At 41.0% G+C, this 121,896-nt stretch overlaps 3 protein-coding genes and 1 long non-coding RNA gene across 8 annotated transcripts; 2 read left to right on the plus strand and 2 right to left on the minus strand.

The window, feature by feature from the left end:
- Positions 1-33,746: 33,746 nt before the first annotated feature.
- Positions 33,747-36,020, minus strand: LOC143693608 (uncharacterized). The gene is made up of 2 exons (XR_013181483.1): positions 34,590-36,020; positions 33,747-34,317 (listed from the first exon to the last, which is right to left on the minus strand). It is a non-coding gene; the product is annotated as an uncharacterized LOC143693608 (long non-coding RNA).
- An 18,480-nt stretch (positions 36,021-54,500) lies between these two features.
- On the minus strand, positions 54,501-102,935 carry BICRAL (BICRA like chromatin remodeling complex associated protein). 5 transcript variants are annotated; one of them, XM_054629314.2, is made up of 14 exons: positions 93,122-93,983; positions 85,528-85,623; positions 77,927-77,975; positions 75,033-75,081; positions 74,883-74,951; positions 69,144-70,847; positions 67,247-67,346; positions 65,900-65,997; positions 63,997-64,058; positions 63,742-63,887; positions 63,495-63,589; positions 62,197-62,299; positions 56,924-61,414; positions 54,501-56,331 (listed from the first exon to the last, which is right to left on the minus strand). In XM_054629314.2, the coding sequence occupies exons 3-13, from the start codon at positions 77,968-77,970 to the stop codon at positions 60,612-60,614; spliced, it is 3,273 nt and encodes a 1,090-aa protein (XP_054485289.2). In that variant the 5' UTR covers positions 77,971-77,975; positions 85,528-85,623; positions 93,122-93,983; the 3' UTR covers positions 54,501-56,331; positions 56,924-60,611. The 5 variants fall into 5 exon arrangements, with proteins under 5 accessions (XP_054485289.2, XP_054485291.2, XP_054485287.2 ...); XM_054629316.2 differs by lacking the exons at positions 85,528-85,623; positions 93,122-93,983 and adding an exon at positions 102,884-102,935; XM_054629312.2 differs by lacking the exon at positions 85,528-85,623 and having other exon boundaries at positions 56,939-61,414.
- A 64-nt stretch (positions 102,936-102,999) lies between these two features.
- TBCC (tubulin folding cofactor C) lies at positions 103,000-105,682 on the plus strand. Its single transcript, XM_054629319.2, has one exon. It carries the CDS (start codon positions 103,062-103,064, stop codon positions 104,094-104,096), a length of 1,035 nt encoding a protein of 344 aa, XP_054485294.1. The 5' UTR covers positions 103,000-103,061; the 3' UTR covers positions 104,097-105,682.
- A 6,425-nt stretch (positions 105,683-112,107) lies between these two features.
- On the plus strand, positions 112,108-121,487 carry PRPH2 (peripherin 2). The gene is made up of 3 exons (XM_054630413.2): positions 112,108-112,688; positions 115,443-115,689; positions 121,073-121,487. Exons 1-3 carry the CDS (start codon positions 112,108-112,110, stop codon positions 121,307-121,309), a joined length of 1,065 nt encoding a protein of 354 aa, XP_054486388.1. The 3' UTR covers positions 121,310-121,487.
- The last annotated feature ends 409 nt before the right edge of the window (positions 121,488-121,896 follow it).

A 121,896-nucleotide genomic window follows, 5' to 3' on the forward strand; every position in this document is an offset into this window, starting at 1 on the left:
GACAGTAAAATTATTCACTGACTTTACTGTACTCTTCCACCAGTCACTCATTTTTTAAGCTTTCAGCTCTCCTTCCCTCCACCCCCACCTCCTCCATTCCCCAATGAAATTTGCTTTTTCCCTTCTCTCCCTCCCTTTTTGCTAGGCAGAATCTGGAAAAAAGAAACCAAGGCCAAACTCAACAAAACTACTGCTGCGTAAGAGCAGTCCTTTTTCACACACAGATGGTCGCTCAGAAGAATGAGCGCTTTATGAGACAGACATCGTGCTGGTCTTTGCAATCCTGTTCCCCTGGACCTCAGCAGGAGTTTTTCATCACCAAAGTGGATAATAACTCTGTCAGACACCTCATACACACAGGTATTAATAAAAAAAAAAAAAAAAGAAAGAAAATACTGCAGTGACTGATTTTACAAGAAACTGGGAATCTTAACGTGATGGCCAAAAATCGCGCACCATGATTACGCACAACCAATAGCTGTGTCAACAGGGGTTTATGGCAGGTTGCTAATCAGCATCCTGATTAATCAGCAGGGAATGCCCTTATGCATACAGCCATGGTTTTGCACTTTATGGACAACATTTCTGTGGCCAAAGTCCGTGTGCCGTTGCACGGCCATAAACCTGCAGACGCTGTGTGCTTGTAAACACCCAAGTGTCCATAGGTTTCTCTGTGTTTGCATGTGGAAACCCCATTTTCATGGGTAAACAGCAGCTTACAGCATCACTGCTGGGTGCACCACAAGGTGCCAGAAGGTACTCATGCCTTTATTTCTCAAATTTGGCCTAATCTAAAAATGAGGTTAAACATTATTTTAAAGGAAAATTTAATTTTCCCCAGACTAAGTTTTGATGACAAACAAGGTAGATTCCCATCATTGTTACTCAGATTCCAGACCCTTAGCTTTTCTTGTGATAGATCTAGAGTGTCAAGACCACATCTGAAAGACAAAGACAGCACCAGCACTGGCTAACTCAGAAAAACAGCTCCCTTTGTTTAAAATGGAAAAATATTTTCAGAATCTCTATATTTCACTACAACAAAAGAAGCAACACTAGAGAAAATCCCTGCAGGAAGCTTGAAGTAGGAGCTCTGTTCTAACAGTTATCTTTCTTCCACAAATGGAAATTCATAACACTTTTGTAACCCAGCATTTTCAAATTCAAATAGAATGAAATTATGCGTGAACTCTTGCCCTCTTACTTCATTAGTCATCCCTTTCATTAGTCAAATGAGAAGGGGCAGCAGTTCATGCTTCTGCTCATGACAGGAGTTTCACAACATATTTGAGAGCTATTCTGACATTAAAGTTAAAAAATGTGCTCTGTATTTAATCGGATTCAATAAAGGCAGAGAAGAGAAATGCTGTCATCTCAGAAGCTTTAAGGTGGTTGCATTCCCAAACAGAAGTTAATGTGTGACGTCCTTGTGTCACCAGCAGACCACTGCTCAGGAAGCACTAAACAGTTACGGTGCACCTGGAAGCACAAACTCCTGCTGAGGACCTGTGCTTTCCACAGGTTAAGCAGCACCCAGTCTTCAAGCTTCCATCTCCATTTTTCCTTGAACACAGTGGTAGCAAATACCCTCTTTTCCTACTCTGACTACCCTATTTCTCCCATTCCTCCCTTCACCAGTCTCTGTTTCAGAACCATTTCTTTGCACTACTGAAGTTTCTGAGAAATACCATGAACAACAACACGCTGATCATTTGTACTCTCCCCTGAGTGTAAAATTAATTCAGGATTTTGTTCAGGAGCTGCCAAAGATCAGCACATTACTTACCATTAGAGAGATGCACAGACAAAGCTATGAGTGAAGATTGCCAAGAAATGGGCTTTGCTGTGCCCACCTCAGTTTGCTGCTGTCAAGCCTTCAGATTCATTTCCCAAACGTAATGAAACAAATTAAGTCAGCCTTTTCAACATTAATCTCATCCATCATAAATTAATTTTTAGGGGCATTTTCCCATGGATTCAATCCAAGTGACCTGGATTCCATGCTTCTCTTCTACACCAATCATAAAAATTAACAATAAGTGTTCAAAATGAGATCTCATACATATGGAGCATAGAATAAGATTTAGAAAAGTAAGGTTAAAAGTGTTTATAGACTTGGGGAAAAAGTTTAAACAGCAAGTCTTTCAAAGTAACAAAGTTATTTGAAACAATTTTATATTAACACAGCACAAAGAGATTAGCTATTAACTCTGAATGCACACAAATCACATATAGTCCTGTTTTCAATCAGTCTTTTCAAACATGTAGACACTATTTTTTAATTATTATTAATGACAAGCGCTCAGACTGCACCGCAACAGCAAAACTTTTATTAAAGAGGGTGAGAGGAAAGGAGAAACTCATAATAAAGACAGATTTTCAGCAACACATCTCTCAGCCACTCCCAATACCTTCTCTGGCATGGATGGTGCTGACCTCTGTGAAATAGAAATAGGATTGGTCTGGGGAGGAGGTTAACAGGCCAGTTCCTACAGTAAACAAACAAACTTTTTAATTGAGGATCTTAAACAGGGCAAGAAAAAATAAAAATCAAACAAACAGACCCAATAACAATTTTTCCTCTACAGGAAAATACATGGTGCAAAGGAAAATGTGTATTTCAATGCATTTTCTCACTTTCTTTCTCCACATGCCTCAGTCTGACAATCTGAGTTTCCCCTCCTAAGAGCATCAGCTGCAGTGATTACCACAGCAGCAATTTGTTGATGGCTAAAGGGCAGGAAAGTCTAAAAACAGATTGGGTGATGCATCCTCAATCTCCCACGTTTATCAAGCCAACTTTAGAGAATTTTGTAATGCAAGATGAGCTCCAGAGTATTCAACAGGGACTTCTGTGTTTTCTTTGAGAATTTCACTTTTGCCGGGTGGGGTTTCAAAATGTTTCCATCTCAGTATGAAAAGAGGGGAGGGCATAAACCAACCCCACAGTGCTCTGGCAACCTTGTGCAAGTCAGAAATGTACGGCTGTGAATGATCTGACAGGGGCTGAAACCCCAGGCTCGTAAAACCAACCAACAGACTTCAGTGCTCTCAGTGGAGGCAGGATTGATCCCTGGCAATCCAGGATTATTAGGGCTGTATTTTTTCAAGCTGAACAGGGAATGTATTTCAGCTGGATTTTAACTCTCTGATTGTAATGGCATTACTACCTTTCTAGCTTCCCCCTTGCTCCCTCCCTGCTAAGTTCCCCTGCCAGCATCTCCCCACCTTGTCCTCCAAAACACAAAGCTGTTTCTCCATCTCAGCCTCAGTCACATAAATTGCTCTGAAAGGCAGAATCCCCAGGCTCTCACGAAGCTCCTGCTGAAATTAATGAGACTTGGCACCACATCATCTTATAGAGAATTATTTGCAAGAGCAACACCTTACGTACTATTGGAGACAACACAAAAATCACTTCTCCACTGACAGTTTTCATCCTCAGCCCTAACTTCTACCCAAGTCAGGAATATTTTTTGCTTTATATCTGACTTGACAGTTACTAATACTACTGTGAGAACGCACCACCTGACTTTATATGATTTAGGAAGAGGAGAGAGCACAAAGATAATAGTTTCATTATAAGTTTTAAGTCTCTGTAAATCTCTCTACATTGAACCATTCCTGATCTCCCAGGAGGGACTTTCCAAACACTGAAGCCATGCCTATTTGGCAAGAACTACAGACAGGGATTTCTTTTTTAGTCTCCTTCGTCTCTACAGAGGGCAAAAATCTTGGACAGAAAACTTTGGCCCAGAAGCCTTTTTCTTTACTTGCAGCAGTTAGAGGCACAGTGATGGTTTTAATAGAGTTCTGTAATGACTCTATTGCTACTTTTTATGACCATTTCTTGGAGCAATAAAGTGGCAGAGGCAATGATATTGAATCACTAACTTTTCTACAGTGAAGAAGAGAGCATAATTAGTCCATGAAGTCATTTTCATCCAAAGAGCAAATGCATTTCTAACTCCCTCAAAACACAGTAAAAATTCTTTCTCACCTGTGTGCTCCTCTAGCCAACATCAGAAGGTAAACTTATGTTGCCCAGATACTTTAGGAGTAACTAGAAATGTCCCCTTGACTTCTATTTTCTGATATTCCTGCAACTGTTTCTCAGAGTGCCTGGAATAGAGCCCAGCAATGCACTCTGGACCACCCCAGGATCTCATGCTCCCCAGGGAACCACAGCATTAACGGGCAGCTCCACAGCCCTGCTCCTCCCACCTGGGCAAGTACAAGGCAGCTCCCTCCTGAACCACATCCAGAGGATAAATCAGGTCCCAGGTGGGATAAATTGCCCCCTCTCTCTTCACTGGCCTTGGAAAGGGTTAAGGCTCCTGAGTTAGGTGCTTTGATTTGATGACAAAAGCAGGAGAGGATGTCCTGCTCATGCAGTAGTTTTTCTAATGACATGGACTTTGCAACATAAAGGAAATACTTTTTCACCATGAATCTTTATAAAGATGCAGTCTGAAACTGAGACACCCTCACAAGGGCTGCAGGGTAAAACTCAAGTTCCACTGAAGGAAACTGATAGTTTTTACCAAAGATTTCAATGGCACTGGAATTTCTCCTACTTGTGCTCTACAGCTAGGTTTATAAGCATGAGATCCCCCTATCTATTAAATAGAACATTTATTAACTTCACTTTTAGTGTATCTAAAATCACTATCTAAACCAATCACAGCTGAATGTGATGATTCTCATTAACCAAAACCAAATGAGTTTCCACTACAGTTCAGCTCTTGCTGCAGCTGTAGCTGTGACGTGGTTCTGTGTTATGCTGTTCTCTAGTAAGGCATGTCAAAAACACAAACCAAAGGGGAAAATTATTTCATTTCCAAAGTAAATAAATGCTTTTGATCAGTACTAATACATGAAAGGCAGGTATTAAAAGTTAAGGGACACGTGGGAAATTGGTTCCTCACAAAGCTTCAATTAGCTTTCAAATTATCTCTCACACAGTGTGTACAAATACTACTAACCAAACTTCACTGAAAAATGGATTCTCAATACGTTTATTTACCTAATAGTTAGCACAAGGATAACAACACACATGCAAATGTAAAATAAAAACATATGTGGGGATCTTTTGCCCCAAATAAGAATTTGAAACAGATGTGCTCTTTTAACTGTATTTCTTCACCCAATGCTTTTCTCGTCACTGTTTGTATCTTTAATGTATTTTTTTTTCAAAGGTACATAATAATTTATTCCCCCTTTTATCTGACAAGCATGGTTTTTCAAATAACATATTCTATCTTTATTTCTTGCTGGCATAACTCATCCGTATCAATTGGTGTTTTGCACAAAGGGACCTGACTGCAGTTCAACTGTAAGCTGGGATGCTATTTTCATTAGAACTGCATTTAAAAATCAACATAACAATGTTGTAGGATGAAAACATTATGATATTCAACATTGTTTCTGCAAGTTTTGTATTCTTAAATCTTCCATTAAACTCATGTTTTTATTGGACACTTCCATTCCACTTCTCTCCGCCTGTTTTCAATAGCAGTGTGTAATGTTTAGAGGGATAAATTAGCTGCAGCAGCTTTTCAGTCCCAGAACCAGAAAATATTGGAAAATATATCTGATGTCTCTTTTTCTCCTCAATTTAATTGTAGCTTTTGCAGAAAAGCATTAAAAATTCAGTAAAGCAAAATTCCCTGGAGCAGGGGAACACAAGAGTCAGCTCTCTACCCCATGGACCAGATCTGAATGAGCTCTGCAAGACTCAGATTTCAGGCTATGCTCACCTACACTGAAAGTTAGGAAATGCTCCTAAATTTCTGCTGGACCTAAATGGCAGGGTATGGGTAGCCAGGAAATGCAGGGACTGTGTTTGAAGGAGGTCCAGGGCTGGTCTCCACAGAGTCCTGCTTACTCCAGCATCACTGTTGAGCACCTCAAAACTGAAGCTTATTGGTAGAGCACCACAATTGAACCAGTAATTAAAATTTTGTGTTAATTTGCAATTAATCGACACAACCAAAATTCCCCATGTCGAGCTGGTTTACCCGTGAAAATCTCATTAACAAAATCCTTATCTGTCCTTTCCCAGTGTTTTCATTCAGTCTTTCCAGTGTACTTGTTACATGACAGGACCATCAACTGCATGTCTGCTGGCATCTTTCACCACTGGACCCTGCCACATCCACCATGAGTCCTCTCACTATGAGTGAAGAGAAAGTGTCTTCATGTTGATGTGACACAGGGCTTCTTTTCTTTTCCTTTCTTTTTTACCATCCTTACTTAAAATCTTTGAAATATCAGAATTGGGAGTTGACTTCTTAGTATTCAACAGTATTGGTAGCTTCAAAAGATGATGTCCAAAAGCATTTTAAAACATAGTATCAAAGAAGACATCACCTTGGTAACAGCTGAGCAAAGCAGACATTTTCTGCACCCAGAAAATGTCAATGCTTCATATAATACAGACTTTATAAGCTAAAATATTTTTTAAAATAATTCAATTCAGATTTCTCAAAAAGGTGATAATTTCATCAAATAAGGTAAGATTCCTCAAGGCAGTTGTCAAAAGACATATTTCTGGCTCAGTTGCTCAAACCTCCGGCTTTTTCAGGTATCTGATTCAAAATGCGTGGCAATAAATACTTTTTTAATCTTTCTAATGCCAAAGAATTAAAATATAAATGAAACAGGGTACTTTTTCTCCTTTTCATTACTCTGAAAAATGTTAGAATATGGTGCTGTATTTTTTTGACCAAGCAAACACCTTCTGCTTGATGCAGACACCTGACAAAATTTAAAGCTACCATTTAAAGTCTGGCAAAGCCAAAGTGACTAAAAAGGGGGTCTTATTTAAGTGTCCTATAAAAATAGTTTTATGGAAGTGGAGAGAAGAGACAGGCAAATTCAGTAACTGGGGAACTTACAAGGACCATGATTACCAAAGAGTAAATCAGGATATTTTGGGAGCTTTGGCATGCTTGCTACCAAAATGCAGTTACACAACAATCAGACAGAAGGGAAAAAAGTATTACCATCCAGCAGACCTGGCACATCTCACTAAAAGCTCACAAGAGAAAACCAAGCTGCAATAGCCCTACAGCAATCAAGAAAACCTACAAAGACTGAGACAGGGAGATGGCACTATAAAAATCATAATCAGACTCAGGAACCAGACTGAGTGAATTACATGTTGGCCTTTGAGAAGCAAATGAAAACAATCAGCAGAGAAATCCAAGCAGCATTTGGACATTAACCATTGGAAACTAAGAGCAGCAGCAATTCTCTGGGAGTTTTCCTTTTTTTTTTAAAGTGAACTCAAGCAAAGCTAGTAAAACTTAGCAATTGTTAACATACCACCATAACTACAGGTTAATAATGTCCCATAAACTTCAAGAATTTCAAATTCATTGCTACAGAGCAGCTTATACATTCGTTTTTGCAACACACCCATTTTCACACTCAAAGACATCAGAAAAGCAGATTAAAGTTTATTTTTCTTTTGATAAAGAAGTTAAGCAGATTTTGGCAGCTTGCCATCAATTTGACCCCATCTCCCAACTTCCCCCCTGCCCAAATACTATAAATTATTCTTACAATGGTTGAGGGGAAAAAACCTGAAAAACTTCAAACATTCAAGTCCTTTGGCTGAACCTCTCAGGGGCATATCCCATGGTGACAATCTTTGACAGTGCCAAGTGGCTCCTGCAATCTGCCATCAGGAACCTGGGTGGTGAGTTTAGTTTGCCAGGGAAAAGGGCTGGTGTTGGTGTTCAGGGGGCTGAGGTTTGGAGCGGCCCTCTACCTGATGAAATTGCGCATTACGCAGGATGCCTCCCAGAGCCAAGCTGGCACCAGTGCCAACTCGGGCTGGTTTGGCAGTGTCAAGTGGCTCCTGCTATCTGCCATCAGGAACCTGGACTGGTGACTTTTGTTTCCCAGAAAAAAGGGCTGGCATTTGTGTTCGGGGGCCTGTGGCCCGGAGTGGCCGTCTGGCTGCTGGAATTCTGCATTGCTCAGGATGCCTCCCAGAGCCAAGCTGGCCCCAGTGCAAACTCGGGCTGGTTTCACAGTGCCAAGTGGCTCCTGCTATCTGCCATCTCCTGTTGATATAATTGGGGAATGAGCTCATGAGACAAAACCAGTAAAGGTGGCCTCTGAGGGCGAGTATAGCTGTGATTTCCTAAGCATTTGTATCCTACTGTGAAACTTTCAAACAAAAAAACCCTAAAAAGCTTCCTATTGCCAAAGTTTCAAATCCTCTGTTTAAAAGGGGTTTCCTCCAGGTTCCTAAAGGTAGCTGATCAAAGCCTGGCATTGTGCAGAGAGCACAATGCACCTCACTTGTGCCCAAAGGCAGTTGCTCCCCTGTGGCAGCAGCGTGGCTGAGTGCAGGCTGGTGCTTCCTGCTCCTCTTCCCTGAACAAGCAGCTCTCAGCTGCTCTCTGGCCAGGCTGCTTTTAGGGAAGCTTAGTGTTAAGAGTGGGATTGCATTATAGCTATGTGGAATGAAGTGCCAAGGTTTTTTTGAGTGCTTGTAATGCTAAGTTGTAAATTAATTTGTAGCAGGCTCCAAAGGCAGAAGTTTTGACCCACAGTCCAGGGGCTGGGACTCCTGTTGGACATCATGTACCAAGCTCTGACATAAGCATGCAAATATCTTGCTTGGAGCAAGAGGGGCTATGCTCTAATGGCAGCTTTTGGCCTGGGTCTGAAACTCAAATTTTCATAGATTTGAAGCAGCCACAGCTCCTGATAGGATCAACAGGAGATGCAGGTGCTAGTATTGTGAATAGCAAGACTTAATCCAAGTTGGATACTCTTGATTTCTACTTGCAGTTGAAAATGGTGCTTCTATTGTCTCTCAGTGTCTCTTGAAGGTGTGGGGTGCTGTCAGGCTTGGCTGGCTGATATTTTCCAGCATTTTCAAGACCCCTCAGACGTTTAAACAACTGTACATTACTGTTGTTATTAACAATCATAGGGTATTTATTTTATTATGACTTGGGCAGTATTTCATTCAGAGAAGCTCAACTCATCTTCTAATATTTATGAGTTATGGTTTGGTTCCTTGCCAGTCAATTTTCCAAAAACTAGTTGCTCTCAATCTCACTTTGTTCAGTGAGACAGTCTGAGCTCTTCTGGCTTTGGAAGCAGTGGATATAAACATGTGACATTTCATCTCAGAAATGGCATCATTTTTACAGTGCCAGGGTCTGGTTCATCTCTGTTTTTCAGGTTGTGCTGCCATAACCCCATTTATTTCAACACAGCTGATCTGCAGTAATGCAGCTGAAAGTCAAAGAAGCTGGCCAAAATGCCTGTAGGCCACTACAATTGCTAAAAAGTAATACAGAAATGTGACTCAGCCTCTCAGATGGCAAAAACTCTTTTGCTGCATTAAAGTTACATGACTGGGATACTGGGATCTGTCTTCATTTCTTGCATATTTTATTGTGTTTAAAATGATGATTAAGGGAGAGTTGTAGAGTAAGGTAGAAAATACAGAATGCTTGACTCACTAAGAGACAGAAGAGATTCATTAAAATGTGCTTTGTAGCCCCAAACCCATTTCTTACCCATTCTACAGAAACACAAGCTGTAGTTTCTTTAAAATCCACTGCCAAGAGGACAAAATGTTGCTTTCTTTCACGTTTTACACCCCCCCCCTTCACTCCCATACTTTACCCCCCCCCATACTTTCACTCTCTGATTAGTCCTGTTATTTATGAGCGAACCTGACTACATATACATCCTCAACACTTTTGGGCCTCATCCACCAAACAAATGCTGTTTAATTTCTTCTGATTCCTTTTCCTGGTGAACTTCTTTGTTGTCTGTATTGTTACAGACAGAATTTAATTCAAGCTTATTTCCTGGTTTCTTTTCAAAATAGAATCAGGATGATGATTTATTACTTGTATCATGTTAGGCCCTAAAAGCCCTTTCCTGGGCTCTTACTGAGTTGTTCCAGGAGCTGTATAAAACCAGAACAAAGGCAATGTGTGTGCTATTGCATGCTTTTAAACTGCTTCTTATAGAAAGGCAGAATTTCCTCTTACCCATGAGACAAATTCTCTTTTGCTCAACTCCATTAGCTGTATACCAGGATTGAAAAATCTGACCATTATCATTTAATCATAGATGCTCTTCATGCTGGCTTGATAACTGCAATGGGAAGGAATGAGAGCTTGCCTGTTGCAAGAGGTTGCACTTCAGAGGATAACTTGATATTCAATTTTTAATGAAAAGGACACTTTTCATTTCTTCAGGTTACTTCCCTTGTAGCAAATCTGATGTCCCACTTATGTAAGTTCATCATTCTCAGGAGACTGAAAGTCTGGGCATTGGGGTGTCACAAGAAGACTTTGAAGGGGCTTAAACAGGATCCAATTCAGTAAATATTATTTGTACTTTTGACACCTAGCTTTCTAAGGCATAATTAATTTTTAAGCTAGCTGCTCTTGCTTGTGTAGAACTTCCCAGTTATTTGGAAGCCTTTACTGCTAATAATCTTTTCTGCCAATATATAAAAACAAATACTGGAAGACAGCAGAGCTCCTAGAGAGCCATGTTGCTTATATAGCTGCAGCTTCCCTGGGTATCTGCCACTGCCTCCAGGGAGCAGGATGCAATGAAACTGTAGATGCTCCTTTGAGGGATTCTCACTGAGCTGTTGACAAGTTCTTCATGGGCTGTGGACAATATACCACTATGCACTTGTGTCACACCACAGGGCCTCCCATTGACGCTTATCCTTCTCGTTTGGCCTCTGACCTCCACTGTTTGCCACTTAGGGAAGCAGCAGTTCAGAAAAGAAAGCAAAAGTCAGACCAAAGTAGCTTTCATCTACCTTGGATAGCCTCGCTTGTACTTCTCGCTGTTTTTCAAATTGCTCGTAATTAATGGAGATCCTGTATTTTTCCCTCATTTTGAAATGAAGTCCATTCTTGAGTATAAATGGACAAAACAGCATTGTTTCACTGCTACCCACATGTGTGAATTTTCACCCTGACATCATTATTTTTTTGTAATTTTTTTTTTTTTTTGCATATCAGAGGCAATCCAGAACTAACCCCAGAGAGTTAAAAAATGTGCAAATGCAAATTCACAGGTTTAGTCTCTCTGCAGTGTCTGACTTTCACATGTTAGTGATCTGTGCTTGAGCTTACTGAACTGAAGGCCAAATGTAATATAAAAGTACAGTTAAGACAATCCATGCAACAATGATTTTGAATGTGCTCTTCTCATTCATCTGGGTAGTTAAAACATTCCCTTACAATTGGTCACTATATGAATGCCAATATTTAAGTTTGGACTGGAAATAATTATATTACTCTGCATCCTGACTGTAGAGCTACAGCCCCCCAGCTCTTCACTTGGTGATGCCAAATAATGACTTCAGTAGCCTCCAAGTCCATTAATAGAATTACAGGAGTGCTGAAAACCCTGTCTTTATCTGGGGTTCTGTGGTGTTGAGGTATTGTACAAAATCAGAATGAAAAACCACCTTTTATGATGTGTGGGTTGGAAAACAACCCACAAAGCCTCCTCCATTCCTCTGCTCAATCCCCAGTAGCTGCTTTCCCTCTCCCACTGGTTCTGGAAGTGGTCATCAAATGAAAGGGTAGAGCTAGAGGGAGGGAAGAGGGTGATTTAATTAGAGATCTAAGGGGTTATTTTTTTCCCCCAGCATGTAGTATTGTTGTAACTCAGCACTTATTGATGTGTGATGGTTACAGACAGCCAAGAAACTGGCCTACACACACTCTCCTAGACTTATGATGGCAGACACAGAACCCTTTGATTTCAAGAATGAATAGTTTACCCTCTTTTTTTTACAGTTAAACTAATCTAGAGGAAAAATTCAATGATAATAAAATTAGATGACACATACAGGAAGGATAGCCTGGAAAACAAAGCAAATGTTAAAAATTGGCAGTGGTCATTTACAAAAAGGACAAAGCTTTGTTGAAAATATATGCAAGAGATTCAGGAGCATAGATTTTATCAAAAGTCAGCAGGATTTAAATTCTAAGCCCCATATAGCATTTGTAGTATTTTCTCTGGAATTTATGCTTCAGTTTGGCAAAGATAAAAATAATTTTAAATGTTTCGTTTTGAATTTTAAGATGCAGAACTTCAGGAAATGACCGATTTAAAGATGTTTACTTACCAAATCTTCAGTTTTGATCAGAGGTTTCACAATTTTAGCTGGTGGTCTTCAGATGTTACTTGCAAAACTATGCTTTCATTCCTTCACGAAAGAAAATAAGTTTCTGACCCTTAATAGGCTGAAAGAGCTCATGTTTAGAAACTATCTTATAAATGAGAGTGGAGGGATTAATCAATGATTAATGGATAATCAACAGTTATATGAATATATTTTAATACTTGCTTTTGGCAGGAGCAATATATTAAGTGAGAATCAAACCCAAAGTTCTAAGTGATGATTAAGCATTGAGACACTAGTGGTGAAAGGAAGCTACTGGATATCCTAATGATTTAAGTCACTGCTGTAATCGAGGTACCTTCTTTCGCTGCCTCATTTCATGAGGCTAGGAACAGTGGAGCACAGCTGAACATTTTAATCCTTTTCCCTGCCCTGCAATGAATTAAGAAGGTGGTCCCTGCTTAAAATAGATAGACAATTATCAGACCACTAAGGCAGCCGTTTGCAGCTCCATTCACACTGGTTCTCTGTGGATGCCAAGAGTTTGCAGGATCGAGGCCAGTATTTATAACTCCAATCTACTGCATAGCTCTTTTTCAGTTCTTGATTCTTAACAGGTGCTCTCCTCCTGCCCAGTCTCTGCTGACTGTGAAAGCAATTGAAGGTATTATGGTTAGACACTAAATATATCACAAAGATTAACTTGATAAATGATCAATTCTGGCCTCATGCTTGAAATTTAAGTCAATTGTCTGGATGAAATGTGTAAATCCCTGTAAAACAGACATTTATCTCTCTCCAGACTTTTCAGTGCTCTGCACAAGATGAAAGCCAGTGAGTGGATAATTTTTTCTGGAGGTGATGCTGTATTTTTTTCTTCCACTAGGAATAATTTCCTGGGATGTGGTGTCCAGCTGTGTGTATGCATGATATACTGAAAATAAGGGACACGGCCACTTTGGAGAGAGTTTCCAGTGATGAAGCTCTGAATGGCCTGAGATCTGATAGACATCCCAGGTAGAAAATGGGATCTTGCCTTCCAGGCATTGTCCCCAGTGTCCTTCTGGTCACACCCCTGTTCTTAGGGCTTGCCCTAACAAGAGAAATGGGAGTATTTATTCTCCGTAATAGCCTGCAGGCATTGTGCTGCAGTTGCTTTAGTGGGAATATTTTCTTTTTCTCTTGCCTCTTTCCCTTCCTTTCTCTCTTGATCCTGGCTTCTCCTCTTCTTTTACCTTACTGGATGGGCTGTACATTTTCAAAGTTTAACACTTTATTTTTTTCCTGTTATTCCCTAAGTGGCACGGCTGAAGTGTTACAGGCCAGTCATCAAAGTGCCTTTAAAAAGAAAATTGTCAGGGACTCATATATGTTTGAACTCTATGTCTTTGCATAGTGATTTTCAGGGGTTATCAGAGGAAAATATGAGTTGCTTTGACAGTGGTCCCATCACAAGCTCTTATCTTCAGGAATTCAACCTCCTACTTTTACAGCCTATTCATAGTCCCTTTGGAAGTTTTAAACACAGCATGTTAGGATGTTGGTTAACAGCAAATAAACCTGTGTGCTGACCTGCCCATGTGCTAATAATAAGTCATGAGTCTGTTTTTTAAGAAACTCTGTCACAAATGGTGGTTGAAAAAATAAATGAAAGGCCAGATTCCTACAGATAAGACCATCCAGATGGAACTGCTGGGGGATAGGTTAATGAGTTGGCTCTGTAGCCTTGACAGTCTTCTTTCAGAAAAAAAGGGGCACGTGTTGTTCAGACAAGCCCATGGCCTCTGTTTTCCAAAAGTGAAATTTACCATAGAGTGAAGGGCCAGCGAAAGGTCTCTGCCTTGAGCTCACATGGGATTGGAAGAACAGATAAGGTTTGTGCTGGTGAACCTCATTTCTAGGGAGCAAACTGGCTCTTTTGGGGAGTTCCTGAAGGGTAATTGAGCCTAGGCATGAACACTTCGTGCAGGCTTTTGATACACTCCTGATCCTTCAGGATTTACAGAGAGACCTGCATTTATGGTTTAGGGAGAATCGTGGTTATCTTGCTCATACCTTTAACTGAGTTCCACAGAGCCTGCATATGTGGGAAATATGCCATTATTTTTTGCAAGAATTGAATGGTTTTAATTTTTAACTTCATCTTTTCTTTTTGTTATATCACTAGAATAATTAGTTCCACTTTTCCATAATACTAATCAGTTCAGCATTTTCTGAAAGGACTTTTTGTATTGCAGAAATTACTTCCATTTGCATGGAATGTTGGATTTGCCTAAAGAAAGAAATTATGGGTTTTGCCAATAGACATCCCAGACATTTGGTACATTTTTTGGGGTGTTGGGACGTGGCTAGAGGGTAACACTAAAAAGCCCCAATTATATGCAGCTATTATATCTTTTGAAACAACATTTCTATTTTTGGTATGTGGTGGCTGTTGCTTTATTTTTGGACAAAACCAGCATGGATAGCAACAGCTAAACTCCTTGGTCTTGGGAGTTGCTTCCTCTTTTGGCTGATGGACAATTTGCAGAGCTAGTTCCATGATTTCTAGTGTCTCAAGAGTGCTTTAGAGTTTCACAGCAGGAGATTTGTACAAGGGAAAGGAATGGTGTACAGGGAATTAAAAGGTCTGTAAAACTAGAGGCTCACTCTCCTGCGAGGAGTGATCTTGTCTAAATCAATAAACGTCCATGGTCTGTGTTTTTCAGCTCTGATTGTTAGGATTGTGTGTTCAGTCAGTGCATGCTGAGCAGAGCCAATATTGACTTAATAACATCAAAAAATGTATTTACAGCTATTTGTCCAAATTCTGAATAACTGTTCCTTTTGTTCTCTGTCCTTTGCTATTCCCAAACCATAATGCAAACAGATTTTGGCTCTGAGTCCAGTGAAGTATTTCTAAGCATGCTTAACTCCAGGCACATGACTACTCCAGCAAATATTTGGAAGACTTTCTACAAGCTTAAAGGTAAGCACACACTTAAAGAGTTTGCTAAATGCAAGTTTTGTTTTTCCTGAGTATTTAGGAGAACAATATTTTTAGTGACTGTGCCATGCACAATAAAAGAAGCTCCTGAATAAAGATCAGTATTACCTGTCATTCATTTTCCATTATTCTATAGTCAGCATTATCTGTGTTTCTTCTGAATTGTTTATCTGGAATCAAATATTGCAGTAAAGGGGCATCTGTGAAGAGCTGCACTCTGATACATAGGGGGTCAGAAACAGTGGCTGAGCAAAAAATCTTAGGCATCCAAGATTTCTTTTGCAGAAATGCTGTGTAAATACATGGGAAAAAGAAAGAAAGAAATATTGCTAATGAATAAGAAAGGAGGAATGAAGTGGCTCTGTGTATATTTTTACTGCTAAAGGGTATCTTTTTACTGCAGCTGAACTGGTGCCTGCTAAGTCTTGCCCTGCAAGGTCCTACGGGTGCTGCAGACACCCCATGGTAGTTGAGCAGGCTCAGCTCTCTCACACACAGCCCTGGCTGCCTTTGCCCACTCTGATCTCTTAGAAAAACTGTAGTGCCCAGCTTCTGCTAAGGGGGATAGCTAACATTTAATGCTATAAAGTTATGCAACTACCAGAGTAGTATTGTCAGTGAACGAAAAAAAACCTATTTGCATTTATAATGATTATGGTTCCAATTCCGGGGTAGCAGTTAGGGAAATGGAATTCAGAGGCATTAGGCAAAGATGCAGTCCCAGTTGAATTTTTAATTTTTAAAAGTTACAACATGAAACTGAAAACCAACTGTCTGGTTATGAGGAGGACATGTTCTTTATGAGCTGTTCGCTTACATTTTCTGATGATTCATCTCCTGTGGAAATCCTTTGCCATGCCTTATAGACTAAAATATCATTCTGAAGATAGAGGCAGGATTCAAGCAGTACCATTCTCCCCAGATATCTTCTGATGAGGTGTCAGCTTCCTTTTGGCAGAGTCTGCAGGATAGATAAGGGACTGTGGCTACAGGCACAAAGGGCTTTTATGACAGGGTGAGCAAGAGAAAGTTTCAGATTAGCAGGAATTTGTATCTTTATTGTGCTTTTAACTTCAGTTTCAAATCTTAAAACAGATTTTTGCTGGTACATGAACTCAGTGAACTGATGTCCTTTTGCATTTTAATTTCATCACTCTGAGTCTCTGACTTCAAAGCCTGCTCCAAGTCTAGAGAAAAGTTTGCAATCTGCTTGATTTGGCCATAGAAATGTGGATTTCTTGTATGTGGTTACAAAAGAGGGGGAGCTCTTGAAATTCACCAGCCATGACTAAAAAAATTCTACAATGTGTTTGGGAAGATCCATTGTATTTGCACCTGGAGGAAGAATAATCTTACCCAGTTCTTTACTGTTGAAGTGAGGATTACTAATTTTTAAGGAAACAAATAGAAGAAGCCTCAGAGATAGACTAATTGAAAATAAAGTGGAGTATAACAGAAAAACAAATATAAAAAAACATGCAGGATGTATTTCTTTCTTCTTCCTGCCTTTCTCTCATATTTTGTCTTACTTTGTGGTTTTATTCATACAAAAACTTTTTAGATTTGCAAATCTCACCCACATATTCATGTTTTGGAGCTTTAAAATTATGACCTGTCAGAGTTCACTCTAAGCCTGAGGGATAGATCACATTCCATAAAATTGTTAAGACTGTCCATCAGATCAGATGGAAATCTAATATCTCACCACTTAGGAGTCACACTCAGCATTTTGTGTGGCCATCCTTTAAGATAAAAGTCAGTGGTGTGTGAATTCAATTATTTCACATACATAAAACTTTCCAAATGTCTCCTGAGTTCACATGTTTTAGATATCCCCATATCTGTTGTGTTACTTCAGAGAGTGTCAACTGTACTTTGACTTTATGGGAAATTAGATCAAAAAAAAATAAGCTTTGGTTCATTGGAAAAGGACAGTTAGAGCGAGTAGCTGGTGAAAATTAAGAAGGGTGGGTTTTAAATTCTTTAGGCTGCTGAAATAATCCATGTAGACCAAGAAAATGGTGATATTTCTAGCATTGCACTGTATAGAAACTGCAGAGCAGAAATCAGCAAAGGATATTAAGACCTCAGGTTTTGACCTGAACATTTCTCAGAGGTGATAAGAAACTTACGTCACATTCATCTTCACGAGAAACTGGATGTGTCCAAATGTAGCTCCTGATGTGTCAGATGTAGCACCTGATTCAGGTAATAAGCCAGGTGCAATTATTGTTCTTGTGGTGGCCCATCAGATCTATCAGTCCATTCTCATTTCCAGGGGTTCTCGGGCTAGTAACCATAATTTGACCTCTGGTGCTTTGGGAGAACTTTCACAACAAGGCAGGTAGTGGCCAATACTGAACATTCCTGAACTCTGGTTCTGGATTTGCATATCAGTCCACAGACCCATCTCCATCAGAATCCACAAAGGTACATCAGTGATGTAGTGCTAAAAGTTGCCACTTCTCTTTGTGGTCCAGCAGGACTGCTGGGTACTCAAATGTTTCTGAAAGGAAGACATTTAAAAACATAAAAATAGATGCAGTATCTAACTTTAGGAGCTTATCTCAAAAGTCCTGGTGGTCCATATTTGGGCAAAGCAAGTATCAAGGTCTTTGCAGTTTTGGTGATGTGAAGGCTGCTGGATAGGCATGTGGCTCCTTTTCCCTTACTCAACAGCAATTTGTTTATGTCTGCTCTATCTCACTATAGTCATTCAATGGCAGATGAGTATATAAACAATTCTAGGTTGGTCTAAACCAACAACATCCATCAAGAGTCTGGCCCTGTCTGCTCACTGGCACTCTGAATTTCTCTAACTTTTCCTTTTCTGTGTACTACATGAAGTCTCTTCTCATATCTGTGGAAGCAGATTTATTTGGCAGTAAAAATGTCCATTTAAATTGAAAGCTCAGTTATTTACTTTCTAGAATTGAATAGTCTTCAATAAATCAGTCTTTCTTTCTCTTTCCTATAATTATTTATTGTTTACATCCCTGTAACAGACATATCTCCTGTAAAGCCTTTCAGCTTTAATCCACCAAAGCAGGGAAAATGTGATGTTGAAGTGCAACTGAGGCAAAGGAGCAGCCAGACCTCTGAATTTTATTTCCTACTGTTGGATAAGGGGCTGCCCTATATGATGTCATCTATCAGAAAAAGCAGTTTTCACTTGCTTTTTGAGGCAAAAATTATTGTCTCTTTTTCAAGGGGTTCTGAGGGCCTAGGAGAGAAGGACAAGGGTCCCTGAGAGGGGTGTGTGGCTGCTGCCACTGAGACAGTGGCACATAATAGGCAGTGTGCTGCAGTAAAAATGCTCTATAAGCTTCCTAGATGGTAAGGAATATCTTGTGTAAAAACCCAAATGCCCAACTGTAACCCAGATACCTTTGTGTTTTTAAAACATGAAGTGTCTTCTGGAAGGAAGATTTAGGTCCTTGGCCACAGCTGAACACCCTGTCCCTTGGAGTGCATCTGTGGGGATGATGAATCCCATGAACTCAGGGAGGATTTGTGGCCCTCAGGTAGAATGTAGATTACATTTATTTTGTATGATTTCTGATTTGTACATTGGAGGTGGTAACTCTGTGCCAATATAAGCATTTATGTTGTGATTAAGGTGCCCTCTCATTTAATGCTATTGGATGACTTCATCCCTTTCATAGATGTTTCACCTCTTTGTCTACACTTATTTACTGCTTCCTCTGCTGAAAATCATTCAAGTACACCACTGACTGAAAGTGCCTGACTAAATATTTTCTAAAGAAAAGCAGGAAAAATCTGTAACACTGGCTATGAAATGTACTTATCAGCGTGTTCTGTGGTATGGTAGGTACTCTGTATCACATGTGGCAAGAATCCCTGCTCTGTCCCTGCAGCTCTTCCTTATGTTGAAATTGCTTTCAAATCCAATGTTATTTCTGTCTTTACTTTTGGCAGCAGGGTTGGCAAGCTTAAATTTTGGGAGTCGGGGAATGAGAGAGTGACGGAACTGACTCGTGAAGGGTTCGGAAAGGACAGGCTGGCTGGAAGCAGACAGGACTGCTGGTGGGGCAGAGGAAGGTGAAATCCTACATGGAGCCCAGATGTCCCTCCCCCACACTTTCATCTCCCCCACCCTATAAGCTTCGTGTCAAAGCCGACCCCTTCCTGCTGGAGGACGGCTGAGGCGATTCCTTTCAGGGGCTGTCAGCGCTCCTCCCGTGACTGCCCTGTGGAGATGCTGTTGAGTGACACGAAACACTTTTTCTCCTGACAGGATTAGCGAGCCATCTCTCCACACTGCCCAGCTCCCCTCCGTCTCCACCAGCTCTCTCCATGTGGCCAAAGAGGTATGCTTGTGTCTTGGACAACCAAATAGCATTGGGTCACTTCTCCCACATATGCTACTGACAGAGGAACTTAGAGAAAACTTTCACTCTTCACACACAGCTCCATTTTTGGAAAAAGAACAGGAATTTCAGTCTATGTCCGTTTCTTTGATGCCTCTCCATTTCTATCTTGTGGAAGCATAGGGATTGTCCAATGTTCTGGCACTTCCAGATGCACTCCTGCTCTGTCCAGTCGTCTCCTAAGGTGTTCTGTAGTAGTGAAAAGATGATCGTGGTGGTTAGCCCATCCCAGCCGAAATACCATGACTAATCTCTGCTAATTGAAAACGTTCCTCTTTCTGGGAAGATGCATGATGAAACTTTCCCAATGGAACTTCCAGAATGAGGATTTTTATCCTGGATGTTCATTTTGACACCCCAGGTAACAGTGCAAGACAGCCAGGGAGCTGTTTTTCAGGCCCTCCAGTGCGTGATCAGTCTCACCATTTGCTGGGGGGCAGGGGGAATCAAGACACCAGTAGTAACTTGCCTCTCCCAGGCTGATGTTTGGTGGTTATTCTGTCCTTTTCTTCGTTGTCCTCTGTCTGGTTTGTCTTTGTTGGGTGACTCAAGCAGATCTTTTTGATTCACTGCTTTCCCCTCATCAAAAAGCTCACTGTAGCTCTTTTGGAATGGCTGTGCTTTTGTTAACCCACATTAACTAAAGCATGCCAGCCAGGTCTTAATCTTGCCCTGAATTTAAAAGTATACTTTTCTTATGCAAAAATATTGATGCAAATATGTATGAAAAAATACATTTTCCTCCAATTGCATAAATTAAAGAAAAAAAAGGAGCACAAATTTTCTTCATTCCATATGTAGTGTTGTTAGTATGTATTCAAATAATTCATTCAGATTGCAGTAAGCATGTGTATTGAAATCAGTGTTGGGTCTCCTTATGGGTTGAATCTGGTTCTGCACATTTACTTAGATATATATATATATAAGTATATACATAATAATTTACTTATATATATATAATATAATATAATGTATTATATTACTACATTACAATATGCTGTCATGTTCAAATCTCCGAATTTATTAAGCAGAATGTAATGTGCCAGATCTTTACAAATTTCTCAGTGTCTTAATACTTGTTGTTGGCAGTATTATCATTAACATAGCAAGCCAAATGACCCTTGCACTAGATTTTCCAAGCAGATGTCGATGCAGGGAACTAATTTCAGTTTATCTCAAATTATTCTCCTTTCAGATGGTTATTCAATCCTTGAAGTATGGGACGATCCATATTCACATTATCCCAAGGGAAACTCTTTGAAAGAACTGTGACCTCTTTGCACTTGAAGGTTAGAGGAAAGCATTTTCTTCCAACTCTTTACAACTCCGCTTCTATATGTTGCCAACTCTACTAATCTTTTTGCCAAGGAAATCTTTTTGCCCTGTTGCTTTCTTTCCTATTCTACCCCTATTATGTCTTGTTTAGGGTTATTTCTAGGGAAGAGGACTTGTTTCTTCTCTAAAGCAATCTTTCCTTGCAGCAGCCACTCAAGTATTATGGTCTTGCCATGACTTGATCCTTTTCAAAACACTGAAATGTGAAAAGGGGCACTTGGATCCCATGGTGATGAGCAGGCATAAAAACACTTAGGTAGATCAAAAAGACTGAGTTGCTGAGTTTTGTGGCTTCTATTTGGATTTTTTATTTTGTTTAACCTGCAGTGTCAACTCTGAAAGGCATTCCAGACTGGAAAAGCCAGCAGGGAAATGATCTCAATCTGGTTTTGCACCATTCTTTAAAAGTGAGTCTTTTTATTGTCTCCAAGGCAGTGGCTACAGACAACTATAGCTGTGCTGTTACTAGCTGGTGCAGTGCTGAGGATTCCTACTGAATAGTGTCATTTCATGTAAAACTAGAAAATCCCAGAAAACTCTTATTTCAGACTTGAAGTTTTGGTTTTCCTATGGCAGGAATTTGTTGTGTCACAGGGACTTTTCATGAGACACTTGAAATCAATTTTGAAGCATGCTGAAAGGCCTTTGTGTTCTTCAGAGAATCGTGATTATTTTCCTGACACAAGCTTCCTATACTGTCTAACCAGCATCACTAAGATGGAACGAATGTCTGCTATGCAACAATAATGCCATAAAAAGGAATAAGAAAGGCAAAAGCATTATAAACCTACAAAGAAAACCACATGTAGAATGACCTCTCTTGATCTTTTCTATCAAGGCACCAAGTATGCGTCTTAATGTCCAAATCTAGCTAAATTTAATCTATATGCTGTCTACAATAATCCCTCTGGGGAATGCAATGCCAAGTGAGCACACAGTGTTCTCACACTAAAATCCTCCGTCGGCATTGCTGTGGGTTGTCAGGCAGTCTCTTTGCTGCTCTAGCCTAAAAAAGAGGCCAAAGTTCAAGAGTTTTGTTAATTCCTTCAGGAAGAGAGGAAAGCAAAAACATGTATTTTCATTGATTGTCCATGTTTCATAGTTTGTCCAGACATCCAACTCACTTGGTTGTCTCTTTCTTTTGCTCCTTCTCCTCTTTTCCCCTTCTAGAAATAAAGGGGTTATAGAATTTTAATATCAGAAATGAGGACACTTAAATTATTCCATACTCAAGATTTTGCTTTAAACTTCTTGTCCTTCATTCATTTATCTGATAATAATTTTTAAGCATAAGCCCTTTATTTGATCGTGGTTCTTTATCCACTGAAATTTTACTGATTTTCTTTTCCTAGTAGTCACTAAACAATGACTGTTTCAGGAACACTGACTGCTTTGCAGGGCCCTAGCTGTATGAGATAGCTCCTTCCCTCTCTGAAAAGGCAACCTCACATAGCATGGAGCAATTAAACTGTTGGGAAATCTGAGAAACCCTGTGGTCACAGGAGATGCAATCCTACATTGACTGCAAAACTCCCTGCCAGATGAAATAAAAACAGCTATTAATTTCACTGTGTTATGAGCTAGGAGCCCATACAGGAGCCAAGCTCCAAAGCCATCCCTTTGTATGGGCTTTCTCTGAAATGTAAATGCAGTCATGCTGTCAAATAAAAACAGAGGCAATGATATTAATACTAGACACTGCTGTCACACTTGCAAAATCTGGTAAAAATGCTTTGTCTGAGGCTGATGTGTACCAGTTTGAGAACCCCACTGGAAACTCAGAGATCACATTCCCTGTGCTAATTCATAGCTCACCCTTACAAATGCACACAAGTTATGGCATTGAGGCCAAAGAGATGAAAGAAGGGCTGGACTGGAATATGGAGGAGAGCAATAGATTACCTTGGTTAACTTGGTAGTTCAGGAGTTCATGAGAAGTTTGTGACTGCTGTTCTTTGTTTTTCTTCTGCAGAGCAATTTCCCCTGTCCTCTTCCGCCTCTTTCATGTTATTTATTTTCTAGTAACACCGACCTTCTGCACTGAAGGACTCTCCTACGTGAAAGGATCTCTTTTCAGCTCACATTTTGCAAATATATTTTCTCGCCCTTTTTTCTGGCTTGTGCATAAAAACTGTATTTTACATTTTAAGTCAACTCTTTAAAAGTACATTACTTGAAAATGTACATTCCCTCATTTTCATTAAGATCTGAATTAGTCTCTTAAGTCAGATTCAAAAATAAAGCTGAGCCTCATAAGTCACTTAGGTGCTCTTCAGACTTACTTTTAGGGTAAATCTTGCTAGTATTTTTTTCCCTGTGTATTGTTTACAATGATAATCTAATGTTTAGCCAATGCTTGGCTGTGGACCAACAGAGAGTTGTGAGATGAGCAAGCTCATTTCCTGAGCTGCATCTTTTTGTTTTCATAAGAGCTCTTTATTTAACATTTCATTTAAGAAGCCTTGTGGACTATCTCTTGATTAGATTCTGTGTGTTTCCTGCCACTTGCATGAACTGAGAAATGTAGCCTTAAAGCCAGAGCCAATATAAATATTTTTTCATAGAGTGATGTAACAACCAGATTTCCGTTTCATGAAATTCAGATTTTCCTCCATTTTTGGAGGAAAGTTCTGAAAAATCATTTCAGTAGATTGCTTATCTAAGTGAAGAAGCCAGGGATTTAGCATTGTAGAAAAATACTGCAGAGACAATATCAGAAAATAAGTGGTTAACTTTTCTGGAGGAAGACTGGGATGTGTTCTTAGCAATATGTTAAAAAGTGGCTGAGGAAAACCTGTGTACACTTCACTGAACTGTCTGTAGGGTGAGAGTCCCCTTTGTTCACTCTTACATATTCACTGCTAGGCAGAGAAGTTATAAAAACCTTCATCTAATCTGTATAAAATTTTCCCTCCCTGAAAAATTTTTGGACTTAATTGCTGATTTGTGGGGCTCAGTTTGTAGGCCCATAAACTGCTCTTAGGATTCATAGTGGAAATCTGGACAGACTTCAAATGAGTGAGGTTATTCTGCAAATGTCCTTGTATAAGACCAGCAGCCAGTCCAGAGGAAGAGTGTCGTGGTAGGCATTTCTAGAGAAGATGAAAAAGAAATTGTGCATCATAGTAACAACTAGACCAAGAGAAGAAAATGGAAATTTGTGCTATAGGCATAGCATTGGGGAAGAGGCCAGCTGAGATAGTCAAAACTAAATTTGGTAGCCCCCAAACGCCAACGCCAGCGCTTTTCCTTTGGAAACAAAATTCACCAGCTCAGGTTCCTGATGCCAGATTGCAGGAGCCACTTGGCACTGTCAAACAAGCCCAAGTTGGCACTGGTGCCAGCTTGGGTCTGGGAGGCATCCTGCATAATGTGGAATTTCAGCAGCCAGCCAGCCACTCTGGCCCTAAACCCCCAAAACACCAAAATCAGCCCTTTTCCCTGGCAAACAAAACTCACCAGCCAAGATTCCTGATGGCAGATTGCAGGAGCCACTTAGCACTGTCAAACCAGCCCGAGTTGGCACTGGGGCCAGCTTGGGTCCTAGAGGCATCCTGAGCAATGCAGAATTTCAGGAGCCAGCCAGCCAATGCAGGCCATAGGCCACCAAACACAAACATTGGCCGTTTTCCCTGGGAAACAAAAGTCACCAGTCCAGGTTACTGATGGCAGATTGCAGGAGCCACTTGACACTGTCAAACAAGCCCAAGTTGGCACTGGTGCCAGCTTGGGTCTGAGAGGCATCCTGCACAATGCGCAATTTCATCAGGCAGAGGGCCGCTCTGAACCTCAGCCCCCTGAACACCAACACCAGCCCTTTTCCCTGGCAAACTAAACTCACCACCCAGGTTCCTGATGGCAGATTGCAGGAGCCACTTGGCACTGTCAAACCAGCTCGAGTTCAAAGTGGTGCCAGCTTGGCTCTGGGAGGCATCCTGTGCAATGCGGCATTTCAGGGGCCACTCCGGGCCACAGGCCCCCAAACAACAACACAGCCTTTTTCCCTGGGAAACAAAACTCACCAGCCCAGGAATGGGGAAGCTGAAGACCTTAAGGAATCACTCTACTTCTCATCCCTTAAGGCTACACGCTGTAAAACAGAAGGGCATCCAAATTACCTAGACAGAGCTTTCAAATCCACTTTCAAAACTCACTGGTCCTGTTCCCTCCACCCCCTTTGAAGTCAAAATTGGATTCTGCTTGTGCAAGGAGAATCAGGCTGTTTGTCCATCTTTACAAGGAGAGGATCAGCCCTAAATATAAGTAGTGTCCCCTGGCTGCCACAGCTCACCAGCACGTGATCATTTCTTACAGGTTGTGGTTCTGAACAGAGCTGTACTCACTCCCTGGGATATTCAGTGTTAATGGAAGGAAGGAGAAGGAAATTGGAAACTTGCCTCTGCAAATCCCACAAAGTATTCTATAGGATTTTCAGAAATGATAGAAAAAGTCACTTACAAACCTCATCAACTATTAAAGAATCACAACACAAAAACAATAAACTCTTCAGAGTTCTTTGTGGAACACGGATGAGAAGAGTCTTTTGAACAAAAGCATAATAATTTGGCCTCTGAACATGGGAGGTTGGCTGACTTCAGAGAAAAACCAGGCAGCTTAAAGAGGCTGCTAAACTTCTCCTCTGTCCAGCCAAGACTATCCTGCAAAAAGCCTATCCTGCAATAACAACAGGCAACTTGACTTCATTGGATGATGAGCATTGTAAGGAGATGCAGAACAGAGAAAAAATAAGCAGAAAGAAACCAAAATTTACGTGAGTTCTATTTACAAACCCACCAATCCTTGGAAAATCAATAGTGTAGAATATGCACTGACCTTCAAGAATGAAAACTATGTTGAAAGGACTAAACACTGTAGAGTTAAAAGATAAACAGAATCCTTCCCTTCAACAGTACCGGTAGTATGTGACTTTTAATAAATTATGTGAAAACAGATTTACAGGCTCATGCCCTAAACTTATGCCTCCTTTGATTAGAAAACATGCAAACATAATGATCTAGAGAAGCAAATTAAATTCCCAGGACTGGATCATATTCAGAATAAAAACAAAGAGGTTCTTCAAAAGCTAATCTCTCAGAAGTCTCAGCACAACATGATACTCTCTCAAGGTGCAGATTTCTCTACCTTGCTGCTTAAGTATGCTTTACTATGCAGAGCACAACAATGAAGAGCTTTTTTTAAATTCAGTTAAAAGGTAACAAATTATCTTAAATGACAAAAGAAGAGAAACAAAACCCTAAACCTGAAATTAGAAGCTGTAGGAATCAGATTCTCACACAGAGATGTCACTTTGCTTATTGGCTATTGGACTCATTTATTTTACTAAAATCTATCATAGTGTTTTCTTTATCAGCTATGTCAGACATTTCTGAATAAATATATTCAGATATCCAAAGCAACACCTGCAATGAAAGGAAGTGAACTTTCTCATTACACTGACCTGTAAACAAAGCCAAATGCCAAGGGTGTTCACCCTAATGAAACTGGAGCTGGCAGTTGCCTTCCTACTAATTTCTCAACATCCAAAATATGAACCTGCAGGATGTACAGACCCTCCCCTCTCCAAAGCCTTCCCACTCACACTCTTTCCCAAAGACTTTGCCTGTAGAAAGGACCAGCACCACAAAACAGGAAGCACACCCCATTGCAAGAGGGCACCTGTGGAATCTGAGGTCCAGTTAAAGTTGCCATCATGGAAATGCTGAACAGGAACCCCACTGGCAACAAATTTGCTGACTGGTGTTCAGTCAGGTTGGGACTTAAGGGCTGGTGGTGAAGACAGAGCTATGGATGTCTTAGGTTCAAATAAACCAAAGGAGCTCCAATTTCATATCCCTCTGTGGGATAACTTGCATGGCACAGCAAGTGAGCGTGAGAGCTGCTATGGAGCAGAGGAGATCTCTAGGATTACATGGTTCTGAGCTCCCTTCCTGAGTGTAGTCAGAAATCCAGACCCAACACCTCAAGGCAGCAAGGAGACCCCATTTTTTTCTGTAACTTTGGTTCATAATTTGTACTTCTGTATTGGCAGGATCAAGGACAGAGCCAAAAGCCCTGACTTCAAATCTCCAGCTTCACAATGATGCCTTTTCTTTCTACATTTATCTTCCTGATCATCAATCTGACAATGCAACACCACCCCAACCACTGTTCCCTAAGCACAGCTGGGGAAAAGATGGAGCACAGCATCCTTCAAACCTCTTCCATGGGGTCTAGCTTGACAAATGATGAGGACACAGACAGACAGCACTGCCTGTGCATGGACCAGTCCTGCCCTGCTGGCCCGTGCTGGTGGGATGTCCTGCACATAGCTGATGTCAGAGCAGGCAGGCAGCCTGGACACACAAGGCAGATACAGCAGTGAGGTACAGACTTCAATTGATAGCTCCTTCCATCCTGCAGCAACCACCCCTTCAAAATCCCTGCAGAACTACAACTCCAGACAACTCTTCAAAGAGGGGTGGGAGGAGTAACATATTGCATATTTACTATACCACTTCTGTGATCTTTGGTGCAAATTTTGCCCACCTTTTGCCTCTCAGTTACCACCTGTCACAGTTAAGGACCAACCCTATGAAGTGCTGAGATTATTAAATGCCTTTCAGCTGGGTTCATCAAGCATTCATTGAGTAGAGGGACTGTCCTGGAAGCCTCTTGACTCAAGATCTAAACACAGAGTTTATTGCCTTTCCCACAGTGTTTATTTGAATCATCTAATATTGTCTCCAAAAGGCCACAACAGAAGATTTAAAAAAGAAAATACTAAATACCTGGTTCCCAGACTAGCTTCTTCCTACAAGCTTTTCTGCAGAGCAAACCCAATTTTTGAATCAGGAAGGAAGATTTATACAGGCATATCTTGCCTTCTAGAAGCATCAGGTCAAGCACATGACTGATCTTACTCCAGCTGGTCACTTCAGACCAGTTACAAAAGCACAGACAAAGTTAACTTTAACAAGTAAGATTTCTACAGATTAGAAGCACATATCTTTACACACATTCTCTTCTGTTGAACCTGAGGAAAACTTAAGGATATGTAAAATACCTGCAGGCTGATATCCCAATAGGTCACACAGCTCCTGGTTTTTCCATGTTCAGATTGGTCTTCAGGTTGTAATTGCTAATAATTGAGTGTTCATATTACAAAACCTGGGTAATTGGTTAAAAGCATGAATCTAAAAATTGTTAAATTATTTACTGTGTTCTGTTACCTGTATAGATATGAGGCAACAGAGTGGACTCTTAGGTTTACTTTTTTTTTTTTTAAAGAAAGATCATTTTCTCACATCAAGTCCCTTATATGTGCATGTCCCAAAACGTTCTCTGTCTGGGAGGACACTGAAGACTGTTCTTCAACTCAACTGCAGAAGTTAAAACTGGGTTTTGGCATTTTTGTATTTAACTAGGGCATTCAGTGGTAACAGTCCTGCATTGTTCTGAGGAATATCTCAAGTAATCAAACATGACTGAAAAAAGACTAACATTGCTTTTATTGCTTTAAAATTAAACGTGCATACGCATGATGCAAAAACTTATATTAAGTAATCCAGAGTAATCTGGATAATTATTTTGAATGCATACTCTAAACCCCCTAATGTGTCAGCCTACAAGTCCACTTCCTATGTTTTTCTATCTGCAAGATCTGCAAGTAATTTAGTCTTGTTTTCACAAAGCGCAAAGACATTCCATTTGTTTACACTGGAGACAAATTTTACTCAATTGACGCAATTCCATTGATTAAATAATGGCTTTCTTCCTCATTTCAGACAATTTTAGCCTTATATCATGACATAAAAGAGGTAAGTGATTGTCATCTGTGCTCATATTATGTGACGGGCAGATGATCAGGTATGAGGCTCACTGCCCGGTGACAGGACCCTTTCAAGGACTGATTTCAGTCTGAATGCTCCTACCCTGCTCTGAAAGCAGCAGATGATTAAATAAGTCAGCAAAGGGTCAACTATAGGCCAACTGCAGGTGATTTAACTGGAGGGACCTCTGGTAGGTCAAGTGAAATAAAGTAGATATAATTTGTCCAACTTCTGCATTAAAAATACTGTTGAAGGCCAGCTTCTGTGCATCTGCCATCTTTGTGACACCCCTTTCTTAACAAGATTATTGGACATTCAGATCCTCTTTACAAACAAAATTCTGCATAAGCTATTCAGCATGGAGTTTTGCCTCAGAATCAAATGCAGAATTAGCTGTTGCCTTTGAAAGATAAGGAAAATAGAATCCTTAGCAGTCCTGGTGAATAAAGCAGTGTTGAAATACTGTCACAAAGAGAAATGTGAGAAACGGACACGTTTTGTCCAAATGTGCATGCATGGTGCTCATCCCAAAAGCATTCCTGTACCTGTCCACAGGCTCTTCAAAACCTCAGCATATAACACAGTCCAGTTTTCAAGCCTTAAGCTTGAGGGAGGAATCAGCCAGCACACCATAAGCCCAGGATGGCTCTGTTGCTTGGGTCAACACAGGATGCTCGGTGGAGTGGGAGGGATGACAGCCCTTGCACAGGAGTGGAGCCGAGAAGGGTACAAGCACAGGGATGATGCCGGCTTGCACTTCATCCCTTTTTAGCTACCTACCAGAAAAGGCTGTTTAAATCTTATTTCAGCGAAGTACCAGTGACACCTAGTGGGCAGCTCTTCTGTAGTCACACATCTAATGGGGCAAATCCAGTTACTTCTCCAATTTCTTTGAGGGAGGCTACAGAGCAAGGCTCAGACTGAGAATGGTAAATTTTAGAGGAAACTTCAAAGTTTTCCTGCTCCATTTCCCTGCTCTAATGCAGAACCAACTACAGCATGAGATAGGGTTAAGTCAAGGAGCTTTACACTGAAAGAGTGTAGGTTTAGATTAGAGATTAGGAAAAAGCTCATCATTATGAGGGTAGCAAGACACTGGAACAGGTTTCCCATCCCTGGACATGTTCAAGGCCAGGTTGGATGGGGCTTTGAGCAACCTGATCTAGTGGAAAGTGTCCCTGCCCATGGCAGGGGGTTGAAACTAAATCTTTAAGGTCCCTTTCAACCCTTTCAATACTTGTTTTGGTCTTAACAAAAGCTCACACAAACAGGTCTTAAAACCTTTCTGTGATGTAGCCACAGCCACAATGACCACATTTCCTCCTGAGTACTCCAGCAGCAAGCTGGGCAGTGAATCACTTTCTGCACTATGACACTCTTTCCTTCCCCTCTTGCCCTACTCATGACAGACATGAAGAATGGGAGGTGCTTATAACTCACCTATGTACCTGGATGAGCAATTGCAGTAGCAGGATATATAAATGCCCAGACAGGTTAGTCACGTGCCTAGCCAGTCAACTCTGCAACGCACACATCCTCACTTTCTCACAAATGCATCGTGCCTGGTCCAAAACTGGGTGAAATTTCACACATGCAACAAACAAACAAACAAGGGCATACCTAATGACCTAATCAAATTGCAATACTTCATTCCAAAAGGAAAAGCATGACCCCTCATTTCTCATTTTCAGCAATAATTTCAAAACCAGCCTACTCAAAGGGCTCTGCTCACACAAGCTAGGATTTAGAACATGTGCAACAGCAGCAGGGATTTTAGAAGGGACAAAACCAGGCAGCTGTATCTCTAAGTAGGACTTACCTGCATTTGCCTGTATATAATGTATAAGCAGCCAATCCTTTCCTAAATAACCCTGCCCAAATGATATTTCATTTCTTAAAACATGGTACAGACTTGTGAGGTTTCAGCAGTAATTCCAAACACTAAAACCAGCTAAAAGCTATAAAAACAACAGTAATTTATTTTCTGAATAAGATTCTACATAAGCACTTTATAGACACTCCTGAAACTTGCTTGAACAACACAAAGATTTTTTCGTCCTAAGCCTGTATCCAGACCTTGCTGGTTTCAGCTGCTGTGTGTGCTTCACACCACACAGCAACATCTGCTAGCAGTTAATTTGGAAAATGGGAGACTGTCACCACAAAATGTAGACCTTTTAAAATAAACACAAGAAAAATATTACCAAGCAAAAATAAAACTCCATCATAAATATAAGTGGGTGGTAGCTACACACTGGTAGAGAGGATTTTATAACAGATCAAACAAATCACCAGATTGAAACTGCCCTTCAAAGTGCCAGTTTCAAGAGACTAATGTTGTCAGGCTGAGATCTGGAACTCTCTCTCCTCTTTCCTGGCCATTTTCCCTGAGGAAAAAAAAAAGAAAGTCCTAATCATCTATTTAGTTTCAAGTTATGGCAATATTAAAAATATAAACCTCCAAACCTAAATTTCCAAAGTATTCTGTCAGCAAGAAAAACTTGGTCTTTCTTTTTTATGAGCTCTAACTTACAGAGGAGCAATGGAGTACACTCCCTCCCAGCATCAGATGAAATATGCCTTAAAAACAAAGTCAGGACTCAGTTACTAGACCTTGGTGAAAGTGTTGTTCTCAAATGGACAAAATTGGTTTTATCAAATAATGTGTGTTGGGAAAAAAGCAAAGTTTTTTCTTATGTCGTTAAATTATTTAGTATTTAAAAATTTATAATAATTCTACAATCTTCAAAAAGAAAAAAATACTGTGAATATTTAATTTTAAAATGTAGGGGGAAAAAAATTCAGTGGTCCAGGTGGTATCAACTGTCAAAGGTCATTTTGGTAGCCTTTCCAAGTGGGGCTTAGTGGATTTTACTGTCAGGATCATATTGAAAGAAATGTCCTTCTCTCCTATGCCACTAACCCTCAGTCAGGAGCCACAAGCCCTCCTTTGTTTCCATTTAACTGGGAAGCCCATTGGCAAAAGGAAATTTTCAGCTACAGCTATTGATGGAATCTCCTGTGCTGGCTTTTCTCCCAGCTTGGTGCCCTTAAGGAGTCTCCCCCAAGTTCTCTGCAGCATCTTTTGCCATGGAGTACATTGTGTCACATGAGACAGGCTCGTGCAGGGCTCCAGCACTTCAGAGCTTCACTGATCACAGGGAGTCCTACACTCAAATGCTTAGAGAGAAGGGCTTTGTGCAAACCTTCCCAGGAATCACACCAAAAGGTACAATCATTCAAAATAAAGTTGGAGCATTAAGGCTCTCAGCTGGGGCACTTGGAGTGTTTTGGTGTACAGGATGATTTGGATTTGGCCAGTAGGTTTGATAAAGCTGCAGCTGAAGATACTGGGGAAAAAAAAAAACCAAACTTGTACTATCAGTGGGGAAGAATACAATCTCTGTTGAACATCAACATTGCTGGGGGGGAGAAATTTAGACAAAGAGGTGAGCAAAACCCACAGAGATCAGCTACCTATTTCCCATACACAGATATTTACACCTCTGTTGCTTTTTTCCTCATTCTGCCTTTTTTTCTGGGAAGAAAGGCAAAGAGTAAGTGCAGAGAGAGCCACTTCCATGGCTCCCACATGAATGCTGTTCTCAGCAATTCAGGTTTACTCTTGCAAAGGGCAACACTTCCAGGGGGCTCCAGGCAGTTCAGGCAGTGCCAGCTCCCCACACATGTCACCAGCTCTGGGAGTCTCACCTAGAGGTGAGAGTCTAAACCAGATTTGTTTACAGGGCTAATCTCTCACAAAACCAGCTGAACTTTTTGGAGACTGCTGCAGTCTAAAATCCTGTCTACCACTGGTTTGGGCCATTATCACCCTTTACAGGGGCAGAGTAAAAATTAATTCATTGATACGAAAATCTCAGGTAATTTCACAATCAGCACCATTAAAAGTCTACAAAAAATAAAGCTTCATAAGTAAAAGATGCTTTGGAAACATTTAGGACCTAAAAAAGCCAGCAAAAAACACAGAATAATGATTCTGAATAATTGTTCATACATGGAGCACTGTCCATCCTGTCCCCTGTGCAAGGCTGAGCAGTTCCTAAGGTACAAGCTATGTACAGGTAGAGAAGAACTCTTCTGCAGTGAAAAAAGGCATTTTGGACAGTCTCGAGCGAAGAGTGCTGCACAGAGATTTTTCTGGCCCCTCAGGTCTGCCAGGAGCTACAGGAAATGGTATTCCCTACAGCAAAAAGCTGGCTTTTGTAGACAACTGGATGTGCTGCAACTGATAGTGCTCAGGTCAGATGTCAGAGGAGTTGTGGTGCCAGAAGGGTGATATATGGCTGGCATGAAGGGGATGGGGCATCACCATCACCTTCTATCTGAAGATATCAAAGACACAATTGGACATGAACAGATAACATCCACTCACACTTGGGGAAACAGGAATTCCAGTGCTTCCAAATATTTCTGTCCCCAAGGTAGTCCCAATGCGTTAACCCCTGTAAAATTTGTAAGTATGCAAGGATATATGGTTATCAAGATAGAAAGAGAAACAGGAAGAAAAGATTTCCACAAGCAATTTCAGGTGTGCCAAGTGACTGATTTTGCTGTTAGGTCTGATGACATGTACTAGCCTAGGCTTCCTCCTCCTGCAGGACAGATATATCCAGTGGACAAAGCCATATTTGCTATGGGGAGTGAAAGCTGTTATTGCCACCCTGAGGCTGACTCTATTCCCCAGACAGCCCTTGGCTAAGCAAACCTGGTTAACCACATCAGGTCTAAGCTGGTTTTCCCCCTCTTCTGTTGCCATGAGTCCAGCTACTCATTCATCTCCATCCTTTTGCTCTCAGTGGGGTGAGGTCAGCACACAGCACCCCTCGGACCCCACAGCACTGGAAATGATTCCATGCAGGAATCAATCTCTGCTGTCAAACCAAACCTGACTAGAGCTTGCCTGTTGGAGAGTCCTGTGTGTTTCACAGTGGTGATTGTGAAACTGGACCTGTTCACATGGGAAATATGCTGTGTGCTGGCCATGACTTCACCCATAAGCCATAGGAATCACAGATTGGGAATAGCACATCATCTGACACTTTTACTGGAGGTCCTCACTACCCTTTTATTACTGCAATATAAAGATACAGTCTGGCATTTAACTTTAATGACCTAATTATAATTGTCTGAGGGGCTCAGCTCTTTCTCACTGCATGTCTCACATCCATACTGAGGACTAGGAATCTTCCCAGTATGGTACAAGCGAATCCCTGGCGGCTTATCTGCCTTACAGGCTTTTACAGCTGAGATCTCCACATCCCTGTGTTGCAATCATTGTTTCTCCAGGAACTGCACTCCACATTTCAGAGCTGTAAGTTATGTTCCCCATTTCAGTTCTTCAGAGCAGACAGTTCTCCCAAGAAGCATTTACAGTTCTCCACTGACACAGCCTGGTTTGAAACTGGCAGGCGACCATGAAGACCCACACAAGTCAGAGCAGCCTTTGCTCACATGCTGGATTTGCTGCTGGCATTCCAGAGCTGGATTTTACGTCTGTCACAGGGTGTCTGTCATCACTTCTCTTCAGAAGCCCAGCAGGGTATCCCAAACAATACCAGCTTTGCAACAGGGAAGAAGGTTCCTTTCTTCCCAAGGTTTTAGTGGTAAAATCTGAAACAACAGAGTGAAACAGTGTGTGTCAGAGCCCAGACTGGAAAAATAAAACCAAACCAAGCAAAAAAAAAATAAAAAGCTTTTCCGCCCACCCATCTTTCCTGTGAGCCCAAACTCTCCCTGACTTATGGCAAGCACCCTGGAAAATATAAGATTTTTCCAAATTAGAAGAACATATGTCCCAACCACAGTTCCTTCCCAGGGAAAATCATAGAAAGTCCTCTTGCATTTATAGTCTTCTCCAGTGGGAACCAGAAAGCATTGCTTACCCTTTCTCCTGGGAAGAATGAACAAGGAGTGGTTTCAAGAAGGACTTTGTTGTACTAAGATCCAGACATCACCAGCACCACTAATTTATAAACAGATGCCTTGGAATTGGTTACACTCTGCTACCTTCTCTCTGCAAAAAGAAAACAAAAGTTTTTCTTGGTTTCAGACTATGCTCTCAGCTCAGGACATGCACCACCACACTTTTGGTGACCTGTCCATCTGATGCTCTTGTCCCAGCTGTGTCCCCTCTGTTACAACCATCCCAGCATCCCAAGAACCAGAGGGCCACAGGCACCCATATGCTCAACACACAGCTGTGGACACAGAACCAGCTGAACATCAGCTGAGCCTGCACATCAACCACTTCCCTTCAGCCTCCTTTCATCCATCAGGTCCTACTGGTGGGGCCTGTCCCACCACAAAAATAAAAACAGTAGTGCAGTTGTCAAAAGGCCACCACTGCAGAGGCCACCACATGGGCCAGAGGACACAGGAGCCACAAGCAGGTGTCTCCCCAGGCCACCAGTGCACACTCCAGCCAAGGACTACACTGAGATCCCTTCTCTGGGAGCCACAGCACTCCTTCACCACCTCTACTGCAACTCTGGGGTAAGATACAGGTCACTCCTAAAAGCTGCTCTCCTTCTCCCAGAAACGTGACTCAGATGCAAGACCCTTCCCAAAGGTTTGTCAATCAGCTCCCCATGTAGGGTCCCTTTAAAGTCCCCTTTTACCATTCATTAATCACACCAAATATGTGCTTCATTGTGCCTGGGAATTGTATTCTGAATTCTAATTATTTCTTTGCAGTGATTTGAGGCTGTCCCGGCAAAGCCCTTTTTTTCCAGGGAGATTGAGGAACATCATATTCATCTGTGGGCTCCTAATCCCTTCAGAGTAAAGACTGCTCAAAAAAGTTCTTTTCAAATTACTTTCAGCTTCTTTGGTTAGATCTTACAGGAAAGAATCCACAGAAGATCTTATCTGAACCCTGACATGCAATGACCTCTTTGCTCCATTTCATCACTGGTTCTACAGTCATGTTATTAGGGATAATACTGGGAATTATAGGATTATCTCAGTCTTTCAGATACATTTTACATTAACTCATTTATTCTGTCTGTCCTTTCATGAATGTCTGATGTAATATCTGAGACAGAGGGTTCATAAGACTAAAGGTATTTGGCTTTCACCTTATCTCTGCTGTTTGTGGTCATATGGAACCTCAGCCTGATCTGCAGCTGGGTGCAACCAGTGTCTGACCCCAGCCATGTGATGGTACATTAGAAGTGCAATTAAAGTATCTGGTTAGCATATCCATGGATGGAAAGTTAATAACTGGTGCTCTGTGTGCACTGTTGTGAGTGCGAGCCATGTCTGGCTGCCATGTGTGCCCAGAAGCCCTTCTTTCTCAGGGGATGCTGAAAAGCTCTGTCACCACAAGTCAGGTGCACCCTTGATACTTTTCATAAGTCTCCAGAGGAAATTAATGTTGGTTCTTCCATGATTAAAAACCCTACACCAACTGTATCATATGGAAAACAGAAAGGGATCACAACACAGACAGGTAACATAATCCACATGAAACGGAGATTTCAAGTACCAGTCTAATGTTCAGCTTCTGACAGAACAAAGGATGAGACCAGAGTTGTTTCCTTCATTAAAACATGCAATATCAGTGGGAGAAATGAAAGCAACACCAAAATGTGCAGCCTGATTGTGACAGTGTGACAGAAGGTGAGCTGTAAAAAGGGAATAATCATCATTGAAGGTGACCTTTCAGTCTGTAGTTAAGTCCCCAATAACTTCAGCATGCTTTGTGCTAGGACATATGTGACCAACCTGCAGATATCAGATTTTCTGTATTCCACCAAGCTCTGAATGATTCAGTCCTGAAGAGTCCTTGTTAGTGTTTCCAGTTTTATGCACAGGACCAAAGGCACTCAGTTTATAAGGAGACTGGATGCTTAATAAATGCCTTGATGAGACACAGAGATAAGAGCTCAGAGGTCACTCCCATGGTGATACATCAGTATAAAACTGGAATAATGCAGCAGTGAGTCAAACCAAGGACATACCCATCAACCAATTTGAGGGCTCATTTCCTGACACGCTGCATGTGAGCTATGGGAGAGCTTCAAAGCAAACCCTCCAGGGAGAGCATTTTGGGTGAACTGTCCCTTCTGCCACTTAGTTACTCATTTGCAGACCCTTTTTGTGGAATAAGGCAAGACCATTTATACATACAGAGACAGGCTGTGTTTTAGGGAACAGAGGAGGTGTGCTCATAATGAAACACATCTTGTGCCCAAAACACACCACCAAATTTTCCAGTAAACATCTGTACTAGTAGCTTGTGAATGCACCCTTTAAATCTTAGCTCAATTCTTAAAATATGTGCGTATAGCTGCACAGAACGTGACATTGTCCACACAAAAATTCCTCTTCAGAATCCATAAGTACTCCTGGATCCTAATTCTCTGTTTTCACTATCTCTGGATTTGCCTCATCAGAAGAATTCTTCTTTTAACCTGGTTCCATATCAAAGCAAGGCCTATCTTCGTTAACACACAATTTATCACAGAGAGGATGAAGATTTACATCTTTTCTGCCTGAAACATGAAGTAGTCTACCAATGCAGCTCATCATGTCTGCAGCTGCAAAGTCACTGGAGCTCACTGTTGACTGGCAGGAGATCTTGGTTACAGAGGGGGTCCCACACTTTGCCAAATTTATAAACCTTAGAAGTCTAATTTTTGCATGGCTGAGCTGCTTCACCCACATAAAACTAAGGTGTTGAACTGGGGCTCCGCTGTTGCAAACAATTAATTAATTGTAGTTCTTGGATACCACAGCAACAACATCTGGCTTGCTATGTAGAAGGCAGGTAACAAAATTTAAATCCCCATTCTTTTGATTTTGGCTGTTAGCTGTCACTCAGCGCATTCCAGCTTGAACCTTCTTCCACAGGCATGACGCAAATAACCCAGCTTGGGTCAAAGGAGACCCAGACAAACAGCATTTGCCTTTCACCAGATTGCTGTGCAGGCAGGTCCTCAGTGCCAAAGCAGAAACCCGTTCATTTTTTCTTTCCCATTCCTATTCCTTTCTCTGCTGAGCAAAGGAAAAGGTAGAACTAAAAAAAAACGTATCAGACTTATGCCTGGCCTGATGCATGCTTTCCCAGCTTGCAAATGCATTACATGTGGCATCTAGGAATAAAGTGTTCAGCCTCAAAAAGGAAGGGGAAATATATAGGAATGAAACCTCATGTAGGAACAGTCAGTGCTGCTCTAAGACTGCTTAGCAGGCTGAAAATGCCCTGCTTCAGCTGGGGCTATGTTTTCTCAACTTTCACTGCACTATGACCTCAGATGACCCAGCCTGCTGTGGATCTGGCCACTGTACATTTGATCCAGAACACTGAACAACTGGTGTCATTTTCAGTCAGTGCTAAATCTAATCTGACCTAGATTGAAAAGCCCTTACAGCCCACCTCTAATCCCTTCGGTTCCATCCAAGCAGTGAGGCCTATAAGCTAACACAGTGCATGAACTTTAAGAAAAGCAGGCAAACAAATCAAGTTTCACAGAAACCTAAAAACCCAGACTTCAGGAAATCAACCTCAGTAAAACTCTCCATATTCTGCAGAATAATGTTTCGCTGTATTGCTCACTTTCAGACCATTCTGTGACAGTAAACAGATTTTACCTTTCTTCAGTCTCTCTAAGACCAGACTGAAGCAACACAATATTACCTCTTTCTGGCCTTCTATAAAGGTACATCTTGCATGAATCTTGCAGGAAGCTAAGAAAAATAGTTACAATTTTAAAACATTTTGCTTCAGCATGCCAAACATTCCATTTCACATTTTTTCCCGTAAAATCACAATTCTCAGCCACAGCCACTTCATCAGTATAGAAATAGCTGATTTTCCCACAGTCTCTCCAGCAAGTCAGACAGCGAACCTGCACTAAGATGGTTCAATTTCATTGGAGTCAGCACCTACTGAGCAATGTGGTTTTGGTTTCTTTTAAGCATTCAAGAACTTTTCTCATAACAATGCCAGATGGCCTTGCAATCAAAACCTTTGCCTTCAGCCTGTCACCTCCAAACTCACTGCTGATAGTCTATGGACTTGAATTCAAATACAAGTACACAGAAGCTGTTTCAGATTTATTTTTTTGGAAAAAAACAAATTACCTCTGGAATGACAAATCTTCCAACTGCATTATCTGTTCTCTGGCTTTCACATGCCTTTCCAAACATTATGTGAAAAAATGAGAAAGAGGGAAGTGAAAGAAAAATTTCTTGACTACCACCACAAAAGAAATTGTTCCTTAATTACAACCAGGACACCCTTAAGCTGAGAAGTGAAGGGCAATCTATATGACCTTTCCCCATCATTTCACTTTGAAATATGGGGTAGGCAGAACCAATTGATGTGAGCAGATTCAGCAAGGTAAACACCAGTGGCAACTTTTTATATTTAACAACATCAGGCCTTCTCCAGGACAAAAACTAAGAACGAGAACACCCGTTATGTACTCTTGCAAAATGTCCTGTGTATTTAAAAAGAAAATATTTGCTTATCAGTTGTTGCTGTATAATGTCAAACATACGGTAGCTACATGATATTTTAACCTTACCCCCAAGCTACAAGGAAATTGAGTAGATAGTTGGTTTTCTAGTGTCTTTAAAGTAACTAAACATGAAAGGTCAGACTTAGGAAGAAGAGTAGATAAGCTGCTCAGCAAGGCCAGCAGAGCTGAGGAAACATTTTCATATGCAATGGATATCCCAATGTTTGCTTAGAAACATGTCATAAATGTAACATTTAGTGATGGTTTAAAGAACCCCACATGAATAAGTAGTGGAATTTACACAGGAAAAGAAAGGACATCAAAGACCTGATTCAGAGAGTAGGAAGATGGCTGTGTTAACACTCTTGTACCAATGCTAATTAACCTTATGATACACTACCACAGTTACTGGTCTTGTGATCATGCACCATAGTTAATCATACTTCCCACAGATGGCCTGCACTGAGACACTCAGAGCAGGGTCTTGTACGTATTTTTGGCCACAGTGTATTAGCCCTCTGTGATGACAAAATGATAAAATGCAAAAAATGTGCCTGGACCTGGCTGGGAATGACCCTGTCCCCAGTCACGCTCCAAAGTTCTCCTGACACTTTTCCATGTGCCATCTCAGTCAGACAGCATTCACAGGGACACAGGAATGGGATTTATGAGACAGAAACATCATGTGCCTGCTTTGGCCATCATCCTGAGCTAAAGCTTGGGCAACACTTCAAACAAACTGGTGAGTGGATGCTGTAAAATCACTGCCTTAAAGGAGGTGCAAGTGCCGATTTGAATGAACTCTGTTTCATCTGATATTTTCCCACTGCAGACCTGCAGATACTTTGCCCTAATTTTTATGAAATTTTGTTTAACTGAAGTTTTAAGTGTTCCCCCTGTCTTCCATAAGTTTGGGGTTTATTGTGCACCAATCAGTTCTCACACACACAGCATACAGTGCCTGAAAATTTCAGGTTAATTAACTCACATCTGGTTTTCCACAAACAGAAACACTATGTTCTGCTGCCAACTGCTATTGCTAGCTAAAGTGCTTTGTGCTCTCTCTTGTTTGGGGATGAAACCAGCGCATCTTTGATTTTTAAATCTATATTCTGCACGTCTGATACCTTGTTAGAAAGCCAAGGGTTATTAATTTCAAAAACAGAAGGTAGAGTTTAATGAATAATGAATAGCAGCTGTTGGAAGCAAACTTTTGCAGCCCTGGGACCGTCTTTCCCTATGTTACAATTACACTTTGATTGACCTCAACAATAACTAACAAGCATGCCCAGCTGGATCATAAACCAAGTATATACTATGTCCAGATATGGTGTAAAATTTCACATCAATGAAACACTCACTGTCAGTCTAGCTTCGTCCCATCATATGTCCATCAGACTTACAAATAAACCTACTAGAGCTGGGACATGGCATTTTCCTAGGGAAAAAAAAAAAGTTCTTTACTGGCAATGAATGAACAGTTTAGAAAAATTACAATTACATTGGGATGGCTCGACAGCTGAAGAAAAGCCTTTTGCCATGACAGACGTGTGGGGCTTGTTCACTGTGCAAATATTTAGGGCTTTAAGGAGAGGCAGGTTTCCAGGCTGCCTGAAAGAGCTATATCCCCATAGCTGGGAGGCTGAAAGCAGAAAAAGGTGAAGTTTGGGCTGATCAAGCAGCTGGAATATTTTCTCTATGAAGGAATGAGCTGCACTGGGACCTGGTGCTTTCAGGGGTCTATGTGGGAAGCCCACAGGGTTCACTGGGGATACAGAACCTCTCACCTGTGGATAACCACATAGTGCTACACCTAAATTTGGGGTCTGTCTGAACAAATGGGAATATAAATCCAGGGACAAACTGTTTACACACAAAACTAGAAAAATCTGGCCTGTGCTGTTTGGTGGATGAATTACTCAGAGTTTTACATCCTGTCTTGTCAGATAGGAACTTTGGTCTATAGCCAAGCAATATTAGGGATGAGCCACTGGTGAATAAAACACTGCAGCCTCTGGATTTATATACACTCTCAGCTTTCTAACACTTTATCCTCCCTCTCCTGACAGTTCCTGGTGAAATGGAAAAGCAACAGATCTTTCTCTCATTAAGTCATTGGATTCTCCACTTAGAATAGTTATATATTATTAGTATATGTTATTATTTGTATTATTATTTATACAGCTAAACAAAAAAAATTGTCATAATTTCTTCCTGTCCATGAACTACATTATTATAGACACAAAAATCTTGTTACAGGCACTTTCTCAGAGGGCACAGCACAGCCATGCAAAATCACTCAGATACCCAAATATCCCAGATTTGGTTTTCCATTTTAATTCCCTTAATGCACTCTCTGAGACCCTATCATGGCACCTCATACAATCTGCACTGAGGAAGAGTCAGCTGAGCTTGCACGTGGTGCTTTCTGTACCACAGAGCTGAAACAACTGCACATCCTGCCTCTCTTCATCAGAAATCAAGGCCAAGCACATCCCACCCTCTTGCAGCTGAGAGTAAAGCAGATCCCATAACAAACACCAACACGGATTTTGCCTCTCCTCACACTGTTGCTTGTCTTTGCTTTGCATTCTCCAGCTGACATTTCTGCTCCATAATGGCTCATCACTGCTCTCAGTCTTAAAGAGAAGCCCTACTATCAGGGTTTCCTCATCTCATCCATCTTGATACAGAATTTCTTTACAGATTCATGTCTGACCTCAAATGTTCTGCTCAGGGGAATAAATCCTACCACAGCAGGGATAGGTTGCATACACCCACTGATTTTGATGGAACAGAAATGTACTTAATTGAAAGGCAGCTGGCAATGCCTTGGTTCCAGCCATAGGGTTGCAGGTATAAAGTGTAGCTATTTCAAAAAGCAGTATACTGGGTTTTGGTAGAAGAGAAAGGAAACAAAAAACCAGAACAAAGTACTCACCAGCAGGTAAAATTACACACCACCACCAGGAGAAAGCAAATCCCCAGTACCTCACACCATCCCCTACCAGGTCATCAGGCACAACAGGCTGAGCTTGCAGCACACACTAAGTTTGGACAGACCCCAGCCCAGGAGGGTGGATGTGGGAAGTGAATTCCAAAGCCCAGCTCAGGTGTCTCTGGCTGATTCCAGGTACAAGTGCTGTGCTGCAGGAAGGGAAGCAGCCTCCTGGGTAACCATTTGGGGTTTTATAGGTTCCAACTAACACCTTGAATTCTTCCCAGGAACTTATTAACAGCAAGCAAGGCTGATCTCAGATGTTCCTGGCATGGAGCTCCACACTGTGCACCAGCTCCAGTTTCCAGGATCTCAGCACACGGCTCCATATGGAGTGCAGGGTGATAACATAATCCAGCATCAAGGTGTCAGAGGCATGGAGAGCTGGGACAAGGCTTCTGCACTGGACATAAAAGACCCATTTTTCTTAATAGTAGCATAAGGAGAGTAAAGACATGGATATTTTGTCAAAGACTTTTCTCAGAGTGTTTTTATGCCCTGGACACCACTAATCTTGGAACCCTTATAAAAGATTGATTATTGACCTGGTCTGTGCTTTGAGAATTTTCTGACCTCACCCTGGCAAAGTTAATGAAGTTACCTATGTGTGAAAGCAGCATGGGGGGCCACAGCAGCCCCAAAACTCCTCAGGTGTGAAGATTAACTAGGATATACTTGGGAAATTTTAGTGGATAAAATGTCTGTGTCTGTTCTCCAAGAGTTTGTTTCTGCCATGCCCCACTGAAGGTTTAGTCAGTTCATTTCTTCACATTCTCAGTTCAGGACTGAGCTGTACCAAGCAGCTTTTTGGGCTTGGTGGGTTTTTTTTGATCTATTTAAAGTCATGTATAGCTGAGCTGATTTTCTCCACATTCCTTATTTTGTTACTTGCTTTCTCACTGTAATTACACAAACAATTCCAACTACTTTAGGACTGGAGGAAAATCTAAATACTTCCCTTGGTTCTAACAGACCCGTTGGACCAAAAGCAGAAATAAATACTGCTGAGTAGATTCCTACACACATAATGGCAATTTGGATTTCAGATAGCCCAGCTACAAATATCCAGCACAAGACTGGGGACAAGAGCACTGTCACACACAGATTTTCTCTGTCACCAATTTAATAGCAGTAACATGCAGCTGGGGTGAAAATTACTCTGGAGCAAATTAGTCAATTAAATAAAATTATTAGACACTCTAAGCAAAGAGTTATTTTAGTTTCTTGCCCAGTCTGGAGATGTATAACAATTTCCTCTATGATTGAACTCGTACAGCACCTTATAGGCCCAGGCTCTGTGCAGAATTACCAAGGATGCATCAGGGTATTTGCAGTTAATTATCTTCCTCATAAGTGATGAGTCAACAACACAAGGCTCCTGGGCCAAGTAACAAAGCTGGCTGAAAAGTAGACATCAAAAGAGCACTTCAGTTAAAAAGCTTTCTAAGAGAAAGGGGTCACAGAAGCTATCTAGGGAGACACACTGACAGAAAGAGTGAGCGAAAGATAAGGGAGTGGGAAAGAGTCCTTCTCCATATTATGAACAGCAAGTATCAAGGAAAATTCAAGGATTCTGGTACCTTTAAATAAACAAAAAAATAACCTGTTGCTGAAGCAAAAGAATGTTAAAGTAACCATATCTTCAAAAATATCTCTTTAAAAGCCATTTACTCTACACTACTTGTCTAGAAAAGGACTTCAGGTCACTCTCCTCCTCTTGGAAAGAAGAAAAATGAATTAAAGTTCTGAACTGTTCCCACAGAAATGGTTGTACTTAGAGCTAGATACACAACAAGGAGATTATCTGAATGCCAGAAAAATGCATGATTAGGGGGTTGTCCCATGATTTTTCCCTTGCCTGGAAAGCAATATGAGTTGGAGCCCATCTTCAAGCCCTTGTTTTCTCTGAATTTTTAATCCAAAGAGAAATTCTGGACAAGGAGAACTGTGAAATGAGACTGTGCAAGGCAAAAGAAAAAGGCAATATGTTCATTTACAACTGGTAATTTCTAACAGTATCCATCATATTCACAAGTTTCCAGAGTCTCAGTTCAGAGGCTTTGGAGGCCTGAGGATGGGAACAGAGAAACTGCCACAAAATAGCATCATTCGATGATTTTTAGCAAAGGTATCATGCTTCATGTGGTATAAACATTATTCCAGGCAGCAAATCTGCAGACAGACCATCCTTAAAAAGGTGAATGCTCAGATTCTATTAAAGTGAGCTCCAGCTCTAAGAAAGTTCTTCAGAGTACTGAAGAACTTTAAAAAGCTCACCACTATCTACTCTGAAAATCTCTGCACAGAGGTAACCATTTATTTAGGGCTTCACTCTAAGACAAATAATTTTAATACATCATCTGAAAACCCTATGAATATAGAAAAGCAAAGCTTTTCTCATGTTGCTGTTCATCACCGAGGCAGAATTACTCAGATATTGGGAAACAAGAGGTGCCTACGAGCATCACAACCAAATCTTACAAAAGACACAGAGAATTTAAATTAAATACATCTATGAATCTGAATATCCTTATCTTAAGACTTTTTCCACTTCTATTGTGACAGGAGAGAACTTGCTCCGGAGTTTATTTTTACTTTGGGGTTTCCTAAACCATAGGACCCCTCATCTTTGTCAACAAATGTTAAGACAACCTAAATAAAAATCCTCTATCCTGTAAATTGTAATGTGTCTTGTATGCTGCACCAATTGTACTAGAACATACTCTACCTCCATCATAGGAAGAAAACATACAGCTATTTGGATTGGATTTGGCAGGACTGAAAATAAACCATAAAAATACTACAGAGATTAACCAGTCACACAGCACTGGAATCCAGAAACAGAAAAGTTTCCATTTGACAAACTCCCTGTATCAAACCCTGTTGAGATGTACCTTACAGATACAGTCACAGTAAAAATGCACATGGATGTTAATTTTGTAATTACAGCTCCACTTCAGACTGACCCTGATTTTAATTGGGATTGACAGAAGCCCAGAACAGGGAGGAGTAAGAAATACTTGCTATGAAGTTGAAATCTTTCCTCCACTCCAACGGCAAATATTTTTATATTAGGTCACCACTTCAGACTGTTTGAGCACCAAATCAAAACAGGTTTTTCTTTTGCAGAGGTGCTAGATAACCTATCTTTAAAGTATCAAAGGACAACATACAGAATTTGAGAAGATGCTTTCAGTATTCATGGACTTTTCAAAAATATTAAGTATTTACTCCAGTCACTAGAAAAAAAATCTTAAAAACTGTAGGAAACACAACATCATACTACTAAAATATCATGAAAGTATTCTTTAAATTAAAAAAAAATTCAAAACTCCTACCACCTATCTCCATGTTAAAAGAAATCAGAGGTCAGATGTGAATCTAAAGAATAGCAAGTTAATAAAGTGTCCTCCTCTGAGCTTCCAGGAGAAGAAAAACAGAAGGGGGTGTTAAATCTTTGAATAAATCTCCAGTAAAGACAGCCAGAAATTATGCTGCCTTTAGCCACATGAAAGAGAATAGAAGGATTTCTCTTTTTAAATTACTCTTTATTGTCTGCTGCGTAAATCGTGATCACATGTGGTATTTATTACAATGAAATTTTCTTGTTGCTGTAGCCCTCTTGCTTGCATTTAGTGCTTTCTGTTTATTCTAAAAAGAAAAATGTCCAGAAATCCTTCAGTTCTGTGACTGAAATTTTCTGCTGGTGCACAAGCCAGAGGGTCACAGTGACAACCAAGGAGCCTGTGTAAAATATAACACACACGTTTTTAAGTTGAGATTCAAAGCAGTAGGAAAAGAGTCTAGATCCCATTACCCCATCTCTCCATTTCATCCTCACACAGACAGCTCTTTATAGGAAGGATGGGAATTGAAGCCTAACAAGATTTTTCTGTGCCTGTGTAACTTCAGGGCTTGCACTCCTTATTCTAAAGCCCACCAGAACCATCCCATTAGGAACAATTATTTAAGACCTTCTACAACTGACTTTACAAACTTGCCAAACAGGCAAAGCCAATTCACGGATTGACACAAATTCACCTCCCCACTGAGGCCATGAATCACCACATATATTAAACTAAAGAGAGACACTGATATGACCACGGATAAACACATTCCTGGCATTTTTTTTTCCAGTTGAAAATTGACCCACGTTTGGTTTGAATTAAAGATTCATCGCGCTGAAACAAATAACTAAATGGAAAGATATGAGACCCTTTGAAGAGCGTGCAAATCAAATTTAGGTGATAATTAGCAGCAGACAATTGAAACCTACTGTTTATTTGCACAGAACCTGATGTTACTGAAACACGGCTTGAATTCAGGCACACTGTGAACCCAGCGACTGAGTTTTCAGGAATTAATTTAACAGTTTTGTAGCTGAGGTAGAAACAATCATGCTCTGAACAAAAAGAGACAAAATGACATGTGCTCAGACCCCTCACTCCAGCTACTGTCCCCTCCTGTTCAGTTACAGCTCTTCCAAGGTTTTATGTGCTGTAATTTGTTTTTCCACAGAATACTTCTCCTCCTCTTGGGAAAGCCAAGCATGGGGATGCCATAATTGGGAAGAAGAATAAGCAGCTCATAGCTGAGTTATAATGAAGTATTACCTCCTATAATGTCTGCCCAACTTAGTCCCTGTTTGTTTAACTTAGTTTGCCAGGGAGCATAAATATACGTGTCATCAGCTGCATGTTTGGCAAACGAAGCAATTTTTCTCAGGATGTGCTTGGCCTCAGCCTAAGAGGAAGCGCAGCTCTGCAGCACAAGTGAAGAAGAGAAAAATGTCTCTCCAGCACAGAGCAGGCTAGAGTAGCAACTCCCATAAGATAGATTTGGCCAGAGCATTGAAGTGAAATTTTGGTGTATTTTTCACTTCACCACATGTTTTATAGATTGGGGGTTTTTTTCAGTTAGCCTGAGCTACCACCAAATAGGAGGAGGATGATAAAAATTTTTAAAATATTAGAAATAATATATATTTTTTGATAAAGGGAAACAGTTATCAGATTCATTAATTCCACAGGAAAAAACCTGTAATCCTGAAGACAGAGATCTCCCTGTATCAGGAAACTGGTCCCAGTTTGAGCTACTACTTCATTCCAAAAGGAAGAGACAGTATTCATTGCACACTCACTTGTATTTGCTGGAGGTAAGACCTGTGACAGTAAAATTTGAGTCCCATAGATTGTTATTGCCTCCTTTTAGAGCAATTCTCCATGACAACAGGGGTGGAGGGATGGCCATGTGTGGGCAGAGAAGGGAACCCCTCTCCCTTACAGGCCCACCAGCAAGGGAGCAAGAGCAGCACCCCAGGCTGAGCAGGCTGCTGGGTCATTTCAGGAAGCAGCAAGAGCACCTCCTGAGGGGCTGGATTGTTGTTTCCAGCCCTGAGCATGGATCAGCAAGGGGCCATCCCTCACCAGGGAGAGCCCCTTGGGCTGGTCCTTGCTCCAGCACAAACCAGTAAGGAAGCCACAGAGCTTTCTTTGCAGCTCCTCGCTGGGTTTTGCTCTGAATATGCTGCTGCTAGAGAATTTAAGGCAGTCCCTCTCCTCATCACTCAGAGAGAAAACTCTTCAGCTTAAGAGTAAAGCTTTAAGGAATCTGCGGTCCCACCCAGCTTCCCACAGAGGTATTGCCCAACTTGAGTCCTGTGTCAAAAATAAAACAGCAAAGCCAACATGCTTTCAAGGACTCAGGAGATAAGTTTTGCCTCTTTGGGAACAGATAGCTCACATAATTTAGCACAGCTCCAGAGATCAGCTAGCTCTGGCCAAGTTTACATCCTTCAGAATAAATGTGGGTTTTCATCAAGTCATTTAGAAGGTGTTCCCATACACCTACCCCTCCACCCAGAGAAAGCATATAACTATTAAATTTCCATATTACCAAAGCAGAATAATTTCTATTATAGCTAAGATTCTACTTATCGTAAGTATAGTCACCTGAATTTTAAGCCTCTCAAGAGGAATTGGGGCCTAGTCATCTGACTGCTTTAACACACTAAAAGACTGCCACTAAATCGAGTCCTCAGTAACAAAACACATTCTTTTAGCTGTAAAAGAAGCTGGCAAAGCTTGATCCTATAAACCTTTTTCAGAAGTTTATGCTAAGATTATGTAGATTGTCATAAGGTAACATATATGAAGGAAGAGGGACCAAACCTCGCCTGAAGTACAGATCATATATCCAAATTTGTTAGAAATTTCAAAGTCCTGCCTGTGAGCTAGATGAGTTACTATCACAAGTGCATCAGTCAGAAGCAAGAAAGAAGTATGGCTCTAACTGGCAAGGCTATGCCAGAAGAAGCCCCCATGTATTTTGGCCAAAAGAAAAAAAAAATTTGTATTTCCTTAAGGAAGTGGCATAAATAATACCAGTAAAGGAAAAAGAAAAGAAGAAAAAAAAAAAAAAAAAGAAAAACCAAACATCAATTCAACCAACCAACAATTTGTCCTTCCCTCTGGAAAAGAAAAGCTTTGGGACATAATAGAATACACTCCTTCTCACATTTAATAACATCTTCATGGATATTTCCCCTGATACAATAATATTTCTGAAGTCCACACCTTCCTCACATCCCAGTTCTTTTTAACCTCACATTGCAGCTTTCAGATGTTTCATTTATGGCATTGTGGGAACACAGAGGCAAACAGCTGGTAGAGAATGTTTGGGCTAAAAGGAAGCAAAAGGAGCTTTTCTGCAAGCTCACAAGAGCAATCTTCAACAGGCCTCTGCCAATAACAGGATAGGCTCAGGGGATCAGGTATGGAGGATGAAATGGCTCTTCAGCACCCCTTTCCAGCCTCCTTTCCAAGCAATTCACTGCCTCAGTCTGCAGTTTTGCTCTTGTGTTCACTAACTGCAAATCACCTTGATAACACCCCTTTCCAGTGGCTTTTTATCTGGATACAACTGAGTTAGGCCTGCAATGCTGAAACAACCTTAGCACGGCTGCAAACACATTTTAATGCCTTGAAAAGTAAGTCAAGTGATCTGCCATAAGATGATCAGGTAAAATACAGGTGTTATTTTGTCATTCACATAAGAGTATCAACAGATTTTTTGTTTTCAACAGAAATCCAGTGAATCAAATTTTAAAACTAGTATTTTCTATTTTGGGCTTGACATGCTTCATCACTGGCAAAAATAAAAATCAGTTGGGTGAGGGCTTCAGACAGGGAAAAGAAATTAAAATTGAATGGAGTTTGATGTTCAGGAGCTGCAAAGACTGAAAACACAGGACTGCAACAGACAAGTTCAGGGATAACTGTGCAAGGTAAGTATTTCCAAATCTCACCACAGTCAACAGAAAACCTGAAACGCTGCTCACAAATCAGAACTCTTAGCAGAAATCTAGTGTAAGTTACAACATTTTTAATTACAGACACCAGCTGTTTTTTTCCCTATTTGTACTTTATCCATAAAGAAGAGCAGTTTTTCAGTGAAGCAGCCCTGTAGCACTGAACACACTGCAGCACAGCAAATCTCAGAGAAACAGGTTTATTCACCAGCCCTGGCTGAATGACCACGGACAGGCAGCATGGCAAATCTCAGAGAAGCTGGTTTATCCAGCAGCCCTGGCTGAATGACCACAGACAGGCAGCATGGCAAATCTCAGAGAAGCTGGTTTATCCACCAAATCTCAGAGAAGCTGGTTTATCCAGCAGCCATGGCTGTATGACCACGGACAGGCAGCACACAGCTGTGGCATCAGCTTCTCCCATCACACTCAGCATCCTCCGTGCTCGGACAGGGCTCTCAGGCACATCCCTGGGGATGCCCTGTGCAGGGCCACGAGCTGGATTTCACAGATCCTGTGTGTCCCATTCAGTGAGTCTGTGCAGCCCTTCAAGACCTCCTGGTGAATCACAACACTGAAGTCCCCGTTAGGGTTTTTAGAAGGAGGAAGGCAGCAAGGAACGCTTCCGAGCCCTTCCTTGCTCTCTCCTGGAGCGGGGCTGTGGGGCTGGCACTGGGAAAGGGGAGCAGCAGGAGCCTGCACCGCCCCCGCAGCCTCTGCCCGCACCGCAGCGCGAAGCACAAGCTGCTTCCTCCACCTCGTGGAGAATCGTGAGAATGAGCTGCAAACCACAGACACCAAAAATTGATAAAATTCACAATATTTAAACCCAAAAAAAAAAAAAAAATCTTTCCCGGGCCCAGAATGTTCCAGAATTTTTGGCAATACCTTCCTATTCCATCTGATCTATCATAGGTGCTTAAAATCTCCCCTTTTTCTTATTAGTGAAAAACATCATTAAATAAACAAGAGATTCAGAGAAGCAACTTAGAGATTACTACTGAGAAGGAATGGTCAGATCTCAAGCTACTTGGAAAGTTATAACATTTATGAATTGCTCCATCATTAGAAAGGGGGGAGAATCTCTTCAGTCAGGGTGAGTTTCTTCATCTCACCGTGCTCAAAAGTTTGTACCAGTAAATATTATTGTTACTACACAAGACAACAACTCTGTTACTACTATTCTGGAACTGTTATATTCTTAATAAAAGTGGGTTTATTTCGTTGGTGCTTATCTTTGTTTCATCAGCCATCTTATTCTCCTTTATTTCAAGTTTACATGACAGTATCAGATTCATCTTCTCCTGATCAGCCCATTTGTCAGGTTCTAGTTTACTTGATACCTTTAAAAATGCTTTTGTGGATTTAAAATTTCCTGTATCTCAACTCTATTTTTGCTGGATTTTTTTTGTTTATTTGGGTTGGTTTGGGGGCGGGGCTTGGGGGGTTGATGGGCCTTTTTTGGGGGGCTTTTTTTTTTGTATAAGAGTAATTAACATTTCATTCAAATATATTTTGATAGCATTTAAATATTGCCAGTTTTCCTGACATATTTTGCTTTCATTGCCTCAAATTTTGTTTGCTCTTTGACTGTCCACTTACCTTACCAAGATGTTTTGGTTGAAGTATCCATAATGACACCCACCCCAACACAAAGTACAGGACCACACAGCTGAACTAACCCAATGTATCCACTGTGTGCTAATTGCATAGCAAGCAGCAGTGAAATTAGGTTTTAAAATCAACACTCCATTAAGACAGCTGGAAGAAATTCACACTTTGCAGTGCTATTGTGTCTGTCTGCCTACAGAATATACATACTGTTCTTTCTGAAAGGTAGTCAAAATGTAGAATAAAAATGCTCTGCAGGGCAAATTTCAGCTTTTATGCAGATTTTAGTGTTTACCAGCCCTCCATTCCTTCTCCTGAGAAAAAAAGGAAAGCTAAAAAACCTCAACCAAACAAACCAAATCCCACACTCCTAAAAGCTCTTTATCTAGGGATACCAGTGATTTTAGCCTAAACCCACTCACCTGGCTGAGGGCAAAGGAGGTCAGAGCCCTGTGTTAGGCTCAGTGCAGCCAGGCAGGCTCTGACATCCACACCCATCCAGTGCTGCATGTCCCTGGTTTGTGAGGGCTCTGTCCTGGAGGGTCCACCCATTGCCACATGCAGGAGAGGAAACAGGAGTGCACAACCCTGAATACAATTTTTGTATTGTATGTACATTTGTACTAAATGTACCCAAACCCCCTGCCCCTGTAAATGGCTGTTACCAATTACCAGGGCCAGCAACACTTTCAGTCCAGCTTTACAGGCAGCAGCTCCCAGCTGGATTTACCCTTTTCCCTGCTGTGGCTGTTCCCTGCCCAGCCAGCTGCATGGTAGATTGCCCCCTGGCTGCATCCATCACACCACAAAGGCACTAAATAAGTAATCATGTTTTTATCACAAGGGACACATTCCAAAGGACAGAAAAAGCAGAAGCTCAAGTGTGTGCACAAGGACTGGCTAAGTTTGCCATCTGTGCTCAGAGAGCAGCTGCCAGCTCTGCTTTTACCATAAGCTGAAGGGAGAGACTGAGACTGGAGGGGGGAGCTGGCAGCTACTGCAGCAGTGGGTAACAGACCAGGCAAAAGAGATATTAAAAATATTCCATGTCCATCCATGAAGATGGACATAGAATATTTTTAATGGTGAAAAGAGACAAGACATGTTAAAATGAAGAGCATTCACTGCATCCAGTGAACATTTTATGAATGACTGCCTGGAGTTAGAGCTACAGCATGTAGGAGACTCCCCAGCAGAGCATCAGTAGCTGCTGGCATTTGAATGTTCATTCACTAGACAGCCCTGCTGAAGATGATGCCTACTTTTCTGACAGTTGTTATTTTCTGTAAAATACTAACCCATTTGACTGGTAACAATCTTTGAACATCTTTCTCACAGTAAATTCTCTTTCTAAGTCATAAAAAGCAAAAATTAATGCATTTTTCAATACATACCATCACTCGTTTATTTGCACAGAACCAGAAGTTACTGAGTTACCTCTGGAATAGACAAATAGAGCTGCATATTCTGCTTTCCACCCTGCTTCTCATTTTTAAACCTCTTATAGAACATTGTCAAAGCTCCTGCAATCTTGTTAAGTAAATGAAGGGACAAAGGAAGTAAGTGAAAATACTATTTTTTCTGTTCTTAAAATCAATAGACCTTTAACAATTTACATCTGCTCCATCTCCTCTTCCTCTCCATACATAAAACAATACTGGATTTCAAGTACCATCACTTGTGTGATCCCATAAAGTTCAACTGAAAACTGCAGCCAGTACTGTACACTTAAATAACCTTTCTCCACAATGTTAACTGAATATTATTAGCATAGAGTTGTTAAGAATGAATAGGATGACGGGAGGTCACCTTGTCTAAGGCTCCTGCTCATGCAGGGTCACCTGGAGCGTGTTTCCCAGCACAGTGTCCATGACACAGTACTGCAGGATTTCCACAGCACTGCTTGATCTCCTTAGTCAATCACTCCATCAGACATGTCTTAAATTGCCTCATTTTTTCCCTAGGCTTATAGTTTTCAGTAGGTGCTTTTGGTGAAGGAAAGGGATGAGGGATTGTTTCAATGCCCTCAGAGACTGTTGGCTGCACCACTACAGACAGAGGAATAAATACAGCCTGTCTATAAAGATTAAAAGGATAATTACTGCAGCACAAAAAAGTCTGTGTGAAAGACCAACTGGCTCGATGCTGCGTAAGAGAAATAATATCTGGGGGGAAAGTCTTCACAATGAGTCCTGGTTACATCTGTATAACATTAAAACTTCCTCTCATTACTCAGAGCCCACCAGAACCACCCCATTTGGCACAATTATTGAAGACCTTCTACAGCTGACCAAGCCCTTTACAAACTTGCCAAGCAAGCAAAGCCAATTCACAGACTGACACAAATTCACCTCCCCACTGAGGCTGTGAATCACCACATACATTAAACTAAAATTAAACTGATATGACTGTGGATAAATACATTCCTTGCATCTTTTTTTCCAGTAGGAAATTGACCCACGTTTGGTTTGAATTAAACTCACTCACTGCACTGAAACAAGTAACTAAATGGAAAGATATGAGTCCCTTTGAAGAGAGTGCAAATCAAATTTGGGTGATAATTACCAGCAGATAATTGAAACCTACTGTTTATTTGTACAGAACCTGATGTTACTGAGCTACCTCTGGAATGGACAAATAGAACTGCATATTCTGTGTTCCACCCTGCTTCTCATTTTTAAACATCTTACAGAACATTGTCAACTCACCCATGTCAAAGCTCCTGCAACCTTGTGAAGTAAATGAGGGGACAAAGAAAGCAAGTGAAAATACTCTTTTTTTCTGTTCTAAAAATCAACAGACCTGTAACAATTTACATTTGCTCCTTCTCCTCTTCCTCTCCATACACACAACAACACTGGATTTCAAGGTAAATCTTGCTTTTGGATTGCAGTACAAACATGCAGCTCTGTATTTGAGTATAAGGTTCTAAGGCTCCTGGTCACACCATTTGTGGCATGGTTTAATCCAGTCTTCAGTCTCAAATTCTTTCAATGCCTGGACCCTCGTATAAGAGCCGTAATACTACTAACACCTTCAAGTCTGAAAAAGCATGGCAGATGAAAAAAAAAAAAGTAAATAAGTCCAGTTTTCCCTGTCATCAATAATCTTGCCCTGGTATTTATTTCTACTCACCCAGCCAGGTAAGGAAGAAAATACCTTCACTCTGATTGGGGTAAATGCTAAACACATCCGCATGCAAATAGCAGAGTCTCTTAACTAGAGAGTTTACAAATTCAAGACATAAACATTAATTCCTCCAAAAGTTACAGAAAAATTATGGAAAATGGGGAGCATGTAAAAGATGACAATTTTTTGTAGGATCCTGCTTTATCAAAATTCCTCTGAAACAAACCATGCAGCCTCTGACAGAACATTGCTGAAGAAACAGGTCAAAGTGACTTAAGACTAGAACTATCCAGTAATGATTTATTACTTAGGTGATTAAAATTTGATTGCCAAAGGTTAAAACAAACAAAATCAGAGTGGGGTGGTATCTCACTTTTAGCTTTAACAAAATCATATGTGTTAATATTTCACTTTAAAAAAAGCAGTTCTCAACTTCCTGGGAAGTGAGAATTAACTCTCAGACTGGTTGTCACAGGACTAAACTGCCCTTCTCAATAGAGGAGAGTAACATAATGCATTGTCATAAAGGGAATTCTAATTACTACAAATATCTTCATGTTGTATGTTGTTTTCACTAAAAACTCAAAATTAATCAAATTTAACCTCATAAAAACACAGTATAGTAGCAAATAGATTCCATACCTTCCTTGCCTCTTAATATAGACTTACATTGTCAATGACTCGTTCAGTAGCATGAAAATACCTCCCCCATTCCAGAATACTTTGGAACTGACTCAGTTTTTAGCAATGTTCTTGCTCAAATTAACATCAAACCTTGCATATTAGATGTGTTCTTTCACAAACAGCTTTCAAACTGTGTGTGATCCCATCCTTGCAACTGTTAAGACACACAAATCCTCATCTGAGTAAAATATTCACTAAATCCATTCTTCACCCAGGTGCAAAGGCAAAAAGAGCAGTGTGTTTAGTATTATGTTCTCTAATACATGAACAGACACAGTACTGTAAAATTTCCTGTGTCTACAATACATCCTGTGTTTTTAAAATAAAGTTTAAGTCAACTAAACCTCAGACCCCCAAAAAATCCATCCTGCACACACCTACTCACCCTCCTGCTCATCTCTTTCAAACCCTGGAGCCTCATCTCTTTCAGCCTCATGTGAATTTCCTTCTGGAGACACAAAGGTTTCCAAGCTGTTCCTGAGCACTCAGTACAGCACTTTCCACAGGCACAGCAGACACTCTATTTGCCCTTGCTAACAGAGGCTTCCAAAATCCCTGATTGATTTTGCCATGAAAGCAACATGGAATTGTTCAACCCCAATAGTATTAAATCCATGAATTTTTATGCTGTTGGCCATTTGTCAGCCCAATGCACCCAGCAATGTCTCACTGTGAGATGAGCTTGATCAAGTTTCCAGTGATGGTTACTCCACTCCCTGGGCAGTCCATTGCAGACCCTTTCAGTGAAGAAATTCCTGTTATATCCAGCCTGGCAGAGATTTGAGTCTTTGTTCTGTCACTAGCTGCCTGGGAGAAGAGGTCAATCTCCACCCTCCATATATATATACATACATACATACATATATATGTATGTATGTGTGTATATATACACCTCTCTGTGTGTGTGAAAAAAAATACAAAGAGTCTTAGAATTCTGATGCAGCTAGTTCCTCCATTTATAGAACACTTTTTCCCCACAAGGTAAGATATAAAATCTATAAAAAAATAAAATGAGGTTTATCCTCAGCACACAGCAGGGCACACCTTTAAAGGTTTTTTCCTTTACACCAAAAATATTGGTTCAGCCGGACACTCTGTCCTTTGCAGGTTTTCTCCCGTAGCACAGGAGGCTCCCTCAAGCTTACTTGTTGTTTACCTATTGTAACTCATTATTATGCACACTTTTTTCCATGTCCAGTATGATGACCAGTTGCAAGATTAGCAGCACTCACAAATGCCAACCCATAAATCACAAATAACTCAGTACACCGACCACTACTCATCTGAAATCTGTGCATGCATTGCATCTGTGCACCGGAGCTATGAGCGGATCTCCACCAGACCTCCTTCTTTTCTCCAGTGATTTTCTTCAGCCAAGGTGAGAGCAGACCTCTGGTCACAAAGATAATTTCTCCCATTTCTTGAAGCTGTCTGACAAATGCATTGTTGAGAAAACTCCAAGGAAAAATGTGTATGATTTGAAAGGAAAAATTCAAAGGCTTATTAAAAAAACTTACTGAAGAAGAGAGAAATTCCTCTAAGTTTTAAAATGTTTACACTTACCTTTCCTTGTACCAATCTGAACCTGGCTTTTTTTTTCCTTCATTCAGATCCCCAAAATGAATAGTGTTTTGACTTTCTTAAATCAGCTATGCATTAACACACACTCAAATCTTCAGAAATTCTGCCCCATAAATTGGAATAAACAAAACAAGCTCCAGTATAAAAATGTTATTGAAAAGCAATAACAAAAATAGGCCATAAATTCTTTTAAGACAGATATTCTCAGGTGAAGACACCTGCACAGTAGACTTCACATAAAATGTTTAGGAACACAAAAGGTTTGCCTGGTGATTAAAGGGAAAAAAAAAAAAAACCAAGGGTTAGCCATCCTAACCCAAAAAGATATTAAAATAGCATATAGCTGGTTTTATTCATTTTGTTGCTGTCTGAATCCATGTGGGAAGCACTCAAAAGGCATATTTATTTTGTCTCATTGACAAAATAACAAATACTAACCATGAAGATCTCTACCTTTCAACAGTGCAGGCCCTACTCCAAGATGAGAGGCAGTGCCCATCACCAATGTTCCACTTCCACAGCCTCCAAAAATAAAGTGAGGTAGTTCCAGGCATAAGAGCTTTACTAGATCAGTCTCAGCATATTCTCTGAAAAATTCAATCACAGTAAGAAAAGGTTCATCATCCCTCTAATAAAAGTAGGAAGATTCCCTGTACCACCTGCAATTGCAGCATCTTCTCACAAAATAACCCAAACACAGCTATCTATGACCAAATGCAGCTGACATGAGTCAAACCAGCAGTGTGGATGCAGTGACCACTTCATCCAAAACCTTCTCATCTTCCATCTCCCTGAGGCACCAGGAAGATGATGCCTCTACCTTGTGAAAATACACCAGAGAAGGAGAGCAAGATGTCTCAAGAGCCTTGCTGTGGCAAGACTTCTAATACCAATAAGGCAGGACCATTGGCTCTCTCGTAATTTGGAGATGAACATTACTGAATGTAGTTGTAACACCACATGAACCAAATCCTAGTAGTGTATGCTCAGAAAGATGCATAAGGAGTATGGAAAGTTGGCCTACTAAGTATATTACAACAGAGCTGCATCATGAAAAGCAGAGGAGTAAGACTTAAAACTGACACCAATCATCTTTTGGAAATGTGAATATTCAACTTGGTTAAATCAAGACAATCACAGATAGACATTTTTTCCCAAATCTTTGGCTGTATTGCAATGGTTGTTTCAATTTGTAATCTCCAACTAAACATTTCCTATCCATGGATTAACAATATATTTACTGACTTGTGTCTTTTAACAGTATTTATCCAACATAACAAAATAAACTGCAATTTGTTATACTTTTTTTTTTTACAAAACATTTTATAAATATTTTTACAAAATGTATACAAAGCAATTTCAAGTGAGACATACTTTACAAATGAAGGTATTTAAGCAAATAAAGTCCATACCACGCTGACAATAAGTGACACATCCTCTTTAAGTGAAGTCAGTCTGTAAGGCCTCCCTACTCTAACAGATAAATTATACCAAAATCTTCAAAATGAACATAGTTTTCTTAATTGCCAGTTTAAAATTTGTTTTAATATTAGGCAGTATTAAATAACATTGAAATCACAATGCTGATCCAGCAAAATAATGAAAACATGTTTAAAGTCATGCATATTCACAATACTTTGCTGGACTTGAGCCCATATGATTAATAAATTTTTTTAAGCACCACAAAAATACAATTATTTCATTTTCTGCTTCACCACGTACCAGAATTCCTTTAGAATTGAATTCAAAGGAGTGAACAACAGAACATTAACAATCTAAGATCAATCTTGCTAGGATTGTTCAAGGGGTTCCTCTCATCAGCAGTTCAGAGAAATGTGTCTGACCAAATCACTCACAATTACTTTCTGCAATTTGTCCTTTTTTATATGCCATTGTCCCCCCTTCCCAATGAGACCCAATAGAAGACACACAACCTGATACTTCAGTTTGTATTTGCTGTAGAGAGGCTGGAAACCCCATACTCATTTTGAGGTGGTACAACAAGCAAGGGGACTGATGAATGTGCAACTTCACTTTTTTTTCCTCAGAAGAAAAATTTAACTAGTTAGCATACAGCTGTGTAACTTACTGCTCTCCTTCCTAAATAGTTCAGAATGATAAATTAATTAAATTTCCAAAATGATAAAAGATGCATCAGAATACACAGCCATGAGAATATTATTAAATCTAAAAAGGCAATAGGTGAAGACTATCTTGTCAGTTTTGCCAATAAGAAAACAACTAACTGCCTGAGAGTCTACTCTGTGGACATCCAACCAAAAATTTAAAACTGGCAATACTTATTAATAATACATACAACACTTGGGAATGTTGGGTTTTTACAAACACGTACTTTAAAATTGGCACATTTTTTTTAAATGGCAATTAGTAACATATAAAACCAGTTCTTCCATTCATGTTGAAGGGGAAATGAATTTTAAGGAAGTTCATCTTTCTCTCATTGCTTTCTAGATTTGGTTTCCTTTAGTGGTCAGACAGTGGACTGCAGCTCAGTACTGAGTTGCACTGTAATGTTCTACTATCCCAAGGATCTAATTCTGCTTCCTTCCGTGACACTCAGATGGAGTGAGTTACACACCAGCAAAACCTTTTGGTTTCTCTCCTGGCAATCTGACAGACAACCACAGCTTGTCACAATGAGCCTCTTACATCGTGAAAATCGTAATCAGCAAGTCTGGAAAAGGGCTGGTAATGTTTCTGAGAAATGGTGGAGAAGTTCTGGGGGAGAACATGAGCATACCTTAGAAACCACAAAAGCTGTATCCTCCTGAGCAGACATATGTACTACACACACGTGACCAACGTCAGCGCGCTTATGTGCACAAAAGCACTCATGACCAAAGTAAACTAGAACAAAGCAGCATGGGCAGCAAAAAAAAGTCATAGATTAAAATAAATAAATAAAATAATAAGATTCTATCTTAACAACATGACAGCAAGCCAAATGCAAACCATGCAATGGTTTCACTTGGCTTTACAATATGAATTAATAATTACACATTTTTTTGATATGTTTAAACAATGGGATTGCTGATCAACTTTGGTCTGTACATATCTTGATAATAATGACTGCTACGGTGGATGATTTAACATTCTCTGACAGCAAAAAGCAAAAAAAATCAAAAATAAACACTGGCCTTTAAATTTACTCAGAGTAAGGCTAACATCCTCTTAAAATATAAGCTACAAATACAGTTTTCAAATCAAAGTGCTTTTGACACTTGGTCTAAAAAAAAAAACCAACAAATAAAAAAAAAAAAACATTTATACCACTTCAGAAAGACTCAAGGCTGACTACATCCAATTATAAAATGCAAAATCTTTTCCTCAAGAGATAACATATATATGTATTATATATATAAATTCATGGCTCTATCATGGCCTCATCCTGTACACTTTGCTATTTACTGGCTTCCGTTCTACCTTCCTTAGTCAAGCATTTATTACTTCATATCATGCCACTGTGACTAAGATCATATAATATCATCCCACAGACTAAAGTTACCCACTACAAATATATCAAGTACTAGTTTCTGCTCAGAAAGCAATAGAAAAGCACTTAAAGTTTAAATTATGAAGCCTTGTAAACACACTGATGATTTCCTTCCAACTTAAGAATCCTAGAATACAGATTCATTAACAAAGCAAATAATCACTTCTGAATAGAGGTACAGTGGGTTTTCCAGAAAAACTAAAAATTTGATGATTTGTGGAAGAGAAGGGTAAGGGAGAATTGTTGCTTCCATCACTCTTTAAAAACATTTTCTTAATAAATATATCCTTTCAAATGACTGTGATTGTCAGTATATTACCGTATTATATAGGGCCTAAAAACCTGCAACCCTGTTACGTTGCAGTACTGCTCAATAATCAAAAGCACTATTATAATAATACTTGAAACAGTAAGGCCCTAACAGACTGCATTCTAACAAGGATTAACTTTACTTGGATATCTCACTGTAACCACAATGAGTATTGCTCTCAAACACAGAACAGAATCTAGTTTAGAAAGGTTAACCTTAAATGCATGTCAGGCTGTACTTGTGGTGTCATTCACATTTGCTTCTGCTAAGAGAAACAGAATTTGTCCATGGTACTGTAACTATTAACACTCTAAGATACTATTTACAGCTGCTTCTAAAATAGAGTCAGTTTCTACAACACTTTCACTGTGGTCTGGAATAAATTTTTCCAGGCAGTTCTCTTGTGAAGCAATAGGTGAAAAATTAGGGAACTCTAATTCAACCGAGCCACTGCTTGCCGCCTCATTTTGTGGCTGCCTCCCAGCTTTTTTAAGTTCCAAGATGTTTTTAAATGTAGTTTCTAAACTCTTACTGAGCAGTAAGTCTTCCTGGGGTTCACCAGAGCTTTTCCTGTTATCAGGATGCAAAACCTCATTCTTTGGAGAGCTCCTCAGAGTTTTGTCTTGAAGTGAATTATTACACATTACCTTTGAGAAAGACTGAACTGCATTCCTTGATATTTTATTGTGTGTTCCATGACTGCCTCTTGACACTATTTTTGACAAGTCTTCGGAACTCGAAGAATTCTCAGTGGACTTGGCAAGATCTTTCCCACTCATCCTGTCTTCAGAAAGGGCCACATATTGGCTCTCAGAAGAACAATTAGCTTTTTCAAACTTTAAAGCTTTAGTGAGGCTCTCGGATTTTTTAGTAGAAGCTTTTCCTTCTTGTGGTGTCAGAATGTTGTTAGGCACTATAGGAAGTTTACTGTGATTTGTGGACTCTACTGAGCTGGATTTTGGTCGGTCTCTGGCTTGGGTTTTGGTAGTCTGACTTCGAGAAGGTAATGTTTTGCTAGACTGATGGTCACTTTTGCTGGACTGTGCTTCTTCAGCTGCTTTCTCAAATTGTTTGGCAGAACAACAAAAATCGGCCTGATAACCATCTGTAAGTTAAGTAGCAACATTTTATTAAAATCACCTACACATCCAAATAACTGACACTGAAATTCAAATAACATCCACAGCTTACAGATCTGGGTCTTTAAGAGATGTTCATATGCTTAAGTGTTCTGCTGTGTACAGTGCAGGAGATTAGCACTAAATTAATCAGCACACTGCTCACGCATGTGCACTGTAAAACCAGATTAAGGGCACTTCCCAGCATTCTAAATATGCAAATATGGTCTCTGAAGATTAATACTTTCTACAACACAACCTGTGAATATCTTTTAAAATATGCAGATCATGCAGAACCTTTAAACAAATCGTAGCTGTAATCCTACACAATTAACGTGCTTCCAGGTGCTATGTTTAACAACATCCCAGTTAAAAACACTGCCATTTAAATGGCCATGGCACTCCAAGAGCAACACTTCATTAAGATGAACAAGAGTATTCATGCTTCAAACAGTGCTGATCTTTCTGGCTGCAAGTAAACTCAGAGATTCTTCCCTGCTAGGATGGAGGTACTGCAGAAGTCATGACTGTTGTCAAAAGAAACTCGAACGTTTCTCTGCCAAACAGATAACTTTTTTTTTTTCCCCACAAATAACTGCTTCAACCCTACAGTGTCTTTGGATTGTTGAATTCTGGAGTTAGAAAAAGTTATCTTGCAAATGCTTATTCAGTATTTCACTAACTGGAATCCACAATAATCACTGCCTCACTGTGGCCACAACTATTTTTAAACACTCCACACTTAATAATGAAGTTCAGCGTTCCTTACCAGGATCCACAAGTGCAAGACGCTTTTCCCGGGTCAGAGATGCTCTTTCCTCCTGGTTAAACATCCTATCAATCATAACCATTTCTGCAGAGGGATTTATCCGCTGGAAGAAAAGGGAAAAAACAACCCATCTCTGGAGTGACTCATATGACTCATATCAATCAAAACATTGATAGCTTAGTTAAATTTCAGAAAAAAGAAACTTCTTTTATTATGTATTTGCGAAGAACATTCACAATTCAACGGTCCTGTCTCTGACCCAACCACTACTGAAACTCAGTCATGAAATATTACTCACATTGTACTGCAAATTTTATTTGGGAAAGACTTTAAAACAGAGAATTGCTATTCCAGTTGGATGAGTTGTACTTTTTCAGGACTGAGTATGCTTACTACTGTATACCACAATTTTTTTACTTCATACAGTATCCTTCTCTTTTAGGGGATCAACCAGCAAAAATCTTGAACTGTGACCATCCTATCATCTTCCCTGCACTTCTCTCCTATCCTTGTAACTAGCTGGTCAGAGCTGCATTTTGCTGACAATGCCTTCAAGCCACTTTGATTCATCCATCAAAGAAAATGGTCACTGCAGTAGGCCATAACATAGACAACCAGTTTCAAACCTGAATGCTATGTGAAATAAACCTTTCAAAATTACTAAAGGGGATTTGCCATACAACATACCAGATGCTAAAACAACAAATCTCAACCTCCATCCTCTCTTTGCATCTGCAAATACTTGCAAATATTTAATGGCTAGGATCTATTACAATGCAACTGCTATTAGTAGAACCATATTAATTCTAACAGTTGTATTATGTACCCCTGTCTCTAAATATCTAAATGCCTATTACACTCAAATTCAAAACTTTTCCAGGTATGAAAACTAGCATATCTGAGGTCACAATGGCAGTTCCTGATCCTTGTAAAACACATTCTTTAACTTTATCAGTTTTATTTTATCTCATACCTGGGATTGTGAAAGCACTTAAATCAGAAGTACTTCTGATGAAGTTCCACCTAGCTTTTAAGGACAATGATTTCCTAAACTGTAATATGATTTGGCTTTAATTATAATATGGCTGGAGGCCTCTGAATGGACAACATCAACACTATTTCAGGTTCCATCAGCCACAGAAATACACAGAAATCACCCTCCTGACTATCACAGCCTGTTCAGTGTAAGAGGAAAGCAGAAGCAGAGAACAGAAGTTCATGCACCTGTTCTGCAGATTTTGTTTCAACAAATTTAACCCCATCCCTTAAACAAAGTGTACCTGGGTTCTACACCTTACCATTGCATCTTCTATAAGCAGACATCTGTATTTGTTCAGCATAGCCTGTGTCCTCTTCAGAAGTTGTGTAGCTACAGATTCAAATTCACTGTCCACTAGAAAGACAAAGTACACTTTCAAACACTGTTCTTCAATAACCTGTACAAATTTTAAAATGATCCTTTTCTTATTGCTCTAATTTACATTAAGAATTCTCTCAATACAAACTGATTACAAACCTACTGCCAAATTTGAAAAAGAAAATTACCTTTTCTTAAATCTTCTTCTGTTGGCAGTGATCCCTGGCACACATGGTATGAAAGGAGCCTCTGAACTGCATCATTTAATGATCTGAACCGACTTTTATCTGGAGTCACAGCATGTACCTGATCCTTCTGTAATTGCTGCAGAATACTACAAAAAAATTAATGGTATATACTTAACGTACTGAACAGAGTTTTTACATTGACAAAAGTAAAAATTAAGGTTTCCGCAACAAAATTAAAACGAAATAGTGACTTACAAAGCTCCTTTAGTTAACTGTTTAGCAGCAGGCCTTTTCTGTCCAACTAAATGACCATCGACCTAAGTTCAAAATAAAAGACAAATTACAATATGGCCCCTCATTTGCAAAGCCTAAGTTTCAGGAGTTGTTTCTGTCAATTAGGTACATCACTAACACTAACTGTAACCACCACATAAGTATAAACACTTTCAGCTATCTCCTATTTTCACAGGGCACCGTGTATCCACAAAATATGTCACTTCCCTATTTTTTGTATCCACAAAAAATAGGGAAGTGACATAAACCAAAGGTCCAAAATGCTGTTTGTGGAAAAATTCCACTGTTTTGCATTATACATACTTCACTAAGAATGAGAAGATCAAAGTTAGCAGGTGCAAAGAAGGAAAGATAGAACTAAAAACTTTTTACAAATAAATCTGCTCATACAAACCCTCTCTGCATTTCTCAGAAGATGTCATCTTGCCTGACATTGATGGATTAGAGTATCTATGAGGAAAGCAGGCTAAGGTTGTGCACTTAAATGCTCAAAAGCCACAGTGGATGGGGGGGATTGTAAAAGTCATTCTAGGAATTCTATTTCAGTGTCAATGCTACAAATATGCCCATCAGGTAGTGATCCAAGTCATTCTCTCCTTGCTTAGACATTTGATGAAATCAAGATTTTCCTGGGAACACTCTCCTAAGACCCAAGGCTCTCTGAGGGGGTAAAGATTCATGGCAGACACACTGGAAGAGTATTTGCCTCAAAAAGCCTCCAACTTCAGATCAGAAAAAGTAGTCATCACCAAGCAGAATGAACATCTGACCAACTATTACACAACCAGGCTGACCTCCTAACTGAGCACTACTGTACCTTCTGCTCTACTTGTACATCAATAAGACACAGAAAAACATTCCTGTCCTACTGCACTGACAAATACATTTACAAACAAAAATTTTAAGTCAGATCCTCTCCAAAAAAAACTCATACTGGACAGTGTTTTTGTACATACTTGCTTTATGTGGGAGAACTTTTGATGGTAAAAGAAGAAGACTGCAGTAAGGAATAAAACAGACAAAGACCAGGTGGAACTGTTCTGCTGCTTCTCACAAACCACTGTCTCCCAATCAGCCAGAGAACAGCTGAGTTTGTAAGAAATAATGAGAAGAGTAGGTCGAACTACTGGCCAACTCAATGAAGAATTGCTATGTCATACAAAATTATCTTCAGGGAACAGTACAGTCAGACTCTACTTAATGAACTGAATCTCAAAGCAGCATTCAGTGTATCAATTTGCAAAATAATCAACATTTATTATGCCAAGGTAGAATTTGTCAAGTTTGAGGGAGTTCATATACTCGACAAAAAACCTACAATGATTCCTTATTTGTTTACTCACTACCTCCCCTCACCCCAGTGGAGAAGAGAATTAGGAAAAAAAGTAAACCTTGTAGGTTGAAAAGAACAGTTTAAAAACAGAAACAAAATAAAATAAAGTTGCAATGAAAAAGAGCAAAAGAGGGAATTAAACTCAGAAGAAACAAGTGATGCCCAATGCAATTGCTCAGCACCCTCTGAACAATGCCCACCCCATTCCCGAGCAGCAACAACCAGCTCACAGGCAATTAATTCCTACATTTACACCCAGAACACCATGGGATGTTCCACAGAATGGGATACTCCTCTGGCAGTTTGGGGCAGCTGTCCTGTGGGTGTCACTGGCACAGCATGGGGCACTGGAGAGGCTGTGACTTGCAGAGTAAGCACTGCCCAGCAACTTAAACACTGGTGTATTAATCAACATTATTCACAGCCCAAATCCAAAACACAGCACTGTACCACCTACTAAGAAGAAAATTAGCTCTATCCCAGAAAAAAACAGGATAGACAGGGAAACATATAAATAGAAGTGTTCTCTACCTGTATACTCTGCTGAACTGATGATGATCCTATCACTTTTTCTTGTGGCTGTGTTGTTCCTAAAGATTGTTGTATGATTTTTCCTCCAGAGTCCTGTCCTATAAAAAAAAAGTTTAAAAGATTCTTGTCATCCTAAGCAAGAGAGGAATAATTTTGTATCCCTATCCTGATAATTTCACTTGAGTTTTTAGGAAAGCTATATCTTACGCTTAAAAGCATTAGTGCAACTATCCTGTGGAGAAACCAGCCCATAAAAATTAAACAGGACTGATATTTTGCCTGAAAAACTATAGAAATCCTCAGATATAAATCACATCACACCATGGTACTGCAACATAAGAAGAAATTCAAGTGCTGCAAGTTTAGTGTCCCAACAATTTGCCTAAAATCAATCATACAATAAATTTTATTAAACTTTTCAATACCAATCCTCCCTCAAAGTGAATTACCCGAATTTTTCTAAAGCTCCTGGAAGTACTCTTCCAGGACAGCAAGCGTATTTCTTCCCCTAGATTTTTTTTAGATAGGTAGACTTCCTCCAATTGCCTTGCTTCATAATCCAAACAGCATCTTATCAGTCATGCTACCTTAGAACCAAAACAAGTAAGAATTTATTAGGTTTCTTTTCTCCAAAGACACCCAGCCTACTGTGCACACTGTGTACAGAATTGCCTGGACAGCTTATACATAACAGTACACAAGGGGGAAAAAAACCAAGGTAGAGTATAGGACCTTATTCAAAAGGTTACTTATGTACAAAGAGAACAGGAAGGTTACTGCATTTTTCTGCTTGCCTTGAATGTACTGGTTTTGTTCTTTCAGTAGCATGGTGCTGCTTGAAAAGCTGCTGTTTTGCCATGAACAATGCACGAACTATTCTAACAGAAAGGGACGCATTCAAGAACAAAGTGAGTGATGACAGCCTGCACATAACCTTGTAATACCGATTTCTCTCCCCTCTCTAACTGAAGCAGCCACCACATTCAACATTCTAGAACTTTCATGGAATTTTAGCAGATGTCTATTTTGGAAAGTAAGTATTTCTACTTTCCTAAGCTGAAAAAAAAAGAAAAATGAAAGAAGGTATAATTTTGGTGAGAGAAATAATTGCTAATTGTAAATATTCAACTGTTCTCTCTAGAAAATGAAGTGCCACAGTTGACAAAAATTAAAGCATACATTTAATACTGAAAAAATATAGTTTCAATTCTTCTAAAAATGAAATTCCAACAACCTTTAGAACCCTATGAGCATGATGCATCTATCTAAGTGTGACACATTGAAGTAGAACGAATCTCTGTTGCTGCAGAAAATTAAGAAAATTATGTTAAAAAGACCTTAGTTGACCTGATAGTGTGTTGCTCAGAAGATTTGTTAGCTGAGGCTGTCTCAAATTGTCCTGTGTCTTCGATGCAGAAACTGGTGATGTCTGGTTCACAGCCTTTTTCTGTGGCACATACATAAAATAAAGAACAAATTTTTTAAAAATCACAGTGAAATATTTACTGAAAGCTTTAAGAAAAGCAAGGTAAAGGCACCTAAATTTCACCTCCATGTATACTTTTTTAACTTCAAACTCATCAGTGGTGAAATTTCACATATCTCAATCCCTCCAAGTTCAAGAATTTTATAAAGTAAATCAGAGGGGAACAGAAATTACACTAACAGCACAAATATATACCAGTTGTATTCTAGAAGACCACTCATTTTCCACTACAAGTGGCCCTCAGAAAACACAGCTTCTCAGAGTTCCAAAACTGCAAGATGATGAAGTTGCTTTCCCAACAAAAAAAAAAAAAAAAAACCGCACAGTGGAACAAACCCTCCACTGCTTAGCAACTGAATGATACATGGTTTAGTATAAAGTACAATGTTTAAAATGCAAGTACAAACAAACTAAAAAGATTCTGGCAAATAGTGGCATTTGTTCTCTGTAAGTGCCCATTTACAGCTCTGAAATTCCAGCACAAGAACAAAAAGATCTTTTAGAGCAATAAGAAATAATCTGCTTTTATAACTGCTGAAACTGACTGACCCAGCACGTGACCTGCAAATAGGAAGATGTAGACACATGAAGAGAAAGTCGGACAGGCCTCAAATTACTCATCTGCAAGCAAAATGTTACAATCTGCACCAGAAGTCTTGGCAAAGATTACAAATGTGTTTCTGCAACATGCTCATACTGATTTTTTAAATGCACATTATTTTCTAAGACATTATTATTTCACTGCAGATTTTGGGTTTGGTTAAAAAAAAAATCCATCAGGCCTTTGGAAAAAGAAAGATCTAAGTAAAAGAAGAGAAAAGAGAAAGATCTAATTAGTGCAAATGCATTCTGAGAGTGTTTCAAAATGACAAAAAATGATGACAAAAAAAAATTTAAAAATGACAGAAATTGAATAGCTTGTTGTTAACTGTGTGAAAAGTCACTGAGTTAAAATTGGCAATTCACTTTGTAACTTTATGAACTTTTTTCTTTTAAACTTTTGACTGTTTCTAAGTTCGCTTATGAAAACAGAAAAATTTGAGTTGAATATATACTGCAAGTGTATCTACTGGACAAAATAGACAACATCACACCTTAAAAGTGAATTCCAAATTTTTTTTTAAGTACTAGCTTGACTTCTTAGAGGATTATTTTTAATGTTATGCTTTTACAAACTGCTTTAAAAGGTATTTATTTTTAAGGATTCTAAGAAGCATTTTTTGTCTTTGCATCAAATTTGAAAGCTTCTAACTGCTCCAGACACACATTAACGGAAGTGCCAATGTGATAAACAACAAAAGAAAGCCCAAGAAGCCTTTTCATCTCTAATTTCTTTAAGTCAAACCTTGAAAATGCATAAGTTTTAGTGAGGTCAAAAGATTTTTAAGTGCTAAGAATGAACTTGAGCCTTTACATCTAGCCTACGGTAAGGTTTACAGGAGAGCTTGCAATTGTATAAACTTACAATGCCCACTCCTTTAAACAGGAGCAGACATAAATTAATGCTAAGCACTTCTGAAAATAATACTATAAATCACCAACAAAATCTTTGGGATTAATCGAAGTGTCAGAGTTGTTCACTGAGTGACAGATTTAGAAAATACCATGTGACATGACAACTCTGGGTTACAGTAATTTTCAGCAGTTCCACAGTATTTGTAACAATACAAACCAGCAAATTAACATTCTGTGTATTAGCCAATTTTAGCACAGCTGAGAAGCCTTTCTTTGGCCTACATTCTCAAGCAGCTTCCATACCTGACCAAAGGCAAACTGTTGTTGTGTTACTCCCACAGACGTGTGACTAAAGGTGCTGACAGACTTGGAGGAGGATGCTGGAAGACGATGCGATGCACTGACGGCAACTTGAGCTCTGTTCTGGCCCAGCTGATCTCCTGTGAAGTTCCCTCCCGATGCGACAGACTGAACGGATGCTCCCAGGCTGGGGTGCACTGAACCAGAAGAACTTGCAGCAGCAAATCGACCAGAAGCTGACATATTTGAGGCTGTGGACTGCCCAGGTGACATGGTGGTAAAACTAGATCTGCCTTGGGAAACGTTAGCTTGGCTGGGTGACAAATGCAACACCGTTGGTGACGCCTGCTGCAGTGGCACCTGTCCACCAACAATTTGTGAAGTTCCATGATTTACTATAACTTGGTTTCCAGGAGCTGTGAATGTCTGGCCTGAAACAAGCTGAACAGCTGTGTTCTGATTATTCAGCATCTGTCCTGAATACGATTGGTTGGCTCTTAGCATGTTTGTGGAGTTCCTGTTGAGCATTACGTGCTCAGCAGACACTTGGCCAGGAACCAGCTGGGAAGGCTGAGTCTGAAGAAGTTGTCCATTTATGGCCTGGACATGATGAACTGAATTAGAATTAACAGACAAACTTGTAGGTATGAGAAACTGGTTTTGAGGTGCGTGAGGCTGTCCCATAGGAGAATGGATAACAATACTACCTCCAGCATTGCTAACTGTCTGAGGTGTAACTGATTTTCTTGTATTTTGTTGTTGATTAACAATATTAACAGACATATGAGGACCAACTACTGAACTTTGAGGTGAGTTTGCAGAAGCAAATGGAATCCCTTGCTGTACATGATGTTGCTGTATTCCCAAGTTATTCACATTGTAAGCAGTCTGCTGACCCATCTGAATAGGCTTTGGTTGGATATTAATAGGAACTTTGTTAGAGTTTGGTGCCAAACCCCTTTGAATGATGATATTATGGACAGGCAATGAAGTCTGAAAATTTGTGCTGTTAAATGGAACAGTTACAGGTTGTGCTACGGGACTTGAATTTGAGTTACTGAACAGCGAGTTCCCATTTGGAGTTTGTCTATGAACCAAGAGGCCACTGCTCATGTTCGCAGGTGTTTGCTGACCATTGCCTTTCAGTATTATCTGAGATCCATCGAGGTTATTGATGGTCATCATGGAAGGTTGATTACTAAATGAACCAATCAGCTGTATCTGCCCAGAACCACTAATCTGGCTGCTATTAGACAAATGCTGGCCAGGAACACTAATTCCGACGTGTTGCATAAAGCCATGTTGCACACCAACTGTATTGCTTGCAAAAGATGCTCCAACAGGTTGCTGTACCACTTGAGTAACTCCTATAGGTTGCAACGTCTGACCTGAGTAATTAGAAACATTAGAAGCCTGAGTAAAGGATGCTGATGAAGAAGGATGAAGCTGAGCTTGTGCAAACTGTTGGCTAGAACCTACACTGGCATCCAAATATGCCTCTTCTGCCAAAGTCTGTTCAGTAATATTGGCCTCCTGCAAGGATTTCTGAAGAATATCAAAAGGCTGATCCTCAGTAAGATCAGGTAAAGGAGAAGACACAAGTTCATCTTCAAGAAACTGAAGGCTACTGGACAGCTGCAGTCCATCACTAGGCCCCTCTCCAAGCTGACCACTTACACCTTTTACAGACGACTTAGGATCAGTGTTCTGAAATGCAAAACAAGAAGTAAATCACTTTCAGAAACTCCAGTATCTGCTTTGTTTCCTCATTAGCTATTTTTCCATGCAAGCAAACTTTCTACACAGAATTAAACTCTTCCCATAGCATGTGCAGGATGATATTGACCCCATACAGTGAGCCAGCACAAACACGTCACAGATACCACACTCACACCCTCAGACTGCTGGAGAGGCTTCTCTCCTTTCCCTTCTCAAATCTCTCAATACACAGCACTTAGCTCTGCAGCTGCACTGTTTCAAGAGGACATGAAACGCTCTCTAAGTGCCATTTTCCCTTCCTCAAGCTGAGCACTCTACTGACAAAAGGATAAAAGAAATGAGGAGGGAAAACACCTCCACTCTGATTCAGTTTGGGGCAAGGCTTCAGTAGCAACAGTAGAAGCAGAGAAAAGGCAGAAGAAAGCTTTTCTTCCACCAACTTCTATCAAATAAGATTCGCCTCCAAAATCCTACCAGCATTTCCATAATCACCTACTGTAAACTACTGACCATTTCATAAAGTTAAGGCATTATGCTAACTTCATGTTTAAAAAAATTTTAGAAACAAGGGAGTAAGAAAAAAAAAGTGTTACAGACTGTGGCTTATGCTCATAAAAAGAATACTGAGAACTATAAATATTGGAACTACCACAAATATTAAGTGGCACCTTTAACAAAAAAATCTGTCAAATCCACATCCATTAAGGTCATGATAAGGAAAATCAAAATGTATTTACTCTGGCCTACTGTCAAGATTTTCCTAAAACAAAGTTCTGTCCAGAAACTCTAGACAACACAAGCATCATGTTTCTGCAGATAGAATGACAAATTTAAATGCATAATAATACTCATGATAGTTTTAAGTTAGGCAAAGTACACCTTCTAAATTGCATGATCACATCTCAGCTATTCAGAAGCAACAACCAGTTTCTTTTTAGGTCAAGATAAATGGAAACTGTGGGTGTGCAATTATCAGTCACACTCATACTCTGAGCCTTCACTCCTTGAAGGTCATAGACGCTTGTTTTCACCTCATGTAAACAGTGTGAAGATCCTGCAAGCCGTAATTATCACATGCAATGATGTCCCCACCCTAACTTCAGTTCCCCAAGCATACTTATTCAGAATTGTACCCTAATCTGTAGTTCTGTACCCAATCTGTATTTTCTGAAACTTCAGTCATGTTTTAAAATATTAAAAGATTTTTCTTAAGATTAGATAAAATATTTTCAAGTTATAACTATTAAACTACAGCAAACTTTTAACATTTATGTTAATAGAGGAATTAAACCACTGTTTAAATGTCTCAGTGTCTGAACCTCAGGAACACCTAAAGCTACAAATCAGGTTCTCCACTGTACCTAGCTACCACTGGGGAGAGTAAAAAGTAATCACTAATTAGGCCATAACTAGGACTCTTAATGTCAGGTTCAGAGGGAATCCCTATTGCATCTCTAAGTTGTCCCCAAGTAAATGACCCAACTTTTACAACTGTGTAACCTAAACAGTCCCAGTAATGCTATTCCAGTTAATACAAACAATACAACTATTACAACTACCAATAATAACACTATAATAACACTAATAATATGATTAATAGCTTAAAACTCTCCCACTGGAACAGAGAATCCCAAGTTTCATTCCCTGCTCCAAGGACGATTTAACATTAGAAAATAATTTTATATGCAAACACTGTAACCTTCCAAGTTAACATCTGAATCATTACTGTCCAGATTGAGAAGAGCCATGCAGAATGCCATGCTAATTTCAAGAAGAAACCAAAGCCTCTGCAGCTTTATGAATCTGCTTCCCAAGAAGAGTCTTATTCTCACTGGCTCCATGAATATTCTGCTCTCTTATGCTGTCCTATTTTACTGTAACAGGAGAATGAAAGCAGCCACCCAGTAAAAGCCAGGTAACAGAGCAATGGCTGGGGAAACCTGGGGAAGCCTCTCAAGACAACAGCCAGAGGAAACCAACCTGGAATCAGCAGAGGTGGTACAGACTCAACTCAGGGAAGGTTGGGATGGAGCATGGGGGCCAGTTTAAGGGAGTGGGAAGAGTGCTTTCTTTTCCTTCAGTCAGCAGGAACTTCATCTTGCTTGTGTTAGGTGTTGGCTGAGCATGCTTACCAGCTGAGGCACTTGAACCCTTGACACTGAATTTGTAAACTCTGCCACTGAAAGGCTGAGACAGGCAGCAAGATCTATCTCAATCCTAATTTATGGTAGCAATTCTGAATATATACAAAGACAGAACTTTCAGTATCCGCAAAAACTTTAATGGCAAAAGCCTCAGAAGCGTTTAACTTTTCAGGTATCCCATTTTATAAGCAGGGACTATGAAACTATCTGTTTATGGTAACACTTGTTCCTTCCCAAGGAACTGTAAGAATCTGTATTTGTAATCAAGTCATTCTTCACCTATGTCAGCACAGGGCTCTCACAGGAGGGAGGAGGGAAGAGAAGATGGCATTGGTGGTCCTTGTGAGACATAAAAGGATGAGGACAGAGCATGCTGAGCATTAAACTGTAGTATGTCATCCAAGGAACATGTACTAGGAATCCCTGCTCCTCTGATCACCTGCCTTCTAGATTACTTACCCCAAATTTCACACACCAGAAAGCTCTTAGCTTTCACCAAGTATTTTATTTCTTCCAACTGCTACTCCCACCTTGTCCAGAATCTCCCACTGCCCCTCAAAATTACTCAAGGAAACTCACTCTCTGAAAATACACCTGAAACACCTGACCCCTGTGCCTACCTAGTCATGCATCAGAAGGATGCCTACAAAGAACACCTAGAAAGTCTAGGCTATGACAAATGCACGTCATGTCACCCTTTTTCCCCCAGACCTGTTTTTTTTCTTAGGATAACTCCTCAAACCCCACCTCTGCCAGTGCTGCATACAGACAGTCTGCAAACGGCCACAGCCTGGTACCAAGTCAAAGCCACGGTTCCCCATCAGCTGAAAATTGGGCATGCCCTGTTACTCTTGGTACCCTACTCCCTCACCATTATCTCAACCAGCTTGTATTACACTACTGTGCCTACAGGAAAGTGACTAGTTCTCCACACACAGATTAATAGTTTTCAGAATTTCTGCATACCAATTATTTAAGTCTACAAGTGTATCCATGTATCTATTATGAAAATGAGGCAAACAGATAAGGTAACAGTACAACAGAAAGAGGAATTACCAAGAAAATCCTATTCTATGTATTCAAATAACTTAATTGTGGGATTAACAATTTGGTTGTTTTAAAAAACACACAAATGAAACCAAAGAAATGTGGATCTGAAGGGAATCTCTTAAGTCCTCCAGTCCAATGTTCGATCAAAGCATGACTCACACCCACACTAGAGCCTTGAATTTATCACCAAGTATTAGGATTCCACAACCTCATTGTGTGAAACGTGGTCCAGGGCTGCACAACACTCCTAGCAAGAAGGAACACTGAAGACTTCTTGCAACACCTAATGAATTTAAAGCAACTTCCCTAACACGGAAGTTACAGGAAGGACGCATCCAAAATTACCTCCTGAGTCTAAAAAAAATTACAAAAAGCAAAAAAAACCAAAAACCAACTCACTCATTAATTAAAAAAAAACCTGTCAGCTCAGAATCTGCATAAACTAAGAAACAAAAGGGATTCTAACATGCACAGAGAGCATATGAATGACTAACTTTCAAGGTCTATCTTTGAGCACTACTACTCCTACAGTCACTAAAGCTACAAATGCAGTTTACTGAAAAATTACACTAGAGAGCATTTTCACTGCTCAGCAAGCTGCTTTACATATTTACAAAACACATCCCAACAGTGCAGTATTTTTCAATTAATTCCCCACTGAAATGCTTAAAATACTAACAGCACAAGATAGGTTCTATGTTAGTATTCAGAGCTTTCACATGAAAAAGCTGAAACCCACATCTACTTCATTCAGTTTTATGAAGCCAAGTAAAGCCATACAGAAGCATGCAATCTCAATACTAATGTAATTTATCTCTGGACCACTTACATTGGAGTTGGCGAAAATTGAATTTGAGTTGGCTACAGAATATTCTGCATTAGTCAAGTCTTCATTGCTCTGGTAAAAGACAAAAATAATGTTTAGAACTAATACAGTCAATTAAGTTTATCTATGTCTAATACACAGCAATGTACTTACAGATTTACTACTAGGTCCATGTAGAAAATAATTCAGCGCTTGTGGGTCCCTGAAGGGGGAAAAAGAATAAAGACATTAACACTTTTTGGAAGTCCTTTTTACTAATAAGGCTAATTTAATTAAGCCGCATACTGTACTCATGTAAATCAGGTTTCTAGTAAAAACACATCTTTCATTGAATACAATGCAAAGCTGAAAGTTTGTGTCATCTGGGGCTCTGTGTTTCTGCACCAGCACAACTTCCAGATGCTGATCATATCTGCTGCCATTGCAACAAGGCATTTCAAGCAAATAAACTATGTGGATCACAAAATGTTAGCTGTACTCTACTGTATTTACCTTTATGAGGGTGATACTCATATCCTCTTGAAAAATATGGTATTTTATGACAGCACACAGTACAAAACCTAAGGAATATACTACCACCAAACAACATGAGAACTAAAACAGGTACCACCTCTTCTACAGCTAAACTGCAATGCCTTGTTTAGCTAGCACCTAATAGGGTATTTACAAACCTGATTCTTTGATGGGTTCTCTGTCACTTTTGAAACAAGTTAATAAAAATTTATGATTGCCAGAGTAACAGTTCCCGCATGAAGAAGAAGTGGCACCTTTTCCAAGTGAAACCAACCATAGAAATAATTGACTAAATATTATGAATTTCAGTGTATTTAATTAACTTAGCACTAGCACTAAATAAAAATCATATTAAAAATGTAGTCAGATAGAATGAGTGTCAGAAATTCAAATAAATACAAATACATTAATTTAGCTGTATGTATAGACCAAGTAAAAAGAATAAAAGGCTGTGTTACATAGGATTATTATAATGCAACAATTATACAGCATTTCTCTTAGCATAAGGAGTAAATTAACATGGGATTCTTTGATTTTTACAACATGTTTATTGATTAACAAGTAATAATAAAACATTTTTTAGAAGCAGGAGATTATCATGTAAAAAAGCAGTAACTAAAAATGTCTCCTTCTTGCTTGATGGTCCTAGAAAATAAAGATGCATAAAGTCAAAGATCTTTCAAGCTCACAACCCTCTTCTAAAAGGACAAACACAACTCTACTCCTTTTTTTTCCTTTAAAAAAAAATCCCTGTGTTCATGGGTTTACAAAAGACCTGACAGTACTTGGCAGGGACTTTATTGTACTATTACGCTTACAATATTGAATTGGTTACATATATTTTTAAAACAAATGTCATTTTCATAGTAGATTTCACAGAATTTCAAAAATTAAGGAGCACAGAACTCATGATCTCATATAGGGTTCTATTAGGCTCATGAATTTTATCAGTAAAATAACCAGGCCATTTAATACTAATCACCCTCACTGTCTTCCAATCGTGCAAAATGCAATTAAAAATTAAGAACACTTCATAACCTCAAATATTGTCTTTAGTAAGGAAGGAATTTTAAATGGCACTTACCAAATTACAGATCAGATTAAAAGAAAGTTTTCCATTCTTCTAGATGCTTAAGACAATAATTGCTGCCAGCAGCAGCAAGAACACTGTAATTTTTCACACAAACACTTGTCTGTATAGAGAGCACTTCATTTTCTGGACCACCTGTGATCTTGTAGCAGGATCCTAATGATTCATGCTCATGACAGAGCACTTAATTGTCCCATGATCATCTTTATGTTCATGTTCCAAGCAGGAAGTGTTTCCACATGGCCACAATCAGAAACCTCGCACAACAGTTACTCCACAGAATGTAACTGAGCCTTCACTGGCAAAGCTTCTGCTATAGCATCCAGAGCAAGCCTCAAACTACAGCAGCCACCCTGGGGCTGTTTTGGTCTTTCTGAAGTTACAGCTCTCACTGCTTTCACTAGAAGTTTTCAGTTATGTGAGAAAGGTAAAAAGCCTAATTATTTCCTACACTTAGTAAAAAATTCTCGTATGAACTGGGAATGATCTTTTAGCAGCAGCTATGAGACTGATATCAATCTAATTTCTAGCAGAGTTTGAACAAAGTATTGGACATGAAAAGCTCAATCCTCTTCCTGTGTTTTATATGCATTTATAGCATATTATCTGTTTCTGAATACTGATACAAATGGTAGGCAAAGGAAAGCAACTTGTCACGTATACATTCCACACAAAACTTGTTCAAGCTTCAGCTATCCTAATTACTTTTGGAAATTGCCACACAGAATTATCTAACTCCATATAAATCTGTTATGGAAGTAAGGGGAGGGGGCCATAAAAAAAACCACCAACAACACGCATGTCCATTCAAAGTCCCTGATTTTATTAAAATCAAGTATCTTCGACCAAAATGCTGGTAAATTCTTTGTTGTGAATAGGAAACAGTACAGAGAGCTATTCTTTTATTCTAGCATTTAGATGCAAATGTATATTACTAGTAGAAATAAAATATTTAAGTATTTTGAATTAAGAAAAAATAATTCAAAATAATAATTTTGAATTAAGGAAAAAAACTCTTCCCTTAAAATACAAGCCTAGTATTAAAAAAATATCTAGTTTCATTACTCAAAAAATTTGACATCTTTGGGGATTTGTTTAAAAAAATATTATTTGCTATGAAGTTTGTAGTAGCATCCCTAGTAACATGCATCAACACTGATCTGGTATTACCACTACCTGAGAAGAGAATCCATTCTCCATGAACACCCATTCCTTAGCCTCTCCTGAGGAGAATGTCAGCAAGTGGACTGTCAGCTAGCATCCATTGGGATTAAAGGCTTTGCACTCCACACATCTCCACGTGGAAGACATGAAGCATGTCTGCTCATTTCACTACAAGTCACCTCATCTTTAGACAATACCAAGACAGAATCACCTTCTAAAAGATGATTTTGCAAAATTATGATTCCCAACTTTTCTGCAACAATTCTTGTGGAAAACTTACCCAATAAGATCAAGGAGACAGGATTCATCATCGTCATCATCCATGACAACTAGAATAAAGGAGAAGGCGGATATTTGATATGTATCACACAAAAGTTTGTTTTCAACAACAAAACCAATTTGGAATATCTCAGTATTTTTATTAAACAATTTAAGAAGTTGACAGTTATCTACTATTGACGAAGTTTTTAAGTAGACCTGCACCTTCTACAGATGTCTGCTGATTTATCTCAAAATCAAATTCAGTCACATGCAAAGATTTACAAAATCCCATGCAATGTTTTACCATCCAGGGAATTTTTAGAATTTTAAATCAGAGAAATAAAAATGATTAACCAAACTGATTAAAAAGAACTCCTAAGACTTAAAGTAGTAAAAATATCAACACTGAATGCAATCTAAGACTCCAATTAAAATGCTTCTATAGGAATTTATTCCCAGCTAATCCCAGAGAGGGAATAACTAAATACTACAGAGTCTACAAAGACTGTTACAAATTAGTGGCTGTAGTCACTAATTTGAGCAGCCAAAAAGGTAAACAAACTTAGGTCCATGTCACAAGGACGCTGCTACAGTCTAGAATCAAAACTGTAGCCAAAACATGACAAAGCATTAAAAGAAACACTGTTTTCTAACAGACCTTCCTTAGCAATAGCTAAGTGTCAGTGTGGCCACTTCTAGTTCCCCCTCAGCAATATTCAGGAGTGTATTTAAACTTGAGTTTAACAGTACAGAGTTCTGACAGTCCTTTTAACAATGGGTAGGGAGGGAATTTATGTGCACTGCCCAACCTGAGGGCAACAATCAAATGCAGAGCACTGTAAGCCTCACAGTGTCACAACCACCAACTCCTCACACACTGCCTACTCCATCAGGGACTGCTGCACCAAAAAGTCTCACACTCACTCTCCCCTCCAACTGCTCCTCCTTCAAAGCTTCTGGGCATATTAGGAGAGCCCAAAACGTATTCTGAGCTCTCCTATTCATCCCAGACTATCATCCCCCTTGCCCGTAACTGTGAGGATCCCATCTAATCCACCAGTTCAATTATCAACTGATGTTACTGTTTCCAAAATTTCTTGGTACCCTGGCTTCCTTTAAGTTATCCAATCTCATCTTTACCATATTTTATACTCAGATCAAGTTGATCATTGCATTCCATGCTTGGTTTTTTTCTCGATTCTCCTTAAAAATTGTGCTGTCGTACTGATCACTCAAATGTTATAACACAGTTTTGGCTTTAATTCATTCTGCTCTCTCTCTTATTTCTTGACAAATAGAAACTTACTGTCCCTGACCAGAGATCCACATGAATCATTCCTCATCCTGATCTCCATAATGATTAAAACACTGAAGGGACTGAAGCACCTGCTATACAAGAGACTGAGAGCACCAGTACTGTTCTGCCTGAGGAACAGAAAACCTTGGGGAAATCTTTATCTTGTATATAAATACCTGGTGAGAGAGTGTTAAAAATACTGAGCCAAATGTTTCTGAGTGATATCCAGGGAATGAACAAGAGGCAAAGGGCACAAATCAAAACACAATAAACCAAAAAGTTTATGTAGACAAAAGAAAAAACTTTCCTCTTTTAAAACTCTGAGGGTAGCCAAATACTGGCACAAGTTTTTCAGCAAGGTCTCCATCCTTGGAGATACCCAGGACACAGCTGGACCACAGCCTTGACCTGACTGCTCTGACCCTGAGCAGCCTGCTCTGGTTGAGTCTGCTCTGAGCAGGACAGCGGATAACGTGATCTCCAGATATTCATTCCCACCTTGGCTGTCTTGTGATTCTGTAACCTCTTTCCTGAAATTTTTCTATACTCTGCTGGTTCTGAAAATAGCTTATATTGTAGACTAGCAGAGGGTACTGTGTCCTCTATACTGCAGAGCCTTATTTGGATTTTGTCTCTGTGCTTTAGCTTACAGTGATGGTGAAGCAGAAATGAAGCACATGACAGTGTGAGGATCATTCAGTATCACCTCTCAGGGAAGACAGAAAAACAAAGCACAGCTGCAGAGAACTACCTCAATGTTAACAAAAATCAGCATTCAGGAGGTGATTATGCACATTAAGAAAAGCAATTTCTCCCATGATTCAGCAATCCAGCTGCTTACTCTTGCATAGAGCCACCAGCTTGAGCACTGATATTGCAATTCAATGCTAAGCAAATGGCATGACATAGTATGATGTCAGGAAATTTAAATATAAATGTGTATTACTAAGAATAAATTAATAAGCAATTAGCATTCTGTTTTAACTGTACTGATAGTACTACTTACAGAAAGCTGTTATTTCCTCTAACTGCTGAAAGCATACCCATGTCTCAAGAACAAGGTTCCAAAGTCTCCTAGCTAACCAAAAGCAAAAATTTATACAAAGTCAAAATTATCCTTGTTTTCAAACTGCAAATCTACTTTTGTATATTCCAACCCATGTGTCTGTGGAAATACTGACAGCATTATTTAAACATCATAAAATGTCTTTCCTTTACATAACCAAATATTCTCCATGATTTTATCATAATAAGGGTTCACTAATACCTGAAGTGATACCATAGAACTTTCTTCAATTAATACTCTGGAGGTATTAAAACAACTGACACAAATCAAGATAAATTTGTTAAATTCACTGAATTCTTCAAAATTTGCATAGAATGATCAGAAGGAAAATAAAATGCATGTAAATACTGGTGTGAGAAAATCCTAATAGCAATACATAATCTTCACCGTTACACCCACTTCTGAACATACACTTGGCTTTACTAGCTAAACATGATACAAGAAAGATCTACCCAACATACTGCAAACTCCTGCGAGTTTACCCCAGATAACAAAGTTTTATTGCTCCACATGATGCCATATGGTATGGGACATCCCTTTGGTCAGCTGGGGTCTGATCTGCTGACTATTTCCCCTTCCAGCCTCTTTCACATCTCCAATCTCCCCACTGGTGGGGTGCTGTGAGAAGCTGAGAAGTCCCTGACTTGGTGCAAACACTGCTCAGCAACAACTAAAACATCAGGGTGTTATCAACTTTATTCTCATCCTAAATCCAAAACACAGCTACTAGAAAGAAAAGTAACTCTACCCCAGTCAAAACCAAGACAATATCCACCCTTTATTCTATACCAACCTCATCATGCCCAGATCCGACACTTTCCAATGCATCCCACATTATCACATCCACCTTTCCTGTCTTTTGCCATATATGCAGACATACAGGCCCATAATCTATGGGCCACCCCTCTAAGATGTCCACTGAGTTCATTTAGTCCAGGACTTTGGGCTCCATCTGTCATACCATTCCTTCAAAGTGAAAGAGATGGTAAATGCTGTTGGGATTATTACATGCCGAAGTCTGGTTCCATCACTGCTGTGATCGTCTGGTTCTACCATCGCTGCACTTTGCTCAGTTTCATCAGCACTCATTCTTCATTAATCTGAGCAACCCTGACAGCAATACCATTGGCATGGCATAAAGCAACCAGAGTAGTGATGAAATACAGTAGTATACAGCAATTAACGTACTCACTGGTTGTTCTAACCCAAAATCAAATACCCTTGAGTACATACAAGACTTCCTCATCCCTCTGCATTACCCACTAAGTGCACCCAGGTCCTTGAGCAAATCCAATCCCATGCATGGGTCTGTCTTTGCCCAAGACAGGAACAATCCAGATTGCCTTCCACAACACAATTTTCTCTGTGCACTAGAGGAACTTTATCCACTTCTACAGTATGTGAAAATTTTGATTGGGGAGGGCCAGCCCTTTTAGCAGATCCCCTATCCCAATGTCTGTATGTCCCAGTACCCCTTGCTCTCAGAGTGGCCTTGAACAATCCTTTGTATTGTTGGATTTTCCCAGAGGCTGATGCATGATAGGGAAGAATATATATCCAACTTTTTCACCTAGGAGTCCATGTGGTTGCTATGGAAATGAGTCCTGTATGTCCTGTGGCTTCCATGTGCCAAATCCACAGTCCAATAAACCTGGTAGTCAAATCTGGTAGTCCCCTCCCTTCACCCAGATGGAGGCAAGGTCCCTCTATTCCTGGTCACAGTATTTATTATTACAAACACAAATCAGCCCCCACACTGGCGGGGTAGTATGAGAAGTTGAAAAGGCCTTGGCTTGGTGCAAGCACTGCTTTGCAACAACTAAAACATCAGTGTGTTATTCTCATCCTAAAGCCAAAACACAGCACTGTTCTGGCCACTAGGAAGAAAATCAACTCTGTTCCAGCCAAAACCAGGACACTGCAGGTTTAAATCTTTTTAACTAATGCCTATTTTCAACAAGGATTACCAAACGATTAGTGCCCTGTTAATTTCAGGAGAGCAAGAGAGGCAGCAGCAAGCAATCAGAGTACCTGCACACCCAAAAACAAATTCACCCAAAAGTCTAGTTCGAAAAGAGGAATTTGAGCAACATGTGACCTTGACACAGATGATCATTTAAAAGTGTGTTAACAAAAGCAAGGCTGTCCTGAGGAATTTTCCTAAAATCTTTCGTATGGCACAAACAAAAGAAAAGTTTGTCACTTTTATTGCCAACTATCTTTTCTAGTTTTGTGTCCTCCTCACTGTTTGTTAACATACAGTGGGCCACAGCAACGAGTGATGTATGAAATGGGTATAAACCATATTAAGCCATGAGAGTTTGAAAATAAAACCTGTCACAATGAGTGAAGTAAAGAGTTATGAAGCCTAAACCAGTGGTCTTCAAAGCAGGATGTGTAAAAGAAAATCCAGTGGGGTGCAAGAAGAAAATATTAAAACTTCACTAGTATATGAAGTTTTAATATACATACATATACTTGTGTATGCAAAATAATATAAATATATTGGGGATGCATGCTCAAAAATCTTACCAAGAGGAGTGTGCAATCAAAAACATTTGGAGACCATTGACCTACAGCCTTAAACATTGATTCACTTCTATATTTGGACCAGTCTTTGGAGACCTCAGCCAGTGGAAGCTCTAGGTGAGGCTTGGCTGGGCCATTGGGACCCATGAATGCATCCAGGGCTCTGCCAAGAGCCCACACTAGAGACACCTGGGGAAAATACACTTTGGGAAGAGTCACACAAACTGCTGGAGCACTGTTACAATGTAGCCTAGCAAATATCTAATTATCAATACTGGTCTACAGTGTCTTAAAAAAAAAAAAAGCCACAAAAAAAATCTGCTTATAAGTAGGCCAAATTCAGCTCTGCTGGCGCATCCAACTAATTTACAAAGGGCAATCCTCATTAATTAGTCAGAGGTATTCCTTGTAGCTTATTAGCAAAGCCCCTACCATTTTATTTCTTATTTCTGCTACCACAATGGTGAATACAGGATATATTTCAACTTGGATAACATGTACTTGTGCAAGAAGCCCTGCCTATCCCGTCTGGGAAATAGCCAGAGTGCCCTTTATCACACGTTCCCGAACAGAACATAAGAGAAGTTGAAAGTAATAAAACTGACAAGGAAATCCCTGCTGTGCAAGCCAATCCTCTGGGAGACTCTCATTACTTGGCCTTAAAGCCTCTGCCTTCATTTCAACACTCTGACCTACTACAGAGCAAAGAGCAATAGAAGATGAATAGAGCAGTCCTGCCCTCCTCTCATCCACTTTCCCTGGGTCAGCTCAAGGCTTTGAAGAGTCATCTGGAACAAAAACTGATCTGATAAAATACATTGATCTGTTTCAACTTAGGATGAGCTTCTTGATTGGTTCTGGCTTGCCACAGGGCTACAGCAGCACCAGTGCCAGCACAAGAGAGGGAATGAGGTAGGTGGATAGTTAAACACAGGGAAGGCAGCCGTGCTTCAGTCAGCTTAAAGCACATGGGGGCTGTAGCACACATGCGAATACACACATCACCACAGTGCAGGCAGCGGGCCAGGGGAGCGATCATTCCCTTTCTACCAGCACTCGTGAGCTCCCAGCCGAAATCTGTTGGGCTTTTACACACAGACACTGCTCTTAAGGATACAAAACAATGTGAAGGAGTCCAACAGAGGGCAAGTAAAATCATGTGCTCACAGGAAGGAACTGCTTTTCTTAGGCCTGGACAGCAGAAGGCAAACCCAGGTGCTACCTGCAGCCTGCTAAAAGAGGGACAAAGATGAGCCAAGCAGGTCGCCTCTCGTCAGCACACAGCAAGACACAAAGCAAGAGCCAAAACATCTAACACAAAAAATCCCAACAAGATGCAAGGAAAAACATTCACAAACAAGAATCTTCAAGCAAGGGGTTGGAATCATCCTCTTTGGAAATTTTCAAAACACAAATGGCCCTGACCAACCTGTTCTAACTATGAAGCATGTTCTGCTTACAGAAGGGGGCAGGGCCAGGTGGTCCTTACCACCCTAAATTTTTAACCAACGTGCTACACAATCCACAGTATCATGTAACACATGCAGGGCCTATGACCTGCAGTGCCATTAAAACCAGATTTGACCAAAAGCAGTCCAACTATTCACACACACTTCAGATACTATCCATATTCTAAGAGCTGCAAACACTGGATTTTAAATTTACTTAAGTTATATTCCAGCTTGCAACAAGAGAATTATTCTTCTTTCTCAAAGTCACTTATAATTTCATACAGCCTTAACAGATCGTTTCAGATACAAAGCAATAAACCTATTTTCACCTTCTGTAAAAAGCACAAGCTAATCTAGAACAATAATTTCCAAAAAGTGTGATATAGTCAACATCAAAATATGGTAAGTCACACATAAATAAATCTATCTGCAAAACTGTTGGTAAAATCTAGTTTTTGTGCAAATACATGAGATCCATTCCTGATTGGCAGCATGACTCCTGAGAGTGAACACTGACCTTTGGAAATCGATGCTTAGAGCAAGGTAATGACTGCTGTAGCTAAACCTTTATAATGGGAGATAATCAAATTTGCACACAGTAACATCCCCAGCACCTGAAGCAATTACTGTTGGAGTTATGACATACACCCAGTGATCCTCACAACTTCAGTATGCCTTTGTACACATCCTGTCAGCAAGAATTCTGACAAGATCTCTCTCATGCTTTATAATGAACCTGTCCTATAAAATCTTCTAAATTGTTCTGTTGCTCTATCATTTTCCATTCAGAATTTTAATCTACAATCCCAACACAATAGGGAATATCTGAAGAAGTGCATTGCCACTGGAAAAACAATCACCACAAAACAAAACCAGAACAAATCAGTTACTGCAACAGTCACTGCAGAGAATGGTACTGCTGTGAACTGAGCGTGCTACATCAAATTCGTGGCATTTTCATCCCTCACAACCTTTCTGAGCACGGAGTAAGATAACTCTATTTAACCCAATCCATCCCTTGCTAAATTACATAAAAGGATTGCAGCAGCATTAAGTGACTCCACACTGACTGCAGAGATCAAACACCCAGAACTGAAGTCCTTACCTCACACAAAATTCCACCAAAACTCTCATTAATTTCCACAGTGCTAATATTTTGCTCTGTGTGCTTTGAACTAGGGGGGGAAACCCCAAGCTGTTTCATCATCCCCTGGGTAACATATTGTCCTAGTGTGCACTTCTGATTGCTAAGGTGCTGTAACCACTGCCTGCCTTACCCTGTCAGTTCTCTCTCAGGTTCCTATCCAACAGGCAGCCTCGGATTCAGTGAAGGAAACTCCTAGACAGGAACAACCAGACCTCATTTGCATTCTCTGCAACACAGAAGTGTAAGAAAAGAGTGTAAACTCAAACCCTTATTATCATACAGTTTATTGTAAAATTTAAAGTCAATACTACTTTTGAGCAATCTAGTATCTTGCAAAGTGAATTTCAGACTCTTGTAAGTAACCAAGACTCTATCTTATTATCAACTTAAGAGCTGCTTACCACGTCAAGCCCTGTGTTTTCAAGAAACTGATTTTTACATGGATGGAATACAAAAATTTATATTAAGAGGCATTTCCACTCCCCCCTCCCATTACTGTAAAAAAATTATATGCTGCAGAACAATGACAAGTACTCAATGGAAAAGAGGTAAATATTGAAAAATTAATTGCAAATTAAAACCTCACTCGGAAGTTGTAATTATCCAAAAATGGTCATTTCAAGACAACAGGAGTAAGGAAAAATAATCATTTTAAAATGCACTTTGTGAAACACAAAGACTTACTATTCACTCATAAACTAACTATGCTGTACTTATATCCTACAATATGGAATTATTCCTTATGAATATTTTCTTCTCCAGAGTAATCAAAAGTTACTACACTGTTGCAAAATCTACCAGGAACTGTGCTCTAAAATACAGCTAAAAAACTAAGAAATTTGGACTTCTAATCTAGTAACACAGTGCATTATGCAAGCATTACCTTCTTAATATTCAAAAATAAGTTTTCATTCCAAGAATCTAAATCTGAATGGTACTTCTAAGATAAATTTGCAGTGCTTGAAATTAGCTGTAAAACTGAATTAAATCATCAATATTTCAGACATCTGTATGCCACAAAGTATGAGAAGAAATTGGTAATTTTAAATATTCAAAAGAATGATTAAAAACCTCTCTAAGAAAAACTACTCTAAAAAATAGAAATCATTCAGGAATCAGAAAAACAGCAACAGGAAAAAAACCACAAAAGTGCTTCCTCTCAGGAATTGCTAGGTGCAACATTATGCCTCTTCATGGTTTTTAAGATCTGGCAGATGAACACCCAAGAGCACAGGATGCTCACACATCCAGCTCCACACACAGAAGGGTAAATAAAAACCACAGACAACCTACAATAGGCTGTTTATCCAACACCTACATTTCCCTTTAGTAGGCCCTTAAAAAAATACTGATTTGAGTTTGCCAAATGCAGTAACTTACCAAACTTCCAAAAACTACAGCGATATTTTAGTATGTTAGGGGGAAAAAAGGAAATGTGCAGTTCAATTAACAGTATGTATGATAGTAATGGCTAATCCAGCTACAGTCAACACACCAGGTACACAAGTGAACACCCTGTGTGGCTGTCTACAGTCAGCTTCCCTGAGATACACATGTTCAGCACAGAATTTCTGATTTATTCAATACAATTTTTTTTCTACTGCATCCACAGCTGTTCTTGGCAATATCAAAATCTTAACAAGACTTGTATCAGGAAACAGATTTTTTAAACCACATAGAGAAAATCCAGAGTAATCTCAGTCTGAAGGTCAGGACACTTCCTTATCCCATGGGATCTCCCAGGCTAAAGGCTGGGCTCAGACCTTTCCTCCAGCAGTGACTATGCTCATCACTACGCTATGGCCTGTTTTGGGCTCTGTCCTCCAAGCTGCTCCACCACATACCCAATTCCTCAGGAATTTCAATATTCATAAAACATTTTGAAAGGTCCCGGTTTCATCCCACAAGACACACCGGAGGCAGGATCTCAGCAATTCCATAGGAAGGAAACATTCACCTGTCCAGAAGATATGAGGTGCTCTTAAGCATTTCTACAAACTACTGTAGGCTATAGTACAGACTATTAGCATATGTTCTTTGTGCAAAATAATACTCCAAGAAATGTTGAGTCAGTCCCTCAGGTGGTTTTTACCTTGTTTCTACTCAAGAATACTCAAGCCCCATACTTCTCATTGTGAGCATATAGTTTTTAGAGATTTTGAAAAAATATTCTGCATGCCCATAACTTCTTTATGAACTGAATGTTTCTCAGCTGATTTATAAACCAATGCCCAATTAATACCTTTTCATTGCCACTCTATTCCATACTAATTTAAAAACCAAACTTTGCCACAAGCATGTTCAGATGAGCTAGTTAGTATCTGCTACCAACTGCCAATAATTAGCTGAACAGCCATTTCTACTCCTTTCAGTTATTATGTTTGGGAGGTCTACTGAAAACTGAATAGGATTAATTGACAGATGTGTAACTACTTCAGCAGTGCAGTCCATATCAATACCCCAAATCCAAGCTGAAAATCCTCCATGCTGTCCTTCTTGAAGCCAACGCCTTGCTGACTGCCAATGGAAATTTCACCACCTATTTCAGTGGGGGCCAAGATAACTTCTGTAGTTGCCTTATCTCAATAAATTCAAGCTCCCACACCAGATCTTGTAATTCCATGCTTGGATCAAGTTCACAGTAAAACTACTGCAAGATCCACCTGAGACAAGGCATTAAGATCAGACTTTACAAAAATAATCAGTCTCTTGCAATGAAGTTAAATCCTCCTCTCCAGACCTTCCCTCTCCATTTCACCATTGAGAAGGTATTTCTCAATACCTTCAATGAGAAAAAGGTTACTGTGTTAGGTTTTTACAGTGACTTTACCTGCTTTCTATTTCTTTTGGTAAGGATTCCCTTAGCCCTAGAACATTTTTAAACTAGTGCAAGAAAAGAAAGGAATAATTTTAAAAAAAGTCTTGATAGTCTCTCTGTGCTAGTTAATGATGGTAATCATTATTTTGTCTAAAACCTCAACAATTCTCAAATAATGCAAAATATTACAGACAGAGTAGCTGGGGTTTTTTTCAACTATGAAAGCAGGAACAAATTAACACTTGAAAAAAAAAAGACACACATATTCATTTAACTATGTGATGATCTGAAAAAAACCTCAGTTCAGATTAGTGCTTACACATTTATGGTGGTGTAACAAGGGCACTCCCAAAACTGCTCACTCTTTCAAATTACACAGTGGCAGGTCACAATGAATGTTAGAACAGTTTATTATTGTCACTGCTTTTCCTCTACCATAAGAAAGGAAAACACACTTGTTTTTGTAGACAATCCCCATGTCTATATGGCAATAAAAAAACCTTTCAAGTACAGATGCAGCTTATTCCAGCAGAACCACTGTAAGGAATTCTGCCAACTCTCTGAACAGTGACTACATTATCAAAGAGGCTCTCATGCCTGCTCTGTAGCCACTACTTAGACAGCAATGACACACTTTCATGCTGGCTGCTACAACTACCCTAAAAAGCAGCAGCCATTAGATTTACCACAAGCCTAATGCAGCATGAAGAGGCACAATCATTGACCATTAGAGCCTCAGTGTGAAACCCAACTGCAGTTGTGCAGACACAACTTCTCTGGAAACCATGTGAAGTATACCAGCAAAACTCTGGAAAGGCAGCAGGCAGCTCACCCAGGCATCCCAGAGCTCTTCAGCTCTAGCCATGGGCTTTCCTCTGCTGGAAAACTCCATTAATAGAGAAAGGGACCTTGGAGGAAACTGGAAATGCAGCTTATACTAGCACAACTTTGGGGCTTTCCTCTCAGCAGAACTAAAATAAATACATAAACTGTACTGGAAAAGGACATGTGAAGGAGCTGCACATCCATAAAGTGATGTAAATACTTAGCAACAGTACAACCATCTCTGTAGCTGGGCCCACACATTTAGTGAGAGCATTTTCAAGCTCAGGATGCAGGTATTGCACACAAAACAAGCACTCCAAGTATGCTCAAAACAAGCACACACCTGAACACCCAGGTATCACACCAGTGAGTAAGCCAAGGTGCATCAATGGAAGCACAACCAGGCTACTGTATCAACATGGTGAGTGAGTTCTGCATTCCTCCACAAGTGTAAACAAGTGACACCCAATGCAAAGTGCTACTTGCAACAACAGCCACAAACTTTAAAGCTTGGAGAGACAAAAACACGTCTAAAAAGAACAGGTCTGGAATATTTAAGTAGTAGCCAACACAGATCTCAATGCAAGATGAGAATATACTGTGCTTTAATGCAAGCAGGCCGCTGTGCAGATTATATATAGTCATTTGGCAAGTACTAGGCCCTGAGAGAATATAAACCAGTCATTTTTATCCTGTTTCTGCCATTTCTTCACTATTTTCACAAATTAATGAAGAAAATCACACACAGTCTTCCAGACATTCAGACGTAAGAGAGAAATTTTATTACTTAAAAGTATGCTACCATTAAAAAAAAAAAAGAATTCACCACTTTAATCCCAAGATTCCTGTTAATGAAAATAATCACTTCAAGAAGCAGTGAATTTAATGATGTAAGATTCCTGAAATATGTGAACAAATACTGCATTCTACATTCAAAATCTCTGTAAATAAGTTTCATAACTGGTGTTTTACTCAAAGCTAAAATGCTAACAAGTCCCCAGGAAAGTCTTTTAAAAAGACAGTTTATATCCAGACAATTTTTGTATATTCCAAGCAATAAGTGTATTTCACAGAAATGTTGTTTAAACCCCTTCAGCAGGCAAAAAAAAATTTAAACATTTAAATAATTAAAAATTTATAAGATTATTCCTGAATTTTAAAAAATCTCCCACTTCTATCAGGAATGAGCAATGAGAATGGGGAAGCCATCCTCTGATGTGTCAAAAAACAGAAATCCAAGAACTACACAAGCATTCCACACTCCTTAGCAGGCACAGCATAAGCTGGTTTGGCAGCACACTTTGCTCTTCCCAGGTACAGGTGATGTTGGAATTAAGCTGAAGCCTCATGAGCTCTGAGCAGATCATACAGAAATGTTAAAAGAAAAAAAAAAGTGGTTTTGGGAAAAAAGGTATTTGCAGTGCTCTTCCTAAAAACAGCACCAAAACAAAACTTCAAAAATATATTAAGGTGGAGCTGTCAAATTAAGTAATTTGGAAAAAGCAGCTTCCCCTTAGACATAAAGGAGCAATAAAAACTTGAAAATATGCTAGTCCCTCCCCCCACCAAAATATTACTAAGACAATAACAGCAACAAAATAAGCAACCGACCCACCAAAAAATTACCTATGCTTTTATTTTTGCAAGCACTACTGAAACCCCTTCAGTGAAGAATACCTTGCCCTATGCACTACACTGGATCATCTTTTAAAGGTGGATTTTTTTTTTTTATGTCATGTTTTATTTTTCGTCCATCAGAAAAAAATGTTCTTTCAAATATTTTTTTAATTCCTATACGCTGAATGACCAGAAACACGTATTTCAGAGGTAAAGAAAACAAGCTTGTAAGGGCTGTTGGCGGGATTGAAGCTGCGCTCACGGGCCCGTGTGAGCCAAGGCTGTTTAACCTCAAGACGGTGGCCAAGGATTAGGAAAGGAGTGGGGGGGTACGGGAGGGAAGCAAGGCTTTGAGGATTTCGGGGAGATCTCGGCTCCCAAAGCCCAAAGCAGAAATGCTTCCCAGACAAGACACAGAAATATGGCCCGAGCTGGGCGCGACGGCACCGCCCCACACGGCGCGGCGACAGCAGAAAGGACCTTAAAATGGCGCCCGTGGGGGAGGAGAGCGGGTGAAACTGCGCAACAAACGCTGGCAGGGAGCCAGGCAGCGCCATCTTCCCGCTCCCCCGCGCAGCCGGGGCTGCCTGCCCGCCGAGCCCGGGCACGGCCGGGGCCGCCGCCGGAGCCGCTCTCCTCTCTGCCCGGCAGTCCCTCGGCCACCCCGCGCTGCCCTGCCCGGGGAAGGAGAGGAGCGGCGAGCACGGAATGGCGAAAGGCAGAGGCCTCCACATCTCATTCCTCCCCACAGTGATTAACAACAGCTCTGAGGAAATATATGCGTGCCCTCTACACGTCGTTCGATTTTGCCCGGCTTTTAACGTCTCTATACCTGTTTTCTGCCATCATCTGTAACTGAATTTTGTAATAAATACCAAAAAGCAAAATATAATTTACATACTGAATACCGCCCATGACTCAATAAATGTGAACAGTGACCCTTTTAGAAAACCCCCTTCACAACCTACTACTCTCTTAAGCCACAAGTAAAAAAATCTATTTACAAAATATTGCTTCTTTTTACGCAAAATAATCCCAGCAGCACAAAGGATCGGGTTCACATCCACTCTACAGCGAAGCCAAAGGGGTCACTCCAGAAAGAGACGCTTTATTGTGTTTTAAAGAGGCGTTACAATTAAATATTTTCTCTCTCCAAAAGAAAAATAAAAAAATAAATAAATAAAATAAAAGGCACATCGAAAAACTTGATCCCGAAAAGGCGAAAAAAAAAATCGCATTAGCCCAAACCTACCGCCCGAGCATTTCGCGCACCCACAAAAAGCGGCACCGTTTCCATTCCTCGGTTAAAAGCAGGAGGCACGGAGCGATTCGGAGGAAATTGCAAATAAAAAACAAAACAAATCAAATCAAATCTAGTGGCGACACTGAAAACGAGGAAATGAGTGAAAAATAAATCCCCAGCAGGTACAACTCTGAGACACAAGCTCAAAGAAAAGACAAGATTAGGGTGGTGGCGAGTGGAAGGGGGAAAGAAAAAAATCAAGCCATGAGCGAAAAAGGAAAAAAGAAAAGAAAAATCCTTCCCAGCTGCACAGCCAGGAGAGAGACGAAGTGTCTCCATTTTCCCGACGAGGAGGAAGAAAAGACTGTTTCACAGACCACAGAGCTTTAGAGAAAAGCAAAGAAACGAGGGGGGAAAAAAAAGAGGGAGGAGATTTGAAAAGATTATTTTTCTTTCTCCCTCACACACTCTCTCTATCCCCCTCTCTCCCTCTCACTCTCTCACACTCACACATACACACACACACTCTCTCTCCCTCCTCTCCTCTTTCCATCCCTCTCTTGATGGCCATCAAGGGGGCGGAAAAAAAAAAAAAAGACAACAACAACAACTAATTTTAAACCGGCTCAATCAATGAGTCATTAAAAGAGATTTTTCTTCCCTCCTCTCCTGAATTTGCATGGCATCAGCAAGGAAAAAAAAAAAAAAACCCACCCCAAACCTCTCCCCTCTCTGCAGCTATCAGCCTGGACCTGAAACCTTATCTCTCCCTTCAACCCCCCCCCCCCCCCCCCCCCGCGCCTTTATTTTAAGAAACAACTTTTTTTTTAAGTGCCCTCAGCAGCCACCACCACCATCCTCGCGGAAAAAAAAAATTAATATATATAGTTCATTTCCATGTGAATCCACATCTGCCCAAACAACAGCCACCCACAAAATATCCCTCTTCTTCCTCCTCGTCTCCCCTCTCGCTCGCTCTCTCTCTAGATATATATTTATATACATAGCCCCAGAGCCAATAGCTCTCTGGGCTGAAACCTAATATCCTGGTTTTGGCAACTCCTGGTTGTTAATTTGCTCCTCTTTCTTTTCTGTCTGTCTGGAGATAGATTTCCCCCCTCTCTTTTCCCTCCCCGAAGGAAGGGAGGAAGGAGGTTGTGTGTTTTTTTTTTCCTTGAAATTTTTATCACAAAATTATAATACACTCAAAGGGAAACTCACCGTCATGAAAAAGCAGTGCCTTGTCAACGGGGTTTCTTCGCCATCACATCAGGGGCTGGCAGTGTAGGAGAGAGAGAGGGAGAGCGAGAGAGCGAGGGAGGGAGGGGGGAGAGCGAGCGGGAGAGGGAGCGAGCGAGAGAGGGGGAAAGAGAAAGCGAGCGGGAGGAGAGCGCGGCTCCGCTCGGCTCCGCTCCGCGCCCGCACCGCCGCCGCCACCGGCACCGGCACCGCACCGCCGGGCCCGGCACGGCACGGCCGCGCAGCTCCGCCGGGACACAACGCCGCAGACCGGCGCCCGGGCACACGCACCGCCGCCCTGGCATGATGAGTCCCCAGCCCCGGCGCGATCCTCGCTCCGCGTTTAAAGCCAGGCCCTTTAAAAACTTCGGCTCCTTTTTTTGGGGGGAGGTTGTGTTTTTCAGAAACCCGTAGGTCTGGAGACCTAGCCTAGGATGCTGGCTTTAGGTTAAAAGTTGGGGTTTGTTTGGGGTTACAGGGAAGTAAAACAAAGTTTTTATCCTATTAAAATGAACGTTAATGTTAACAATTTGCCTGATTTCCTTCATATTAAAGCTGTAAATCACTATAAGCTTGGTGGGTGGGAGGGGGTCCCCAGAAAAGTAAATGGAAGTGCAGGGGGCTCCCCAGAAAAATAAATGCAAGGTCACCTTGAAAAATACAAGATTTGATCCCCTTGCAAGCTATACTATTAAAAGTATTTTTAGATATGTTCTTATCAGCCTTGCAGGAAACAAATTACATGGACTTCAACTACTTTAAAAAGTTTTGGGTAACCTAAAAATGTTAATTTGAAGTCAAAGGTTATAGCACTGAGAATTCATTAACGCTATTCTACAGTTTACTTCAGCTAAAAGCATTAATAACTTTGTTCAAACCTTTTTTGTTATAGAAAACTATTCCAATTTCCACCATTCACTTCATTATTTGATTGAAAACAATTTAATTCTAAAAAATTAATTATATTTGCAGATAATTCAGAGAAGCCTGCTTTATTAAAAAAAAAATTTGATTGAAAGCAGATTTTTAGCATGCAGATAGATATATGTATGGTAATGCTTTTAAAACAACAACAAAAAATCTCTTTAAGACCCTTTTTCTGCTAGTTATGGTAATTCCCAAGGACTTTACTATTTTATTCCTAAGTAACTTTGTTAAAACTCCTTAGAGACAAGGATTTGAAGACTTTATTTAGTAGCACATCCTTCTTTATTAGCTTCATCCAGCTCAAAAAATCCCTCTCACAGTGCTTTAGGTTTTTTGAGCAACTATATCAAAATGGTCAAGGGCAGTGCACTAAGTGAATCTTCTCAAAGAACTTGGCCAGATTGCTTATCTTAAAAAAAAAATCTCACCACCTTAGCATTGTTTTTCAATTAGAATCTGGTTATATTATTTTTCTAATTAATCAACCAATTCCAAACTTTTGCCAAAGCCAAGACTCACCTACAAACCTTGTTTACATGCACACCCCCAGTAGAAAAGTGAGGTGAAGTTTCAGATCACTTCCAAAGTGGAAGGGTTGGGCCCAAGCAAACAAACCTTAGCACGAGTGCAGCAGATCCTTTGTGCAGCCCAGACCGAACCTGCACGTGGCTGTGCCTTGGCCATCAGCCAGATTATTAACTGCACTTTTCATGAATGCAGCAAGGACCCCAACAGCCACAGTATGGACACAAACACCACACGCCAGAGAGCTCTGCAGGAGCTGTAAGCCCATACTCCTGACACCAGCATTAGAAAATTCAAAAGGCCAACATTTCAAGGTTCCTAACTTCAGTAAATGCTTCAAGGCCAAACTCTGCCCTGAATTCAAACCTGCTCAGCTTCACTGGCTTTGGAGAATATTGCCCAAGTGAGAACTTGTATGGAGGAACACCACCAGCATTCTCATTTGCTTAACAGGAAGGAACTTTGCTTCAGAGGTTACAAGGCTGAGCATCTGATCAGTATGTTGTTATTATTACTACTCTCCCAGTCCTACAGAAACCACAAATAGGAAGCAGGCAATACAATACAAAGAAGGAACCGGAGAAAGGAAGGCAAGTGATTTTGAATGGATTCTGTTACCATAAGAAACACAAGGAATCCTACATAAGTTTTCCATGATGGTACCATAACTTACTTTCCCTAAAGGATGTTTCAAGGCAGCATTGACAATAGCATTACTAAGCAGGTACAGTACAAAAAGGGAAGGAGAACTAACATCATCTATACAATGAAGCACCCTGCAGTAACTAGATTTCTCCATATCTACACACATTTGCTATATTTGTTCACAGGTAGAAATGGTTACAAAAAAAAAATCAAGGGTTGGATGTAGCTTTATAGGTCATATTGAAGTACTCACTTAATGTTACCTTCAATACTAAGAGGTCTGAATGCAGTCATCAGCTGTAATGTTAGCACTTTCAGGTGTACTACAGAATTTCTCAGACCATGTTTGTAAAGAACTACTGCTTTTTCCTGGCAGGTACTCATGCTGTTTTAAGAGCATCACGTGGTGTTTCAGAACTGGGTGTCTCTGCCCCAAGAGGTTGCCCCTCTTCTCACTGCCTGAATACAAAAGACCCTTGTATGTCAACATTCTTCTACCTCAAGGTCACCTGCTCAGAGCTGTCATCTTCAACCAGAGTCCTATGTACAATGCACAATCAGTTGCTGCCTTTCTTTAGCTTTCACCATCACATTAATACATTTTCTTTCCTGTAGCAGCTTTAGAAGGAGCAAAGGGAAATAAGCACAAGAAAGGAAAGACCAATGTCAAAAGGAAGAAGAGAAATCTTTGGAAGACTGAGAGACGTTGGTGTAAAAACAGCTACTGGGAATGTCATGTGCACTCATCACACAACAAACTACTTGGCTGTATTTTGACACCAGCTGTCAAACTGTGACCATGCTGTTTAACAAATACCACTCTCATAGGTGTGCAAAGACACCAAATGACATTTGGAGTGATCCAATACATTGCCCTGAAATGACAGACTCTGAAGAACTGAAAACTATGCTTAGATATTGAGAGGGAGAAAATAAGAGGGTACAAAACACCGTCATTCATTCTGTCTCCAGGTTTCTCCTACATCAAGTCACTTTGCTGATATTCAGCCATTTTGTCAGGTCTGCATCACATGCACTCAAATTCTTGTTCAATCATAAATTAGTACCCCAAAAGAAGGTAAGGCAGCAATAGATTCATAATGAAGAATGTAAGGACTAAACTAGTGCACTAAAGGAATTAATTCCACAGCCATCCCAAGGTTTTTGCATGAATAGATGGTTTGTAACCTCAACCCACTGCATCCTTTCAGAGATACATTGCATGGAAAAGAATGCCATTTGCTTCACTGCAGCCTTGCTTCTTCAGACTGAATCCTTCAGCTCTATTGATGACACTTCTTCCTCCCATGCCTTCTCTTTCCATTCATTGTGTTTCTTATGTCAGCTCATCATCAGTCACACCTTTTACCTATCTACATATGGCTTAATTAATTATTTAAATTTTAAAAAATAACTAAGCTTGAAGGCACAGAAACAAATAGGTCATCATTAAAGGGCACAGGCAATAGAGAGGTAGAGGTCACTTGAAAAGTAGGACACCCAAATACAGTGGCATGAAAGCAGACAAGGACTTTAACTTGGAATATAAATGTAGCATATAACATGAAAAATTCAGTTCAATATCCACCAAATTCTGAACAATTACCACCACTATTTTGATGACTCACCCATAAAAGTTACCTAAACATTATAATGTTCAGCTTGATACCATGCCTTCCTTACCCAAAACAGTACTTACAAAACCTGGGTCATAATTGCATGATGTAATTTGTAAAGCTGCATGACTCCAGTATCAATCATCACACCAAAGACAGGACTACTTAACCAAAGGTATCTTAAGGGGTGATTGGTAAGGACATAGGCAGTAAGAGGGGGTAATGAAGAGTGAACCTCAGAACAAGAGATTTCCACCAATACAGAAGACAGACAGGTTTCTGTGACTGGAGATTGTGTGAAGGCAAACAGGGCTGGTCTATGATGAATCTAAAAACAGGTTTTGGAGAACTCTGCTTCTCTGAGATGAGCATCTGACATACAGCAGACAATTAAGAAAAGCCAAAGAAAACATGGTGACTGGAGGTTCCATTTAAACAAATGGCAATTCAAAATTATTACTGGAACAGATCAAGAATTACTATATCATTCTCCAGGTTATTTAAATATATATATTTAACTATAGTCTCATATTCTTCAGCTTAAAGTACCCTAAAAAGAGGAATTAAGTTTGAAAGATTACTAGCTCTCACTTCCAAGTTAGAATAATCTTAAGATATTCAGCCACTGAAATGTATCAGAAAAAAAATAAAAATACCCTCACCTCTGGAGACAGAGCTTTATTACAGAAATAATGGAGAAGTAATCTTGCCCAACTAACACTGTCAAAACTGATGGAAGAATTTAAACTAAAAATGATGTCAGAAAATGGGACAACATTCTATCATATTCACAGTTAATTTGGCTAGCACAAATTAATGGAAAAAAATCAGATAAGTAAGGATACAGAAATACAGATGAACATATTAATGAATAGTTGGACACAAGGATTTGGGTGTTGGTGTTTTTGGTTTTTTTTTAAACATAGTACTAATTAAAAACAGCAGCCTGGCAATGAAACTAACAAGAGAAGCATTCCTAATACAACCGAGGTGTTGTAGATGTTGTTTAAAAAAAAATAAAACCAAACAAAAAATGGGAGGAATTTAAGCAAAAAAAGGAGGCCTAAAACATGAAATAAGGTGATAGAGGGATACAGAAACACAGTGGAATAGTAAATTATACCAAAGCCATTTGTGTTCTTGAAAGCAACACAGACCTGCTAAGCTATACTTGTATAAGGACAAGACAAAATGGACAAACAGAAGGGACATTATGAATAAAGCACCACCTGAGTCAGAACTTTTGAGACAGAATAGTTTTACTTGGACATTTCTGAGTTCCTGCTATGAAATGAACTGGGTAAGATTTGGATATGAATGAAGATTGCTGTAAAAGAAGTCTTTTTATTATGACTAGAAAGGGTATCAATATGAATGGAATTTATTCTCAGATTTAGACTGGAGAACAAATGCTAATAATAGGAGGAGGAAGCCCTCATTCAAAATTATAGCTGACAGACTTTTTCCCAAGATGAATAAATGGCAAAAAGAATACAAGTATAGTTTTATCCACTAGGGAATATACTGCAGGAGAGCTAATAGGAAAACTTGGATATGACTTGGAGTTAATTCTATTAAATCACTCAGAAAGATAAATGGAATATGTTTGCAAGTAAGATTCACAATTCTAAAATAGAAAATATTTTTATATGCTATTGAACCTAGGTGGTCCATTGAACTGGCTAGTCCAATAACCATAGTTTTCTGAAATGCATTTAAAAAATAATTGTAAAAGTATCTGAAATGTAAAGCAAGGCAATGAAAAAACTCTCAGAAACTCCATAACTAATAGAATAATTGCCTCAAAGGGAGAGCCCATAAAGCAATAACTGTAGCTTACATACAAAGTCTCCAGAATTTACCTACAGTCAATTAGCAAGTTAGGATTCTATATAGCAGCCAGCAGCTAGATCTGGACCAAACCTAAGTCATTTCCTGCTCTTGTGTTTAGCATATTTGGGCCTTGCTTTGTTAATCTGAAAGTACCTTTTGTCATAAAGTGCTATGCTTCGAAGCCAGTCCCTGGTTTTGAAGGATAACTCATTTTTGTAGAAATTAATCTGGTTTTCCACCTTTGGCATTGGAAATACCATGTTCTCAGAAGGGACCAGCTCAGACTAGTTTCAAAACAAGTGCACCTTGACTGGTTGGAATATAATTAGTATCTTAAGCATTCCCAAGGATTACATTCAAAGTTTTGGCATTACTCACAGCAATTAAGTTGCACCAAGCAAGTCTCATAGCTTTAGCTTTAACACTCAATAAGTGATTTAAAAACACGTGTATTTTACATTGTCCTGGCTTTCCATATGGCCAGATATATATAAAGCACAACATTTTAGTGCAAACAAAAGCTTTAAAAAAAAAAAAAAAAATCAGTATGCCAAACGTAACATTCAAAGAATTTCTTTTTTCCAAATGAACCGAGATACAGTAACTCAACATTCACTTTTAATGAAGCCCCATTGCACCGTGACAAATGTGCAGCCTACAGTATCTTAAATGAATCATAATATGGCTTACATCTTTAATGCCTGATCACAGAGCCAGAGGAGTTCAAAGAGCCCTTACTAAAACCATCAGTAGAAACGCTGGTTGCACAAGCCACTGAAGTACCTACTTTGTAGCCAGCAGTAATTACGCTGCTCTGCTAATCTCTGCTGCAGAAACTCAGTCTAACAGACAGAGATCACATCTATCAGATAAGGGCTCCATGCAAGGCACAGAGGCTGCTGCTTTTCTTGAAAACACGCACAGTATTTTTGTGTGTGTGATGGTGCAACATACATGCATAACATCCTTTGGAATAAAAATTGTCAGTGCTGGGAATACATACTGATGAGAAGGAATAACTCCACTTCCTTCCTTCCTCTGCTTGAGAGACTGCAAATCTACACCTTGAGATCACGCCGCATCTCTGAGGTCCCTGACTTTTACAAGCACAGGAACCTCAGGTGTAAGAATCCATTATTATGAGGCTGAGCACACAGTTGCCTCTGTGGATCTCCCTTTTATTCCCCACTCTTCTTAAAATAATGATGGAACAAGACAGGATCTTGAACCTTCAGCTGAACTACACAATACATCTCACTTAAAAGGCTATGAGATAATGCTGTTGAGCTATAGCAAATCAGTAGGAAATATTTCAGGCAGATAGCATTCATGACTGATAACCATGGGACACAGACTTAAACCTGGAAGCACGCACGGAGCTCATGTTTCCACACTTTCACAGCACTAGATCAAAGTAAACAAGTGCAACCTGCACCTTCACATAAAATAAATGACACTGTAGAGTTCAAACAATGGCACAAGGTCTCACTGAAATGACTGCTACTACCTTCAAACCAGAAAGGAACAAAAGCACAGACAAGAGGGAAAAAATAGGAAAAAATATAACACAGAATTATGTACCTTACTTTTTCTCATATCCTCAAACAGCCAAACTACTTGTTACAGCTTACCCAAGTGACTCCAAGCCTGAGCTAGAAAGCTTACATTTTATTCAGGTGGTTACTGTCTGGCACACACAGCAGCCTCAAAACATAGAAGTTGCTGCCAGCAAAGTTGGGAGGAAAATTGTCAGTCTTTGTGTGACCACCAAAAAAAAAAAAAACGCACATGCCAATATAAATTATACAAAACCTCAAATTGTAAGTGTGGAAAGTAATTTTGGAACATCATGATGAAACAGTTGGAAGAATTTTACAGCTCCCTTTTGAATTTTTCATCATGGTCACACATTTTACCTTCTTGTCTCTGGGTATACTTTTGCTTTTGACCAAAATAACAATTGTGCACATTAGCAAGGTGAGAAGTTTCCAGTCTCTCCCAGACGCTCATATTCACAAGGGTATTTGGTCCTCATGAATTTAAACCTCTAATCACCTATAGAAAAAACAATTCTGAATACCTAGCATTCCAAGTGCCCAGATACAATAAGAAGTAATTAGTAATTATAGTACAGCATAAAATACTTAACATTTATTCTGTGCTGTGCACACTAACATTTGCTTGCAATCCTTCCAAATGAAGTTCTTTTACCCAGCGCCGTTCATCTACGGGCTCACATCTGCATTAACAATACCAAAGCCATACTCCAGGAATATTTGTGCATATGAAAAACAGCAAAAACCTTTTTCTGTCAATATCCTCACGTACAGGATAAGCCCTTCCATCACTGTTACCACCTGTATTAGCTAGACTCAAGGGAGCATAAGGCAAACAGAGCCTCCCAGCTAAAATGAAACTTCCACATCTTTCAACAACATGGAAATAAGGAATTTTTTTCTTATGGAAAATTAATTGCACCATATTCCTGCCTAATAGAACATTGCTGGAATAACTACAGGAGTGGATTTACTCTTTATTAGAAAAAAAAAAAAAAACCCTAATGATACTACTAAATGTATTATTTAAACACATTGCTAGGAAAAAATACCAAGTGAGAATATTTCAATACCCTTCCTTTTTCATGTCTGAGCACAGTGCCATTCTACAGCATAAGAGGTTTTACTTTTTAAGACTCAATCTAATTCTTCAGAACCAAAATTCTGAACACTGCAGTAGTGCAACAGATGTAATGCTGCATTAAGAGCTGTAATGCATCAAACACCTATCCCACTGCCCATGCAACCTGCTCCAAAGTGCTACTGTTACGTAAGGATCCCTTGCAATCCCTTTAGTTTATATGCTAACACTATTAAGGAAAGAATATTCTCTATTTTAGTATGAGTCTTTTGCAAGGATTAAAGGCACTTCATTGCCTTTCCTCTGTCATCCAAACTGGACTGACATTATTGCATATGAGGTTCAAATACTCCATACATTCTAACAACATTATATCATATCTAACACAGAAATTAAACCACATTCTCAGGAAACAGAAAACAACAGCTACTTTGAAGCTAAAGGTACTTTTAAATGCTAACCTTAAGGGACATAACAACCTATACTTCCAAACAGGAATATAAGGTAAAAAACTCATGCTATTGCCAAACAGAAGACAGAAAAATCAGATTATCTTCTTTGGGTTTACCACCTTTTTGTTTCAATGGACAGTCTTAGGTCCTGTGTCAATTTGCTACAAGTAACTTCAAAATGACAAGGGGAAGGAGATGGCATTTGTAGAAATAGACAGGAGTTAGATTTGTTTCCATATTACTAAAAGAGTGCTTAGTGTTAACTTTCTTTGCACAAATTAAAACCCAAATAATAGGAAAAAAAAATCTCAAATGAATACAACAAAACAATGGTCACTTTCTTACTTTGCAGACAGTGTACTTAATTTCTGGTTCCTGCTGCAAATTTACTTTAATACACATCTCCTAATTATAAAAGCCTTCCTTCCCGTGTTTCCATACAGGCCTCTGTGGATTGCTCATACAGCCCTCCCTCAGGGGCACAGTAATCCACTGGCACTGTTCCCACTTTTCCCTCAAGAACCGAACTCTCTTCTGGAACAAAACATTCCAGAAACCAAATAAGCAGCGAGGAAGAAATCGATCCACCTGGCAGCACCTTTGCAGTTACCTGCAAGGCTCAGCAGCCTTTTCCTCGGCCACTTCACTGGGGAGAGGGAGGCAGCAGGGAAGGTTTATTAGAGCACGGAGCCTCCCGACGGCGCCGGCCGTGTGAGGTTGCCGAGGGACCCCACCCGGGCACGGGGCCGCGACCGCCCGGCGCCTCCGGAGAGCACGGGGCAGCGCGGGGCGCCTCGGGGCGGCCCCGAGCCCGCCCGGGAGGGCAGGTGGAGCTCTGGGCTGCGGCCCCTCCGCCTCCCGCCCGAGCCCGCACCGAGCCGAGCCGCCCCTTCCCGAGCCCGCCGCTCGCGGGAGCCCCCGCGCCCAGGGCCGGCGGCGACGGGCGCGGCCCGGGAGGGGAGGTGTGGGTGTAAGCACAGCAACGGGGAGAAGCGGGCAGCTCCGCGCGGGCACAGCGGGGGAGTGGGGCGGGGGCTCATTTATATCCCGGGAGCTAATTTGGGAAGCGGGATAACCCGCCCCGCACGGCACCTGCCGCCAGCACTCACCCCATCCCGCGGAGAGGCGGCGGCCCCTTTAAGACCGCGGGGGACCCCTCCCTCCGGCCCTCCCGCCCTCCCCCGCCGCGCGCCTCCCGGGCCGCCAATCGGCGGCGGCGACGCAGTCAGGGCTGCGGGCAGCCAATCCGCGCGCCGCTTGGTGACCGCAGGGGAGGCGAGCGGCAAGATGGCGGCGCCGGGAGAGTCCGCGGCCGTGGCGGCTCCCTCACAGCCCGAGGTGGCCGCGGGCTCGGCCGCCTCCGCCGTGGTGCTGCCGGAGCGGCTGCAGCGGCGGGAAGCGGAGCGCCAGCAGGGCGTGGAGCGGCAGCGGCAGAAGAAGGAGGCGCAGGTAGTGAAGGAGGAGCAGAGCGAGTTCTTCCTGGCCGCCTTCGCCCGGGAGCGGGAGGCCGTGGAGGCGCTGCTGGCGGCGGGGACGCTGGAGGAGGCGGCCGCCCGCCTGCAGGCGCTGCAGAAGCTGCTGACGGGCAGCGTGCGGTTCCTGGCGCCCTACGAGGTGCGGCAGGGGCAGGAGACCGTGGCGCGGCTGCAGGGGGACCTGGCGGCGCGGCGGCAGCAGCTGCAGCCCAAGAAGAAATTCGCCTTCCGCGCCCTCAAGAAAGAAGCGGCCCCGGGCAGCGCCCCGCGCCCCGCCGAGCCCGCCCCGCCGGACCCCGCCGCGCCCGACCCCGGCCCCGGCCTCGCCGAGGGCGAATCGGGCGGGCCGCCGCTGTGCGGGTTCAGCGGCGCCCAGGACGCGGAGCTGGAGCTCGGCCCTGCGGAGCTGCTGCAGCGGGACGTGCTGCTGTCGGAGCTGCGCGGCTGCCGGGTGCGGCTCCGCGGCAACCCCAACACGCTGCGGGTGCGCGACTGCAGCGGCTGCACCGTGCTCTGCGGGCCCGTGTCCACCTCCGTGCTGGTGGACGGCTGCAGCGACTGCCTGCTGGCGCTGGCCTGCCAGCAGCTCCGCACCCACCGCACCCGCGACTGCCGCGTCTACGTGCAAGTGACCAGCCGGGCCGTGATCGAGGCCTGCTCGGAGGTGTCCTTCGCCCCGTACTCCTGGAGCTATCCCGGTATCGAGCGAGATTTCGAGTCGTCTGGGCTGGACAGAAACAGTAACAACTGGAACCTGGTGGATGACTTTGACTGGCTGGCGACTGACAGGCCTTCGCCCAACTGGAGCCTGATCCCCGAGCAGGAGAGAATCACTTGCTGGGACTGACTGCGGAGGCAGCTCTGCCCTGCTAGAGATCCTCGTGTAAACGCACTGATCCACAAACTGTGGGACTTAATCCCCGATATGCCATTAAATTATTCCATTCTGTATTCAAATTTCGAATTACAATATATGGCTGGGTTTCTTAGTTGAAGCATACCAGTCAAATAGAGTTTACTCTTCTTGCACGAGTTGCTGCTATAATCTGTATGTATCACTGTGGGATTTGCCAATTTCTGAAGTACCTCCTTGTGAGTTAAAACCTATTAAGGTGGGACACTTAGGCCACTGATACACAAACAACGATGAACCTCTGTTAGAGCCGTTGTGCTGCTTTCATTCACCTGGGCAGACTCTGAAATAGCTGCAAGTAGTGCAAACTGTACTGGAATGAAAAGATCAAATACCAAATTTCCCATGTTTGTGTGGTTCTCATGTTCTGATGGCAGCACAGTGTCTCTTAGGGGGAGTGCGGGGCAGTGCTGCTGTGAGGTCCTGGGGTGAAAAAAGGTTCATTTGAAGGGAGAGTTTGCAACTGCACGGTGCAGCAGACTGAGATGCATCATAGGCTATGGTGCAACGATGAGCCAGTTCCTGTTGAATTGGGTTAAATCTATAGGTTGGCTTTAGGCTTTTATTTCAAGTGAGAGAAGTCTAAAGGAAAAAGGTGTTCCAATAAACATCTAATGCTCTCCTAATATATTGATTACTCAAAATTCAGAAACCTATGGAGTCTGTATAAATACTAAAGCTTCACAATCTATAAATGGCATGTGAAAGGATGCTGCTTCTGTAAGCAGCTCGGAGGCATTCAGCAAGTGCTGATGAACATCACAGAAGCTGGGTTAACTGTTCCTCTGCAAGCTGAAGCTTCAGGGCAGAGATGTTCAGGGATGTCCCACTAGTTTTCCAGACAAAAGGCTTTGTGTGCTGTGATCCTAATTTGCAGCACTCTGCTGCTGCATACCTGCAGTGTTGGCAGAGAGAGTCAGCAAAACAGAAAGATGAAGCACTGTATTTCAATTCCAGATTTGCATGTTACCTTGCATAAAGTGCAGAATGATTTAAGTCTCTTCACTCTTGCTAAATAATAATAATAAAAAAGTAGCAGCACTGTGGAATGCAGTGTCTTTACAGTGCCCTGTTAGTGGTGCTGAAGTGACCACTGTCCATATATAAAGTATACACAGCAGTTTTAGGTTTCTAAAACCCCTCCTTAACTTGTGATATTTTTCAATAAATAAATTGTTTATCTTGCCTTAGCATAAAGCTTTATTGTAAAACTTAAAATTCTTTATGCTATGCAGCCATCATCTATGTGCCTCTAACAGACACTGAATTCTAGCTGAACCATCAAAAACTGCATCACTCACAGGAGAAGTACCTGAAACTTCACTTAGGTGCTTGTCTGGTCCTGAGCAGAGAATGTTTTTATATAAGTTGTTTTCAGCATATTTAATTTAAAGGGGGAGGGCAAAAGGGATTTTTTTTATATTCCTGACAATTTTCAGTTTTGTTTACTTCTGTTAATGTATATTTTTTTGACTGAATTGGATTTTGCATTTCAAATATACTTGTTTTGAATTATTTTAGTTGTTCCTTTACTAGTGAGTCTTCTTTGCACTGACAGTATCATAAAATGATTTAAAGAATACACCCTCAGTCTTACTTTAATGTAATCATTTATATCCTTTGTTAGAGGGATGTGATCAGTTGTGGCTGTCAAGTTATCTTAACACATCCATCTTGGTACAGAACCTGATTTTATAGTTAATTGTTCTCCAGATCAATCCTGTTAGCATCCTCTAGCCTTGAGACTGCAAAATGTTCAGCCTGTAAGAATTACAGTAATGCCTTTGTTTTTCTGCTTGCCCCAAGCTCTAAACATGGACACCTCCTTCCTGTGGCGATGGATCTCGGCAGATCCAGACAGGGAAAGAGACCCCAGGCAGTACCAGGGGTGCACTGAGTCTTCCCAGCCTTCCTCCCATGGAAGTGCCATGTCCTGTTCCAGCTCCTGGCCCATGGCATGCAGTACTGCCTGAATAAACAGAACAGGAGTCAAAACATGGAAGTTTGAACTTCAGTTTCTCTCTGGAATTACTTCCTTGGGGATGTTTTTCACAAACCAGTTATTGACATCCCAGCTCCTACTGTTTTCTTTCCTCCAAATACTTGACTTTGGTCAAACCGCAGTTAGCAGGTAATACTTTTCAGGAACTTGGTGCCAGACAATTACCCTAAAGATTTAGCATTACCTTTGTAATACAAAACACATAACTGGCTCTTGGTCTCAGGCATGGTGTGAAACGAGATTCAATCTGAGAACAGGAAGTCCAGAAAAAGTTGGTCAGGCAAATACCTAAATGTGATTTATAGTTCTAAACATACAATCTCATATAACCTCATATATATATATATATACACACAGAGTTGCACAGGTTTCCATACACTTCTTTTGAATTGTACTTTCCTGATGTAGAATCATAACAGAAATTCAAGACTCTTTTGAAAGAATTTAAGCACTAGTAAAGGTTACTAGCATGCTCATGGGCTATTCAGTATAGAAATTGCAACTTTTTTGGGTCTCCAAGGAAGAGAAGGCAACCCTGTAGGTATTTCTAATCAGCTAGCAATCACTTACCCTGCATAATGTACAACTGAAGTGAAAAAAGTCTCTTCAAGAACTCTAGCTCTGGTTTGCATCACAGTGCCACCAGTTCCACCAGGAGCTTCTTTAAAAATAATGTACTTTAAAGACATTAATGATGCTAGACATCACAAGGGGCTGAAAAACAAATGCCTGCTGGAGGCATGGGATAACAGAACATCAGCACCAAAACCCTTGTGCAAATTTGCCCTGAAGAGAAGCTACAGGCAGAAAGTTTATCAAAATAGTGGGGGGCACTGACCTGCAGAACCATTTTCCACAGGGAGTCAGGAAAGCAGTTCTGTGTCAGACATTTTTGAAAGACAGCCTAGTTGGACAGGCCTCCTCCAGCCAGTGGCCTCACCAAAATCTTTAAGGCCAGTGAAAGTTCCTTAGCCCCCCACAGGGCTGTTACTCAGCATTGTAAAGCTCCTGTGTGTGTCTGTGGAGGGAATAAAACACTTCATGCAAAGATACACAACACTGAGCGTGTGGGAGAAAACTGAGGCTGTTTTTCAGGCCACACAGAGCTTTGAGTGTTGCCATTTATTGAAGCTCTGAGGGGTGGCACAGACCAAAACTTGCATCCAGAGAAGCAGCGGGAGCTTTGCTGCTGCTCCCATGGGGCCATCCCCTCACCCCGAAGTCTGTCCTGAGAGGGATTACCTCCCTGGGTTCCCTTTGGAGTCCAGGCTTTTCCCTCTGTCTGCCCCTGCTTCTCTGAGTCACAGGAACAAAAATGAAAGTTACTTCCATTCTCTCTTTAGCCAGCTCTCTTTCATTTACATAGATTCTGATGTGAGCTGTAGTAGAATTGTTTCGTGAAAAAAAACAGGTAAGAAATACATGCATAAGACAATTTCCTACACACTTCTATGCATTATATATTTGAAGGCTTGGATTTTTTTTTTTTTTAAGTTTCTTATTTAAGCAATAGCTGCATGTAGACAAGGATCAAATCTCAGTGATTTTACCTGGAATTGCTTCAGGTTTTACTAAACAGCCAATTTCAACACATACAGGGAAAGACAGGAATAGCAAGAAAAAGAATCTATGCAACTTGGAGAAATTTCAGCATTTCCATTCACATCATGATCTGATTTATCTGACTGACTGGGGGATCCACCTGTTATTCTGAGATGTTTTCCAGCAGTAATGACTATAATGAGCTTCTTGTAAGCTTCTTTTAATTCCCAACATATTTCTTTCCTGTTTCTGCAAATATAAATTTTGATTTCTAACTCTTATTTTTTCAGCAGTGAATGCTACACCCCAGGCATCACAATAATACAAACAAATACTCATAATGACCATCTTGGAGGTCAAAAAAAAGCTGTGTTTTCTGAACATGTTACACACCACCATATGAATCATGGCTGAAATTCTGGGAATTACCCAGAGCAAAACCACACCAAAACCCCCACAGTGTGCCCCAGCCAAGTACAGGAGCCACAGAGTACAGCAGGTCAAGTCACTCTTCCCAGAATTTACAACTATCCCAGCAGTGAATTTAGAACTTGCTTCTGTTTCCAGCCTCAGAACCTGCAGTCACCTTACATGCCACAAAAATAGTAGCCTACCAAGTTACCTGTGTAAGGAGGTAAAAAAAAAAAAGTCAAAAATCAGACTTTTCTCCTCCTGATAATTGTACAGTGAGGTACAGCATTTTTATCACATTGTTCCTCGAGAGTGTCCCTGTTCACACCACCCAGTTACAACTGAAAGCAAAACCATAGGTGAGGGTACATGAGCAAACCTCTCTACACAATAGCTTCCCATCAAAGGTAAAGCTAGGCATCATTATTCCTGCAGTGAAATATAGCCACTCCTAGGGAAAGGAAAAAAGAAAGCCTCAGAAAGGCACACATTTCATATCACAGAGCATTGTGAAAGAAAGATTGGGCCAGGAAATTATTCTTTTTGCCAAGGGCACTTCCATGGTTTAGGTATTTATGTATTTTATATCTTACACCCCTGAAGACGGAAAGATTAAGATTGGTCCAGGGCCGAGCACCAGACTGTTTAACAAACACCAGATTAAATTGTTTATGCTCCTCTCTCTTAACTGATAAATTTGTAGCTTATATGTAGGTTAGCAGGCATAACTTTTTGGAAAGGTATCAATATTGTATTGTTATACATACACATTATAATTTTTAACTAGATTTTGAATTTGAACAGATTCATGGTGAAATCAATAATAATTTGAATATTTTGTTCTACCATTTTTTCTCCAATATTGGCATATGAATTATACAGTTGAATTTAATAGACAACCTCTGAGGAGACCATTAACTCAAACATTCTTGCAGCAATTAGCTTTTATCTGCTATGGATCAATTTCAGCATTTTCTATTTGAAGAGGTAGGAAGTGCCAAACTAAAGACGAATAGCAGCCAAGAAAAAGCTTTTTAAGAAAAGCAGATGCCAGGCAAAAAAAGCTTTCTTTTTTAAACTATCCCCACCCCAGAACGCTTCTCGATGATCGCCCATCACCTTTCTCTCCTCCAGGCTGCTCGGCCGGAGACAGCCCTCAGCTGCCCGGTTTGTGCCGATGCTTGCACAGGGGTTTGTCTGTTCCAGGCCTGGGACAATAGGGAAGCATTCATTCCCACTTAAAAAGTGTTACCCAATCCCTTTTAAAGCCCCCAAGCACGGCCAGTCAAGTTGATGGGTGGGGTAGTTTTTGCCACTTCAAGTCCCCAGCTGTTGAAAACTACTTAAATAAGCAGCGCTTTCCCTAATCCTGGTTGTTCTGGTAGTGTTGATTGCTGTCCCTGATGACCTTGGAGGGACCACCCGAAGTCTCAAAGGTCTAATTAGTAGGTGAGTGTCCCTTCCTGAACATCAGGTCCTGGATTTTTACTGATCATCTCCCAGCAGTGATTTATGAGGGGCCCCTCCTGTTTCCTTTGTTTATAGGCAGAAGAGTAAATCTGGAGAGATCAGTGAGCCCTGAAGCATGTCCTGCATGTTCTACCTCACTACTTTGATTCCTGAATTAGAGGAAACACTGTAGTTTATACACTTACATGATTTTGCTGCATCAGATTTATCATGGGTATCTAAATGTTAAATTATTGAGCTGACACGTATTCAGATTCACCTATGCTTCTGAATACGAAATTACCCATATCCAGAGCAGCACCAGGCTTACACCTGCTGTGGGCAGGAAGTATTTCACTGTATTTCCTCATGACCTGCAGACCTGGTACAGAATTCTTTTCCACTTTAATTACAGTTTCACTGTCATCACTGTCAAGAAAGGAAATGGTTTCAAGTTCCTTTATCTAGAATTAACTCCAGGTTGTCAGATAAATACATTTTCCAAACTCAAGTCTCTTAGCTGAGCCCCAAAAGAGTCAGTGAAACACAACAGGTGCTACAATGGTTGTGGGATGTTTTGCCAGGAGAGATGCTATTTCAGAGCCATTACTTATTGCACAAAAACATGAATAGGCTCTCTCAAGAAACAGCACTTCTCATCCTCTTCATGGCAAGAGAACAGAACAGAATAAATGATGGATAATCACCTTCCCTCTCATTTTACACACTCACTCTTCACCAGCAAGGGCAGCAGCAATGCAAACCACCAGGCTTGCTTTAGAAAAATCCCAGTTACCAGCTGCTCTCCAGCTCAGTGCAATAGCACCAGGAGGGATGGGAAAGGTCCACCACAAAAACCTTCTATTAGGACAGGAAGAAGTAGTGAGTTGCTAGCCTTTGTCCTTCCTGAAGGAACCTTCAGTGTTCCTGGATCTCAAATAGTAACTGAGAAGCATCCACGGTACCGCAGAGCTGCAGACCATCAACCAAAACGTTATTTTTCAGTGCTTGGGCTTTTTAATTATTTGTGTTATTATTTCTCACACTTGCCTTCATCCTGGCACGTTCCTTCCCGTCTCTGTCCCCGGGGGCTGGCGGCCATGCTGCTGGCAGCCACTAGAGGATGCCCCCAGGGACCTAAGTGGTGGCAGCAGCAGGTCTGGTTGACAGGCAGGAGAGAATCCTCCCAGTCCCTCTTCTGGGGCTGCTCCTTTCTCCCCTGCGGCATTAGCACCCATGCCCTCACACGCCTGCAGGGATATTTGCCATTGCTGGGGGTAGCCTGAGGTTAATTGTGCATTGTGATGACAGGGGCGAGGCAGTGCAGGAGTTCCCCAGCAGCTCCAAACCCTTGTGGGGCACGTGGGGGATGGTGTTTCAAAGCCAGCAGAACTCCTGGAGCAGTGGAGCGGGTGGAAGCCGGGCACCGCCGAGTGCCGCAAGGAGGAGGCGGCAGCCGCAGGAGGGCTCGGACCCTCCTCTCTGCCCTCCCCAGCCTGACAGCACAGCCGGCTCCAGTCCTTCTGCAGAGCCGGAGGAGCCCCGGGATGCCTGCCTTGCCCTCAGATACAACATCCCCAGGGTCCCTGTCCAGCTGCGGAGTTGAATTCCTCCCTGATGTAAGCTCGCGGGTGGGTCTCCTTGGGCAGCCCTGCTCCCCTCTCCGGCCCGGTGATTATCCAGTAAGCTGCTCATGCCAGCTCACTTTTTATGAAAGCACCTCTAGATTTCAGCCCAGGGTTTATTTATTGAGTTTCTCTGCACTTTTCCTTTCTCCTGCTCTCCTGCCAAGACCCAGAGATGGTACAAGCCCTGGAAGTAAATAGAAAATGCCAAGCTTAGTTTTTTAGGTCACCGTAAACTACGCGCTTATCTGCTTTCAGAATACATAAGCCACAGGATGTCACCTCAAGTCAGCACAGAAGGATAAGGACTCAAACGTAGGTCTGACTGTAGATATGAATATATTGGGATCACAGTGGGGAAGTGTATGTTTGTATACAACAGCCTTTTTAAATCCAGAGCCTTCTTCCTTTTTCCTCAAAGGTTCCATGTTCTTCTGGCAACAAAGATCTTTTTATATCTCTGGGGTTTCATATTCCACCCAGCAGCCTATCATAGGAGAGCACAAATCTACTAAATAGTAAAATGAGGGATTACTTCCACTCATCTGTTGACAGACATTTCTCCAAATTGGATCAAATGATTAAAGGTATTAGAATGACGTCTTGCAGATCCAGATCAAATCATTTGAAACCTTGGGAGTGTTTCTCCTTTGCTTGGAAGAAACCACCAGAAATAGTTGTAGGTGCTAATTGCCCATTATTCTCACTAATGTGAAATTCTTAATTGGGACCTTTGAATATTTTACTTACTTGAATCCTAACCGGGGGTCTTCAAGATGGAAGGACTGTGCAGCGGCTTGCTTCCCGACGCGCCCTTCGGGATCTCTTCCAACGCCTGAATGGTTCTTCCTCGAGTTGCTTACGCTGAGAAGAGGGGTCCAGGCTGTGAAGTCTTCCAACATCTCCCACTACAAAGATGGCACTGCTGAAAGTCAAATTCAACCAGAAGAAACGGGTAAAACTAGCACAGGGACTATGGCTCATGAACTGGTTTTCGGTGTTTGCTGGAATCCTTGTTTTTAGCATGGGATTGTTCCTCAAAATTGAGCTCCGGAAGCGAAGCGAGGTGATGGACAATTCTGAAAGCCACTTTGTGCCCAATTCTTTGATATTGATGGGTATATTATCCTGCGCCTTCAATGGTTTTGCTGGAAAAATTTGTTATGATTCTCTGGATCCTGCTAAATTTGCCAAGTGGAAGCCTTTGCTGAAACCTTACCTGGCACTGTGCTGCGTCTTTAACATGCTCCTTTTCTTCGTGGCTCTGATTTGCTTTCTCATGCGGGGCTCCCTGGAGAGCACCCTGGCCCAGGGGCTGAAGAACGGCATGAAGTTCTACCGGGACACAGACACCCCTGGAAGGTGCTTCATGAAGAAGACCATCGACATGCTCCAGATTGAGTTCAAGTGCTGTGGCAACAACGGCTACAAAGATTGGTTCGAAATCCAGTGGATCAGCAACAGATATCTGGACTTCAGCTCCAAAGAAGTGAAAGAGTAAGTGACTCGGTGGGGTTTGTATCACGTAGTATCGATGTTTGCTCAGTGCTGGCCTCAAGTGCCAACAGGCGCTGGCTGGAAGGGGGTCCGTGTAAAATGGGGTCTTGTTTAATAAATCGTCCCAAATGACCAGCTGGATTGCTTCCTCCCCTGACAAATTCCTCCAAAGTCATCCATAACATAAAATAAAATAAAAAGCACCAAACTACAGTTCCCACTCTTGATCAGTGTGATATAGACAGGCTAAATAGTTTTTACTGTCTTCTACTGCTTTATAAACCCATTACCTTGAGCCACGCTCCCAAAATCAACAGGAAAGTATCAGAACTTTACTAATCCTTAAGCAGATGTCAATGTGATTGATTAATTTCCTAAAAAAAGAATTCCCTGGAGATATACTGTTGATACCACTTTTAAAACTCCACTCAGATATTGGCAGCTAATCATGGAAGGAAATAAATAGAGGCAAAAACACTTTGCCAATATGTCTTTTAGATCCTTAAGATTTAGAAATTTATTTTTATATTCACTCAATGGACTGCTTCAGTGCTGTGATAATACTGAGCATCAATTGATGTTCTTAGCTTTACACAGTGGCCCTTGTAGCCATATGTATTTTAAGTTCTGTCCTGTGCCTGATTTTTTAAAACCTCACATGAAAGCAGCACTAGTTTATTGTTTCTGTACGAACCAGATCAGGTTGTTGACCAGAAACACCTTAATGGCTTTGATGTCAGTGCCCAAAGAGGCAGTAATCCTAAAATCAGGTTAGGTGCAGTAAGCTCAAGCAGAAAATAAGCATGAGAATGAAATGAACTTTTGAAATTAAAAAAGTAGCATTAGGCATAAATACCCACAACCTTTTAAAAAATTAGGCACCAGGGAAAGAAATTGTTATTCCGGGTTCTTTGGGAACATCATTCATTAACATTTATGCTCTGTGGTTGCATAATGGGTCCTGTAAACTGGAAGCAATCTGCCTTTTAAATATACTGCCTGTATTAAAAATGTCTGAAGTAATTTTGAAGAAAAGCTTTGTGTATCTCTTGGGATCTCCTGGGATCCCTGCCTGACTGTGTAAATGGTATTTATCTTGTGTGTGTCTCTCTGTGTGTTCCTTTGACTTGTTGGGTGGTCTGGTTGTTTTTGCAGTTCTGAATGAGGACTTTTTTTAGTGAAAACTGTTACAGATTTAACCCGTTGCACTGCAGGCTGTTATAACAAATACATTCACAATTGAATAAGGGGATGTTCCCATTGCAAAGGTATGCCCATGGGTATAAATAACTTCTTGAAAAAACCTTGCCAGCATTATATGGAGATTTGAGAGCTGTAGCTTAATCCAGCAGCAGTGGAAGGGCAAGGCACAGGAGGAAAACAGGGTTATACTGTCCTTAATAACTCATGTCTTGTTTGGGACTGAGACTCAAGGTAATTTCTTTGTACTACTGAGGCAGGAACTAGGGCATTAAAAATCTACAAATGGGTTTTAGTGAGTTCAAGGTTTGTACTATGTGGTGGTGCACAATCTCTGCTCCCATTCCTGGTGGGATAGTCTGGCCCCTTTGAAGCCAATAGTAAAGTTCTCCTTAGTTCCAAGGAAGGTGGGAGTCTGTCCCTCACAGTGGGATTTTTATATTATTTGTAGAGCAAAGGCCTGATCTAATATCCAATCTCTCTGAAACTGGTGGAGCATTTACACATGAATGGGAATTAGACCCAATCCAGAGCACACTTTACATTTAGAGAGAAAACCTCAGCTGCATTTGCTCTTTAGATATATTTAGGTCATGATTGCAAAGTGGAATTTCCCTTCACCAGGTTGTTGGAATCACCTCTCTCTCTATGACACAATTTTAAAATATCCATATAGAAAGCTAGAAGGGACACTCAGATTTTTTTTTGACCTCTCTACACCACTGGGACTCTCCATTCTGTGATTTTCTAAGCAAAATGGCCTGTTTTAAAACTGCACTCCTTTTATTGTAGTCTTTCTGCAGAGTCAGTGGAACTATTTGGCTTCCAAGTTATCTTGCATCTAAACATCTCCTAAGACACCAGGATAAATGACTGTTAACAGAGAGCAACCACAGTGTCAGATGAACAATAGTTGGGGGAGCTCCTGCAAGGACTTTGGAAATGTTAAAATTTTGCAACATCCTGTGGCTGAAGCACATTTCATGTTTTCAATACTGGCTACCTTCCCAAGCCAAGAATAAATGCACAACCCCTCCCTGGAGATATTATAGTCAAAAAGAAGCTATTAGGTTTGCTGGATCAATAGGTATAGTGGGTTCTGAGGTTGTTCTGGGTTCTTTTCCAAGCTCAGGTCAGCTCCAGCACCTCTCTTCCATCCTAACCATGCCGTGATCACTCTTTTCTGACTGCCCTTCCTGAGTTCTCTCACCATTCAGTTTTGTTAAAAATTAATTTCTTTGAAGAAGTGACCCAAGGGCATGCATTTCCACCAGGAGGAGTCAATTACAGACTCAGCGTAGCCTTGACATAGAAGAGGAGAGAAAGGACAGAGAGAGAGAGAGAGGACACCCTGGAAAAACACCGCTATGTGAACGAGGGGACACGGAGAAAAGGCATGGTGGCAATTCTTCCTTGCCTTTGCTTTCTGTCCTCGTGCAGATTTGCTCCTGGAAATCTGTGTCTGTGTGTCTGTGTGTATGTCTGTGTCTGTGTGTCTGTGTGTATGTCTGAGTCTGTGTGTGCATTCACGCTCCCTTCTGCCCTTGCCCGCAGCCGGATCAAAAGCAATGTGGACGGGAGGTACCTGGTGGACGGAGTCCCCTTCAGCTGCTGCAACCCCAGCTCCCCCAGGCCCTGCATCCAGTACCAGGTCACCAACAACTCTGCCCACTACAGCTACGACTACCAAACCGAGGAGCTCAACCTGTGGCGCCGCGGCTGCCGGGAAGCGCTGCTCAACTACTACAGCAGCATGATGAGCTCCATGGGCGCCGTCATCCTCCTCGTCTGGCTCTTCGAGGTAACCCTTCTCCTCAGACACACTGCAGTCAAGTGCCAGCTCTGCAGGAGCAGGGGCTTTTCTGAGTGAAAATCAAATCTGGTTAAAATAAATTTCCCCATTGTTTGGCTGAGAAAATATCTGATAACTGAGTAAGGGCTGAAAGGTCCCAGGCTGGAAACAGAGGTGGAGTGGGTGTGGGATCAGACCCCTCTTAGCAGGGGCCAGAGCCTCAAGTATCCCACAGCAAAAGGGGAAAAAGGGAGTGATCTTCTGTCCAAGGCAAGGTGCTCAGCAGGGAAGAGAGTGCAAGAGCTCTGCTGTCCAGATGCATTAATTTTACATGTGTCACCTTTTGTGGGCAACAAGAAATACAAAAAAGCGGCACATCAGAAAGATGTGACAGTAATTAGTGGGACAGAAAATGCAGCTAAAGGGTTTACACCCTGAACAAAATAAGGCTTTAAACCATACACAGTGGAATGATTTTAAGGCAGCATGTGGACCTTCATCAGCTCCACCAAAGTATTTGATCAGAAAAAGTGGTTTAGGTGGAGCAAGTGGATTAAATTAATTTTATTCTGCTTCCCAAAACACGACGCAAATGCAAACAGGTGCCAGCACTGCCCAGGGCAGGTGTCTGTGGGCACCATAACCAAAAGTGCAGCTTGGCTGATAAAATACTGTTCATCCAATGCAATGAATCCCCTGCCTCTGGGAGATGGCCAGTTTTCTAGCCAGGGTGTTTAATCAACACTAATGCTCAGGGAGCGTGGGCTGGCAGTGGCACGAGGGCTGGAACGTGAGGTGCTGGATGTGGAGATCAGGCAGGACCTGCTGGTAAAAGGAAGGGTGCAGCTCCCTGGGGTGCTGCAGATCTTTTCCTATCCTTGGAATGGCTGCTGCAAATGGCATTGCCTATTTTAAACGATTCAGCTGCCTTTTTAAAAATTTAGATACAGGCAAATTAAAAAAAGATGAGTTACATTTTGATACAAGCACTGGCCTACAGCCTTCCAGGAATGAAGATGCTTTTTAGAAAATAAACACCTACCTAAATCTGTGAACTGAAAAAAAAAAATCATGAAGTTACTCCATGTTGCGTTGTTTTAAAAATAACTGCTCCAAACTGCAGAGAAATGTATTACCTCTTTGCACTGGTATTCTGCTAAGAAAAGAAAGAGGAGGTCTTTATTTTAGCCCAGATTCAAGTGCACAGCTCTTGAAGAGAGGGGAATTTCAATTATGTTCAAAAGTCAAAGAAATTCAAAAACTCAGGGGAAAAATGCACAAAAATACCAATGCCAGCTGCAAAAAATCATGACTAGGAACTTGTAACATAGCTCTGCTAACTTGCAAGAGATTAATGACAGTGATATGTTAACATTAATAGCAGTGATAAAAATGTAGTATTTTATGCCTAACTCTTCAAAGTACACCTGGGTATTTTTTTCAGCCTGTGGCATAATGAGAAATAAGATCTCTTCTTTTCTTTGTCTTTTTCAAAATTGAAGGTGAGACTTTTTTCGGGCAATCAGAGGACTTTTAGGGCAAAACTTGAAAGAAACAACATGATCCTGGGTTACAATAACTTGCCCTCCTGAGTATTTATTACTTGGGTATTCTACCATAAAGGGACCAGATTTGGGTTTGAAATTCCCTTTGAAGGGAGGAAGCAAAGCAGGAAACTGACGTTAATTTAGTCTCCCTTGAAATATAACAACTTCTTTAAATTCCAGTCAGGATAGGAAACAATTTTATGCTGAGTAGGAGGGCAGCAGAGGTTCCAACTCCTGGCCAAGGTAAGTGTGGGTCTGAGCAGGGTGAGGCCAGGGCCAGTGGTTGTGCTGGCTCTGTGCTTCTCATTTCCCCTTTGACTTTTGGGAAGGCACAGAAAAGTGCAAAAGCAAAATCCTGGGTTGCTTTGCGCCTGCAGCCACCGTGGACTCAAACCAGGGGCTTCTCCAGCCAAGCCCTTCTGGGGGCCATGGACAACTCTCCCAGCTGGGTTGCCAGAATTGAGGTGTGGGAAGGGGGAGAGAGCATGGAGGGGAAATACTAACCACAGCTGTTATTCTGAGCTGTAGAAAAAGGTAACATGCCAAACAGGCACAGGAACCTCAGGGAGGGCCATTTCTGTTTCACCTTTCTATACTAGGCACAAGGAAGAATGAACCTGTATTTTGAAACATCAAAACTTCTGTTTGAAAAGAATGCTAATATCTAGAAGCTGCTTTTCCTAACAAAAGCTGTAGGCTTCCCATGTGTGACAACCAGTCATGAGGATGACAAAAAAAGATCACACCCTGCTCTGGCTAAGCCGCCTCAGGCTAAACCCTGGCAAGCAGATGGGCTTCACTGCAGAAGGTCAAGAAGAGCAAGCCTGGATGTCTTCTGGACCTGCCTCAGCCAGCAAAGGGGAAAAGAGGAGTTCAAGGGTGCCCCGAATAAGGCATTTCAAAAGGAATAGAGAGCTGAGGCTGGTTCCTGAGATGCTGCAGGTCCTCCACTTGTGCAAACATGTGGATCTCAATAGGTCACAGCTCCCATGTGCCACAGACCGGGCCCAGGCTGAGCTCCAAGAGAGCACTGAGGCATTCACAGGAGGCACATTGTACGTCCTGTGTTGGAAAGCAACCTCTCTGATGCATTAACAGTAGGAGTGAACCCTGGAGATCTCCAAAACCAGCCCACAGGCAACAGGGACCTTCCAGAAGGACACAGTTTGCTCTGTTGGCCCAGCTGGAGAGGCTGAGCGTGCTGGGGTGCAGGGGATCCACCAGTGCAGCCCCTGCAGCCCTAGCCCTGGAGAAACACATGTGGCCATGTTCTCCCTGGCACTTTAAAGCTGCTGTAAAGTGACAAGAGTTTCCATGACAAGGAAATCATCCCTCAGCACGACTGGCCTTGCTCCGGGGCTCTGACCCCGCAGCCTTCTGTGCTGGGTTGTGGTCAAACCTACAACTCACAGACTGGTTAAGGCTGGAGGTTTAGCTGTGGGAAGAAGGATCACATTCCTCAACCTGCTGGCAATTATTCCTCTAATGCAGCCAAGGATCCCGTTTTCCCACTTTGCCACAAGGGCACATTGTTGGCTCAGGGACAGCTTGGTGTCACCCAGAGCCCCAAGGCCCTTTGCTGCCAAGCTGCTGTCAGCCAGTCACCCCCAGCACATACTGGTGCATGGGGTTATGCCTTCCCTGGTGCAAGACTTCAGCTAAACTGGGAGTCCCAGACTCTCTGTGATCAAATAGGAGAGAGACTAATTTACCAGACACTTGTCTCAAACTTCCTGGGCTCGCTTCTCATCTGGCAGAGAAGACAGGCTCAGATTGGTGGAGGTGACAAAGAGACAGACATTTCGCATTGCTTTTAAGGAATCTCAGCTTAAGGGACTCAAAATCTTGCTTAGAAAGTTTTTTAAGAAAACAAAGTCTTAAACTGAGAGAAAATACCACAAAATCTCTTCCAAGGACAGGTCAGATGCTGAGTGCTGCACAAGCACCTTCCTTTTTAAAAGCATGATAATATTTAGTGACTTAGAGCCGTCCAGGAAGCCAGTCCACCTACTCTGGCTGTCAAATAGTGGCACTTGGCAAGTCAATCACAAAACAAAGCTCCTGCTGACAGGCAGCAAGGCAGCACAAATAGAGAGCAACGTGGAGGCCATTTCCTGCAGCCCTGTTAATCTGCACTTGCAATAGCCTTTGATTTCAAAGATATCAGCCCCATGAGTGAAAGCAGCAAAACTGGGACTCACAGTGGAAGGAAGATGTCAAAGTCTTTAAATCCCAAGACTAACATGATGGGATTTGTCACTTGTTGTGACTTTTATAGAATAATGCTCTAACTGATTTAAGTCATCATATTATTGGCTAGATGAGACTATTTCCAGACTCAGAGCCACTAGAAACTTCCTTAGTGACCAAAGTGTGGCTAGTCATACATTCCTGTGTTAAGCTGTATGAACATTTGCCTTTGGATATGGAAGTATTGGATGAAACTTGTCTGTTTGACCAATGTTTTTCCCTTTCTGATCTTGAGTGAAGGCAGAGAAACACGAACATCTGTACAGGTTGAGAGTAGATGTGTAGCTTTAGTCTTCCAAGGGTTTGGAAACACTGATCATATACAAGTAGGGTGACCACAGCAGACAGGCTGATGGATGGTCCATGGAAGCACACGCCTGGGCAGTGCCTCCAGCCCAAAAGCCAGATGTGAATTCTGCCACTGCCCTTGCCATGTGGCTGCATCCCATCCTCAAACCTGCCAGCCTCTTCAGCCATCAGGGTTGAGGAGGACCAGAAGTAATCAGTTCCTTGGGAAATTGGATAGTGTGACAGAGGCATTGTACTTCCCTTAGAGAAGAGATCCTCTGAGGTCCTGACAGCAGTAGGTGTTCTCCAACTGAGCTTTACCCAGCACATGAAGGACAAAACCAATCTTACTGCTGCCCCATTCCAACCACCAGCCCTACCACGTCAGCAGGCTGCCTCTTCTGGGAGCTGCTCTTCTGTCCTTCTCTACTTCACTCAATCAGTCACTTTCTTCACAAGCACCACAAGGGTGAGGTCAGATTGTTCTGAACCGTGTTAGAAGGCAGGAGACTGGCTAAAAACACACCTTGTCCCTGGAGGCAGGTGCAGGGTGTTTCCAGTGTCAGCAGGGTTACATAGTACAGTAGAAAAAGTCTCAGTCAGGGCTGCTGGGGCTAGGTAATATTTAATCAGAAATATTAAATTTGTTTTAGGTGGAACCAGGGAGGGATCACCTGCTGCCTTGGTTTCCTTATTTGCACATACCTATATTAAAACAAAATCAGAATCTGAACCAGACAAACTAATGGCTCAAATCCTAACTCTGCTCCGTTCTGCACAGACACTGATTGATTAATATCTCCTTGATCAGCTTAATATACTCACCAAACATATTAAGGTCAATGCAAAGCCAAAATATTCAGCTAAAACTAAGCGGGTGGTGGCCAAGGACGGTGCTGCACATCCAAACTGCCTTGTGGACACCCAGTGCACAGCAGCCAGGGATGCATTAAAGCCCCCTGGGAAGGCACCAACACTGATGGGGCTTGTGGAGAGACCCCTTGGGCACACGGCCCCTGGGAGCAGAGCACAGGCTGAGAACAGCAGGGCACAGGGAGGGTGGGACAGCAGCAGCAGCCCAGGCTGCCCAGAGCAGGGCACAGGGAGGCTGACAGCAGCAGAATGCCCAGGCTGCCCAGAGCAGGGCACAGGGAGGGTGGGACAGCAGCAGAATGCCCAGGCTGCCCAGAGCAGGCACAGGGAGGGTGGGAGCAGCAGCCCAGGCTGCCCAGAGCAGGCACAGGGAGGGTGGGATGGAGTGTCCAGGTCTGGCTGACGCTCTCTGCCTCTCCCGTTGCCCGGCACAGATGTCGGTGATGGTTGGCCTGCGCCTCCTGCACACCTCCCTGGAAAGCATTGCCAATCCTGAAGACCCCGAATGTGAAAGCGAAGGGTGGGTCCTGGAGAACAGCCTGAAGGACACTTTCAAATCCGCGCTGGAGAACTTGAAAAAGCTGGGTAAGTTCAACCAGGTGGAAGCAGGAGCCGAAGGGGCCGAAGGAGAGGAAGGCGGGAAGACGCCAGCCATCACAACAGTCAGCTGAGCTGCTCACTGAGGTGGACTTTTTCTCAGAGAAAAATAACACAAACTGAGAATTGTGAATATATCTACATTTTAAAAGCTATGTATCAACCACCAGAATACACATTTCTACGCATGTGTGCTTTTGTACATGGGAGCATACAACATAGTGCACCTTGGGATAAAACACTTATCCACAATGTGAGTACACCATATCCATATCCTTTTGGGAATATGACCCCAACTAGGACTTGTAATATTCACATGTTCCTTTATCAGAGACAGTTAGTTTAAGAAAAAAAAAAAAAATTAAAAAAAAAGATTGCTGGCATCACACGGCGATCCATTCCATCTTATTTTGAAATTAAAAGTGGAATTTGAAAAGCTAATATTTTTTGCTCAAGTTGTTTCATAAGCATACTTTCGGTACTTCAGCTTTTAAGGACAAACAGATTGGGTTTCTGCAGAGTAACATGATAGAATTCAAAGAAAGAAGGATTTCCAGAATTGTATATAACTTAGCATACAGGTATTTTGACAAACCTCTCATATGTGATTTTTGTTAATGTGCTAAGCAATGGTATTTTCTGCTGTATTTTTAAGATGTAC

The sequence above is a fragment of the Agelaius phoeniceus genome, chromosome 3 (assembly GCF_051311805.1).
Source record: "Agelaius phoeniceus isolate bAgePho1 chromosome 3, bAgePho1.hap1, whole genome shotgun sequence".
In the NCBI taxonomy this organism is placed as follows: Eukaryota; Metazoa; Chordata; class Aves; order Passeriformes; family Icteridae; genus Agelaius; species Agelaius phoeniceus.

What these genes read in the sequence shown, in the direction of transcription:
- BICRAL (XM_054629316.2), bottom strand. Translation starts at nt 77,970, where the DNA reads ATGGATGATGACGATGATGAATCCTGTCTCCTTGATCTTATTGG. An exon ending in AACAGTTTGCCTTTGGTCAG is followed by an intron (nt 67,347 to 69,143) that starts GTATGGAAGCTG and finishes TATGTGCCACAG; the next exon opens with AAAAAGGCTGTGAACCAGAC. An exon ending in TCTGAGCAACACACTATCAG is followed by an intron (nt 65,998 to 67,246) that starts GTCAACTAAGGT and finishes TTTTTTTTATAG; the next exon opens with GACAGGACTCTGGAGGAAAA.
- TBCC (XM_054629319.2), top strand. Translation starts at nt 103,062, where the DNA reads ATGGCGGCGCCGGGAGAGTCCGCGGCCGTGGCGGCTCCCTCACAGCCC.
- PRPH2 (XM_054630413.2), top strand. Translation starts at nt 112,108, where the DNA reads ATGGCACTGCTGAAAGTCAAATTCAACCAGAAGAAACGGGTAAAACTA. An exon ending in AGCTCCAAAGAAGTGAAAGA is followed by an intron (nt 112,689 to 115,442) that starts GTAAGTGACTCG and finishes CCTTGCCCGCAG; the next exon opens with CCGGATCAAAAGCAATGTGG. An exon ending in TCCTCGTCTGGCTCTTCGAG is followed by an intron (nt 115,690 to 121,072) that starts GTAACCCTTCTC and finishes TGCCCGGCACAG; the next exon opens with ATGTCGGTGATGGTTGGCCT.